At 33.2% G+C, this 141,150-nt stretch overlaps 4 protein-coding genes across 6 annotated transcripts; 2 read left to right on the top strand and 2 right to left on the bottom strand.

The window, feature by feature from the left end:
- Positions 1-16,540: 16,540 nt before the first annotated feature.
- Positions 16,541-28,734, bottom strand: LOC133202136 (mucin-2-like). The gene is made up of 3 exons (XM_061337912.1): positions 28,645-28,734; positions 18,311-18,346; positions 16,541-17,759 (listed from the first exon to the last, which is right to left on the bottom strand). The coding sequence occupies exons 1-3, from the start codon at positions 28,685-28,687 to the stop codon at positions 16,618-16,620; spliced, it is 1,221 nt and encodes a 406-aa protein (XP_061193896.1). The 5' UTR covers positions 28,688-28,734; the 3' UTR covers positions 16,541-16,617.
- Positions 28,735-57,964: 29,230 nt separating this feature from the next.
- Positions 57,965-66,590, bottom strand: LOC133202129 (uncharacterized). 3 transcript variants are annotated; one of them, XM_061337908.1, is made up of 6 exons: positions 66,163-66,590; positions 63,432-63,561; positions 60,082-60,216; positions 59,512-59,626; positions 58,916-59,059; positions 57,965-58,288 (listed from the first exon to the last, which is right to left on the bottom strand). In XM_061337908.1, exons 2-6 carry the CDS (start codon positions 63,525-63,527, stop codon positions 57,978-57,980), a joined length of 801 nt encoding a protein of 266 aa, XP_061193892.1. In that variant the 5' UTR covers positions 63,528-63,561; positions 66,163-66,590; the 3' UTR covers positions 57,965-57,977. The 3 variants fall into 3 exon arrangements, with proteins under 3 accessions (XP_061193892.1, XP_061193891.1, XP_061193893.1); XM_061337907.1 differs by having other exon boundaries at positions 66,167-66,590; XM_061337909.1 differs by having other exon boundaries at positions 66,261-66,590.
- A 6,782-nt stretch (positions 66,591-73,372) lies between these two features.
- Positions 73,373-103,267, top strand: LOC133201986 (mitogen-activated protein kinase kinase kinase 20-like). Its single transcript, XM_061337772.1, has 21 exons — positions 73,373-73,448; positions 74,449-74,662; positions 75,291-75,378; positions 75,865-75,963; positions 76,795-76,860; positions 77,312-77,340; positions 77,950-78,033; positions 78,277-78,330; positions 78,960-79,046; positions 79,751-79,880; positions 82,441-82,492; positions 82,755-82,890; positions 83,781-83,825; positions 86,984-87,011; positions 88,237-88,373; positions 89,569-89,631; positions 90,154-90,249; positions 101,138-101,263; positions 101,511-101,585; positions 101,705-101,957; positions 102,159-103,267. The coding sequence occupies exons 2-21, from the start codon at positions 74,507-74,509 to the stop codon at positions 103,265-103,267; spliced, it is 2,913 nt and encodes a 970-aa protein (XP_061193756.1). The 5' UTR covers positions 73,373-73,448; positions 74,449-74,506.
- A 13,653-nt stretch (positions 103,268-116,920) lies between these two features.
- LOC133202104 (uncharacterized) lies at positions 116,921-134,823 on the top strand. The gene is made up of 3 exons (XM_061337887.1): positions 116,921-117,322; positions 132,434-132,685; positions 132,966-134,823. The coding sequence occupies exons 1-3, from the start codon at positions 117,256-117,258 to the stop codon at positions 133,367-133,369; spliced, it is 723 nt and encodes a 240-aa protein (XP_061193871.1). The 5' UTR covers positions 116,921-117,255; the 3' UTR covers positions 133,370-134,823.
- Positions 134,824-141,150: the final 6,327 nt, after the last annotated feature.

The following is a 141,150-nucleotide window of genomic DNA, read 5'->3' as shown; positions in this document are numbered from 1 at the left end:
AAGGATCCATCCCAGGCCTCGTTTTTCCTCCCCATGCTGATTCCAGTCTAGTGAACCGTCACAGTCTGGAAACTTATGTGAGTTTTCTTTAAATGCATGATTCCACAATTTACCAGTCTTTTCTTGGTGAAGTTCTTTGTATAATTTTGAATTCAGGTCATCTGACACAGCTTCCATGTAGGAGTCTACAGGCTGGGCTTCACTTGGCACGGGTCGCAAAATCTTCATCTCACTGCTTCGGCTCTTGGCATCTGTAACTGCAAACATTCCATTTTTCTGCGGTTGTACAATGTCACTAAACTCTTCTTTACTTAGTCTTCCTATGGGAACTAGAAATTGGACTGGGCTGGTGGTCCCTATATTCTTCTGCCCTTTTTTGTGAGGAATACTTCCTTTTAGTATTGATGTTGATGCAACCATTTTGGTCCCTTTTTTGGCATGATTATTATTTAACTGTACACTTGTAGACTTTTTCTAAGAATATGCTATTGTATTTGGTGCACATTTTTAAGTATTGTAAACTTTGGTGTTGTTTATTTATTTTAGAGCTGCCTGGTCTTCTAAGAGAAACTCTATTCTTTGATGACTGATGGAAAAGCCTCATCACCCCCCAATGCTAAAGAACCCCTTATCTTCTTATCTTGCCTATCTGCTTAAAAGTTTTTTCAACTCTAATTAATAAGCTCTAATTAGCTAAGAAACAGGAAGTGTACTGATTTATAAGGATTTAATTAGCAAAAAATTGAAAATCTTAATTCTAAAACAAAGTCAGAGACTGGAAGATATCTTATCTTAATCACCAGCCATTAATCAGTGATCACTGTTATCAAAGTTCCAAGATACATTATAAAAGTCTCTTTTGACACCATTTTTTCCAGTTTCTGACTTTGTTTTAGAATTAAAATTTCAATTTTTTGCTTATTAATTCCTTATATATCAGTAAACTTCCTGTTTCTTAGCTAATTAGAGCTTATCTGGAAACACCAGAGGTGGGATCAGATGCCAAGGAGGAGTAAGCATCCCCTGTCGACCGTCCTCTGTATTGATCAGATAAACAGAGTAATCTGTGGTCAAAATGATACAAAAACAATGGCCTAACTATAGGTGGGAATATGTCAGTCAAAATATTTAAATAATTCTTCTTCACAAGATTATAAAAATAGATCGGCTAATAATGGAGCACAATAAGCGCTTTTCCAACAGATTGTTGAAACACCTGAGTTCCATGAATTACATGATAGAGTATACTGATAAATGTAACATTTACTAGTGGAGCAAAAAATGGAACTACATTCAAATTAAGTTAAATTATCGCATCTCAGAAAATTTTTGAAACTGTAATGTGTTTACTGATTACGCATTTTTATTAGGCCAAAAAAAATTAATCTTTAGATTCTCAATAAAGAAATTTCAAAATTCAATGCGGTTGGCAGGTCCTTTTTCTCCTTTTTTTAAAACAGAAGTAGGTGTTATCTCTTTTTTCATATCAGTCAAGAGAATGATGATTTTAACTTTTTTGTACTATTATATTAAATAAAATATATGTACTCAACTTCAAACAATGTTATTCCAAACATTTTTACGTAAATTTAATCCATAAAGTAATTTTTTAACATGAAATGTATTGTGTATTTGATAAAAACGTCTTTCTGTTGGCATGTATGAAAAGGGACATAACTCAATTTTCTTTCTCGACTTTAAAAAAGTAGAAAATTGAGTTATTTCCATTTTCAAGCTGTCAATAAAATTGATCAATATGACAGTGTTTGACCAGATGAGGCGGTACCTAGGAAACTCTAAACTATTTCTTGACCTTAGATAATTTGTTTTTTTTTGTATTTTTAAGAAACAGAGATATTAATAAATTTGTTAGAAATCAACATTTCGCAAATTCTATGGTCGTTAGATTGTTAGAAAATACAACCTTTCTTTAGCTAGAACATTTACTCCAAATTGTTTAACTATTAATACAGATTTTTTTCTCCCTTTATCAAATAAAGACATAGAGATTTTATCGGATCTGACTTTTCGACAGAGTGTTGTTTGCTCTACCATGACAATTGAGTCCACCTCAGGGGTTCCTCTGAACCAAAACCAAACATATGTGATCAATTGTATTTATGAATTTAGCTCGATTACTGTTCGTTACTGGTATCTTCACACTTCAAAAAGTCGCCAGCGAGATGCAGTGGTTAGAACGCTTGCTCTAGAGATGGACAGTAAAGAATTTATCTTTACGTCGGGGGTTCGAATCCCACTTCGGGACGGGGAGACAGATCCTTCTGATGAGACCGTATAAACCGAGGTACCGTGTGGCAGTAGGTGCTGGCACGAAATAGATCCCTCACTGCTCAAAGGCCTTAAGTGCCGAGTACAGGTATAAATTTGCAGTCCTCCACCGGCAAATGGTGGCGTCTCAATATGAGTGAAAAATTCTCGAAGGGACTTTAAAAAATAACAAACGCATAAACAAACACTTCATAGAAAAAATTATGATTATAAGTTTTGGTACCTTTTCAATAAAACAATCACTTTTTTAATTTCATTTACCAAAGCTGTTAAATCTATTTAGAAAAAAAATAAATGTATATGTTTGTGTGAAATTCTTTTAATTTAATGCTACCCCTCCTTCAGATTTGGTCTGAATTAAAAACAAATAAATACAAAAAATCATTTCAAGGAACATCATTCTTTTTATCGATTTAAGATGTTGAACAGTGCACGTGGTTTTGAATAAGACAAATTTCCGTGGAATTCTACAAAGCAACTTCCATTTAAGCTTGATTTGAATAAAACTTTCCTTAAGTAAATATCGAAATATATCAATCTGTAAATGTACAACTATAGAAATAGCGTTATGAGCCAAAATGCAACTTTTCTCCTCCATAAAGTAAGCATAAACCGAACAGCTTCATTTTTGCAATGAAAGTGCGGTGTTTTTTTGTTTTATTTTTTATTTATTTATTTATTTATTTATTTTTTTTTTTATTATTATTATTATTTATTGTGTTTGAATCGATGTAGAGTGATGTACATGCACATCAGCTTGATATGAAATATAATTTTATATTTGTTTTATTTTAATTTTTGTAAGGGAATTATTATTTATATTAGCAAAACTAATTAAAAATTACACTCAACCAGAATAAAGATACTTAGCCTAATTTTTTTAAACACAATTGCATCAACCTTTTAAAAAGACTATTTTTAAACTAAAAAGTAAATTGATAAGCTACCCTAACAAGAATACTAAAGTTAACTATAGTTTACTATAGTATCAAAGTGTTTACTATAGTAAATCAAAGTATTTTTACAATGGATTTCAGATTGTTACATTTTATGATCTCCAATTGATAAATTTACATTTTTTTTAATGTTAAATAGAACTATTACTGGACATTTTCGGTTGGGTGGACTTCTACAGCTATTAGCGACTATGGATAAAAAGTGTGGAAACCATGGTGTGCAAAAATGAAATAACAAATACAAATAAAATGGATATAATCTAATCAACCAAACTGGTTACGTGATACATTAGATACTGCATTTTATAATGGCTGAAAACAAAATCTATTCCTGAAAGTATCATCATGTGAGTATTTTTGGTAAAAATCGTATGATTATGTTCATACTACTAAATGATATGATATGATATTCATATGAAGCAGAATTTGTCCAAACTCTTAAACGAGAATAGAAGAAAACACTTGCTGTGGCCTTCAACTCGACATTTAGATATATCGACGACGTATTGTCAATTAACAATTGTTATTTCTATTCTTTTGTCGATACGATATATCCCGGTGAGCTTGAGATAAAAAATACCACAGAGTCTGACACATCTGTTTCACATTTGGATATTTTACTTGAAAAAGACGTTAATGGTAATCTAACAACCAAGCTTTATGATAAACGTGATGACTTAAACTTTTCAATCGTCAACTTCCCTTACTTATGAAGCAATATACCTTCATCACCTGCATACGGGGTTTATATCTCTCAGTTGATTCGATACGCAATGACATGCTCTACGTATGAACAATTTCTAAAACGAGGTAAATCATTGACAAAGAAGTTGATGAAACAAGACTCTCAGCAGTCTCGTTTAAAGTCATCATTTCGTAAGTTCTATGGTCGATACAATGACCTTGTCAGCAAATACAAATTATCATTTAGTCAAATGCTGACTGACGTTTTTAATACCAATTGTTAAGCCATTATTTACACACTGAATTGTCGAAGGATTTTTCCGTTATTTCGCGATCATGCCGGCGGGTATGACCGGTCAGCAGGGGATGCTCACTCCTCCATGGCACCTGATCCCACCTCTGATGTTTTGGAGGTCCGTGCTTGCTCTGCTCCTATTTTGTATTGTTTAATGGACTTTTGAGCTTGAATACTGTTCGTTATCTCCATATATTTCATGTTAGGTTCTGAACATGGAATACGGTATTTCTGTTTAATGACCTTCTAATTCATTGCCTCTTGAAGGATCACGAATTGAGGATAAATAAAAATTTTGGCCGGACGTGAACTGAAGATTCTTTTAAAACATCATCTTCCTGAACTGCCTCTTGCATAAATTCAATATGAAATGCTGTATTAATGTTAAAAATCTCCTTCCAAATGGGCCACCCTGATTGTTTCTTACCTTTAGTATTTTTATATACTATAGATTCCTTATTTTACGCGCGTACTTTATATCGCAAAATGGTTCTTAGACGTCCAATCGCCAGAACAACAAATCGCGAGTGGACGGTTGATCAATAGATTTTACATGCATTTCAGCTCAAAAAAAAAAAAATAATAAAAGTGAGTAAATTTATTTCAAGTGGCGCTTCTCGCAGAATTTCCTCTATTATATTAAGAAATATGCAGTATCATATTGGAATATAGGTATGATAAGCTATAGGAATTCATGTATGTTTGCTTATTTATATTGTATAATAAAATTGTCAGAAGTGTGTGTGTGTGTGTGGGGGGGGGGGGGGGGGATTGCACCATCTATTCCTCAGGTGCTTGTGGTCTTCTTCTGAACTGACGCCTCATACCTTCACAACTTTGGAACTTGTTTTGCAATGGAGGCAAATGCGACAAGTTTGGCTTGTTATCTGCAATGTGTGCTATAGATTGAACTTATTTTAAAATCTATAGAGCTCCAATAACTGTATTGTTCTGATTATAAACATTATAACACTATTTACGCACATTATTACACTATTCACGCAAAGATTATCGTTCGGTACGGTTGATAATTCGGGGATAGAGGATTTCTAGAATTAGGTCCCTTTTCAGGGCTAGAAAATGAAAGAAAAGAAGAAGCTACAGAATATTTCATTTTTGTAATGAATGCAATATTGTTATTTATGTATTCTGCCAATGCAGAGCTTCGTGGGCTTGATTGCTCTTTTCCCATAAATTTTAAACTATTGATAGTCTTATTAGCTCTTATCATGAATTATGACAAGAAATAGCAAAAAAAGTCTTCTAAGACGATTTCAGATTTGCTCTACTAAATGTCTAGAATGGTGGTAAAAAACTATGCAATGTTTTTCTAATGTCAAATCGGACGATTTTAAGTCAGTGGTAACGAGCTTACTACTCCTATCCACGGTTCTCCACACTTGAAAATTTAACCATGGAGGAAGCTGCGCGAAGGCGAAAGTGACCGAAAACACGAATATGTGTTAGACTTCCTAACCTTCATTAATCAATGATTGGTTTCACAAAACTTATAACCACTGCAACACAAAAAGTTGAAATAACCAATACTTTTTAAAGCTAAAAAAAAAATAAATAAAAAGATTATGTATCTTACTTTACAAATGTGTATCAAAATTGGCCCAAAACTATAGGAACATTTTGAAGGAATTTAAAAAAATATTTCACTGATAGAGTAACCATGGCAACATTATTCAAAAACAGATATACAGAATGGCGGGCCGCCATGGTAAAACCCCTTGTGGAGAACCCTGCCTATCAATCGTATTTGTGAAGATATTGAGACTTACGTAAATGAAATTGATGACATTTAAGCATATATAACACACAAAAAAATTGTTCCTAAATTCAAATATTAAAATGTAGATATCTGTTTTATTAAACACTTTTATGTTTGACAAAGACACATAATTTGGTGAAAGTGAGAAAATGTAACTTTACAGTTAAATATAATATTTTTTTAAATTTCAAATGTTATGAAGTTTTGATACTGTAAAGTTTCTGGGAATATTTCTAGGAGTCTAATTTTACATTTTACACAATTGAAATTTCCTAATTAGATTCCATTTGCAAGAAATTTTGAAAAAATACCAATGTCTTCTGTGCTGGAATAAGAAAATTTGTTTGTTACATTTAAAAACAAGTACATATGTTTTCTACTTATTTGATCAGTAAACTGTCTATATATCCTACAATAGGGTACGAGTTTAGGGTACCAGTTTAACTTACCGATAACCATTCGACCTTAAACAGATTAACCGGGTTATCGTTTCACAACACGTTTTTACTGCCTAATGCGCTCCATATTGAAAATCTGTAGTCGCTATTTTGTAATTGTTCGCCCATCCGAAAATGTCCACTTGTATATTCACATATTATTTTAAATTTTACTTCTTTGAATTTAAGAGATTATAAGCTTTGAATTCTCAATAAAAAGTTAAAGAGTAAAGTTTCATAGTAAATCAAAGTATCAAGGTATTTACCATAAATAACTATAGTAAATATGGTGAACTATAGTTAATTATTGTAAATGTTTATTAGGATAGTAGTAAATGTTCTTAAGAAATTACATGTTATCATGTTTAGCATCGATTGATTGAAAAATGCCAAAGCGGTTACATGATAAGTCATTCATTTCCAAGTCACCACCTGACGAAAGTTTACAGCTTTATTTAACGATTCCCTCTTGATAGGTATTTTTTTAAGGGAGTTGTTAGTTTACTTTCTTCGATCGGCAGCGGACACTTTCTCCTCCATGGCACCTGATCCCACCTCTGTTTTCAGAGTTTCGTGCTGGCTTTTCTCACATTCTGTATTGTTTACGTCGTCTTTTGAGAATACTTACTCTTTGTTATCTTCAGATTTCCTTCTTTTGTTGTGTTTGAGTCGAAATCTACAAAAGCAATTTAAATTTCAGTTACAACTTGCTCTGCGCATTGAAAATCTTATCTCATAGTCAATTTCTCTACCTGGTATAGTGAAGTCTGGAGTTCAGCTTTCTTGCCTCTCGATCATAAAGAACTTTCAAAGCATTCTTAATGCATTTTACACCTTTCTCGCCTTTAACCAGTATCCAAAATGCATCGGGTTATGTAAATCTACGAGGGTTGTTCGGAAAGTTCGTGGACTACCGTCATAACTTTTTTACTTAACGTCATATTATATCCAAATTTGAAAGAAATATTTCAACAGTAAATTAAAATGATGTGTACTAAAAAATTTTAAAATATAACGGTTTATTTCAAACTTATTTAGACTTAAAAATGCAAAAATCGGATCAAGGAGCAGGTCAAAATTTTGTAATTTACAATCAAAACACTAAATAATGTTCGAAGTCATATCTTCTCTAAAATGACACAAAGACGGGAAAATTCTACACGTTCAAATTAAGAATTGTTTCAACGTTTCTGATTCCAAATTATGACTTAATATTGTGCTTGTTTGAAAAGAAATCAGTTTCAGAAGATAGATAGTCCTTTTCAAAAAAGGCAAAAAAAGATGACGTAGTAGAATGTCACGGAGCAGCAGTTAACCATACAATTTTGTGTTGTACTTTGAAAAAAACTTCAGAAAAAAATGAAAATGCTGGAGGAAGTAGGTCAAAAGCAAGCCATGCATGCGTGTGTATATGGAACAAGCGGTATTTGAATGATAGACTACTCTGCTTAGACGATGGTGATCTGTGAGAAAACGGATTTTCTGTATAAATCTTATAAAAAACATTGAAAAGTTAGTAACGTCATGCTAAGAGTTTGCGCTTCTTTTATGCTATCTTGTGATAGCACACTTATGCAGTGAAAGAAAATATTGACAAGCAAAATAATGCTACTGGAACAATTGCTAGCAAAATAGATTTCAAATGATAGAGAAACTTGTTAAATGCATGCACTGGTATTTAGCAATACTGTGTCAAATGTATAGGGAGAGTATTTTTGAGAACCTCATGTCAGTATGTTTTTGACGTTACAGTGTTGTTGAGTTTGCTCCGTGGTTACAAAATGTGTTGATTTTAAAATTAGATAACATGAATTCTATTAAATCACATGGAATGAAACTTCACACTTACACAAAATAAGTATTTTTACATATGATAATGTGCTCATTTTAAATTTCTTGAAGATAATATAACGAAGATTGGCAAAGTCCTTAAACTTTCCGAACAACCCTCGTACATAGATCTGTGAAGATATTTTGAAAATTGCAGAACTTTGCATTTTTTGGAAAAGCAAAGATTTGATCATATTTTCAGTCGTACACAATTAAATTATGTGATTGAATGAGGGTTCTAAAAACTGTAGCAGAATAAATAGTAAAAAGGGTTTGAAGATAAATCATGTACCAAATCATGTACCAAAATATAAGGTCTCGGTTATATCGTTTTGCTTCCGACTGGAAACCGGCGATGCACTTACATTTATAAGTTTCTGAAGTAGTCATGTGACACATATTTACGAATGAAAATGCTGTACAGTGACGCCGTGTGATCCTTGTCATAATCGGAAAATAATGGAAAAATCCGTCAACAATTCAGTGTGTAAATAATGGCCCAACAATCAGTATGAAAAACACCAGTCGGCATTTGGCTCAATGACAAATTGCATCCGTTGACAAGGTCATTGTATCGACCATAGAACTTACGAAATTACAATTTTAAACGAGACTGCTGATATTCTTGTTTCATCAACTTGTTTGTCAGTAATTTACATACGTAGAGCATGCTCTTGCGTATCGAACCAACTGAGAGATATAAACCCCGTATGCAGGTGATGAAGGTATATTGCTGCACAAGTAAAGGAAGTTGACGATTGAAAAGTTAAAGTCATCACGTTTATCATAAAACTTGGTTGTTAGATTACCATTAACGTCTTTTTCAAGTAAAATATCCAAATATGAAACAGATGTGTCAGACTCTGTGGCATCTTTTATTTCAAGCTCACCGGGATATATCGTATCGACATAAGAATGGTAATAACCATTGTTAATTGACACTACGTCGTCGATATATCTAAATGTCGAGTTGAAGGCCACAGCAAGTGTTTTTTTCATTTCACGTACAAGATTTTGGACAAATTTTGCTTCATATGAATACAAAAAAGGTCTGCTAAAAACGGGGCGCAATTGGTACCATGGAAATTCCAATAGATTGTTGGAAGACCTGGTCTCCAAAATCCACTTAGATACTGTCAATCAGAAACTCAAGCATCTTTTTAATGTCAACTTCAGGGTACTTGTGTGTACAATCAGAATGTTTTTTTAACAAATAATTTTGCAACTGACCAATGACAAGGTAAGTAAATTTACGAGTTCCATTTTTATTGAAAAAGTAGCTGTCAATGATATAAAAAAGCCTGGACTTTAATTTATCGCGGGGAATGGTTGTGTATAAAGTTGAAATGTCGTAAGTTTTTAAGCTGTTGATTTTCGTAAAATCTTGTGATTTCAAATGTTCCAAAAGATCCTTGGAATATTTAAGTATCCACATCTGATTTACACCACTTCTCGAATAAATTGTTGCACAGTACTCTTGAAGGTTCTCCTTCACTACTGTTAACATATTAGTGAGGAGTAAAGAAAGAGGCTTGGTTGAACATTTACTTGAACCCGCTATGTATCTTTGTAAGGATTTTTATGAAGTTCCGGTATCCAATATAGATATGGTAATTCAAATTCATTTTGGTTGTTTGGAATATTAAAAATATTCAAAATTGACATATGATTTTGAAGAATTTCTTCCTTAGAAAAAGAACTATGAGTATAAGTTGGATTACCAATTGTAGAATAAAATCCAAGTTCCTATAAAATACATTTAATATAATGAGCCTTACAAACAAAGACAATGTTGTTACCTGCTTTATCAGCAGGGACCAGTACTTATACGTACTGATCATGTAATCTACCTAATTCTTTTTTCACTTCTGGATTATTGAATACTGAAAGGATAAATGGTTCTCATATTGCCCCTCAATCTTTTAATGCGCGATTTTAACATACATCTGATACATCTAATCCATTCTGACAAAATGTCAAGGTCTTCTTTTTCATGTCTGGCTCATCGCCCGGCGTAATCCTCTACAGAGTCCATAATATTTATGAAATTCCGACGCCAGTTGAATGATCGGGGTTCCCTATATTCAGGACCTTTTAAAAATTAGTGATCTAAGGTCCTCATAATTAACTATATTTACGTCACCAGTAATAACGTGTCCAGCAGGACTATAGTTATAGGGTGAAGAAGTACATGAACACGATGGAGGATTATTTTTCCGATATTCGATATCCAGGCCCTGTAAGGTTTTCTTGTAATTAAAAAGTTTGGAAGCAATAGTCGATGTATATTTGTAGGAAATACAAGGTGTAGTCTTTAACTTTAAATATGGTGGAATACAAGACTGGACCTATTATACGTTTAAGATGAAATTTTACAACCGTGTTATTTGTTTTTGTTAAATTAAGCTATGTACATGTATGTTTTTCTTAAATACTATTTACATATCTAATGTACTACAAATGTAATTTTTTTTTTGTAATAGCTTAGATACTTGGTTCATGGGTAAAATTTTTCTTAGTAATAAGATCTTTTTTCTTAAAAAGGCCAGAGATATGTAGGACTCCAAAGTGCGATGGGACTCCAAAGTCCGATCGTCACGCCAAAGTCCGAAGGTCTGCGCCGAACCCCGATGGTTTAACACGCCAACGTCCGATGGTGCTGAACACAATTAACGTTTGTGACGTCATAGTACTACTGCGCCGAATTGCGATGCCGCGCCATGCCGAGATCTTAGGAACTCAGGTCAGGTAGACAAGCCCATGTACCCATGGAAGTCGAACACTATAGAACACGTCGCCCTAAACCAAAACCACCAAACAGAAAAAGTATTTATTCTGTAAATCAATCAAAAAGTCTTAAAGACATAGAGTGTTGGAATTGTGGAAAGAAGGGTCACCTAAAAAGAAATTGTAAAAAGCCAAATCAAAACAAACAGTTAAACGATTAAACTCCTCTTAAAATGAGACCGTTGGGAGGGGTAAACATTTGTGTGTATCAAAGAATCAAAAATCAAACATTCCAAGTTTCAAAATTAATATCGCAGGAAATTCAAATTCTTGCATTATAAAAATTAACAAGCAAAAATTCCGAGCACTTATCGATACAGGTGCCGGAGTTTCATTGATTCATTCAAAAGTATTTAGGTCTCTTCAAAACAATCCACAATTATCAAAAGAGAGAGTCAATTTACAATCGGTAAATGGTAAAAGTTTAAACATCAAAGGGAAGGCAAATGTCAGTCTTCAGGTGGGTGACTTTGTACCATCCATTTTATGTTATTGAAAACATGAATAGAAATGACATATTGGGACGTGATTGCTTGATCAAAAATGGTGTACGACTATATTACGATTTAGGGTCATTCAGAATTGGTAAAATATACATTCCATTTGAAGAAGATATTCATAAATCACAGTGGTAAGAGCAGTGAAAAAGTCATTAATCAAGTCACAAACGGCGCATGTTTGTTTGGGAAAACTAAAATCCAATTTTGTTGTTGAAGATGGTTTAGTTGAAATTTTATCATTTGAAAATGGCTTTGTAGGAAGCGAACAAAGACTCATGATAGAAAACTCTATAACAAAAGTTATGAATAACAATAGATTGCCAATTCTAAACAACACCAATAAAACAATAAAAATTAAATGAGGATGTACACTTCGTCAAGCAGATAATGTAAACAAAACATCGGTGGCCTCGGTAAATGAAATTCAAACAACAAATGAAACGGGCGGTAAAATAAATATGATAAAATTGACGTTCCGAATGCTCACAAAGAAAAAAATTCAAAATTAATTTTTGCTAATGAAGATCTTTTTGCTGAACACGAATCGGATTTAGGTCAGACAGACACGGTGAAAATGAAAATTGGCATGGGAAATCATCAACCAATAAAATTGCGACCATATAGAGTTCCTCTAAACAAGCGCAAAATTGTTGATAAAGCGGTAGATGAAATGTTAGAAGCAAATGTAATTCGAAGATCTAAATCACCATGGAGTTTTCCATTAGTTGTTGATAAAAAAGATGGGTCTAAAAGATTTTGTTTCGACTTCAGACAGTTGAATAAAATAACAAAAATCAATTCATATCCTTGGCCACTAGTTGATGATATTTTGGCTACTTTAGGAAAAGCAAAATGCTTTTCAAGTTAAGATTTGAAATCTGGATATTGGCAAGTTTCAATGGATGAGGCATATATTAGTGCCCTCCAGTATAAAACCCGGTGCCTTTTACCATCCTTGGCTCTGAGACCTATGGAAAACACTTGTTGTTTAGAGAGACTTTAAGTACCTTTTGCCTTTGATTTAAACCTTTGTTTGTTTGTTTACCATTTTGGATTGTAAATAATAAAACAGTTATTTAAACTTTACCAGTCTTCTTAATCACGAGTAGTGTCACATAATGAAGGAGAAACTTAAGGAGTACTGTTCAACAGTATATTCGAGAAGTGGTGTAAATCAGATGTGGATACTTAAAAATTCCAAACAAATTCTTAACACTTTATACAACCATTCCCCACGATAAATTGAAGTCCAGACTTTTTGACATCATAGACAGCCGGGTTTTTTTCTATAAAAATGGAACTTGTAAAGATACTTACCTTGTCATTGCAATTGGTCATTTACAAAATTATTTTGTTAAAAAGCACTCTGGTTGTACACACAGGTACACTGAAGTTGATATTAAAAAGATGCTTTAGTTTCTGATTGACAATATCTTTGTATTTTTTGGAGATCAGGTCTTCCAACAATCTGTTGGAATTCCCATGGGAACTAATTGCACCCCCTTTTTTGCAGACCTATTTTGTATTCATATGAAGCAGAATTTATTCAAAAACTTCTACATGATACAATACAACCATTTGACGATATCAACAAGTATGTAAGCTGTAGTAGGACACGAAGTAAATCTTATATTTCTATCACATTTGATAGCATTGTAAAAGGAAAAAAAAAACAATATATTTATTAAACAAAAAATTACAGAGTTTTCAAATTTTTATCTTAGTTGTGAAAAAGGCAAAGGGCTTTTTGACATCATAGACAGCTGCTTCTTCAGTACATATTGAACACGTAAATTTGCATACTTTGTGATTTCTCATCTGCAAACTAATTTGAATTATAAAAAACATTCTGATTCTACAAACATGTACTCTGAGAGTAATATTTAAAAATGCTTGAGTTTCTCATTGATGATATTCATGTAATCTTTGTAGATGAAGTATTTAAACAACCTGCTGAAATTTCCATGGGTAATAGTTGTGCCCTTTATTGCCAGACCTGTTTTGCATTCTTTTAAAGCAGAATTTATTCAAAAATATCTACATGAAAAGAAGAAGTCTTTTGTTGTGGCCTTCAATTCGACATTTGGATAATTTAACGACGTTTTATTAACAACTGATATTCCGTTTCATTCATACGTTGATTCCGATATAACCCACTGTATTGAAAATTAAAAAAAAATACCACATCTGTTTTATATTTTATGTTTCATATTTAAACTTTTACTGGAGGACGACATTGATGGCACACATGGTTGGATTTATATATATATATATATATATATATATATATATATATATATATATATATATATATATATATATATATATATATATATATATATATATACAGGATTAAACTCTGTCACTCATTCCAGACCTTTCAGTGACCATTAAGTTGACTGAAAGGTGCAGTTTCATCTTGTGATATAATGTTATAAGAAATAAGAGGTTAAAAATGACTTCCCCTAACAAAAAAATACTATAGTAAACTATAGTTAAATATAGTTTACTATAGTTAACTATAGTACCAAAGTAAAAACTTTGGAACTTTGATTTACTATTGTGAAAACTTTGGAATTTTGATCTACTGTAGTGAAAACTTTGGAACTTTGATTTACTTCAGTGAAAACTTTGGAACTTGATTTACTATAGTAAAAACTTTGGAACTTTGATTTACTATGGTAAAAACTTTGAAACTTTGATTACGTACGATAAATCCTGTGGAATTGTGTTTTTGATTCCCATTCTTTACATTTTATGATATTTCAAGTTTAAGATTCATAAAACCTTTAGAGAACGTTTTTAAAACCAGACCCCTCCCCTAAAAGAATAATGTACAAGATATGAATTTTAATGTAAAGGTTGTCGCTTGCGCCGATAAATAAGCAATATTTATTTTAATGCATTTAATTTTAATGTTATGCTGATGTAACCTAAGTCTTATTTATGGAGAAAAAATAATATATTATTGTGTCATTTAGAATCAAAACATCTGCTTCATCAACTTCAGTCAACATGTATTTTTTTTAAATTTATAAATGTAAATATTGCATTTGAATTAACTACTTTGTATATTTAAATAAAGATGTACAACAAAAACCAGCCCCAACCAACCCCATATCCACCCCTCCCCTAAAACGGCTAAATAATAAAAAAAAATTAATAAAAATACATAAGTTGTTAAACTAATGAAAAAAACTTTGAAACTTTGATTAAGTATAGGGAAAACTGTGAAACTTCAATTAACTATAGTAAAAACTTTGGAACTTTGATTTACTATAGTGAAAACTTTGGAACTTTGATTTACTATAGTGAAAACTTTGGAACTTTGATTTACTATAGAAAAACTTTGGAACTTTGATTTACTATAGTGAAAACTTTGGAACTTTGATTTACTATAGTAAAAACTTTGGAACTTTGATTTACTATAGTGAAAACTTTGAAACTGTGATTTACTATAGTAAAAACTTTGGAACTTTGATTTACTATAGTGAAAACTTTGGAACTTTGATTTACTTCAGTAAAAACTTTGGAACTTTGATTTACTATAGTAAAAACTTTGGAAATTTGATTTACTATAGTTAACTATAGTAAACTATAGTTAACTATAGTTTACTATAGTATTTTTTGTTAGGGTCGGAAGGGGGGAGGGTTGTCTTTTTCATCAATCTTTTAAGATTCACTTTTAAAAACTGTCATGAACCTCGGAAAAGTTTAAACAAGGCTGCAGAGAGACAAAATGTGTCCAGATTACCTGTTTTGAAATGGCTTAAAAGATTCATAGAGAGTACAGATACATTTCAATGCAAAGTCTCGGTCCGGGTGTCCAAAGTCAGTCACGTTGAAATGTAACGTTGTTCTTATGCCGTAGCAATTGAATTCTGACAAGCGGATGAAGCTGAGACAGTCAGGTGGGATTTTTTTCTCTTTTGTACAGATCCGTTTTCAATATTATATTCTGAAGTCTGCTGTTCATGAAATTTCAAAGTTATATAATTAGAAAAGATAGGACTCAGTCAGTTTTAAACATCAGGGTAACTTGTGAAGAAAAGAGTATTGAGGCAGAAGGAGCAGATATTGAGAAGCAATGACGAACATCATAAAGCTCAATGGTATCAACGCCGGGTGATCGCATAATGTCTTCTGCATTTGATGTTAAATTGGCAAATTGTCAACGTATCAAGCTAAAATTTTCATCACTTTTTTAAACTTTGGTTGATTTATGTTCCATACAAATTTTGTAAGCACAAGCTACATAGAATTTATTTTATTGCATCAGTCCACAAACTGTTTGATAACTTTTGGATAACCTGTCGTAGATGTATGTACATATGTACCTTAAAGGAAAACAAGTTGTTAAGTATACAGTTTTTATTATTGAAAAACCGCAACTAGGGTTGTCATGTCCAATTTCTACCCAAAACCTGGTTTCTACGACAATGCCAGTTCGTTAACCTTTGAGTTACCAATGTGACATGATAAATTGTGGTCAGTGTTTCATAATTTTCATTGTTCAAATTGTGTCTGACATTTTAAATTCTACTGTCTTTAGTTACTCTTTGTTTTACATTTGACGTTCATTCAAATTCAAGATAATTTAACAGGTTTAGCATCATTATCTCAATAACACTGACCACCGACTTAATACCGACTAGTCAAAATCACGATTGGTAAATAAGTTATGTAAATTATATTGACAGTAAATACATAAGAGAAATTAACATAGTGCTTCACCTTGTTTGACCTATCACTGACATACCGCCGAAATATAGCTGAAATACCGCCGAATGACGTAACGTAATATCAATCAAATCACTGTTATACATGTACATAAAAAGAGATTTTTTTAAAAATCTACACCATCCCAATAAATAATACAATAAAAAATAATTTTAAAAAAAATCTATATTACACGTAACACAAGTTACTTCTATTTTTTCAAACTCTGTTGGAACAGGTATATGAAACAATTTAATTTTTGAAGTCAAGGATTTATTGAATTGAATAATAAGAACTAAAATGTAAGGGGAAAAAAATCGTTAATGTTTGGCAAACAATTGGATCATTGTATCACAAGTAAGGTCAATAATTTGTGTATGCTTAAAAGAAGGAAAAACAGAAATACTCCTATAGAGGAGGAAGGACCTGGAGCTGTAGAATTTTCCATAGTAGTGGTGGCTTTAGTGGTAGTGGTTGTTTCTGGTGGAGTTGAAGAGTCCATTGCTGTTTCAGTTGATGTCACTGTCGACATTGTAGAATCTAACATAGTAGTGGTGGATAGAGTGGTTGATCCTGGTGAAGTTGTTGAGTCCATTGTTGTTTCAGTTGATGTCATTGTCGACGCTGTAGAATCTACCATAGTAGTGGTGGTTTCAGTGGTAGTGGTTGTTTCTGGTGAAGTTGATGACTCTAATGTTGTTTCAGTTGATGTCATTGTCATAGTAGTGGTGGATAGAGTGGTTGATCCTGGTGAAGTTGTTGAATCCATTGTTGTTTCTGTTGATGTCATTTTCGACGTTGTAGAATCAACCAAAGTAGTGGTGGTTTCAGTGGTAGTGGTTGATTCTGCTGAAGTTGATGTGTCTAATGTTGTTTCAGTTGAAGTCATTGTCGACATTGTCGAATCTACCATAGTAGTGGTAGATGTAGTGGTTGATTCTGGTGAAGTTGTTGAGTCCATTGCTGTTTCAGTTGATGTCATTGTCGACGCTGTAGAATCTACCATAGTAGTGGTGGCTTCAGTGGTAGGGGTTGTTTCTGGTGAAGTTGATGACTCCAATATTGTTTCAGTTGATGTCATTGTCGACGCTGTAGAATCAACCATAGTAGTGGTAGATGTAGTGGTTGATTCTGGTGAAGTTGTTGAGTCCATTGTTGTTTCAGTTGATGTCATTGTCGACGCTGCCGAATCAATCATAGTAGTGGTGGTTTCAGTGGTAGTGGTTGTTTCTGGTGAAGTTGATGACTCCAATGTTGTTTCAGTTGATGTCATTGTCGACGCTGTAGAATCAACCATAGTAGTGGTGGTTTCAGTGGTAGTGGTTGTTTCTGGTGAAGTTGATGATTCCAATGTTGTTTCAGTTGATGTCACTGGTGACGTTGTAGAATCTACCATAGTAGTGGTGGCATCAGCGGTAGTGGTTGCTTCTGCTGAAGTTGATGTGTCTAATGTTGTTTCAGCTGATGTCACTGTCAACTCTGTAGCTAAGGATTAAATTTGAGCATATTTTATCACATTTCAATCTTGTTCAATGTTTTAAAATTTTCTTGATATCACAGACACTCTTTTCAATATTTGGTTAAAAAGTAACAATGACATCAACATTGCCTGAATACCCCCTTCTGAATGACATTTAAGTGCATTTCTGTAATATAGTTGATGTCGTCAGTTATTTATTTATGTTCATATAAATTTATTTATTTTAAATAATATAGTTTCATAGTAATATAAACAGGTACGCAAATGTATTACAGAAACCGACTTCTGTTTCAACCTTTAAACCATCGTAATTCAGGCTACTTTTCCTGTTTAAGCATTGACGTCTTCTTTTACAGATTTAACTGGCTAATTTGGCTGCTTGGTTATAAATTCAAGATATGCTGATCCCAACAACATTGTTCCTTTAGTAATGCACAAATGTGTTTTACAATTATTTTACTTATTTGTTAATAGTTGATTTTACTCTGATATTAAATGATTAAAACTGAAAGAACACAATCTGCTTTTTGCACAAAATACAGCGAGACATACTTACTTGAGGTCACTGCCAGCGCAACAGATACAGAGACTGCTGAAATGAAAGTAGACCTATTGGTAAAACACATATAAAAATAAAACGAAAATGAATTCCTATCTTTCATTTATCATATAATCGTGAGCTGAAAAACATAACCACATTATTTCTTCTTCTGTTCATAAATATGTCAAAGACTTGAGAAAATTAGTTCCCTTGACAATAAGTTGCGTTTGAGTAATACAAAATCATTTCTGTTTATTTTGAATCTAGATAAATCATATAAGGTAAATATATTAACTCAAAATACAATGTCATATATTTTTTCTAATTAAAAATAGATTTTTTTGACGTCACACGGCATTGCAGTCCCTCTGATGAGACTGAAATGAAGAGTGTAGAAATTGTTCTATTATTGGGAACACATTAAGTATCAAAATCGTAATTACCAAACCTCACTGCACACTGTAAAAATTGTTTTATTATTTGCCATACCTTTGGAATCAAAATCGTCATGACCAAACCTTTCTCCACATCTTAATCATCTGTATGATCAATTGTGGCCAAAAGCATTTTAAGCTATTTATGAAGCAAAGAATACGAGAAGTTATGATGACAAACAAGTAAGGTTGAACAGACAGAATTACATACATGTATATTAAAAACATCAAAATACACAGATACTACAGAAGCCCAAAAGTGTAACCTAAAAAAAAAATTAAAAAAAATTAAAAAACGAAATTATTAAATAAAGAAAACGAAATTATTAAATAAAGAAAACGAAATTATCAAATAAAAAACAAATGAAATTATTAAATAAAGAAAACGAAATTACTAAATAAAAAACGAAATTATTAAATAAAAAACGAAATTATTAAATAAAAAACGAAATTATTAAGTAAAAAACTGAAACTAAAATACGGAATTTATAGATGTGCATGGTAAGGACCTGAACCCATGAATCATTCCATAAAGGGCATGTGTTATAAAGCAACACTTAGTTATTATATAGACCTGATTTTGTTTCGACATTAAAACAAGTGTGGGGGAAATAAAAAAATTAAAAAAAAATTAGATAAATGTCAAATTGACAAACGTAGAAAAATAGTATGTGCTCACAGCCTATAATTCCCATTTTTGAAGTAAATGATTCATAACTGTTCAATTTTGTTTACGGGAATTTGATGCTGTGTCGCATCCCCACAACGTCAAAGTTTGAGCATGTAAGCCTAGAAGTAGCGAGGATGGCTATTTCTGCTTATTAATGACATTCCAAAAGAGCTCATGAATCGCTAAAGGTCAAGACCTTGCGTATCGTATTGATGAATTCCCCCGAACTAAACCTAGCGCCCTATCTGTGTACCCATAAATCTTAGGTTGTTGAAACAATAAAGGGAATGATTTGAATACTTTGTGGGGTTTGTTATGCAAGTGTGTACATTGTTTGTTCCCAACTATCACTGACTTATAAATACAGAATGAGAATTTGTCATTTAAAATACGTGAGAACAAATAGTTAGTGCATCACTTCTAATTATGCTTTGATAAAATGACCAAGAAATTAGAAGTGTTTTGCTTAATTTTAATAAAGAACGCAATCATTAAAATCTATTCATTGTAACCACTTTGACATATTTAATTTTTGCACTTGCTCTCTTTTAACATTTTTTATAATGTCAAACAAACTCGCAAAATTCGAGCGGTAACATATCATTTTACAGCATTTTTGTACTGTGCGATAATTGAAAAATGATGTATAGCCATGGGAATTTTCTTAAATGTTATAAAGTTCAGCCGTTGTAAATAACGGAATCTTGGCAGACATGTATATCTTAAATATTTGTGCAATTTATTAGCATAATGTCTTTGATGTTTCATGTCCAGATTCATTGTTTGCTGATAAATAGACCTTCTGAGCTGAGGGTTTAAGAAATATTTTGTTAACTTAAACTTGTCATCACTGGCCAATTCATCAGACTGGTCAAAGTTTACATTAATCATGTTAATATAAGATAAAAACATAGATCTAAGCATATTGGATAACAAAGGTAAAATTCTCCCCTATTCATGTATTGTGATTGTCTACTCCAACTGGTTATGTTATCGATACAGGAATAGCTGAGTGTAAATGCAAATATCACACTTGTTTTAATGTCGAAACAAAATCAGGTCATAAAACACGTGTCCTTTATGGAATGATTCATGGGTTCAGGCCCTTACCATGCACATCTATAAATTCCTTATTTTAGTTTCAGTTTTTTTATTTAATAATTTCGTTTTCTTTATTTAATAATTTTGTTTTCATTACTTAATAATTTCATTTGTTTTTATTTAATAATTTCGTTTTCTTTATTCAATAATTTCGTTTATTATTTTTAAATTTATTTTTGGTTTGCGCTCTTGGGCTTCCGTAAGATACTTTGTGTGTCAAAGATTTATACTAGAGATTGTTCTTTCTGACGTATCCGTATACGTATCCGTATCCGTATACGTATCGAGGTATGAGAGGCATCTCGATCCCGATGATTTAACCGTGGGTACCATTTCCATCGTTTCTTGTTTGATTTTAACCTCATTCATTGGAAAATAAGATATATAGTAATATTTCTAATAAAACGTATCAAGTTGCTGTTCACACCTATCATTTTATGGATGGATTTGAAAAAAAATAAAATTAGTAAAAAAGTATGTATATTTTTATTAAATTGTTTAAAAATTAAAAAAAAGTTAAAAAGGGACTTCCCTCTTCTCTCTCTCTCTCTCTCTCTCTCTCTCTCTCTCTCTCTCTCTCTCTCTCTCTCTCATACACACACACACACACACACACACACACACACACACACACACACAATATCAGGATATATTATTGTTTCATTCTCGAAGTAACCTTTACCAGTACAAGACATATTCCCCATAATGCATACAGTCAACGCTCGTTATCTCTTGCAACTTGATTGGACCAATTAAAACTTCGATATATCCAAGGATTTGAGTTAACAAAGTTTAACTGTACGAGGTGTCAGAGATCAAACATTCTAGATGAGTATAAGTTTGTATACATCAAGCAGACACTTAAAATTGATTAACAAAGTGGAGAAGGGGGAAGCTGGGCCGAGGCAGGGAGAAACCAAAAAGAAACCAAAAAATGACAAGTCACCTTAGCAAAACTTTGACAATAAAAATGTGTAGAAATTAATCAAACTCTTAAAAAACCTATTACTGGGTATGTATGTTTGTGGGGGTGGGGGGGGGGGAGAGGGGGGTATGGATATTAAGTTTTGAGTTCCTCTTTTCCACAAAAATAATTACGGATACATTAACTGTGAAAGATTAATTTGACCATACTGCATACTCTGTGTGAATGTTTGTGTGTGTGGGGGGGGGGGGGGGGGGCACTGAAAATTTCCATCCTCATTTTCTTTTTTATCATTATTAACATTCTGTATATCATTTGATTATATATGATGGACATAGTTCTCTAGAAAGGCTTTGGAAAGCTGGCAATTGGGATGGTTTGAAGACTCTAAATTCCCTAAATTGTTATGTGATAGCCGTATCCGAAATTCCAGAGAGCTTGAGAAAGGACTACCAATTCCAAAAGTAATGCAATTACACGCATTTTTATCGCGGATGAATTAACAATTGTCGATAAAAGGAGAGATAAACGGAGAAAATTTTTTTATTTATGTCTTATACATTACTTTATATACATGTTGTCTAAAGTTTACTTAATGATTTATTTATTGAAATTTAGACTACTGTAATTCTTTGTGTACAAGCGGGATCAAAACTCTTTAAAAAAAATGCTGATAATTTATCAATTAAATGTTTTGTATAAATTTTATCCTTTATTCTGTGTTTTTTTTTTTTATTTCTCTGCTACGTTGAAGCAGCCTCTTCTCTTCAATTCTATAAACTGCTTGTTGAATTTACTCACACTTGTCCCGATCTTGGTCAAAATGCATAAATAAATAAATAAAATTAAAAATATGAATAAATAAATAAAAACCAGCTAGATGGACAAGGTAGCATAGAATAAATAGATAAACCTATTGTTTTGGAATTTTTTAGCCTAATGTTCTTTTCTTTCTTACAAAAAGAGAGTTAAGATAATGAATACCATATTATGAAACAGTTTCTTTATCAAACCATGGATTATATATAATACGCATGTACGACAACAAGAGAACTAAAAGGAAAATCAAATTTAACTATTGCATTTTCATTTCATTACCTATTTTTTGTCGCCATGAAGTCTTTTCAAGTTAATACTGCTGAAAGGACAAAATATAAAGCAAAATCAAGCCGTATGAGAATAGGCACGAAAGTAGCAATTTCAACTGGGGAGGGGAAGGGAAGACATACAGGTATTTGTCAAATAGTTCATTGAAAAAAGAATGAAGAAAGTCAACAGACGCTATGAAAATTTGTGTGTGTTCCCGGGGGGGGGGGGTGAACTGGCATTTTTAAGCATATACTGGTAAGGGTCTGGAAGCAATTTCTCTTTAGAAAACGGCTACAAGGTTTTGTTGATTGTGTGGATATCAACGTCTTTTGCATTTTAGTGTGAGTGGGGGGTGGGGGTGGGGGGTTAACTTTTATGTCATCTAATGTTAATTACAGATTCAATCAATAAAATGTCCTGATGTTAAGAGGGAGAGAGGGGGATCCCGATAAATGTTTTTAAACAAAATTGCAATCAAAGTTTTAAACAATATAATGAGAACAAATACAAATTTATTTAATTTCATTATCTATTTTTTAAAATGAAAGACGTTTAAAGCAGGTTAATACATTTTTTATAAGAAAAAATACCATATGCTATTATTATATGAATGGGGTTTCTTTAAAACCAAACAAATAACGATGGAAATTATAGTAAATAGTTTAGACATCGGGATCGAGATGCCTCTCTCACCTTGATACGTATGCGGATACAGATACTTGTACGGATACGTCAGAAAGAACAATCTCTATTACCAATTGCGGTCCTTTATTGGCAGATTATTTTTATATTCATATGAAGCAGAATTTATTCAGAAACTTAAACATGAGGGAAAAACACTTGCTTTGGCCTTCAACTCGACACTTAGACATATCGAAGACGTATCATGAATTAACAATAGTTACTTCCATGCATATGTCTACTCGGTATATCCCAGTGAACTTGAAATAAAAGATACCACAGAGTCTGACACATCTGTTTCATATTTGGATATTTTACTAGAAAAGCACGTTAATGGTAACCTAACAACAAAACTTTATCATAAACGTGATCAACTTTTTTATCGTCAACTTCTCTTATTTAGGAAGCAATATACCATTATCTCCTGCATATGGAGTTTATGTCTCCCAGTTGATTCAATACGCAAGAGCATGCTCTACTTACGAACAATTTCTGAAACGGAGACAAGCTATTGACAAACTAGGATATCAATCTTTTGCAAGTTCTATGGTGGATACAATGATCTTGTCAACAAATACAATCTACCATTAAGTCTAATGCTGACTGAGGTTTTTCATTCTAATTGTTAGGCCAGGCCATTATTTAAACCCTGAATTGTCTACTGATTTTTCCGTTTGCCCGATCATGACAAGGAGCACACGGCGGGTATGACCGATGGACAGGGGGTGTTTACTCCTCCAAGGCACCTGATCCCACATCTGATGCTTTTAAAGGTCCGTGCTTGCTTGCCTTCCAAATTGTATTGTTTTAATGGACTTTGAGCTTGATTACTGTTTATCTCCATATTTCATGTTGAATACGCGATTTTTCGCATAAAACCAGTTATTATTTCTTTAATTACTTGTATATGGAGTATTCGAACGATCTTAGGAATCACTTAAATCCAAATGATGTCACGGCTGCTTAATTAATGAACTTAATCTCATTTTCCCGAGATAATAGCAATTTTAAGCCCAATATATTAATAGATAAAAAGAAAACGACATAGTCTTGGCAGTGTTCTTGTAGCAAAGGTCACAGACTGCCATGTAATTATTATTTTTTATCAAATGTTTTCAAACACCGGAAAAAGTCTCATTTTAATGAAGATTGATTCCTGCATTTATCGTGAAAACTTGATTTTTAATTTTTTTTTTAAAAGAATCATCGTTGCTATTATTAGCAACAATCCATTTGAGAAATAAACAAACTAGGCCTGGAAATCTCAAAACAATGAACGAAACCAACTTTGAAAATAAACTAATTATTAATTTATGAGTTATCGAACTTTGTTTACCGTGTTATTCTTTGCATTAAAATCATATTTTCCTCAGGATTTCAATAAAGCCATAAACTAAAGGTGTTTAATATCATTAAATTTTTGTTACTCTTTTACATAATATTGAAGAACTCTCATTTTAAGGAGAAAGAATTACCTAAGATGGATATTATAATAATACCTAATACCTAAAAGAAAATGGTTCTATTATGAATACTTCAAGACACAAGGGCCTTTACGGTCACCTGCTTATGATACACCCTACATAAAACGGCAATGTGATAATTATATAATGAAGTGAAATAAATTGATTGAGGCAGATATCTTGCTCATAAATGAGAAATAGGGCTATCAACAATCAAAAATCGGAAAAATAATTTGCTTGGTAATTTGCAACAGCTCTGGATGTATGTTTTTCTTTAACTTGACGGTAGATTCTAATTTTACTAATGTGACTATAGACTACGGCGTAGTGTATGTACAGTGTACCAGAATAATCCCAGTTTTTAACCCACCTTTTGGCACCAAGCCATGGTTTGACAAGACCTTGGTTAGAAATAAATGATGTCAAAATTTTCCATTTTAAGAATACTAACATTCCTTTAATTTTGTCGATATTCTCTTTGTACTTTTCTCCTACTCTTCTACTATTTTTACTTCCGGTATCCTTAATCGTTTTAGGATATGTTCTCTCCCGTCGTCCTCTTTTATGTCGCAAAACCGCAATCTTACATCAGATGACCCCGGTTTTTACGTACAATACCAACAAACCTTTCATTTAAGTGTTAGAAATTTGCAGACATCCTTACTTATAATAACCGTGCACTTAGTTTGATGTTTCATAACCAGGGGCAGAGATGATGATTTTTAAAGAATTAATGCATTTTCACTAAATGATCAGTAGAGCCCTGCCCTAACACCAGAGCTTTTGGACAAAGGGGTCTTGAATTTCACAATTTAGGTTGAGGAGAGTTACTCATGAGTAAATTAATCTAAAATTACCCGACTACATGTGTAATTTATGTATACAAAGTGTTCAGTGTTTGCAAGGTTTCTCCTATTTCTTGTAACTCTCTTTAACAGCTGTAATAGTGAATAATATTTTAGTTAGATTTACGGCAATTATGCGGAGGTATATGGGCACTACCTGGTTTTTATCGGTTTTTGATACCTTGATGATGATAAACATAGAAATCATCTAGAGTACGCTTTAAAATTACGTCACCACTCCTCTGTCTCCGATGCCATCTACATGAATTTTTTTTTATATTAAGCAACTTTCTTTTCTGCTTTTATTGATATTTATTTGAATTTCATGTTTTACATATCAGAAAAACAAATGCAATTGCAATTGTAAAATACGTAAATTATACGGATTTTAAGCGTTAGAGAGACCATTTCGACCTTTAAATCGTCATATTCCCATTACTGTGAACGATTTTCATTTAAAAAAAATCACTATTTTAATGGACATTTGATAAATGATAGTCAAAAAAATTGGTTAATATTAGTTGAACAAGTCAAGGAAACTATTTTCTGTGACTTCTGAATAAATTTACATGCTAAATGAGGCACCAACATGACGGACAAACCGACCAATCCGCTAAATGAGTTGCATTATGGGTTACTACAACAAATACTACATGTACGTTTCGAAAAGGCCAGTTTTTTTAAATCGCTCTCGGAAAGACATGTTGCATTTATCAAAAAATTTTACACACTTAATACAATATGTACATCATTATCTACGAATTCCATGCCTACATTTACATACAAATGTTTTTCAACGGTAAAATTTGGGTTTTCTACAATCCGGTGGACAAGTCCGTTTGTTGACAATTGCCTGGCAGCGATTCCTGTGCTGCACTATCAGTGAATACGAATATCACGTGACTATTTACTGGTCCAAAACAATCGACTCTGAGGTGTACTCACATATTGTCATTGTTTACTACGATATATATGCTAATCAATACACGTTCAAAATCAATGTACATGAGAATTAATGTGTAATACATGAGAATTACTGTGTAAAATAAATGCCGTGCAGTAATAAACTTACTTTTTTAAATAAATACATTAACTTTTAATTTCTTGTAAACAAATAATAAAGCAACAACGATTAACACCAGTAGCATGGCAAATTTACGAATATCAAGTTATAAAAACTGGATTCTTATTTACTTGTGAGGACTTTGTAAGGTGTATTTCAACATACTATTTAACATGGAAAATTGGCTTTGTTTGTGAATGTGAGCATGGGAAATCTTTATTAGTATTTATTCTTCGTATTTTTCACAAAAATATTAAAAATAATTATTAGTTGACTTTCCCGCAGTCATTCAAAATCGCGTCCTTCATTTGCCTGGCCCACGTGTTTGTGTTAAAATATAAACATGTAGTAGACCATCATGCTTTTCGGCTCATTCATTGGATTGGACGATTGTTTGCTGTAAGCTCCTCTGTGCGCAATGGACTTTTGCGAGAAGCACTAACTTTTACAGTCGACGACTTACTTTGACATTTAAACCTGCCTTATGTACGGAGGTACGGAATTGATAATAGCCAAGAAAACCTTAATAGTGGTTATAGGTATGGTGGTAGGGGCACTAATGTGATTTACCGGTATGTAATCAACGCAATATATGATATGAGGCAGAATTACATAACTTAAATTAACTTACTCGTGAGGGGCAGTATCTCCTTTCAATCTTATTTTTCTGAAGGAATAAAATAAGGAAGAAAAACATTTCGGAAGGAAAACTTAGCAAGAATTGGTCAATGTGGGAATGGAGGGGGTTGAGGGTAGGGTGGATGACGGTCCCTTCCTACACAACGTAATATTTGTTTTGAAATGGCCAATTTTTATCGTTTAATTCACTTTTGAGCTAAATGTTTATATCGCAAAAGAGCTTCCGTATTTTGCCCTAGTGTAAAAGTAAGTCGTCATTAGTAAAAGTCAGCGCTTCTCGCAAAAGTCCATTGACAACAATATTTATATAAGGTAGATTCCTCGACCTGTTGAATGATTACAAAGTTATAAACATTGTCTACGACTTTTTGGTACAACCCTCGTATTTTATGAAAAGGCAAAATTTTGATAAAATTGGGACCGTATGAAAGAACAAGACACTAAAATTGATCATTTGACTTGCGTAAAAGAAGTAATATTTCTTGAAAATGGAAAAACTTCAGACTTCTTTTTTCATTATTAAAATTCACCATACATTAAATTGTGCTGTAGAAGAATGAATGATTTGTAGAAAACAGCAAATAGCCATACTCAAATAGGAAACAAAATTATATCTATTATTTATCTATGTCTATCAAATATACTTTATGTGATAAAGGTTTCAAATGGCCCCTAAAATGAACACCTGAATTTTATTTCATTGTTTTACTTTGCACAGCTATACAGGTGAAGTTTTTTCATAGTGTTCAATTTGATCTGAATATCTTTAATTTAGAATTATGAAATCACAAAATTCACCTTTTTTCAGCATATTTTCTAAAATTAAAAAAATAAGAATGCCAATTCTCAAGCAATTATTCTTCCAGAAAATATTAAGCGTAAGCTAGAAAAACATTATACTTTCCCTAAGAGGTATCTAATGAAGACTTTTTACTGACAGAAAAATGTTGCTTGTTTGGAGCTGCGTTCAATGTTTCCCATAAGATGAACATCAAGAAAAATGCACATTTTTTGTCTCATTTTAACTAGATTGAAAAAATAGCAGCATTTCTGGTGTCATTTACTGTCAAAGAATGAATAAAAATGGGACAAATGAACGGAAGAAGTTTTTAATGCATACTCTTTTTTTCAAAATAACAAAACAGTCTAATATACCTAAATCATCCTTTAAAATGTTGATTAATGGGGTCCAAACTCTCATCGTATATATAGTCCTTTAAACATTAATAATAAAACTTAATATATTACAGGAGTGACTTATGTGTATTTAAAACAAACATTTTGATTAACCAGTATCAACTACTCCCCCTTTCATTCTTTCATAGTTTAATTCTTATCCAAGGATGTCAGTTGCTCCAAACTATTCAAATAATAGCATACAAATGTGATATACACATTTAAGACACAAACTCTACTGGAACAGAAGCAATATCACTTACCAATCATAGAGCAAAATGTGATTTGGTATCTTGTCCCATTCATGGTTAGGTAGTTAGGTAAGATCAGAAGGCAACAGAGCTCGGGAGGACTTCAGCTGTACAAAGGAAAACATCGGCCTTTTAAGGGAGAATTGCAAAAAACAATCAATTTTTCAATATATAAAATACTCTCTCAAAGAGCTTCGTTGTATACTGTAGACGTATTTAATTTCGTTCTAGCTTACATTTCGTTAATTTTGTGTTCGGGAAGAAAACAACAAAATGAAATTTACGTCAGAATCTCATTATGTTTCTGTTACTTATATTCTTTTTTTTTTAAATTTTACACTTTAATTTGTAAGTTCCCTTGAAATTTTTGAATGGAATATTTTAAGAAGCTAAAGCAAATCCATACTTGGATTTTTCAACTGCAGATTACAAGCTAGTGTTTGTGATTATGGATGTTGCCCAGCAAAGGCTCTTTAGGCCACTACATGTGTCGGAGGATAATTATTCTGATTCAACCCGTCGGTTCTTTAAACTTAAAATGGCTAACAATGGAAATGATGCTGTGAACATTTAACATTCTTAATAATAAAAAAAAAGTTCAGTCTTGCACTTCACCATATCTCATTTTATTATATAATCTATAAATAGCCACTATATCATCTATGCAAACGGAAACGGTTCATAACACTACATATTAACTGGATTTGAAGCCGTATTCAACGGAGGGTCAGTGCGCGTGCAGCGGCATTGTGACGTCACAATCAATACCCCAACGTTGAAAACAGTATGGTTACAACGGCCGGAGCCAGCTGTGTATCTGAGCAGGAAAAAATGTTAGGCAAGTCTTTCGCAGGATTATTTTTCAAACATTTCGATGTCTTACACACAGCGAAATGAAATCACGGAAGTTATAAGTTGCAATCTGTAGGGTTTTTTTTTTAATTTCTACGACAGAAGTTCATTAATGAAAAATGTATCGTCATGCAGCCTTCAATGTCTTATTTATTCAAATACGGACTATATAATAAAACAATTATGGACTCTTCCGGTGGCGAATATGATTTGTTATTCACCAGAAAAATATCAATATTGACCTCGGCTTCGCCTCGGTCAATATTGATATTTTTTCTATTGAATAACAAACCATATTCACCATCGAAAGAGTCCATAATTGTATATTTGTCTACACCCTGAGTGGCCTACAGATAGTCCCAAACTGTTGCTTCCAAACTTTTCAATTATAAAGAAACCTTACGGTGCCTAGATATTGAACATTTAAAACAAAATACTCTGAAGTTTTTTTTCTTCTTTTAAATACAGTTCCCGCTGAACACATCATTACCGGTGATGTTAATGTAGTTGAAAATGAAGACCTAAAAGCAATCATCTTAAAATTTCGTAAAGACAGGGAGCCCCGATCTTTCAATTGGCGAAGGAACTTCATTTCTTTTATGAATTCTGTAGAAGATTATGCCATACGTGGGACTAAATATGAAGAGGAAGACCCGAACACTTTGTCAGAATAGATTAAGTGTTTACGAAATACATTAAAGAATTGTATTATAAAGTTTAAAGGTAATAAGCGAACCATCTATCCTTCCGTTTTCACAAATCGGAGGTCATAAAAGAATTAAATAGACTAATAAAATATCAAGATAAAGAACAGTATTCAAGCTCGAAGTCCATTCAAACAATACAAATCGGGAGCAGAGCAAACACGGACCTTCAAAAACATCAGAAGTGGGATCAGGTTTCATGGAGGAGTGAGCAGCCCCTGTCGACCGGTCACACCCGCCGTGTGCTCCTTGTCATGATCGATAAAAAACGGAAATATCGGTAGGCAATTCAGTGTGTAAATAATGTAAGGCCATACAAATGGCCTAACAATTTGTATGAAAAAAGTCAGTCAGCATTTGACTTAATGATAGGTTGTATTTGCTGTCAAGGTCATTGTATCGACTATAAAACTTGATGACTTCCAACGAGACTGTTGATATCCTTGTTTCATCAACTTAATTTTCAATAGTTTGCCTCGTTTTAGAAATTGTTTATACGTAGAGCATGCTTTTACGTATCGATTCAACTGGGATACAAAAACCACATATGCAGGTTATGAGGGTATATTGCTCCATAATTAAGGGAAGCTGAAAAATTGAAGTCATCACGTTTATTATAACGTTTATTATAAAGTTTTGTTTTTAGGTTACCATTAAAGTCTTTTTCTAGTAAAAATATCCAAATATGTCAGACTCTGTGGTGTCTTTTATTTCAAGTTCACTGGGATATATCTAGTCGACATATGAATGGAAGTAACTATTGTTAATTGATAATACGTTGTCGATATATTTAGCGTTAGCGCGGTATGATAATTTGCCGGCACGGCCACGTGTGTTATAGGACCGACGACATCCAAAAATAAGAATTCAAGGCTTATATTTACATTCTCTAATTTTCTCTCTACAAAATTGTATATTTCGTTAATCTTCTTTATGGATTTAGCACCTTTCAAAACTGGTGTATAGACGTAAGAGCCGTTTGTGACGTTAGAAAGTTAAATTACGCAAATGAACATTGAGAGGGGAAAAAATGACAAATAATTTTTAATGCACAGTTGTTTTATTTTTACGACAATTTAACAGGGTAATTGTTTTTAATTAAATTGAGTCAAAACAATATACATTTTGGTGTTCCTCGAGTATTGAAAATGCATATAGTTCCTACTGTGTAAACTACCGCGCAGTGACAGGGTTTCGTGTGTGTTACAGAGATATGAACGTCGTAGATTTCTGATGGATTTCATAAGGGAAAATACACTGAATGTAAATATATATGGTTGGTATGCAGCTTTATGAACCTTTTGCAGTTATATAAATTAAACAGGGACTTTACATAAACTATAACAGCCGCAAATAATGAGTAATACGCTGTCTAATAAAAAATGGACTGTTTCATTTGTTTTTTGTATTGTTTGTTTTCTGATGATTGAAATGGATGTTCTTTACATCTAAGACACGCTAATAGTTATTTTGTTTATATTCTTACTTACATTTAAGACTATGTCTCCTCCGATTGCCTTCAATCCAGGTGGTATACAAGATTTCATACATTCTATTTCAGTCTCTATTTCACCTTATTCTGTGGCAGAATTATTTGCCGGTTTGCTTTTCTTTTATCATTTAGAACTGGGAGGCCCCATCCTGTATTCCATGTTTTTAGTAATTATGTAAAATGTACTCAATCCGATCAGTGTGACCAATATTGTTTATTATGTTTATTGTTTATTATTTAATGTTTTATGTTTATTGTTTATTATTTAATGTTTATTTTGTTTATTGTTTATTATTTAATGTTAATAACGTTTATTGTTTATTATGTTGCTTTGATTTACCTCCCATGATTTTATATTATGTACATTTTAATCGTTCTTTTGATAAATGGCAATTATGACAACACACCAATTTAAGAAAAAAGTTTCTTCGTTTTTTGGCAAAAGCTAACTTCATTTTAGGCAGTAGGTCTTAGTTGAAAGTCTTTTTTTTTAATTTAAATTAACAGGATATGAAATTACAATAAATAAATTTACCATAACAGTGTATACCACAAGCAATTTGTCATGGGTAGGTTTGCAAATTACTAAAACCCTGCTATTTATTTGATGATAATATTGTTCACAAACTCATTGAACACTTTTTAATTTGTTTAGTGTCAAAAATTTTTCCGGTATTGTATAATTAGATTCACAAAATACGGGGTAGATTTTAATATTTCATGCGCTAGCGAATCAGATGTCAACTTTTAATAATTAGAGAGAGAGAGAAGAAGAAGAGAGAGGTTTCTTTAACATTCAATTTAAACAATGATGTTCTCCATGTGGTTTGCACAATACATGTGAATTAGGTTGCACATTTGGATGACATTTCTCACAGATTTTCTTCTATCATAAGTATTTTTTAATTAAGCGTGAGCAATATAACATCTGCAATTTATAAATCATCAAACTGTTCATGCTTTTTAAAACTGTCTTGGATAGAATCAGAGGAAAGTGCCATTTTAAATTGAGGTCCCTTCCAAGAGTATCAGCCAGAGTTACATTACGCTGTTGACTGCGAATGAGTACATTTTCACTTTAAGATGTTTTAAATCTGGATCATTTATATTGCGAAACCAAAATATGTCAAGGAAGAAAAATTATATTTAAAAAAATAAGTCAATTTTAAATTCTAACGATTAAAATTAAAATTGATAAACAGTCATGGCGAATTTAACATTACCCATAAGAGAAATTTTGCACCATGGTTTAAAAGAAAGCAATAAAGCGTGAATTTAAAATGCTCATAATTCATCAAACAGTTTCATTTATTGCAAACTGCATTAATAACAACAGCTATAGAGGTGTGACCTCCACATTTTATGCTTAAAAGGCAAGTGATAATATATATATTTTGTGAATCATTCCATTTTTTAAGATCATAATTTCTAAATTGATGCTCTCTTTCATCCCTTGAAATAATATCTTATTCACAGATTTATCGAAATCTCAATATACAATTGATAAAATGATAGAATTTTTTTTTTGAAAAATTCTAATCACGTACTGATTATAATGTTGACTTTTCTTTTGAGATATTTATGTCCCCTTTTATAATCACTTCAAACTATATCTGGGTAGCTGACGTAGAGTACCGGCCTTCTCCATTTTATCCACCGACTTTGTTAATTTATCCATTGACTTTGTAAATTTATCTACCGGCATTGTCAATTTATCCACCGAATTTGTCAATTTATCCACCGAATTCGTCAATTTATCCACCGACTTTGTCAATGTATCCACTAACTTTGTCAATTTATCCGCTGATTTTGTCAATTTGATAATAGAGTGAACAGGAAAAAAAATACTCTCTGCTCAAAATGAATATTGTAAAATGTATCATTTTCTTTTTAGTAAAATTGCGACAGGTTGCATGATTTTTTTTTATTGCTTTTATTAAAATCATAAATTCTGGACGAATGTTTGATAACTGTAAGAAACTAATAAACGCTGCAAAATCATGCAAAGATTTGTCATTAGTGGTAATACGCTTTTTTTCAAGATACAATACGAAAATTAGCATGGGGATATTAAAATAATTGATTATACATTGCAATTGATATTACATCAACCTAGTAAAACAGATACATTGTTTCCTTTCTTACTCTGTATGTTTGTTTTCAGTTTGTGTTCTTTTCGATACCCTGTGGACTTTGCTTCAAAAATTAAATATTGCATAAGAATAATTCCAATTCAATCCAAAATCACTTGAATTCCAACGACTGATTCCGTTTGTTATCCTTCCGACGGAGAAAATAATGATCTACAGTTTTTAAACTTCGATTTGTAACATTAAATTGAAATACACCAAGAAGGATCTAGATATTTAACACGATTTCATGGTTGGAGATTTGATATGTACACGTGAGGCAATACTCCAACAGTCATTCACTGCTCTGCCCTCTGCATTAACTTTATATCAAGAAACTTTCACCAGACATAATACTTAAATTATCATTAATTTAAAAAGTAATTCTATCAAGCATTATACAAAACCAAAATTCTCTTCTTAAAAATTGCGGAAGCATTTTTAAATTGCTTATAATTATTCGTTTACCTCTTTATTAGGACTCATGCATCTGCTCCTCATTCTAATTCATGTATTTTGTACATATCTAATTTTTTAGTATTTTAGAGAGGATATTGTTCACAGACTCATACACTAACTATAAAATAAGATAAACCTAAAATCAAAAGACACAGTGAAACGGAAATAGCAAAGAATAAGAAAATATCTTTAATTAAAGAAAGATTAAATAATTTTTTTTTTTTTTGGAAAACATTTAACATATTGAGATATCGTTAGAAATAATATAGATGAATTTCTGAGAGAAAAAACACTCACCATCTATCTTCCAGCTACGCATTTGAGCTCTAGCAGCAGAACGGTAACCAGGATACGACCATAACAAAGTCTTCTATTGGAGGATTTTGCAAAAAACACTCTCCTTCTCTGCTATTTAATAATTTTGTCATTTTTCCGTCTCTCCATTTAAAAAAACCTTCTAGAAAGTACGTCGAAATGGTACGCTGACTGCATCTGTTGTATGACATTACATATGGTGACATATATAGTGAATGAATATAGTGCATTTAGAAAACGTTTACAAGAGACGAGTCACCTGAGTCACTCAGGTAACCTATAAAGCTATCTGATTTCGTCCGCCTCCTTCGTCGTTCGTCTGTGTTAAGATTTGATCATTTTCAGCTTCTTCTCTGGATCCGCTGATCTAATTTCAACTAGTTTTAGCATATAGCACCTATGGGTAAAGGGAATCGAAAGTTGTGAATTTCATGGACCCTGCCCCCCCCCCCCCCCCTTGGGCGGGTTGAGGGATAGGGCTAAAACCATAAAAATTAATGCAATCTTTAAAAATCTTCCTCTGTACTCTTGGTCTTCAAGCAGTCAAACTGTTGGCATGATTGTAGTAAGCATTGAGCCCTCTACCAAAGTTGTAAAATTCATGGCCCCTTGGTCAGGGGTTCTGGAGTTAGGGTTGATCCTATAGCAAAAATACATAAATAATTTAAATAGCTTCTTTTCTCTCCATGTATTTTCAGCAGACAAATTAAGTGTATGGTTTGATGAGCAAGGGTGCCTCTTTCAAAATTGTAACATTCATGGCCCCTAGGCTAGGTGTTCTGATGTTAGGGCGGGTTTCTATTCATTATATAGTTAAAATGCATTATTTTTCTGAAAATCTTCTCCTTTGCTCCTGAATGTAACCAAGCATACTAAGTGCACTGTTATGATAAGCAAAGATGCCTCTTTCAAAATTGTGAATTTTATGGCCCCTGGATCAGGAGTTCTGATATTGGGGTAGGGTTCTATTGATTATATATTTGAATTCATTCATTTCTTGAAAATCTTTGCTGTTGAGTAAAAAGCAGATAAACTAAGTACATAAACTAATTTCGTTAAAAATCTTCTTCTCAGGCCCTGGGTATTCAGCAGACGAACTTATTCCACGGTTATGATGCGCAAGGGTACCTCTTCCATAATTATGAAATTCCTGAGTCAGGGGTTCTGGTGTTAGGATGTACATTATAGTATACATCTTCTTCTTTGCCCCTGATATTTAGCAAACAAACTAAGTGCATGGTTATGATGAAAAAGAGTTGTGAAAACTGTGAATTTGTGGCGGACTATGCAGATCATAGAGTGAAATTGCATGAATTCTTTTAAAATCTTCTTCTCTGCTCCTGGGTACAAAGCAAGCAAATACGTGCATGTCATAATGAGCAAGAAAGCCTCTTTCACAATTGTTAAAATGCATGGCCCCTTGGTCAGAGGTTCTGGTGTTGTGGCGGGGCTCTAATCATAATATGGTGTAAATGCATTATTTCTTTGAAAATCTTTTTTCTCTGCCCCTGGATATTAAAGAAACAAACTAAGTGCATGGTTATAATGACCAAGTTTGCCTCTCCATCTAAAAATTGGGAAATTCCTGGATCCCTGGGTTAGGGTTCTGATGTAAGGGTAGGGCTTTTTTGATCATATAGTGAAAATGCGTTAATTCTTTGAAATCTTCTCTGCTCCTGGATATCTAGCAGATAAAGTACACAATTATGATGAGCTAGGATGCCTCTATCAAAATTGCGAAACTTTTGGCCCCTGGATCAAGGGCTCTGATGTTGAGGCGGGACTCTAACTATCATATACAGGTGTCTCTCATTGGTTCGAACTCCGATCTCTCGATGTTCTTGATCTTTAAGTAAAATCCCTATCCCATTTTTTTCTCTATATGATTAAGCCAATTTAGTCCCATTCTCTCAAAGTTCTTTGTCTCTCTAACCAAGACCTATATCCCGCTACACAGATTTCATTGTTTTTAACTTTTGATCTCTCGAAGTGTTGATTGTGCATGTACGCCAATCAGTCAAGCGTGTAATTAATTCAGCTTGGACTTATCTGGATAACGGCGAATGCCTGGGGCTAGCGTTGGTGTGTAAACTGGTTGTTTACAATAGAGACACTATACCTGTATGTCTTTCTAGGGTTGATTGGTAGATTTTCAAAAAAAAAACAACAAACAAACAAACAAACTGATAGCCATATACGACTGTTTAAAATTAGACTTCCGACGCTAATTTCTTAAATATAACAATTCTTATTTTCAATTTTTCCGCATTCCCAGTATGGCAACCATTGCGCAAAATTCCTATCTCAAAAATTGCGCATGTGAGTTAAGGCTAGGTATAGGCGTTTCTATGCAAATGAGCTAATAAAAACGTGTAAGAGGTATATTTATTATTCAAAGAATGTTTTTATTTATTTTCTTATGCATACTTAGTACCCACGATATGTTATAGCCAGTACACATTATGACGTCATATTATGACGTCATTGATCTTACCTACTGGTGGTAATATAACACATCAACAAAACAGCTTCTTCGCAAGGGAATACCCTATTTATTTTTACATAAAAATTGTATAATGCTAAGAAGAATATTCTGTAGATTAATAAAATTGCTGCACAAATCCTAGGCATTTTCTCATTTGATCGGAATTTGAGGAAACTTATACCGGACTGTACATTTTTACCCTGATTCAACTTAAAACTTTAGAAATAGAAATTATACAACTGAGCTGTTGATATTTGTGCAGCAATATCAGCAAACGTTGGAATATTTTGCTTCTAAATTTACTTTGTTTCAGTTAAATAAAATAGAGCATGCCCTTGCGCCGAAGCATTTTTGTTGATGTCCATTATAATCTTGTGTAGTAAAGAACAATGACGTCATAATATGACGTCATAATGCGTACTGGCTATCTCATGTCGTGGGTACCAAGTATGTATTAGACAATAAGTTTTAACTTTCTCTGTATGATAGATATAGTCCTTAGGCATTTTAATTAGTTTATTTGCATAGAAATGCCTAACCTAGCCTTAACTCACCTGCGTTAAAAGGGACACCGGGCAATCTGGAGAAGAATCCGGTCAACCTGGGGATTCAGAATTTAATTGAAGGAATTGAAAACAAATAAATATTTAAACTCAAACATTTTTATTTATTTGAGATAGAATTTTTTTTTTGTTGAAATCTGGTGAATTACCCAAAAAATATGAATGAAATCTTCTCAGAATGTTTCAACAAAAACTTCCGGATTTTATTCCTTTTTTGATCTCTCGAACCCCTCCATCTCTGGGAAAATTTTAAGGGTCCCTTGAACTTAGAGAGATCGAGGGTCACCTGAACTTTGAACGGGACCAACAACTGTTGGAAATCCGTGGGCACTAATTGTGGTCCTTTATTTGCCGATATGTTTTTATATTCCTATGCAGCAGAATTTATTTCAAAACTTCTTCATGAGAAGAGGAAAACATTTGCTATGCCTTCAGCATATCGACGACTTTTATCAATTAACAATAGTAACTTCCATTCATATGTCGACTCGATATATCCCAGTGAACGTGAAATAAAAGACACCACAGAGTCTGTCACATCTGTTTCATATTTGGATGTTTTAATGACTATAGACGATAAGGGCTAACTAATAACTAAATTGTATGACAAAAGAGATGACTTTAGGTTTGCCATCATCAACTTTCCTTATTTATGTAGTGATATTCCGCTATAACCCGAATATGGTGTTTACGTCTCCCAACTAACTCGATACTCAGGAGCATGCTCCGAGTGCGATCAATTTTTAAACCGAGGCAAGCTACTGACAGATACGTTGATGTTATAGAAATTTTAACAATCTCGATTAAAGTCAGTATTTCATAAATTCTATGGTCGTAATAATGACCTTGTTAGCAAATATAAACTATTATTGGGTCGCATTTTGACTGATGTGTTTCATTTCAATTCTTAGGCCTTTGTTTTTATAGAAAATTTGACTACAGAATGTTCTGCCTACTTAATCAATACATAGGGTTCACGGCGGGTGTGACCGGTCAACAGGGGATGCTTACTCCTCCTAGGCACCTGATCCCACCTCTGGAATTTCCGGGGATCAGTGTTTTATGCCCTGTTCACAGATCTGTATTGTTTGTAGATTTTTTGAGATCGATCACTGTTCGTTATCTACACCTTTTCAGTTAAGGATTCGTCTCACTTTTAAATGTGTAACTATTTACTCCAAAAATTTTTGACAAGCAATTATAATAATAATAAATAAATAATAATAAATAGATTCAATGTAATTATAAAAGAGTAAAAATCTGTACTGGAAGGGCTGGGGGCTTTGGAGGAGGGGTGTGTACACACACTGTGTACAGTACACTTTTCACTTATTGTCCTCTCTGTTCCAATACTGTTAAGGATATAAATTTTAAAAAAAAACATATGCATAAATTGACGATAAATAGGCTATATTGAGTACGTATACTGTCATTACAGAAGTGTTTATGTACAATGTCACTGCTGTCAGTATGACGTCATCTCTTCCAAAAGAAGTGGATCAAGATTTCCAACACTCAATGAAATATAGCCTCATGACATTTATGGTTACATGTAGGCCTAATTAAATGGCATACCTTTCATGTAAATTATATAAAAACCACCTGACTAAAGTAGATTTAATTTCATTTACAAGTATTTATTTTTCTATTATTTTATTTTCATTTTTATTCTTTTTTAAATCATCTATTTTTGTGAAAACAACAAATTTGGAAGTTTCTGTACGGAGGCAAATAAACAAAGAAGTTTAATAAAAATAAAATTGCCTGCAATTTACATTGTAGAATTCTGAAATATTGGGGCCTGTTTTACAAAAGAAGTTACGACTAAGACCAAAATATGATCCGCGAATAACTTTCTTATTTACATTAATTTGAAAATGGTTTTAATCTTTTTAAAATGAATTTGGAAAAAAATATTTTTACGAAGAAATTTTTAACAGTCGTGAAAACCATTCATTTTGCAAGATTTGACAATCAATCTAAGTTTGTGGTCTTAGTCGTAAGTTCTTTTGTAAAACGGGCCCCTGGATTACATTTGTAAACAGTTTTGAATTTGCTTTTCTTTTTCATATTAAAAAAAAAATCCGAGAAATTACGAATTATATAATTCACACCTGAAAGTATTATGAATTAAGTATGACGTTTTATACATTATAAGAATAGAAAGACTATCAGCACGTAATTTGGTTTTAAATTTTTCTTATTATGCAAAAAAGGATATAATTTTCAAATTAAGTTCAAATCGATATATTGAACATGTCAAATCTTGTATGTTGCAAAGTGTATACTGATATATTTTTTATCTAGGACATTTACCTGAAATAGTATATTGTGTCTAATCATTTAGTTTAATAGAGCAGGGTGAACTTCGTGGCTATCAAAATCGAATAAATAAAAATGATTTAGCAATTTTCGTGAAGGTTTGGAATAAATTACCAGATGTCAATATTTGATTTGTAAAAATGACTTCTTAAAAACTTAAAAATATATCTGAACCGCACAACTACTTTCTTTGCTGCATATAAATCTGATTTCTATTTTTTTTATGCCCGAGTTTAAATGAGGAGTTTTTATATTTAGGCATTGAGATACCAAAAAAAAAATTATAGATACCAAAAATGTCCTGTTCTGACACATATTAGTTAACGCACAGTCGTAATTAACTTATTGGCGAGAGTTAATCAATGTGAAATGGAAATCTTTGTAAACGCCGTACAAATCTCAAAGGAACCTCTATAGAAATTTTGTAGCATGCCAAACATTAATGTATCTTTTTGACTGTTTCTTGATTTTATGATTAAAATTTTTCAGGTGTGACAGATAGGGCTTATAACTAGGTGAAGGGTTAGACACTATACGTTGGTTGTTGCAATGACTTATCATCTCCCATTCAAAAAGATCCGTGCAGGGATAAGTTTTATTCCATTATTAAGTTATTAAATGGAAATTTGTGGTCAACGGGGTAGAACCATTGAACAATTTATGTAAAAAATTTTATGTTTTAATTATATTGTTTTGCATAGACTGGTATATCAAACGTACAGATCTATTATGTTATTTTTGGACGTTATATTTATCAGCGGTTACTTTAGGAAAATACAGTGGAATTAATATTTTTAATAGCTTAAGTTGCGTGTAACATGTCTATTCATATGTCATCAAAGCAAACAGTCCAAAGTCTACAAAGTACATTTTTGATATACGTTTTTAACTCTACCTCAATTCTCCTCCAGTATTTTGATTCATTTAATGCTAGAAACATGTGCATTTTAGTTTTTAATGTGACTTTGGAGGAACCCCATTTTTATGCCCCGCCACGAATATGGCCGGGGCATATAGTGTTTGTCATGTTCGTCTTCCGTCCTTCCGTCTATCTTTCCCTCGCGCTTTGCGTTTAGCTCTGTTCAAAGCTCAGTTTCTCAGAAAATATTCAAGATATTTTCATCAAACTTCATATGCTGATAGAAATTGATGAGAGCTATTCAACTGCATCAACATTTTTTGACCTTGACCTTTCCTTTGACCTTGACCTCACTTTTCTTAACTTAGTGTTTAGCTCAGTTTTAAAGATACCATTCAAGATAGTGTAATCAAACTTCATATGTTGATACATACTGATGTAAGCTATTCAACTCCATCAACATTTTTGTCTTTGACCTTTCCTTTGACCTTGACCTCACTTTTCTTAAATTAGTGTTTAGCTCAGTTTTAATGAAATCATTCAAGAAATTTTTATCAAACTTCATATGTTGATACATACTGATGAGAGCTATTCAACTGCATCAATATTTTTTGACCTTGACTTTTCCTTTGACCTTGATCTCACTTTTCTTAAATTAGTGTTTAGCTCATGTTTAAAGAAACCATTCAATAGAGTATTTTCAAACTTCATATGCTGATACATACCGATGAGAGCTATACAACAGCATCAACATTTTTTGACTTTGATCTTTCCTTTGACCTTGACCTCACTCTTCTTTAGTATCATACTTCATATGCTGATACATACTGATGTAAGCTATTCAACTGTATCAATATTTTTTTATCATGACCTTTCCTTTGACCTTAACCTCACTTTTCTCAATTTGTGTTTAATTCAGTTTTAAAGAAACCATTCATTATATTTTAATCAAACTTTATAGGCTAAAACATATTGATGTAGCCTTTTCAACTGCATCAACATTTTTTTGACCTTGACCTTTCCTTTGACCTTAACTTCATTTATTTTAAATTAGTGTTTAGCTCAGTTTTAAATAAACCATTCAAAATATTTTTATCAAACTTAATATGCTGATACGTATTTATAAGAACTATTTAACTGCATCAAAAACGTTTGTCCTTGAACTTTCCTGTGACCTTGGCCTCACTTTTCTTAAATTTGCATTTTGCTTAACTTTAAAGAAACCATTTAAGATATATTTATGTAAGCTTATGCACTTATACATAATTCGGTGAGAATTTATCATCTATATCAAACTTTTTAGATTTCATTTTCAATTTTAAAAAACTATTCAAAATATTTTCATCAAATTTCAGACAATAAAACAAATGTTCATGTTGCATTACTAATATGCCTTCGACGGTGCATTCATGTCCTATGGACATATTTCTAGTTTATTTTGATCTCTGAAAATTCTTAATATACTTGGACACATAAATTCGAGCCAATTTCAAAATTTTATTTTTATTCTGATAATCTTGGGGCCACCACTTTCATTTACCAAAAAATTACAAGTTATCAAAGCAACAAACAACAACATTAAAATTCTGTGAAAACGATATCCAGTTGCCGTTTGAAATTGAGATGTGCATCTATTACTTCGGTTATTGAGAATGTTAAAGCTGCTTTGAAAGCAAGTCATTCTAAAAAAATCAGAATCCGATATTCAAAGAGACTTAATCTTTCGTTAACAAGAGACCCATGGACTAAAAATAACCATAAAAGTATCCCAAATATAGGCTCTATTTATGTCATTGGCCATAGTCCATTGTCTGAAAGTTCATTATTTCTTCGCACTGATGTTACACGTATCTTTGTTAAAATATCTTTGAATTAGGTATATGACCACAATTTATACTTAACATTATGTTTTTTGCTTTTTATAAGGCTTTTAATGCTTTTTTTTTTTTATATTTTTAGGTTATTGATTTAGATAGATTTCTCATAAAAATAATGATTTCCAGTTAAACCACATCTATCTAGCAGACGGAGTACTCCGTGTTTATATTTAGCATAAAATTAATAACTAACAAATGGTATGAAACATGTCAGAACAGAATACGCCCGAATGATAGGTTGTATTTACAAACAGGTCATTATAACGACTGAAGAATTTGCAAAATGCTGACTTTAAACGGGGTTGTTGAAATATTTGTAACATCAACTTATCTGACTGTAGCCTGGCTCGATTTAAAAAATGGATCGTATTCAGAGCATGGTCATGCGTTTTGAATTCTTTGGGAGACATAAACACCATCACCAGGTGATGTTCGAATATTGCTACCTAAATAAAAGCTGAAGTCATCTCGTTTGTCATACAGTTAAGTTATTAGTTGGCCATTATTGTTTATGGTAAGTAATAAATCCAAACATGAAACAGATGTGGCAGATTCTGTAGTGTCTTTTTAAGGATATCCCCTCCTCAGACAGGAACAATAACTCTTAAAATTATTATTTAATTAAAAAAAGTCTCAAAATGAAGCTTGAAATTGAAATCTTTTCGTACAACAATTTTCATTTCATGCATCAATATTATTCAAAGTTCTTTGACGTCGTAAAAACGATCGTGTAAAAAGTTGACATTTGTACCCCATAAGAGAAAAAAAAAACATTTTAAGAGAAATCTTATTTTCTTTAAAATAGCCTTAGAAATAAATGATTATTAGCATGATATGAAATTAGAAATGAACTGTGATATCTTGTAATAATAGCACAAGCTTTTAAAACTATGTATTATATAACAATTAAAGTAAATAAAAGAATTAAAACACCTAATAAAACATGCAAAAGCCTACAAACCTATAGTTTCTTTATTCTAAAATATATATCTTGATCAATTTTAATTACAAAATGCATAGCAGGTATTTTTTTTTCGCGTTTCCTGAAAATATATTTTAGATTTGATAATCCCTTTATAATATGATTAACTTTAATAATGAACTTTGAAGAAATACCATTGATAAATACAAATTACTTTGGGAATTCAGAGACATTTTGTGGGTATTTTAATTACTCAATTCCTGATTTTCAGAACCTGCGGATCGAACTACCTTAATTCGAGTCGATATATGAATGAACATAACTATTGTTAATTGATAAATCGTTGTCGATATATAAGGGTCTTCGTATAAGGGACTCCAGCATCTTTTTAATTTGAACTTCAGGGTACTTTTATATAGAATCAGAGTGATTTTCAACAAAGTAATTTTGTAGATGACCAATCACAAGAGAAGAAAAATACTTTTGTTTTCAATAAGTTATATAAATATAAATTGATATGCAACTAATCTTGTTATAATAACATTAACCAAAGCTGTTCTGACTGAGATGACGTCACTGTCTATTTTGACACGTAGTGTCTCCGTGGTGGAGACGTGGATCAAGCTATTTTTGTAGCTTGTTAATCTTTAAATTAAAATGAAACAAGTGTGATCTGACCAAGATGGAGACATATTATTGAATACATTAATCCATATTTTATCTTTACCTAAATTGAGAATGTATACACATTATATAAACCTGTACAACTTGTACAATAACATACTTGAACGACAGACAAGAGCCCGCGAAAAACCCTTAAGTTCAACGATATCCGCGTCACAAAAAATTCTTATTTTTTAAACACATGTAGGTAGTATCGTACTATTTTAAAAAGTGCTGGGAGCTGGATGTACGCCGTAGCTTAATTCAGTAATTTAACATTACTTAAAGGTTTTACGTCTTTTTCGGTAGTTTATTGAAAGATGGCTAAATTTTACAAAGTTCCCGAGCATGAGAAACGTGCCCCAGCACTTTTCATGTTAAGGAATTTGTTTCAAAGAAGACAGACTCAATTTTAATACAAAGAGATATCCGTATATCTTTGAACTTTCACGATCTTTGTATCTCTACATGTATGTTTTAAATTCTAGCCTGGTAAGTGGGAAACAGCTGATGTAAGTGACATCGTTTTGGCCGAACCCAGCAGAGACCAGATATATATATAAATACAGACAGCAGTATTCCTATTTATCAAATATTATACTGTTTTAAATTTTTTTGATACTTTATACTTTTAATGGAATGTCTTGAGTTTAATTTTCTATGGGTATCCTTTGTGATTGGGAGGCCCGGGTTCGATTCTCGTTCGCCGTACCACGTCAAACCTAAGACATAAACATATTTTGTGGCTGTTCCTTCACCAAGCGCTCGGCATGAGAGGTGAAATTCACGGGTCCCCCGGATGAGACCTTAAAAATCGAGGTCCCGAGTCACGGTAGGCGTTGGCAAGATAAAGATCCCTCACTGCTCAATGGTCCTGAGTGCCCAGTATATGTCTTTCATCGGCATACAGTGACATCTCTGTACAAGTGAAAAATTATCGAATGGGACGTAAAACAGCATTGAATCAATCAATCAATCAATCTATGGGCGTCCTTACCTTAAATTTGTAATGTATCGTGAGAGATGGCTATATTAAGAAAAAAAGTCATATGTTTTGATTCTATTGATATTTGAAAAGTTTTGAGATTTTAAATTTAAATTTTCCGAAAGATTTTTGGAGTTTTATAGAATCGACATTTGATTTACACTTCTTCTTGAATATGTTATTGCGCAATACGTCAAGACCTTTCTCCCGAGCCCACGAACATGAAAAAGCTTTTTTTACCAACATATTGACGAAACTGCTTGTAACTTTCTCTTCTTGGAACAACAAATACATAACATGAGAGCTCTTCAAGACCTTTCGAACGACACCAAGAACGTTGAAATCAGGGAAGTCTGTCAAAAGGTATGAGCAAAATTCGAAGAGTCAGTGTTGGTAGGGGTTAAAGTCAGGAGAAGTGTTAGTGTTATTGGGGGTTAGTGTTAAGGTTTAGTTTATATTGACCTAATTTGAGCATGATTACTATTCGTTATCTTCACATTTCATTACTACAGTACAAAAATTTGAATTACTATAATGAATATCCTGATTCTTTAGTAAACCAGAGTTTGGTATTGTATTTTTTGTTAGGGGATCAAGAGAACAGTTTAAGTTATGAGTCATGATCAGTACCGCAGACGTACCATAATGTACGTAAAGTGAGCGTAGTTTTGAGGTATTCCGCACCTCAGTTTCAATAAAATTAAATAAATATAAAGTAGATAAAGTATACTAAGTACACTAAGAGAAAAATTTCATTCATTACCATCAGTATGTAAGAGCGGAATGGGCCCTAATTGATGGTCTTGATTGTCCTTGAAGAGTCTCCCTCATTCAAATCAATAAAAATCCATTAGAAGAGGGGTGATCGAAAAGTTCGCGAACTATCTCTATATTTACAAAACGACAATTCAGATCAGTATGAAATTTGGCACACAAATAGTGATAAACAGGTTCTATAAATAGCAGATGCTACGTAATGTTTTGGTCCATGTTTATGACGTCACAATGTGAAAATGACGTCAATATGTAGGTGACTTGTGACGAAAAATGGGTTACTCAGTCTTACTCGAGCAAAGAACGGCTGTAAAGTTTAACGTAAATCTTGGCAATTTCAAGTTGAAATTTGAAGTGGAATATAAATTGTACAGGGTTTATGAAGACAAAGGACTTGCAAAGAGTTCGATCATAAATTGGATTGATTGTTTTATTGAAGGAAGGGAGATGGTTAAAAATGATGTTTGTTCTGGTGCCCATTGAAAGTATGCTGGGAAAGAGATGTGTCTTTATTTGAGCAATTTGTTATGAAAGATCGCCAAGCTACAGTTAGAAAAATAGTTGAATATCTTAACAATAAAATTGTAATTAAATCCCTAAAATATCATTAACTTCAGATTTTAAAAATTCTAGATATGTTAAAGAGAACGCACCTATACTTGATTCACATTTTAAAAAAAAACCAAAAAACGACGCATCCAAGCAGAGGATTTGGGTTGTGATGGACACCATGCTCACTCTGGTAAAAAAATATCCTTATCCACCCAGCCTATTGTCGAGATTTGGCCATTTGTGACAAACGAAATATTCTTGTTATAAAAAAAATAATCTACATGGTAATAAATATAAGACTCGGAAAAATCTATTAGCTGTTGTGAACAGAACACTGTGGAGCATGTCACGTGACCGCCTGGACCACGTGTTTCGCGCATGGGCAGAACGATGACAGATGTGCACTAAAATCGGAGGGGACTACTTTAAAAAAATTATACACATTGAAACCTAATTTTATTTCTTTTATGGAAGTAATTCAATTAGTGCGCGAACTTTTTGATCACCCTTCGAAATTAAAATTTATCTTTTTAAAAATGATTTCATTTCTCATTCTATTGCTATTAATTAAAGGCATCTTTCCATCCAACGTTTATTTATATTCTTAGTGATTGAATTTTATTTTTAGAATTTGTTTGTCCCCATATATCTCGATTATAGTCTTCTTTGATTAAATACCGATTGGGTGATATATTTTATATTTGTCTTGGTAAACCTAGTTCTACTTTAAAATGCTTTAAATTAATTTAAGATACAAGCGTTTTTTATGTGATAGATACGTGGGTTGTCAATTAAGTTCGTGGACAATGACGTTTTCATTAAAGTAAGTGGTCCTAGATATACTTATTGTATACCAAAATGTTTGTTATGAATATCAAAGTCAGAATTGACCAGAGGTTTTGATTGTTTGAACCTAATATTTTTGTAGAAATCGCGGTCTTTAAAGCTCGCATATAGTGCGCACGTCCCAGGGTGGTTAAAATGTTTTTTTGAAATAAAGTTTTCGGATTAAAATGATTATTTTCTTCAAGAAACAAATCAAAGCTTAATAAAAAAAAAAATCAAATGTGTCTCAAATAAAGCGATTGTCGTCATATTCTGATTTCTTTAATAACGCTTATTGGATAGATCGTGAAGATATTAAGGGAAAAAAACGCAAGAAATGTGTTTTAAAAATTGACAGAAAAAGAGACGACGGCTATCCGAATAGAACAGCGTCCAATCATCAAACTATTTTTAAATGTGGTTGAAACGATGTCAGAGACAAACCAATTATTCAAACAAGTGGAAATTTTTGGTATATATTTAGGTCATTAATTTGAAATGGGATTATACGATTTTTCAACGGTATGTACAATTTGAGGGACGTTGCAAGAAGTGGAAAGCTACTGTTATTTGAGGAAAATCCCTTTTCATGTCGTTGCTATAAATCTAGGATATCATCGGACTGGACTCTGCAGTCTGTGTATAGGCAGTGTTTATACTGTGTTTATACTGACGACCTCGTAAATTATCGTATATTGTTTTGAATTTAAAATATATATACTTAGTTATGGTCTATATTTAAATATTATCGCACACACGTAGCAGTGTGGCATGATAAAAAAAAAAATAGCGCCCGTCCACGAATATGTGATAAAAATTCAAACTTTTAATTGTCGTTATCATGAAACTAGCTAACGTAAGACTGGGCCGTGCGGCTTGCATATTAACTATAATTTTCGTAATATAGTGTGTATTGTTTTAATTTTTATACTTTTCCTAAATCATGGACTATATTTAATATTATATCGTAAACATTGGCAGTGTTGTCATTATTAAGAAAATTATAGAATTAGTCTACTAACTTTATGGACAACCTTCGTATTTAAGAATTAAAGAAATTTGGTCCAAATAGGGGTGGAATGCCTGAAGAATAATAATATAATTGTTGTGATCTTTGACATACAGTGTAGACTTCCCTAACATAGCTGCGCTATTTTAATTTTGTTCTTTCTTGTTTTACTCGACCGCTAGGGAAAGTGTTGGCTGTTCAGGATGACGTTATTGTTTTATTTTGGGAAGCATAAGTTTTATGATTTTTTTTTCAGACATACACTGCATTCATTTACCAATGAAGACTTTATAAATATGGAATGAAGAAATGTGAACATGCAATTTAAGAATTCAATAAAACAAGTTCATGTATCTTTGGCGTTTTTTTAAGGAAAAGTAAAAAAGAAAAATATCCCCTTTTGCACATCTAAATTCATTATTCAATAAACTAACGTTTTAAACCTAATACCTCAAATGAATCTGACTTTTCAACAATGTTCTTTACCTAGTGCCTTTGATCACAGTGTAGCGTAATTTAAAAAGGACTTTTTTCAGGGGGGGGGTTGGACATAGATATTTGATTTTAAATAAAGGTAAAATTACAGCACTTAATAGTTTATGTATTCAGATCAAAGATCTCGAAATTTTAAATTCATAAATTTGAAATAATTTAAAATGCATTAACGAAAAAAGACGAAATTTGACCTGAATTATTTTATTTTATACATTTATATATAGTATAACCATTATACATGCATTTAAAATTTTCAAAGGGATAATTAACCATTTTTTTAAAAACGTTTTCACAAAAAAGTTTATGCACAGACATAAAAAATGTCTTGATAGCATAAAATACCCATTCCAAATAAAGAGCAAATTATTCGTTTAAAATTATTTTATAGAATACGTATGCTTTACACTTAATTTCATAGAGGTACTTTGAGTTTGTGTTACATGTAACAAGACTAAGTCCCTTAGGTAGCATTACCAAGACTAAGTCCCTTAGGTAGCATTACCAAGACTAAGTCCCTTAGGTAGCATTACCAATTCAAGACTAAGTCCCTTAGGTAGCATTACCAAGACTAAGTCCCTTAGGTAAGTCCCTTAGGTAGCATTACCAAGACTAAGTCCCTTAGGTAGCATTACCTATTCAAGACTAAGTCCCTTAGGTAGCATTACCAAGACTAAGTCCCTTAGGTAGCATTACCAAGACTAAGTCCCTTAGGTAGCATTACCTATTCAAGACTAAGTCTCTTAGGTAGCAAAACCAAGACTAAGTCCTTAGGTAAGTCCCTTAGGTAGCATTACCAAGACTAAGTCCCTTAGGTAGCATTACCAATTCAAGACTAAGTCCCTTAGGTAGCATTACCAAGACTAAGTCCCTTAGGTAAGTCCCTTAGGTAGCATTACCAAGACTAAGTCCCTTAGGTAGCATTACCTATTCAAGACTAAGTCCCTTAGGTAGCATTACCAAGACTAAGTCCCTTAGGTAGCATTACCAAGACTAAGTCCCTTAGGTAGCATTACCTATTCAAGACTAAGTCTCTTAGGTAGCAAAACCAAGACTAAGTCCTTAGGTAAGTCCCTTAGGTAGCATTACCAAGACTAAGTCCCTTAGGTAGCATTACCAATTCAAGACTAAGTCCCTTAGGTAGCATTACCAAGACTAAGTCCCTTAGGTAAGTCCCTTAAGTAGCATTACCAAGACTAAGTCCCTTAGGTAGCATTACCTATTCAAGACTAAGTCCCTTGGGTAGCATTACCAAGACTAAGTCCCTTAGGTAGCATTACCAAGACTAAGTCCCTTAGGTAGCATTACCTATTCAAGACTAAGTCCCTTAGGTAGCAAAACCAAGACTAAGTCCCTTAGGTAGCATTACCAAGACTAAGTCCCTTAGGTAGCATTACCTATTCAAGACTAAGTCCCTTAGGTAGCATTACCAAGACTAAGTCCCTTAGGTAGCATTACCTATTCAAGGCAAAGTCTCTTAGGTATCATTACCTATTCAATACTAAGTTCCTTAGGTAGCATTACCAAGACTAAGTCTCTTAGGTATCATTACCTATTCAAGACTAAGTTCCTTAGGTAGCATTACCAAGACTAAGTCCCTTAGGTATTATTACCTATTCAAGACTAAGTCTCTTAGGTATCATTACCAATTCAAGACTAAGTCCCTTAGGTAGCATTACCAAGACTAAGTCCCTTAGGTAGCATTACCTATTCAAGACTAAGTCCCTTTTTATAATATAGATTTTTTAACAATCATCTTATAATTTCCCTTCGCATTGATTAATATTGATTGCTTAAGTTTATAATTTAATTATTTTACTGAAGAAATAGAAGACTTTTTTTTCAAAAATTCATTTTTTCCTGTCTCCGGTTTTAATAGTTATCTACATGTACCGTCTTACAAAAATACAGCATCATCAAATATTTAAATTAAGAGATGACACTAGACCATAACCCTCAAGTAAAATACTAAATCGCAGTAGTAAATCTCTCATATGAAAGTAATGTACACATTCTGACTGACTAAACAAATATCAAAAAGTATTGACTTTGGAATCCCTCGATGCTGTGAAATACAGGGGGGGGGGGGGGGGGAATCATGAATTTTCCAATGCGTTGGTGTTTAAATGTATTATATTTTCCAAAATAAAAGCAGATAAAGAATTAAGAGACACATACTCAAGGTCAAAAAATCCTTACGTTTGATCAAAAACGTTAAGATTTTCAACATTTGATTGAATAGTCTGTAGAAATAAATCATTAGATTTAGAGAAACAAATTTACTATATAAATCTTCGGTTTAATTTTTTTTTTGTTTATTTTTATGTGTTTTTTTTTTGTTAGTTTGTTTGTTTTTTTTTGTTTTGTTTGTTTTTTGTTTTTTTTCTTTTTTGTGAAATCTAAAAGATCGTGATAACGAAAAGTTGTCAGTATTCTAAATCAAGTAAAGAATATGAATCGTGAACAGGGAAAAAAAACATGAATCTCTTAAAACACCAGAGGAGGGATCAGGTGCCTTAAAGAAGTAAGCATCATCTGTCGACCTGTCTCATCCGCCGTGAGTCCTCTGTATTGGTCAGATAAACAGAGTAATCTGTGGTCAAAATGGTACAAAAACAATGGCCTAACAATTGGTGGGAAACTTGTCAGTCAAAATATTTGAATAAATTCTTCATCATCAGACTATAAAACACAGGTCGGCTAATATTGGACTAGAATTAGTACCAATCGACATTCTAACAAATTGTTGATCTGCAAAGACTACATAGATATTGTCAACAAGGAAATCTATTATCTTTTTGATATCCACCTAGGAGTATTTGTGTGTAGAATCACTCTTTAAAAAGTCATTTTAGATCACTGAAGCAGTACAAATGAACTACAAGGGAGAATATAATGTTAAATGTACTTATTTTTTCAGTGAAGCAAGAAATAGAACTATATTCAACTTAAATAATCGCACCACAGAAAACACTTGAATTCGAATTTTCATTGTACTTACTTATAGTGCCTTTTTATAAGACAATTTATTTTTACATTTTAAAAAAAATTAAAATCATGCTACTGACAGATAATTAGATGTTACAGGGATGTATGCGAATTTCTTCGACCATTTCGCAAATTTTATGGTCGTGGAAGTGTTTGAAAATACAACCTTTCGTTAGCTCATTTATTTCAAGGGATATAATTCTGTATATAGGTTTAAGATGTTGAAGAACAGTGGTTTCTAAGAAAACAAATTTCTGTGAAATTCTAAAATGCAGCTTCCATTTTAAGTTTGATGACAATAAAACTTTGCTTAAGTAAACATCAAAATACGTCAATCTGTAAATGTATAACTAAAGACAAATAGTGTTACGAGCCAAAATCACACATTTTCTTTAAAGTCTTTCGTGTTAGGGAATCAACAATAAGCTTAATACTTTAAAATCACTTATTTTCTTGTGATCAAACTTTCGTGATTGGAAGAAAAAAATATTAGTATTGGGAAATAAAAATCTTCTCTTAATGATATTGAATCGATAAAACACTGCAGAAAAATGTTAAAGATGAAAACAGATTCCAGCAGAGGTCTAAGTTCATGTACATACAGATCTGTCGCCCACTTTTTTATTTTTTTTTATTTTTTTTTTTTTTTGGTTAAAGGGTATCTTCGAGTTTTTTTTCTCATATTGAGAGGCCACCACCTACAGGTGGAGAGCTGCAAATTTAGATCTGTACTCGGCACTTACGGTCTTTGTGCAAGGAAGGATCTTTCTCATCACCTACTGCGACACGGGACCTAGGTTTATATGGTCTCATCCGAAGAACTGGTCTCCATGTCCCGCAGTTGGATTCGATCCCGCGACTTAAGGATTAACTCCATACTCCGCGACTCTAGAGCAAACGCTCTAACCACTGCGCCACGCGACCAACCCTACTTATCTAAAAAGTTGAACAAGAGAACCATCAACTGAAAATTGAACCACAGATTTACTAACTGAAATAAATTGTATATTTGTTGCGCACAGTTCTTCAATTATAGTTCATTTCTTAAGCTTAAATTTGTCAACAAAGGTAAAGATGCTGTAAACAAAAGCTACATTTCTAATCATAAAAATTTTCTGTCCTGTATTCCACTATATTTTAAGATGAAGTCCACACCTTTCATTTCCTTCAGATATTTCCCAACTATTGCATTCAAATTTGTATTATAAACAAACTTTACAGTGGTTAAATTAACCATCCAAAATTAAATCCTTTTTAAATGTACTTGTTCTCTCTCCTCTTTCAGCTGCAGTCCAGCTGGACACATCATAAATGGTGATGTAAGTAGAGGTCAAAACGAAGACCTAAAATCAATCATTTTAAAAAATCCTACATTCAGGGAGCCCAGATCTTTTAAATTGTGACAGAACTTCTTTCTATAATGCATTTTGTCGAGGACTATGCTAGACAATGGGTCAGTTATGATTCTGTCAGAATGAATAAAGAATTTTATAAAAGTTAAAGAATAGCACGAGAAAATTAAAGGGCAAGATACCAACTTTTTATCTTTTAATGGGGAGGAAGTGAAAAAAGGAATTAGAAAGACTACATGAAAAATATGTTTTGGAACCAGTTGATCAAACTTGTAACAATATAGTTTTTGTAAGGCTCATTATTGACTTCATGAAAATACTTACAAAGATACATATTGCAGGCTTTAGTTAATGTTCAAAGAAGCTCCTATCTTTAATTTTCATTAGTCAAACACATTAACTGTTGTAAAAGAGAAACTACTTCAGATGTACTGTGTTACAACATATTCGAAAAGTGGTGCAAATGAAATATGGATTGCAGAAAAAAATTTAAAGATTTTTTTTTTTTAATCTAAACTAAAAAAAAAATTTCTGAAATCAACAGCATCAAAACATGCACTTTTCTAAGCTTTATAAATCGATTCCTTGCGATAAATTAAAGAGCAGCTTTGACATCATAGACAAGTGCTTCTTAATAAAAATGGGTCAGGAGGAAATTTATATATCTTGTGATTGATCATCTATAATCTTTGTTTAAAAATCGTTCTGATTGCACACACAAGCATTCTGTAGTTTATGTTTAAAAAGATATCTGGGATTTTCATTGACAATTTCCAGATGTTTGAGTTTTTCATTTACAATATCCATGTAGTCTTTGAGGACCAGGTCTTCCAACAACCTGTTGGAATGTCCATAGGTACTTTTTCCCATACAAAAAATTTTTTTCAACTCATACAGGGTGTTTAAAAAAACATGCAACCATTTTGATTGCTTATAACTTACTGGCTTTTCATCCAATACCATCCATCAACATGTCAAATTAAAATGCACAATTCCAAGTTTTATTGTTATCAAAATAAAATTAATCCGGCAAATAGATTATGAGTTACAAAAGAATAAAGAAAACTTGTGAAATTTCACCTATTAACAACATTTTCTAAATGGCATAATTTTTTCCGGAATCAGTAAATCTAGGCGATGCAGGAAATTTCTCATTACTAGTGAACAGAGTTTTTGTGTAATGAACCTGGTCTCACTCTGACCATTTTGAGTTCATGTGTTGTTTTGGGGCGTGTTTTATAAACTGTGACCTTTAAATGTCCGCAGAGATAAAAGTCAAGGGGATTTAAGTCATTTGAGTGTACGGGCAAAAAGTTCTTGGATTTGAAAAAGACGAATCGTCCCCCCAATTTTTTTTTCTTTCAACCAGTCCAAGGTGTAAGATTCAAATCATATTTCAGCATCCCATGTACACTTGGCTTGCTCATTTTTGAGTCGCATTCGTTTAAAAGCTCGGTTATTTTACTTAAGGGTTTCATGTTTTCATGTGTTCTAATCGTCTTTCCATAAACGTCAGGTTTCTTCCACATTATATTAAGTTTTCATGTGTTCTAATTGTCTTTCCATAAACTTCAGATTTGTTCCACATTATATTAAGTCCTTTGCATTCTGGATACCTATCTGCATTGTCCAAATCCCAATAACTGGGGACATGCTTTGTTAAAACAGTTTAAAACTTCTGATGACTACTCCTTACTGAATTCCATGAAAAGAATGAAATCATATATTTTTCAGTGATGTCAAATATGACGCCATAATTAATGAAAATGATAATTATTTCCCCAATTTTTGTTATAAATAAAGTTTTAAGTCTTTTTAGCATAATTTTATATGACTTTTATATGTTTCTGTTTGCTTATCAAAAAAGTGAGGAAAGTAAATGCTTGCATGTTTTTTGAAACTCCCTGTATGAAGCAAAATTTATTTAAAGAATTTCTGCATGAAAAAAGGAAATCCCTTGCTAAGGCCTTCAATTTGACATATAGATATATCGACGACGTTTTATCAATTAACATTTTTCTTTTCTACGTTGTTTCAATATTTACCATAGAACTGTAATTAAAAGATACAAAGAATCTGACAGATCTCTTTGACAGATCTCTTTTATATTTGAATGCTTCAATAAAGAAAGATAATCAAGGCAAATTATCAACTACTATTCATGACTTCCCTTATCTGTTTAGCAATATGCACTTATCACCCGCATATGAAGTATATGTCTCCAAGTTGATTTGATACGCAAGATTACGTTCTAGCAACAATCAATTTCAAAAACGAGGCCGGCTACTGAGATATAAGTTAATACTACAAGGAAATCAACAATCTTGTTTAATATCAACATTTCGCAAATTTTATGGTGAAATATATGGAGATAACGAACAGTATTCAAGCTCAAAAGTCCATTAAACATTACAAAATAGGTGCAGAGCAAACACGGACCTCCAAAACATCAGAGGTGGGATCAGGTGCCATGGAGGAGTTAGCATCCCCTGCCGACCGGTCACACCCGCCGTGTGCTCCTCTTCTTGATCGGGAAATAACGGGAAAAGTCGTCGACAATTCAGTATGTAAATAATGGCCTAACAAGTAGTAAGAAAAACGTCAGTCAGCATTCGACTCAATGATAAATTGTATTTGCTGACAAGGTCATTGTGTCGACCATAAAACTTACGAAATGATGACTTTAAACGAGACTGCTGATATTCTTGTTTCATTAACTTGTTTGTCAATAATTTAATTGTCGAGCAAATTATTACCATTCTCTTCTACGATCATAGTTTATCTTTATTCCCTTTTATCTCTTTTAAAAACGTCCAATCTCTGCTCGCCGACGGGAACATTTGCTTTACACTACGTGATATGTATGTCTCTGGCAGAAGATACAGTTGGATTTTGATTGCCTAAAAACTTTTACTGAAATTAAAACAGAAAAATGTCATGATACATTTAGGGAAAATTAAAAGTAGCAACAAAAATTAATTTATTATATGTAATGTTTAAACACTGCAATTGAGTTTTTAGACCAACTTAAAATTAGCCTTCCTTGCGAGAGTGATAAAAAGCACTCGAGTTTCAAGTCGGCCAGCAGAATTTTGACGCTGTTTACGGAAAAAAGAAAATAAAGACAAGCAGGTCATATATCTTTTATGGTCTGACGATACGATCCTCGAATATCTGAATTCGTATCTCTTTGTTAACATACCAAAAATATCTATAATTATTCTATCTTGTGATTTCTAAACTGTTTTCAAAATGCTTTGAAAGGTATAAACACTAAATATTCTGATATCATCAATTTAGGTGATATCCAATATGATTATAAAGGAAAGACCATCCTCAGGTATCTTGCACAAATGTCTGGTAATACTTCATTTTTTGTGAGGAAACCTGTGAATGTAGCTATACTTCAATCCAAAGTTCTTGAGAAAATTTATAATATATCATGAGAAATATATCGTCTGACCTAACATAAAGAACTACCTCCTCATAACTATAGAGGTATAACCTATAGGGCCAGGATTGGCTTTAGTCTTTGCTTATCGATTTCTGTTCCGGTCGGTGAGTTTAGGCTACAAGCAAATACCATTACTAGTAGTAATTTGTTTCTCTATATCATTTTAGTTGTAATTAATGCACGTAGTATCTGGAAATGGGAGGAACCTTTTCATAGACATCAATATGTACATGTAGTAAAACCTACAGTGGCAAACCTAAACTTATTTTTTCTTTCATCTAAACGTAAAAGTTTAATGTAAGTAACATAAGCTTCTTCGAAACACCAAAAGTTAACAAACAGTACTAATAATCATGCTCAAAGTCCAATGAAACAATTTAAATTGTGAGCAGAGCAAACACGGATCATTGAAAAGATTATAAGTAGAATCAGATGCCATGGAGAGTAAGCATCTACTGTCGATTGGTCAAATCCGCCGTGTGGCCCTTGTCATGATCGGGTAAATTGGGAAATCCGTAGACAAATCAGTATGAAAATAATGGTCTGACAATAAAATAAAACATTCAACCTTATAATAGATTGTATGTGCAAACAAGGTCATTGTATCGATTATGAAATTCCGAAATGTTGACTTCAGATGAGATTGTTGATATCCTTGTATATCAACTTATTTGTCAAATAACTACAGTGTGTACCACATTTTTTATCTTGTAAGATATACAATATATTAAAAAATATTTTGTGTAAAAAAGGACTTTTTTGCTAAGTAGTACAGGTATAAGTTTTCAATCTGATATTCACTGGTACTTTAATTTTCTTTATGCTTGCTGTTGCCTTCCTGTATTCAAAAAGCTTTTAACAATTGATATTTCGTAGTAGAATTCTGGTATATATTTTGCTTTTTTGCCACCGGTATATATGTAACTTTGGAGACTATACATAATTTTATTTTTAATTTATTTGTTCGTTTCATGTATTACATTAGTAAGAAGAGTCACATTTGATGAAAATGTTCTTGTTATTAAATATACATCGGTAATTGAACTATTAATTGAAATAAAATAAAAGTATTCATTTTTGCTGAGTAAAGTGTCGACTTTATTGAATATTATCTCAAATAATTATTTATTTAATGTTTTATGACATACACTTCAGCTTCACTAATGAGTATGTATGAGTATTCAGCATTGATTAAGGTACATGTACAAAGCCCCTCCTGCCTCACCCCTCCCCTTTCAAAAAAAAAAAAAAGAAAAAAGAAAAATTCCAAATTTATGAGGTAGACTTAAATGTACATGGATTATCTGCAACCGTATCATTCAGTTGTGATTTCCTGTTCCGGTAAAACACGATGACGACTGAGACGAAGGCAAGGATTCCAGTAAGGACACCCAGAGAGGCAATAAAAATTGAATACGGAAACTCAACCCGGTACACTAAAAACGAAACCATTTCCGTTATATCCTCTTCTCTGAATATTCTTTCAAGATCAGCTATATCTGAGCGGTGCAGTTCTTTAAATCTGTCTTTCACTTGCGTTACCATATGTCCCATTCTACCAATGAGTACACTTTCTCCTATAACTGAAACACAGTGTTTGATGTATGAATTATTTGTTAATTCATAAATTAAACAATATTTTGACTTTTATTGAAGAAATGAATTAAAATTTTTGAAAATTTTCGAGGACAAGAACTTCGAATTCGATGCTTCACGCCTTCATAAATATGCTAGCGTGAACCGTTGTAATTCATGTATCTCATGAATTTTCAAAAAATAAATTCTCATCTCAGATTAACATAATCTATCTCATAAGTTGCCTAAAAATTATGCCACTCAACTGTCATTAAAAAAAACAGTTTGAACTACACTTTTAACATCAATTACGGTATTATGACGTAACAAAAGAGATATTCATGCTCATACATTGTAGTTCATAGACGTACAATGTGCTGTTTTCTAATTTGTAACGAATCTTAAGGAAAAATAATTGGAAATAATTGGAAATGTACATATTATCTCTTAAATAGATTATTTTGGGTTATACTGTATTTAAAGTTTGTCTTTGACTTATAAATACAAGTAGTTCTATAATTATACATGTAAAAGCTCAATTTAACTGTTTAAGAGTTACGTGTTACGTATCATCGTCACAACAAATACAGTATATGCTGTCTAAATATAATGCATTAGAATTTAAAATTACTTACTTGCTACTAACATCAAAATTGCACTTGTTGCTGTTTTAGATGGATGGAGTATAAATACTCTAAAGTTCAATAACTCCAGCACAAACACAGCCCCGCATAGAATCATAGCAAAGGTACCCACAATCTGCATCTCACTTATAGAGGCTGGAAAATATATATGTTTTGTTAAAATTCTACTCAAATTACTGATAAAGTTTACTTTCAATATCTTTAATTATTCTTATTTTAAGTTCACTTTAGATATTTTATTCCGTTATTGACACAAATTAATGTCGTAAAACTATAAAATCATATTTTTATACAAGGATAATAAAGGTATTTTGCAATTTTCAATTTTTTCTGTACGTCAATAAAATGATTTCTCATTGGATATCATTTAAAATGCTAACTGAAATTGTCCTGTTTGTTCCATCAAAAATCAACAATAATCTTTCCTCGTGGATTTTGTCCTAAAGGTTTCTTTTTATGTTTTCTTTGTATAAACACATTCAAAAATGGAACTGTGATGACCTCTTCTCACATTCTTGACATACCAGTTGAAAGGATACCACATAAATGTAATTGCATTACCACATGAAACAAGAAAATAAACTTACGCTTGTTTGATGGGTAAGAATTTGGATCTACGCTGTTCCAGGAAAGAGCAGTAAGGTCACATGTCCTTGTAGATTCACAGGTGACGTAATAAAATATACTCATTGTAAAGCTCGTCTGAAACAAGAGAGTGTGCAAAATAATAGAAGTATATATTTTGATCAATACAATTATGTGAACCAAAACGTTGTAGGGGCGCGTTGATTTTGCTCGACATATAATATTGGCATTATTATCGAGTGTGCTGAGGTAGCTAGGGTTCAATATCGCTAATAATTCATTCTGTATCGGAAATCAGACGCATCTTTTATGACAAAATAAAATCGCTAAAACTACTTCGTGCTTTTATATTTATAGCGATTTTTATGAACAAGTCGCTAAAGTTTTTTGCTAAAAATTCCACTTATATGGTAACAGCCGACAATGATAAAGAATTATATAACAAACATGTCTTAGGGCTAGCTAACTTATCTGTTAAAATAGAGATAATCAGGATCTTCTGTGACCATAAAGTCTACCTTGCCCTTTTTTATGTCGAACATGTAACTTTATCATATAATCAAGTGACTTACCCCGGAAGGAAATAACCTATTTCTGATATACACAACAAGCCAGCCTGGAGTCGTCATGGCAACAAGCCAAATAATGAATGTTAAACCAATCATGATTAACCCACACGCGACGATTGGCCGGTTACGTTTCCTTGTCTAAAAAAATGAGTTAAACCTGCGTTACTTCACTGAATATCCATTTTAAAGAATATATTTCGTTCAATCATTCTATTTTATTTTTTAGCCAAGCATATATATCTCACTATGGCTCCTTCTAAGCAGTGCGCATAATTACAAAGAGAGATGTACATGTATGATGTACTTGAAGCACGAATAAACTTATTTTTTTATTCTTAAAAAAAATATAATGATTCTGATAGTAACAAGGAAGAAATCTTTAGATTTCAGGGGAAATTTATTCAAAATGCTGTTGGCTACATGAAGATCTGCAACGTAGCTACATTTGGGATGAAATGAAAATATTGTGAAGAAGACAAAGTGATCAATCTCTACAAACGATATTAATCATTAACCTAACAACAACAAGGAACCGTGGAAACACAAAGACTGGATCAGGTGCCTAGGAGGTGTTAAATATCCCATGTCGACCTGCCACACCCTCTGTGAGCCCGTAGTCCGTAGTCAAAACAAATAATTAAGAACAATCGCCTAAAAATTAATACGAAACAATTCAGTCAAATACGATACGAGGTTCTTTACACAAACAACGTCGTAATAACGATCATTTGTGAAGTGACTTTAAACAGGATTATTGTAAAACAAATCCTGGAATTATAGCAAGTTATTTGTAAGTAGACTGGTTTTTTTCAATTGATTTTTTTCTCAGAGCATGCTCTAGCGTACCGAATCAGTTGTAGACATTGAAATCATGCGCAGGTGATAGTGGAACATTACTACATAAACGAATAATGTTGGCGATGCATGGACAAGCTGAAGTCATCCTATTAGTAACATGCTCTAGTTGTTATAGATTTCAGGTTTATCACCTGCATATGAGATTTATGTCTCCCAGTTGATTTTATATGCAAAAGCATGTTTTTCATACGAAGAATTTCAAAAATGAGCCAGACTGCTAACAAGTAAGTTGATGGCACAAGGGTATTTTCAATGTCGTTTAAAGTCACTATTTTGCAAATTCTATGGTCGACACAATGACCATGTTTGTTCATTCAGTCTGTCGTTATGTCGAATGCTGACTGATGTCCGTCATAGAAATTGTTAGGTCATTATTTTCATACTGATTTCGCTATACTGTTTTCTACATTTCTCCGGCTTTGAAAAGTGGGTGTGACTGGTTGACAGGGGTAAATGTACCTACTCTTCCATGGCACCAGATCCCACCTCTGATGTCTTCAGAGGTCCTTGTTTGCTTTGCTCACAATTTGTGCTGTTTAATTGGACTTTTGAGCATGATTACTGTACATTATATTCACATTTCATTTATATAAATTTTTTAAATCCGTTATAGGTACGGTAAATTAAATTTACTCCAACTGACTTGAATACTTAAGGTGTGTATGAAAAATTGAAATGTGAATTTGAAGAATTTTATCTTTTGAAAGGAAACCGTGGGTAAAAATTGGTTTCCCAGATGTGAAATTAAAGCCAAGTTCTTATAGAATGCAGTTCTGTTGTAATAATGAGCCTTATAAACAAAGACTAGATTGACACAAGTCTTGTTAGGTGAAACCAAAACAAATTTTTCATTTGCTCTTCCTAACTCTTTTGTCATTTCTAGCCTGCTGAAAACGAAAGGAGAGATGGAACGTGTACGCATTATGCCTTTTAGTTGTAATATACGATGCTTCTAAAACACTTAATCCATTCCAACAAAGTTTCGATGTCTATCCTCTTCATATTTAGCTCATTGTCTGACCTGCTTTTAGAATAATTATTAGAAGTGTTTATAAAAATGTCCATGGCCCCCTTTTTGTATTTCAAATCTATGCCCCGACATTCTCTTGTGAAGTAAACCCTTTGTTTCCCTTAAATAGAGCCAAATAGGTTGAATTTAGTTCCACAGGTAATATTCGAAGATTTACAACAACATGAATCAGGTTTGATGATATGCAAAAGTGTGTTCGTTAAGGAGTACTTGATATCAAGGTTACTAGTAACACGTTTATTGTCTTTTCTTAATAATAATCTCACTTATGTACAATCATGTCCTAGATATTTCATTCAGTCAAGGTACAAGTTGAAAAATAATTGCGTTTAATTACAATACAAACAAAAATCTGATGCCTGGATTGATATATATTTGTTGACTGATTTTGAATAGGAATGACAAAAATAATAAATCCCTAAAATATAGAGAAATCGTAAGTTTTCTTTGGTGCTAAAATATGCGACTTTGTTTTGGTTTCTATATAATTCTATACAAAATTTTGCACATAATTTTAACATTGTAACAAAATCTTACAAATTATCCCACTTTACACAGCAAACATTAGTCAGGTTACCTATTTGAATATAAATCTGAATACTGAAAAAAAAATTTGTGATATTTATCCTTAATTCGCAATAAATATAAAAGCTGTTATTATCGCCCTATAACTTTTATCTACCTGGTATCGTTGATACTGGTTTTCGTGTTTAATTCACAATAAATATACAAGCTGCTATTATTGCTCTTTATTATACTTTCATGTTAAATACTAAAATCTGATTGGTTTAGACGTATTTAACAATCCGTAATATTACCCTCAGCGTTAGCAACACAGTTGGCAACGGGTAACATTACGAAAATGTCACATGCGTTCAAATCATGCGCGTACGGTTCACCGTAGAATTCTCAAAACGTCAGTTGTGCGTTTGAAAGAAGCCAAATAAACGACGTCAATAAAAGCTTGCGTCCGATGTAGCTTACTTGAAAACAACAAACGACAGACGAAACATCCTTGCGAGGACTTTTTGAGTAGCAAACAAACAATAGAGAGGTTGGTATATCTTTTCCGAAGCTTTCTTATTGAGAAAAATAGAAGCGGTGAGTTTGAAAGCTTTCTAACCGTTTGAAAGCTTTCTAAGCGTGAACTTAACGACGATCTCCGAATTTTTTTTTATGACATCCGAAATCAATAAGACATTCAGTATAATAAAATAAATAGTGCACGTTTTTTGAGGGTAACAGTTGAAATTGACACCCCTCGGAAAACCATTGTCAACCTCCGCTGACGCGTCGGTTGACAATGGTTTTCCGAGGGGTGTCAATTTTAACTGTTACCCTCAAAAACGTGCACTATTTATATAATAACTTTTATCTACCTGGTATCGTTGATACCGGTTTTCGTGTTTAATTCACAATAAATATACAAGCTGTTATTATTGCCTTATATATAACTTTTATCTACCTGGTATCGTTGATACTGGTTTTCGTGTTCAGTATCCTCTACTTTAAATGAACTTTTTTCTGTTAGGTCCGGTTCCACTGTTTTTCTAAGTTCCATCTTTTACTGTCCTTCTCAAGGTCCGTCAAGCAATCTTAAACAAGAAACATTCACCATTCCTTAGCTTAATTCATATGAAAGCTTGTAGAATATACAATGTATGTATGAAAAGATGAGAATTCATCCAAAATATATCTTTTTGTAATTATAACGAGGACTGTTCGAAAAGTTCGCGGACTTCCGTCATTTTTTTTTTACTTAACGTCATATTATCTTCAAATTTGGTAGACCTGTTTAGGAATAAATTTGAATGGGTTGAATTTAGAATTTTAAACATATCTTATTTCAAACGTATTTAATATCTAAAATTGCAAAAATGGGATATTCCTCACTGAAAAAGGCAAAAATAGATTACGTCGGAGAACGTCAGGGAGCAACGACTAGCAATTTCCTGTTGCACTCTGGAAAACTTCAGAATAAACTCTGAAAACTGCTACATGTAGGAAGCAGAAAAATATGACAAAAGTGTGTCGTGCATTTGTGTGTAAATTTCACAGGCGGTTTTCGGGTGGTAGAGACTCTGTATCGGATGATATACGATCTTTGAGGGAACGGATTATCAGTAAAAATCGGATCAGAAGTTAATAACGCCATGGAAAGAGAGATGGACGCTTCACTGTTGCAGATCTTGTGAAAACAGAGTTATGTGGTAAAAACAAAAAAGGAAAATACTGACAAACGAACTTATGCTACTGAAACAAATGTTAGCAAATTAAATGCCAAGTGGTGTAGAAAGCTTTAAGTGGGTATAGGCCCGAACTTTTCGAACAACCATAGCATTTTAAAAAACGATTCGTTATAACAATAACAACAATAATTTTTTTGAAGTCTGGAAGTTCAAGTTCTTTATTTCTTTGCGTCATACGACACATCAGATTACATATATTAATAACTAAACATATATACAATATTATAAAATATTATAATAACAATATCAGAGTGAGCATAATCAATAAATAGCAAGTAAACTATGTAGGATGTGTTTTCTAACAGCCAATTGTAATTATAAGACACTAAAAATTTACAAATGTTTCATTCTTCTAATGGAAGCTTGATATGAATATTTTCCAAGGTTACAAAGTTCCTTTATATTTTGTACACTTAGAAGTTGAATTAATTTCCAAACACTGGATTTCTTTTAATAATACTTTTTCAAATACTTAGATCTGAGGTCATGATAAAAAAGACATTGTAAAATAAAATGAAATTCGTCTTCGATAACATTCAAAGAGCACATTTTACATAATCTGTTTTTTTCTAATTTCATTAACATATCTACCAGTTTAGATTATGGGCAGATAGTCTAATTCTAGCAATTTGTATTTTGTACATATAATTAATAGGTTTACGCAAGTAATATTGTATACCAAAATTATCAACCAAATGTTGGTATAGCGGGCTACGGGCATTGTTACAAATATTAGAAATCATAGTATGGTTATTCACCTCAAGGAATCTTTGTTTTACTATCATATAAGTATTATCAATGAAACCTGCATCAAATATATAGCCAAGTCCCAGTTTATTAAGTTCGTTTTGAATATATCTGATCCAAAAAAAAGGAAGAAATAATATGTAATGAATTTTCAGGGGCAATTAATCTCTGCTTAACACACCTACTTTTTTAATAAGTTTAGAATGTGCATGTATAGAGATCAGCAATTTTTTCTTGCGCTAACATTTAACTCTTACTTTTTGCTCAGAGAAGAGGAATGCACTGATGGATGGGGAAAAAACAAATTATTGAACAACAGTAAACAAATCCCTTTCTGGTATATCTCTGAACAGACTAATTATTCAGGCAGGGATCAAGGATTTGCTTCAGTGTACATACTTTTCATAATTCTGCAAATTCCAGGGGGGTCCAGACCCCCCGACCCCCTCTAGATCCACGCATGTTATTACCTGATATTGTAGTCAAAATTTCATCACTAACACACTGAAGTCTCGATACTTAAACATTTTATTAGAGTAATATTTACTTGGCATCGTTTGTTTTTATAACCAGGTATTTTATATGTTTTTGGCATTGTGCCACACGGATGTCCACGGCTGCTCTCCTGCATTATTCGTTTTTATCATTTATTTACTATATTTTCAGTGGCGAGATTAGATGGCAAGGGCAGTTCTGGGTTCCTTGATTATGCATGTAGTCTATCCTATTTATGTTACATTTTTTTCTGATAAATAAAAATATATATAATCATTTTACGATATCAAGATTTAGAATTTTTAGAAATCAAAATATTTCTCATTAAATATCGGATGATTGACATAGGCGTCGGAACCTGGGGGCTAGGGGGGCTCAGCCCCCCCCCCACCCACTTTTTTACAAGGATAGACATAATATAGGCATTGAAAATTGGGGCTTACCTTTTTTGTTGGTTTAGCCCCCCCCCCCCCTCACTTTCAATTTGCTTCCGACGCCTACGATTGATATTTTTATATAGGAATTCGAAAAATTCTCCACAATATTGAAAGCAGCGCCTGATGTTTTTTCCCGACTGCCCTACGTCAGTATATAAACACGTTTTCCAGCGAAAACATACAAGATGTGAACGTTATCATGGTTATCTTAGCCATAATTTATAAATACATTGTACATTCCCAAGCATTTCAACAAAAAAAAATCTACTCACATTTACTCAATTTGTTAATGAAAATCGACGGCGATTCTTCTTTCTTTTCTGAAGGAAAACGATGAAAATACTGAGCAATCAACAAAAACGATACCTGAAGTTTCCAGCATTACAGTATATACACACTCCTGACATAGGGTTAGCAATAAACAGTGAAATGATGCTCACAACAACACGTTTACGTTGACCTTGGCTGAAATGCGTATCCCCAAGTAGTTGTTTTTTTAGTTGTTTACATTCCGAAGAGAAAAAAGAGTGTGCCATCTTGATCAAAAGATATGAATAGCTGAAAACTGTCGGTTTGCAACTCTGAATGCATCATTAGATTCCGAGTTAATTAAATTTCCATCAGAGTAATACCCTTTCCAAACGTTCGTATTTTTAAACATTTCTTAACGAATTTGTTATATTGCTAATGTAGAACGGCACTCCACTGGACTCCAGAAGGAAAGAGAAAGAAGGGAATACAAGATGGAGAATCACAGTGGAGAGTGAGATCTGATCGATGCAGCACTCTTGGGGATCGCTGACCAGACTGGTCCATACGGAAGCGTATTAGTGCTATTTTGACACTTGTTATTCTTTAATTTCTACACTTTAATCTGTAAATTTTACACTTTAATCTGTAAATTTTACACTTTAATCTGTAAAATTTACACTTTAATCTGTAAAATGTACACTTTAATGTGTAAATTTTACACTTTAATCTGTAATTTTTACACATTAAAGTGTAAATTTTACACATTTATCTGTAACTTTTACACTTTAAATAATGTGTGAAAGAACTACGCACGCTAACTCTCGATTCCCGCCTACATCTTACACCCATTTAATTCAATACTACTGTCAATTTGCCCGTAAAATCTTTGTTGGATGCAAAGAATAGTTCAATGGTAATTGACTGATAATTTTAATGCCAGTGTGAAATAGTTAATTACCCCTAATTCCAGCTCTTAAAATAAGGGGGGTTGACGATATTTTCCATTGAAATCGGGCTTTAAAGCATCAACACATTTTAAAATATTCTTGGATATGAATAAATGTTCCTTATATCTTTTTTTATGTTTTACGCATATAAAATCAAACATATATTAATAATAAAATACAATGTTTTAGTTGTAAAACCCTTTGAAATTGGTCAAAAATTAAGCATTTTTGTAGTTTTTTGTTTGTAAACATATGTTCCCCCCGTGAAACACAGAAAGCTTTGGTATGAATTTTATGAAATGACAGTCCATATTACCTGTAAAAAGGAACTTTTGTTTCACGGGGGGGGGGGGGGAAGAGATGTTTTAAAAATATTTTCCGTTTTCCGTTGATCTCTATAGTGAAAAACACAAGTTTTACCCAAATCATGAGTTATCTCTCTTTGTTTTCCCGAAGAAGTAATGTTTTATGAAAATTCATATGAATCTATACTTATAAATTAATAAATTCTGCAAATAAACTCCGAAACGGGTGCACCAGAGTTCTTACTTACTCCTCTAACAATACACTAGATACAAGCTGATGTCCGTAAACTATATTTAGATTTCACTCGCAAAGTAAGTATCGTACATTAAATTAAAAGTCTACTTTCATTTTCTATAAACAACCATGAAATAGCTAAAACGTGAGTACGGTGGCGTTTCCGGTTGGCGGATCTAAGTCACTTGCAATTTTTAATGAAACTGACAACAAGCAATCGTTTATTTATTACATAAAACGTCATCACTGAATTATTCAATTAAAACTCGATTTAAATGATATAAAAGAAATAAGTTGTGATAACCGATTAAAAAGGGAAATGTGCAAAATATTTTCGTCATTCGCCGATCTTTATATTGACGGAAGCTTCTAGAACATCATATAGCATCGAGCCCGATGTTAAGAAAAAAAGGAGGCGATTATAGCTACATGACCATAAGAAAAGCTTTTTCGTGTAAATGGTCATAATTGAAATAATGGTAAATTACTGATAACACTATAAGTTGTGAATATAATTATATATCGAAAGATTATTACATTTACATGTATGTAGTAGGTTTTCCTAATAAATTTATCGGTAAAATTTGTATATATTCCTACTGAGCGCATCGTGACAACGAACCCGAAGTACAATTTGTACTTTGTAATAAACTTGCTTACATGAAAAGAGAAAATTAATGAATAAGGTATTGTTCAAATACAATTAAAGATGTAAAATTTTGCGCTTTAATCAATGCACATTTAATTTCTAAATACAATCTTTTATAGCTGCAATAATGTAGCCCTCTCCTTTTTTGAGGGGGGGGGGGAGGAGGGGCAGTGAGAGAGAGGCCAGAAAATATCAGATCAAATTAAAAAAAAAATCGGAGAGGGCTACATTATTGCAGCTTAGTCTTTTGTATCAAATACTCAGCCTATTCATAGGGCGATAAAAGCTAATTTTTACACAGGTACTTGGTCCTTGGTTTATAAATATGTATGTACCTTATTGACAGGTAAAAAGTAAAGTACATTTTTACATATCAATAAGGTACAAACACATTTATAAACCAAGATCCAAGTACCTGTGAATTTTTACCCCCCTACCCCCCCCCCCCCCCAAACAATTTATTAGTAAAATGTTCATATTCGTTGCTTTTATCCTTGACGGAAATGAAATAAGAGCATCTGAAGTACAATATCCATAACACAGTATAACAGGTTTCTCAATAAACGTCAATTAATGAAACTGCTATTTCTCAAGTTTAAAAATAAATAAATAAATAAATTTAAAAAAAAAAAGGGGGGATTGTTTGGGGGGATTGGATAGGTAAATCTACTTCATGCGGGATTTTGAACAAAGTATTTGTTCCTGCATGCTGAACAAAGTATTTGTTCCTGCTATAAGCCGGTAGGCTGTCAATAGAGAACTACAATATATTTTCTGTCGGTAGTGGTATAAATTCAATTCCCTGCGCTTGCGCGGGATTTCATCTAGTATCTATATAAATATAAAAAATCATTCAAATGTGTTAACTAAAATTGGCTTAGAGGTAGGCGGGAGAACAATGCTATCGTTCGCAGTTCTTTACACTTTAATCTGTAAATTTTACACATTAATCTGTAAATTATATATACTTTAATCTGAAGAACTTATACTTTAATCTGTAATAATCGAACGGTCGTTTCATTGTGTTATACCTATGACATTTAAAAAATAGATAAAACTGAGATGTTTACAAGTGTTTGCATAAAAGTTTATACATGTACATGTATATATGATAAATAGGGGTGGGCGATTTGCTCATTGGCCTCGTAATTTTCCCCAGCAATATATCGGAAATCTAGCTGCTTTCAATCCAGTATATTTCTTTAGTACTATATAGTAAAGAGCGACGAACAGTAAAAAATATATACTAGTATCTCAAGTATTTTTGTCTTCTCATTTGCAATTCAGATTGCTATTGCAAGTTTTTGAGTCGATGATAATGATGTAAAATATAAAAGTTAAAATTACGGTGATTTTAGAACGTAACAATAAAGAAACATCATTGAAACAAAAGATATTAATTTCTATGCTGTTCCAAAATTATTATAAAATCATATACATTAATTATTTACATGTATATACTTTAATAATTAATATATTAAATGGTTATTTAAAAATTTTCAATTCAGTAAGTGATTCAATTGGTGCCTGTAATACATGTTGAACGTAATTCAGTTAATGCTATCAATAATTGATCATGAACTGCCGAGCACATCAACTGAATTTGCGTATAATAATGTCAGTATCATATTCATTGAGATACGTGTGTTTGATTTGCTCTTCATATCCACTGACCGTTCACGGTAGTTCAGTCGGTAGAGCGCTCGCTACGTGATCGGGAGGTCGTGAGTTCGAATCTTGGCCACGACTGACCTAAGTAGATAAAAAATGGGTAGCAACTGTTCCTTCGCCATGCACTCGGCACTTTGAAGTGAAAGTTGCGGGTCCTTCGGGTGAGACCTTAAAACCCGAGGTCCCGTGTCACGGCAGGCGTTGGCACGATAAAGATCCCTCACTGCTCAATGGCCCTGAGTGCCGAGTATAGGTCAAAATTTGAAGCCCTTTCGGTATATGGTGTCGTCTCTATAGTGAAAAATTCTCGAGTGGGACATTAAACAACATACAATCAATCACATCCACTGAATTAATTTATAATTCTTTCAAATATCCTATAAAAATCTCACTAGATTGCTTATTATTAGTCCCCTACCGGTGAAACCGGAGGGGACTATAGGTTTCCTCTGAGTCTGTCTGCCTGCCTGTCTGTCTGTCTGTCTGTCTAGTTGTCTGTCTGTCCCTCTGTCTGTCTGTCAGTCTATCCCATTTGGCTTTCCACACTTTTTTCCTAAACGCTTGGAGATATTGAGCTGATTTTTGGTATGTGAGTGTATCTTGATGAGTTACAGACCAAGTTTGCATTTCGTTCTGCTTCATTGATTTCTGACGGAATTACGACCTTTCCAATTTTTAAGGGTTTTCCGCGATTTTTTTCTAAACGCTTGGATATATTGAGCTGTTTTTGGTATATGACTTTACCTTGATTACTTATAGATCAAGTTGATTTCGTTCCACTTCAATGATTTTGACGGAATTATGGCATTTTCATTTTTTAACGGGAACCAGATTACACTTGCCGGTAGGGGACTAGTATTGCTAATGCAATACTCTCAGAATGCTTGTTAGTCCCCTATCGGTGAAACCGGAGGGGACTATAGGTTTCCTTTGAATCTGTCCTTCCGTCTGTCTGACCGTCTCCGTCTGTCTGTTGTCCCTCTGTCTGTCTGTCAGTCTGTCCCATTTGGTTTTCCGCACTTTTTTTCTAAACGTTTGCAGATATTGAGCTGAATTTTGGTAATTGAGTGTATCTTGATGAGTTACAGGTCAAGATGGCATTTTGTTCCGCTTTAGTGATTTTTGACGGAATTACGACCTTTTCAATTTTTCGGGGTTTTCTGCAATTTTTTCCTTAACGCTTGAAGATATTGAGCTGATTTTTGGTATGTGGCTTTACCTTGATGAGTTATAGACCAAATTTGCATTTCCTTCCGCTTCATTGATTTTTGACGGAATTATGGCATTTTCAAGTTTTAATTGGAACCAGATTACACTTGCCGGTAGGAGACTAGTATTGCTTATGCAATACTCTCAGAATGCTTGTTTGTATTATATCAATACATATAATATCTGATAAGTAATTATTTTCCACGTTTATTGTTAGATAAGATATCAAATTTAAATTTTATCATGCAGTATTTATGGTCTGTTGGCTTTAAGGCGTTTTACTTTAAAAGATGTATGAAGTTGCCAAATTGATTATGTGAACTAAACAGATGAAAGTGAAAATTATACAGATTATGTGTAAAATTTACAGTTTAAAGTGTAAATTTTACAGATTAAAGTGTAAATTTTACAGATTAATGTGTAAAATTCAAAGATTTAAGTGTACAATTTACCGATTAAAGTGTAAAATTTACAGATTAAAGTGTGGAAAACAAAAAATTAAAAAAAAAATGTCCAAGTGGCACTAATATGCTTCCGTAGGCGGAGGTGGAAAGACTTTGTTGTTGCCCTAGACACCAGGGTGCACGTGTGGAATGACCGATGATGATATGATTGTACAGTTGATATTACATTCGACTTTTCTTTTAGTGGTACAACATTAATAATTTGTAAAAGAACCTATAAAAAAAACGATCTGCATGCTTTATAAAATTTATGTTTAAGCCTGAAAAAGTATCATTGTCTTTGGAGCATTTACGCAACCTAATTAAGCATTTGAAAGAATGATTAAATGTTTCTAAGACAGTTGCAATATATACATGTGTGATGTATGGTATCAAAGCATAAGCGTAATTGTGGGCTGTTTAGTTTACTTTTGTTCCTGTTTAAATTGTAGAGTTCTCGATCTTATTTTCTAAATATTTCTAGAATCAGTTTAGTTATAATAAAGTCATTGTCCAAAGTTAGCAGTATATTCATATATAATACCAATTTCTATTGCTTTTAAGTAAATTTTATGACTGGCGTTCTCCCTAGCAGGAAAAAAGTGTCTAATAAAACAGTTAATTCCCCAACAATGAACAATATTTCACGATTTATTTTTTTTTTCAATCTTGTAACTTGGCTAAATCGTCTTCTCCAAAAGACACCCCCCCCCCTTTCCCGTGCTTCTGTTTGTTTGAATTTCATTGCCAATGCATCAAATTCTTTTGAAATAATATATTTAGACAGAAAATGACTTAATGTTGATTTACTTGGTCGAGCGAAATGCATGAAACCTGCAGAACACCATAACAAATAGATAAATTAAAGTAACACTCTCTAAAATTATTTACGCACAAATAATTTTAAAAATTTAGAAATTAAAAAACGCTCCTAAAAAGATCAAATCATGACAAGGCCGGCAAAGATCTTATACATGTATCTACACAATTTTTCTGACGGCAAGAAAAATTGGTTATCATTATTCACAATGATATATAAGCTCCTGTAATTATACTCAGTTTTGTTCAAATTATCTGGGGTTAAGTTGGGGCCATTGTATATACATCTGTGGCTTTTTTTTTTTTTTTTTTTTTTAGTTTTAAATACGGATTACTTAAAAAAAAAATCTTCTTCTCAAGAACAGTAGTGTAAAAGGAGTCATACTGATGATGCATGCATTCTCGTATAAATATAGATAGAAGGGACCTACATACTATATAGTATATATAGATCCATGTAGCAGCTGTGTAGTTACATGTAAGGCCAAAAAAATGATAGTCTTGTTTCCTGCTACCAGCCTGAAAAAAATAGGGTAGGTAGGTAGGAAAATCATTTTATTTTTTATTTTCATTTTATTTTTTTCCGACAGCGTTTTTTGGATATGAAATAATACAAGATAAAATTAAACATGTCACAGGTTAATATTGTCTTTTAAAATTAAATTTCATGTCTTTTTATGCAAAACTCATGTGGTGTTTTATGAAAGTCCATATTTAAAACAAGAATTTCATGAAATGCTTGTTTTGTGTTAATGATGAAATTCCGGAAATTTCCAAAACTTAAAAAAAACTTTAGGGTCGGGTGCAAAAAAATAGGGTAAGTCGGGTAGCAGGAAACAAGACTATTATTTTTTTTGGCCTAAGTTGTGGAATGTTCCGAACACGGGATAGACTAACGGAACCGGTTTTAACATATTGACACATTGAAGCGTGCAACTGACATGGAGTTTTACAAGCGTCTGAAATATTTAGACTGTCAACATTCAGTGATTCACTTATCCCATGTAACTGGTAAAGGTGCTAGGTATTCGATTAATTTACCATTGAATATTGGAACACTAATGTAGATTCCATAGTTTTACTTCTATACTAGATATTTTGTTTGTTCCGTATGTCTCCAAATTAATTTTACATTTGATCGCAAGGCAAAATGCATGTTCAAGTTACTTATTTGTCCCATTTCAAAGTTTAACATGTTTATTTAGAAGGAAAGAGAGAGGGGATAACCCACACATACTGATATTTTAACACTAACTGTCACATTTTGCCTAAACTCTTGTTGTACACCCTACCTCCAGGGACATACATACCAGTATATTGGATCCTAAACTTACCCACAATTGTAGTACATTTCCCCTGTATGCAGGGATAGACACTAACTTTATTATCAATCCAAAGTAGATCAGTTCCAAAGTAGCTTTGATAAATTTCTAGTCTTCCTGATTTTCCCTTAAGACAAGGGATCAGACTGCTGACAGATGATTGAAGATGAAAACAAACTGTTTATGTGGCCTCATTTAGAATCAGTATGAAGTCAGGCACACATTTCCATTGAATTTTAATTAAGATAAAATCTAAGATGAACTCCAACAATTGTTCTAAGAGCCTCTTCTTGGCAATCTACATGCTACTGAACAATAAGTAGATCAAAGGATCCTATTTTAGTTACACTAAACCAAGGTTTCTAATTAGTGCATGTGATTATTCAATCAAGTTAATTAATGTAATTAAAACAAATATTCCATGTGTTACACTTACTTAAAAATTTGTTGAACAGAAATATTATATTTTTCAAATGAATATTGCACATTAAAAATCCCTTCATAATTTGTATTTTTCTTTTGTTGAAAAGATAGTTATGCACTGTAACTGTCTGGTTCATTAATATGTGTGTCTAAATTTCAAATGACTGTATCTTGTTATGTTATTTTACCAAATGTACACTACAAAAACAAATGTTTCATTGTGTAAACCAGGCCCATGCAAGCTTATTCTTTCTTTCGTCTGAATTCTTTTGTTTACAGAAGACATGGGTTGAAGATTAAAGACTCAGAGGCTTCGCTGATGGTACAGTAGGAGAGGATGGACCCGGCCATCTCTTTCTGTGAGATCGCCTTAGACGATCTCGAATTTTACGAGAGATGTGGTGGTGGATCCTTTGGGAGTGTTTACAGAGCCAAATGGAAGTCGGAAAACATTATTGTAGCTGTTAAGAAGTTACTTGTTTTGGATAAAGAAGTAAGTTGTCAGATAATTCATAATAAGAAATTTCTGGGCACCACGTTATCATAACTGTTTTCAACATGTACAGTCAAACCTCGTTATCTGGAACTTCATGGGACCAAAAAATACTTCGAGATATCCAAGGATTTGAGATATGCAGGGTAAAATACTTAAAGAATAAGGGTTGGGAATTACAAATCACTTCGATATATCCTTGGTATTTGAGATATCCATGTTCGAGATACCAAAGTTCAACTGTACTTGAATAGTGTCTTTGAGGTTCTTGAAGGACTCTAAACGTCTTTAAAGTTCTTTGTTGCTAAGTAAAGTTATCATATGTGGAAAATGAAAAGCATTACAATCTTTTGTTGCATATTTCAACTTGGAAAGTTACTGTAGATTCCTAAATATACACGAGAAATTAATTATTGCGTAATTTTGTGAGAAGCTCCACTCGCGAAATAAAATAACTCACTTTTATTTTAATGGTGCTGAACACCATATAAAATCTTATGATCAACCATTCACTCGCGATTTTCTATTCTCGCGATTTGACGTTTAAGATTATATTAAGTACTCGCCTAAAATAAGGAATCTACAGTATATAGATCTTGTAAATTTATTTCTTTATTTCTCGTTACAGGCTCATGTGTTGAGTTTACTGAGTCACAGAAATATTATACAGTTCTATGGCGCCGTGATGGAGGAACCCAACTATTGCTTAGTCACAGGTACAAAAGACACAATATTTATAAACGTAAACCAACTATTATTCGCGACATCTTTTATTCGCGATTCTTGAGTTTAGAATCCATCCGCGACTACTAATGTTAACGACTGAGGCAACATTGTACATAAATACAAAAGGGAGTAATTGATTCATGTGATTCGTGATGAGAAAAATTCTTAAGTAAAAAAAATCGCAAAACTCACAAATATTTTTCGCTCGTGAATAAAAGTTGGTTTACAGTATTTATAAACATGCAGTTTTTGTCTTTATAAGTCTTTTAATAGTGGTCTTTCCATTTTTTCAAACAAAAATTATACACATATTACATTTATTGTAAATTATACATTTATATATTGTCAAACCTGTTTGCAGAACCTCAGTTAATATTCAAAATTATGATAAATCACTCTATTGTGAATAGACACTACAGAGCAACTTAATATTCTGTTTAAAATGCCCTGACGTAATCTAATACATTATTCATCAGAGTTTGCTGAGAAAGGGTCTCTCTACGACTACCTACAGAATCCCAACAATATAATGGATTTCCAGCAGATTCTGACGTGGGCAACAGAGATAGCTCAGGGTACGTAACGGGGAACTTGTGAGGAGGTGTAATTGAAGCATGTTCAATAAGTTTAAAGGGGGGGGGGGGGCATATCAAGGAAATTTAATTGGTAAGATTAACATATTTTGAGTTAAAAATGCAGTTCTTGTCTATTGCAATGGCACAAGTAATAAAGATTTACTATCTGAATCAGGATACTGATATTAGTTTATGGCATGATAGGAATTTGTTTTTTTTTCTCAATTGAATTAATAGTACTTTACAATTCATTTCACACAATATACATGTGCTGTATATCAACTTTGCTTTGCATGCAATTGAAGTCCTCCATGATGAGTTTCATTAGGAAGGAGAAATCACAAAAGTTAATAGCTCCCACTTCTTCTAAGAAAGAGCAATTTGGACTGAAAAATCATGAGATAAACTTTATGCATATCACTATGTTTCAAATGACAAAGTATTGAATGAAAGTAACTGCAAAGGAAATTTAGTTTATACTGGTATATGGGACTGGATAAGAGAACTCAAAGTTGTAACTCAACTTTGTCTTAAATGAAAGTACATGTACATGGCAAAGAGTTTCACTTACACTGGGCATGTTATGTCCCAAAACATTAATTTTTGGATATTCAATGTTGGCACTCTGACATTTTATCATATCATTATATGGGAAATATTTATGGATTGTATACAATGAACATCTACCACAATATAAGTTTTGCTGCATACATTTTCTTTGTAAATAATACATAAACTGAAGAGGATTGTCTCATATTACTAGATAAAGTTTTATGTAAAGATCTACCACTAAAAAATGTCTTATATCTAACTTTTTTTTAAATATTTCAGGCATGAATTATCTTCACAATGAGGCTCCAATGAAAATCATACACAGGGATCTCAAGTCTAAAAATGGTATTATTACACCAACTAAAAAATCTTTAAAATACCCCCTTCCTGATTCTCAAATTTCAGAATGACCGAAGTATTGATGGAAAGCTTTATATAAGATCAGACACTTTTTGATGACCAAAAAAATGTGTTGTCTGTGTTTGTTTATATTTGTACAACTTTAAGACTCAAATTTGTACAATTTGACACAAAATTTTAGAAAAATGGCAGATGGTGTTTTATGAAATCTGATTAGAAGGGTCAGGTCCAAATTGAAACTATACTGTGTAAAAAAAAATTTATCAATGATACAAAGGGTTCTTCATCATTTACATTCTAAATTTTCTAATTATTTCGTTAAACTTTATGTTTCAAAAGAAGCAATAAATCTCAATTAGATATCCTCAAAAATGTACGTGTAATACATGAAACAAGTTTGATTTGATAATGATGTTTTGTTTATTTTTTTTTACAGTTGTCATCTCAGTCCAAGGTGTATGTAAGGTAAAGCTCCCCCCCCCCTCTCTCTCTCTCTCTCTTAATTTGAAGTAGCTCAAAGTTTTCTATACAGTACAAATATTTTGGTTTATAAGGAAATCACAGGGACTTCAAATTTTACTTCCTCATAACCTTGTAAGGAACATAGTGTAAAGTCTTGTATAGGATTCATTACAGTTTCCTTACAACAGAAGTATCTGTATAAGTGAGTTCCTTTATAACCAAATGTTACTGTATAATACTATTGAGAATCAGCTGCTGAATAATTTTCTGCCACAGACACAGTTAAACAGGTGTACAAGAAACCCTTATAAAGTGAATTCCTGCTTTTAATGAATGATGTAACATTTCGCCATCAATGAGTTACTCATGAAATAATAAGTAACTCTGGACTGCATGTTTTATGGATAAAGCAATGTTATTTAGACCCAGTTGCCTAGTATATCTGTGTTTTACTGTAAATGTTTATTGTCTCTGTAGTTGCCTATATCTGTGTTTTACTGTAAATGTTTATTGTCTCTGTAGTTGCCTATATCTGTGTTTTACTGTAAATGTTTATTGTCTCTGTAGTTGCCTATATCTGTGTTTTACTGTAAATGTTTATTGTCTCTGTAGATCTGTGACTTTGGAGCCTCCAGGTTTATGGGCAGTACCACAAAAATGTCACTAGCTGGAACCTTTCCCTGGATGGCACCAGAGGTATCCCAAAAATTAATGTCATTTAAATTGTATCATCAAATTTCACATTATCTTAGTATCTTAACATTTATTGTACAAGAGTTGTCCCTTAAAATCCATAAAATTCAGTAACATTTTCAGTTTTGATATAACTTGGAACTTAGCAATACAGGAAACCCCAAGTTACATTGAAAATAAACCCTAAATGTGTTCCATATACAAACAGTCTTTAGTCAGTGTGTATTTGTGATTTTATTTCTACAGGTTATACAGAGTTTACCTGTGTCAGAATCCTGTGACACCTGGTCCTATGGTGTGGTAAGACTTACTTTATTGGGGGGGGGGGGGGGGGCTCTAAAGGTTGACTTTTTCTGATTATGACATTTTTTTTATAAAGGAGGTGGAGATAAAAATAGAATTTAAGCAAATTAAGTCCATTAGAAATTTGGTATCTCAAGCAATTGATATCTGGAATACCATGGGTATGTCAAAGTGAGCTTGAAGTCCCAAATAATTTTTTAACTGAGTTCGAGGTAACAAGGTTTGATTGTATCATATGGGGAAAACAATGATGATAAATGCTATGAAGGGAAGTAATTCATCAATTTTAGAGTTATTTCCCTTAGCAGAAAGTCAATCTTACTAAATCTTAATCTATTCTCAAGTACATAAATACATTTTGTCAATGTTTATCATTACTTAGGCAAAGAAAATTATTATTAAATAACTTTGTCTATATTTACAGAGTAAAATGAATCTTATTGCTAGGCAAATTGACTCTTCAAAAATTTGTATAAACTCAAACTCCATGATCTGGAATTGTTTTTTTAAAAGTTATTGATAGTTTACTAATGTGATTTTGTCAAATGTGGCTAAACTCTTGAGAAGGAAAGATATGTGTTGCATTTTGATATGAGTGTTTTGAGATACAAGAGACTGAATTCCAGGTGCTGTGGGAACTACTGACTCATGAGGTACCATACAGGGGAATCGAGGGATTCCAGGTCGCTTGGCTGGTTGTTGAAAAAGGGGAGGTAAATATGTGACAGTACAACAAAATGTACTACATATAGAATATGTTATTATATACCCAACTGTTTGTCACTCAGTTTAACTGTTGAATTTATGCAATCACGTGACGGTGTGATCCAACATTGTGGACCACCACACTGTGGTTTTCTGAATCCATATCACACCTCTCTGAAACTGATGATGTAGTTCACAGATAAATGACATTTTTATTCTCGCACATCAAAAAAGTTCCTTGACAAAATGGTTTGTTTAATGGATAAAAGTTATGTAATTGGTCCAGAAAGTTTCCTTTTATTATATTTTGCTAGTTGTAAAGGGGTTTATAATAAATTTATCATTATAACAGTAACTTGATCCAAAGAGCCGTATCACGTCATGTTGACAGGCGCGGATCATCAGATCAAAAAAATGCGAAGGGTCGAGTTTGATCTGATGATCCGCGCCTGTCAACTTGATGTAATACGTCTCTTCGGATCAAGTTACGGTTAAAATAATATACATGTATATATAACAGAATTGATCCAAGTTAATACATAAATTATTTACCACCTCAAGTTTTGAAATTATACAATGAACATTCCATATACTATTTATAGTATACTATGCTACAATACAATGTGCTATTCATAGAAAGAACTGTATTTTTAGTGAAATCAAAAAAAGTTACTTCTCAAAATTCATCTGAGACATTATTGATATTTTTCAGAGATTAACCATTCCTAGTACATGTCCGCCATGTTTTGCCAAATTGATGAGGCAGAGCTGGAACACTGAGCCCAAACTGAGACCGAACTTTAAGGATATACTTCTTACATTACATTCCATGTTAAGTGATGGTGTGTTATCTTACATTACATTCCATGTTAAGTGATGGTGTGTTATCTTCTTACATTACATTCCATGTTAAGTGATGGTGTGTTATCTTACATTACATTCCTTGTTAAGTGATGGTGTGTTATCTTACATTACATTCCTTGTTAAGTGGTGGTGTGTTATCTTATTTGACATTCCATGTTAAGTGATGGTGTGTTATCTTCTTACATTACATTCCATGTTAAGTGATGGTGTGTTATCTTACATTACATTCCATGTTAAGTGATGGTGTGTTATCTTACATTACATTCCATGTTAAGTGATGGTGTGTTATCTTCTTACATTACATTCCATGTTAAGTGATGGTGTGTTATCTTCTTATATTACATTCCATGTTGATTGATGGTGTATTATTGTACATTACATTCCATGTTAAGTGATGGTGTGTTATCTTACATTACATTCCTTGTTAAGTGGTGGTGTGTTATCTTATTTGACATTCCATGTTAAGTGATGGTGTGTTATCTTCTTACATTACATTCCATGTTAAGTGATGGTGTGTTATCTTACATTACATTCCATGTTAAGTGATGGTGTGTTATCTTACATTACATTCCATGTTAAGTGATGGTGTGTTATCTTACATTACATTCCTTGTTAAGTGGTGGTGTGTTATCTTATTTGACATTCCATGTTAAGTGATGGTGTGTTATCTTCTTACATTACATTCCATGTTAAGTGATAGTGTGTTATCTTACATTACATTCCATGTTAAGTGATGGTGTGTTATCTTACATTACGTTCCATGTTTAGTGATGGTGTGTTATCTTACATTACATTCCATGTTAAGTGATGGTGTGTTGTCTTACATTACATTCCATGTTAAGTGATGGTGTGTTATCTTACATTACATTCCATGTTAAGTGATGGTGTGTTTTCTTACATTACATTCCATGTTAAGTGATGGTGTGTTATCTTACATTATATTCCATGTTAAGTGATGGTGTGTTATCTTACATTACATTCCATGTTAAGTGATGGTGTGTTATCTTACATTACATTCCATGTTAAGTGATGGTATGTTATCTTACATTACATTCCATGTTAAGTGATGGTGTGTTGTCTTACATTACACTCCATGTTAAGTGATGGTGTGTTATCTTACATTACATTCCATGTTAAGTGATGGTGTGTTATCTTCTTACATTACATTCCATGTTAAGTGGTGGTGTGTTATCTTACATTACATTCCATGTTAAGTGATGGTGTGTTATCTTCTTACATTACATTCCATGTTAAGTGATGGTGTGTTATCTTCTTACATTACATTCCACATTAAGTGATGGTGTGTTATCTTACATTACATTCCATGTTAAGTGATGATATGTTATCTTACATTACATTCCATGTTAAGTGATGGTGTGTTATCTTACATTACATTCCATGTTAAGTGATGGTGTGTTATCTTACATTACATTCCATGTTTAGTGATGGTATGTTATCTTACATTATATTCCATGTTAAGTGATGCCATGTTATCTTACATTACATTCCATGTTAAGTGATGGTGTGTTATCTTCTTACATTACATTCCATGTTAAGTGATGGTGTGTTATCTTACATTACATTCCATGTTAAGTGATGGTGTGTTGTCTTACATTACATTCCATGTTAAGTGATGGTGTGTTATCTTACATTACATTCCATGTTAAGTGATAGTGTGTTATCCACTTATTTTTATAAACACAAACTTTGAGAGCAAAGTGAAAAAGTAAAATCAAAGTTGATGATCCTTACGGTCAAGATCTAGTAAATGAAAGGTCCCTACAGATTTCTCCGAGAAAAACATTCCTTTAATGATGCTTTATAAGTGAAGCTTATTAAAATTAGGTATACAGGGGCATACTTTTTAGGTAATCAAGAAGAAAAAAAGCATAATTGAATCTGTCGTTTCCAATGAAAATTGAAGAAAACTGGTCATGATTATGGGAGTTTACTCCATATCAGACAAAAAAAATATACCCAGATTGCCTACAGTCTCTGAGAAAATGGTAATGTTCTTGGCCTAGAATAATGTAAAATGAATATAGGTATTGGGATTACTTTTGACATGATTTTAAATTGAATTCCATGAAAATGATTCATTTACTTAACAATCCTATTATAGTCATAAAGTACAGAAAAAAAGAATATTTTAATAATTATTAATTATGACATCATGATGGGTCTAGCACCAAGAAGACAGTCAAAGTCATTTACTAGATCTTGACATTAAAAAATATTATCATCAAATGCTGGAGTAAATAATATATTTTTAGACAAATTTATCATTGTGCCTTTTTGGAACTTTTGGGAAGCAAAGTATAATCATTTTAAAAGAATTTGAAAGCAAAGGAATTGCTGCTGTATGCAACGTACATGTAATTTATTTTAATTATTTGAAATGGCTACTATGAAGAATTTAGATCATTTGAATTCATTTGAGACTCTTTTTTTTTTTAACGTAATTTAGATTTACTTGAAGTAGTTATTGAAAGAGGAAATTTGAATGCATTGTAATTTACATTGTTTGATCATTTTTAGATTCACTGCCAGATCAGACAAATTCCTTTCTGGAGCACAGAGAAGTTTGGAGGTTAGAATCTATTTATACATGTACTTTCTGTAAAAATTTGATTTGTTATAGATGTTGTATATCTGATAAGTTGATAATAAAGTACCTTATTGAAAATTCAAATTTGCAGTAAATCTAATAAAGAAAGAAAATATCTATAATGATGAATAAATGATCACTAGATGTTGATAGCACAGAATATTTTCATAACACTGACTGCTTTTTGAAGAGTATTAGTCATTGTTAAAAATTATCTTAAAAAGATTTAATGAATTCATTTCAGAAAAGAAATACAAGCTACAATAGAAAGACTAAAAAGAGCAGAGAGTAATTTGACTGCCAAAGAACGGGAGTTAATGGAACGAGAAATTAAACTGTTAGAAAGGGAGAAAACTCTGGAACAACAATTCCGAGCTGTGGTTAGATACTCTGTCATATGTTTTGATATATGTAGGACTGCTAGGTTTGGAAGATATAATACTATAACATTTTATATAATCATGTCTGTATAGATATTTTTGAATTAGAAATATTAATTTTTCTGTATATTTCCCATTGGCAAGTTTGTTAATGACATATATATGAAATTATCTGTACCTGGTACACTTTACACATTATTGAAAGAAGCAAGGTTCACTAAGGGCTTTTTTTGGCCCTGTGAATTTATATAAAAAAATCAGCACTGCTTCATTTTAGTTGACAATGCATTAGAGATCACTTAGACCCTTGGCAACTGCTAGTCGTGTGAATTATGATGTCAAGAAGTTTATTATTCCCTTTCCTGGAAATTCTTTCAGATATGGGCAATATTTTAAGCTGTTTTTCAATATACATGTATTTCATATAGATATATGTCATATAAATATACAATTATAAAATAATAGATTGTAAGATGTTTTATTTTTTGAATCAGCTGGTGTGCTCATGTTTTAACACTTTGCAGAAGGTACTCAAATACACCTGTTTTCTGTAAAATTCAAGAACATTGCTATTTCATGAAGCCTGTTTTCCAAAACTTGGACTCTCAGAGGAAACTTTGCTATAGGAAATGAAAGTACTAAGTCTCTACTGTATATTGATGTTTGATGTGGGACATAGGGCATTAGTCATTTATTTAGTGCATGGGCCATTTTATGCATAAAGTGAACCTAGCTCTTTTATTCCCTTTTGAAAACTGTCTCGGCCAACATTTGCATATGAATGCCTGTTTTTCCCAGCACTAATGAGTTTAACTTGCTGCTCTTGTTAATAGTTCAAGCGTGACTTCACAGAAATTAATTACAGACACATATATTCTGATTATTTACAGCATTTGGATTCCTATGATGTCAATTCCTGGAGTGAGATTGATGTGGTAAGTTTTTATTGAATCTCATTAGTAACCACGGTAACTCAAATAACCGTTTTGATACTTGACGTATGAAAACTCACTGAACAACAAATGGTTGTTTGCATGTATACTATAGATATTGTGAGCTTGGTTTTTTTTTAAACGCCCGTCTTTAGACGGGACGTATTATGTTATGGCGTTCATGTCCGTCCGTCTGTCCGTCCGTCCGTCTGTCCGTCTGTCTGTCTGTTAGCTTTTCTCGTGTCCGGCTCATAACTTTAATACTATTAGGCCTAGGATTATCAAACTTTGTCAGTTGATACTTCTTGGGTAGAAGGTGTGTCGCGCACTAAAAGTAGGTCGTTCTGACCTTTAATTAAGATGCTATGGCCAAATATGGAAAAATCCTGTCCGGCTGATAACTAGAAAACTATTAGACTTAGAATCATCAAACTTGGCCAATTTATGCATCTTAGGTGTGTCGCGACCTATTTCAAGGTCACTGTGACCTTTAATTTAAGTGAAATTTTAAAAAAAAACTATCTTTTTACTATTAAATTACACAATCCCAAAAAATGTAAAAATGTTGTAGTATCCGTATCAAAAAAATGTTAAAATCAAGAAAATACTTATTTTTTTCATTATATACTTTCAGCAATCTATAAGAAATATAATGTTACAAGAGAAATTCCACCTCTCCCATGAGTGTAATTATCAAGCACTGGTCAAGGAGAATTTTGATAAAAGAAAATTGCATGTCAAATTAGAGAGAAATTAATGAGTTTAGTGTGAGGAGCTAACTGGTAGAGCATCTCTGATCAAGCAGGTGTTATCTATGTCTCTTGGGAATTGGGCAGAGGAATCAGCCATGTTGGATTAAATAGTTTTTGTGGGCTAGCCTAACTTTTAAAATGAATTTGGTGAAAAGTAATTAGAACTAATTTGATATTGTATAATAAACTAGTTTGATATTGTATAATAAACTAATTAATTAAAACTAATTATACTTGGGGGGGGGGGGGTGATATTGGAACTAGCATGCCCGTTGTCCATATGAATTGCAGCTTAAAACCAGTCTGACATTGAATCTAAAGGAAAAAAAAAGAAAGTATTTAAAAAAAAAATTAATTATGGTAGATAGTCCCTACAAATCTAAGAGTCTAGCAGAAACCTTATTAAAAATGTTGCATCAAGATTACAATTTTTTTTTATGCCCCCGGATCGAAAGATCCCGGGGGTATATTGTTTTTGTCCTGTCTGTCTGTTTGTCTGTTTGTTTGTCTGTTTGTCTGTCTGTCTGTTGTCAACTTTAACCTTGCCCATAACTTTTGATTGGTTGGAGCTATGACTTTCATATTTCACATGTGTATTCCTTGTGACAAGACCTTTCTTTGGGTACCATCATATTTGACCTTTTGACCTTGACCTTGGAGTTTGACCCACTTTTGCAAAATTTTATGAGACTTTAACCTTGGCCATAACTTCTGAACAGTTGGAGCTTGGGGTTTCAAACTTCACATGTGTATTCTTTGTGACAAGGCCTTCTTTTGGATACCAACCACTTTGACCTTTTGACCTTGACCTTGGACTTTGACCTACTTTTGAAAAACTTTAACCTTGGCCATAACTTTTGAACAGTTGGTGCCCAGGGTTTCAAACTTCACATGTGTATTTCTTGTGACAAGACCTTCCTCTGGATATCAACCACTTTGACCCTTTTGACCTTGACCTAGGAGTTTGACCTACTTTTGAAAAACTTTAACCTTGGCCATAACTTTTGAATGGTTTATGCTAGGGCTTTCATACTTTACATATGTAATCCTTGTGACAAGACCTTCCTTTGGATACCAACGACTTTGACCCTTTGACCTTGACCCAGGAGTTTGACCTACTTTTGAAAAACTTTAACCTTGGCCATAACTTTTGAATGGTTGGTGCTAGGGCTTTCATACTTCACATATGTAATCCTTGTGACTAGGTCTTCCTTTGGATACCAACCACTTTGACCGTGACCTTGACTTTTATTTAAAAAACTTTAACCTTCACCATAACTTTTGAACAGTTGTATCTAGGTCTTTCAAATTTCACAGGTGTTTTCCTCGAGACAAGATCTTTCTTTGGGTATCAACATTTTTTATCTTTTGGCCTGGATTTTGACTTTTATTTGAGAAACTTTAACCTTCGACATAAGCTACCATACGGGGGCATAGTGTTTCACAAACACATCTTGTTTCTTTTTATAAATCTTTATAACAAATTGAAAAAAAAAAATCTTTGTATTCAAATTTAATTTCAGAATGACATAAATATTCATTTTAAATGCACTACAAAGCAGATAGCACAGATCCATTCATCCCTTGGGAGTAATGAGTGGACATGCATCCAGTTAAAGAATAATTAATGTGTTCAGTGTAGGAAGGCTAGCTGTCTCAATCATTTTTGTTAGCGGATCTCTGATCAAGCTCTTATCTGTATCCTTTGGGAATTAGACAGAAGAACTGCTGGTCAGTTTATAGCATGTGTCATTTGATGGCCAGTCTTTTATTTTAAAATTAATTTGGTATAGATTAAGTTAAGACTAAATTGATATTGTTTAATTGACATTTTTATTTTATTTTTTGAAAATATTGATGAACAAATTTCAGAGCATCATGTCTCACAAATATGAAAGATTGTGTGTGTGTGTCACTGTGTGTGTGTGTGTGTGGGGGGGGGGGGGGGGGGGGGGCTGCAGATGGGTATTTGTCAAGCTCTAACACAACCAGTTGAGGATCAATAATGTTATATTTGTTATAATTCATGCCTACACCATAGGAAATGTATAAACAAATATTATAAGGAATGGAAAAATCTTGGAAATCCTTGTATCAAGGTTGACTTGATTTTCTTGCACTCTGAACTGTTTGTGATAATTGAACAATATTTGACGGGCGTATCATGCTGTGGCGGGGCACTTTATTTCTTCTTTTTTTGGAGTGGGGGGGGGGACTCAGAATTTATGCTACATTTATGAATACTATGTATGGTTCTGTATTTTCTTTATAGTATCTTTGCAGTGAAGTAAATACAGAAACATTTTCTTTTCAAAAAATAAAATATCCATTCTCTCTAATATAATGATTAATATCCATCCTAGGAATGTTTTATACATGTTCTAATTAATTATTTATTATTACTTGTAGTATCAGTGGGTTCTCCAAATGCAAAATGGTAAGCATTTAAAAATGATTTACAATTCCATAAAATCCATAGATAAAATTTAAAACAAAATTAATGCCCTGTTCACACAGAGAGTTTAATTTGAATTAAACGTAAGTTACTGCGAATTAAGTTTGATCCGCGTTCACATGGAGAATTTAATGCGAATTAGTTTAATTCGAATTAGTTTACTGCGCATTAAATTACTTCGCATTAGCTCTGTGTGAATGCTAAGCGAAGCTAATTCGAATTAAATGTTGACGCATGCGTTAGGGCAGAATTAAGTCACAGGCCACATGTCGATGGTCAAATATAGGTACTTGTGCTATTTTTGAGTGGAAAACAAAGGAGAATTATGTTAATCACTAAAATGTGTACAGACACTATGACATTATGTCAAATTCATATCTGCTCTGCACAATATGACGTGATTTGTAAATGACGTCATAATAACCTCACTGAATAGCCATGTTGTAGAAATAACATTATAATTCGCATTAGTTTACTTCGCATTAGCTGTCGTGTGAATGCAATTTAATTTGCATTAATTTAATTTGCATCATTTCACTTCGCATTAATTTACTGCGAATTAAACTCTCCGTGTGAACAGGGCATAAGAAGCCTTAGGATAAAACATACATGTAGTTAATTTAAAATTCTGACTTTTCCATCTTTAGTAACAAATTTAACCGTTACTCTCCTAGAGTAACTGTTTTTAATATTTTCATGACACTCCATAGAAAGTATCCATTATATATGGAAAGATTGGTTATTTGATGGTTAAGGTCATATCCAGGAGCTCAGTGTCAGAGTAGAAGGGGTTGTTTTAAGCTTTTCAGTGGAGCAGTTCATCTATTGAACTAATGTGTAACAAATCAATATAAGAAATCAAACATTTTTTAGGTACTAACTCTCACTGTGATTGTTACAAATAGCTTCACTACTTGGTTTTCTGGTGTCTATAAACCATGTGCACCACTGTGTGGTGTAGATTGCTATACACTTCATACCTACTCTGTAGTTTTATCTTTTATGCACAATATAAAGAATTCATACATATATTAGAAGGGAGGTTTGATCTGTGTGTGCCGTTGACCCTTATCATTTGATTTGAAGGACATTCCCATTGACCTTGTTCCATTTTTCTGTGTCCTTGACCCTTGATATTTATTATGTAGGACATTCCAATGACCTTGTTCCAATTTCTGTGTCCTTGACCATCACATTTATTATATAGGACATTCTAGTGACCTTGCCCAGTATGCAGGCATCTTCCTTCAGCACAACATAACTGGCAAACGACTGATGATGTTAAATCTAGAACGCATTCAAGCTATGGGCATTACTTCAACTGGGCACAGTATGGAACTTATGGTAAGTCATGTGTGCAATTTTAGATATGGGCATTACTTCAACGAGGCACAGAATGTGACTTATGGTAAGTCATGTGTGCAATTTTAAATATGGGCATTACTTCAACTGGGCACAGTATATGGCTTATTTAGGTTGTGTAGGGCACTTCTAAACATGGGGATCACTTCAGAATGCAGATTTCGCAATGGTTAGTCATAGAAGGAATTTACTCAGGCAAAGTATGGAATTATTTTAAGAGTGAGCAAAATAAGGAAGTATCTTCCAGTTACAATTAATGCAAGAATTCAAGGATATGCAGAAAACCTACGAATTTTCATAGTCTTTGCTTTAATATGTTTTGAAAATATACAAAATCCGTAATGTAGGGGGTTTTGACACTACATTTTTAATTATAAAATTCCAAAAACTGTCCACCACTCAAAATTATTTAGTGATAGGTTCTTGAAAATGATTTCTATATAATCATAAACTACCACACTAAAAATCATACTTGATCATTGAAAACACAATTTTTGATTTGTCTTAAATGATTCTTTTCAAAATAATTAACAGGTTTTGGTATTTGTACTAAGAGTACAGCAGAAATGCAGAGGCCTATAAAATTTTATATTAAGTACCTGGACCAATTCCTAGAAAGGGGGGGGGGGGCTTCATGTATATTTCAAAGTGAAGTAATGAATGTCGTGATTAAAGTCACTTGGGCCAGTTGTTATTGTAAAAAAAATATATATATATTTCTGGTTGTTTGTGAAAAGTAAATCTTGCTAGAAAGTTTCCACTTTTGTAAAATTATATTGGCAGAGTCTGGTTTTTTTTTAAAGATATTAATATATTAAATTTTAAAAAGTAATTTTTCTTAGGTCATGGATTTGGATTCAGATTTCTCTTACAAATACTGTTGATGACCAAATAAATCAATCACATGATTTCTATTTTTATATATTCAGTGTACATGTACATTTATTGTGTAAGAAAAATATGCATCTCACTCAGACAAAGTCAATTTAAGAAAAATAACAAAAAAATCATAAAATACACAATATGTGAAAGAATATGTTGCGATTTAGAGATAAATTTTGTCATTTTTCTTCACTTTCTGATTACAGACAGAAATAGAATTGTTATTTCATGATAACATTGTTATTTTGTGGTTACATTGTTATTTTGTGATTATAATGTTATTTTCTGATTACAGACAGAAATAGAATTGTTAAAGGCCCATAACTACAGGCTGCTGAATTTTCCACCACTATCTAAGGTAAGTTCTTGTAGGAGTTATCCCACCTTGAGCCTCTGCAATGTTACAAAGCAACCCTAATTAAACAGATATGAAGAAATCTTTTAATAAAAATAAAATAGTAACTGTACAGTTTATGTTATATAATAATGGATTGCCATTAATTAATGTGAAATCATCAATTTTTTTATGTGGGTTTTGGTTGAAGAGACCCACATAATCATGTTCTCCAGGAAATGTCAAATTTCAAATACATGTACATGTAAAAACTGACCCCATGAAAATATGTGATTTTATGGTAAATTTGGTTTAAAAAAATAATTAAAGACAATTTATTTTATATATTTTTTTTAAATACATTTTGTTGTATTAATTTGTTTTATTTACAATTTGTTTTCTTCCTAATTTGTTTTATTATAGTTTATTTTATTTACAATTTGTTTTATTTATAATTTGTTTTATTTACTATTTCTTTTATTTACAATGTTTTATTTATGATTAATTTTATTTGTAATTTGTTAGATTTATAATTGTTCTTTGCAGACTGGGGACACAGCCCTGGACACTTCCCCCGTTCATCGACAGATTTCTGTCACCCTCATTTTTGGACATCATCTAAGGCAGGGAAAAAGTTTAGAGGTATGGCCAGTATTAATAGCAGCAGATATAGGTCACTGTAAACCAATATATAGGTCACCGTAAACCAATATAGGTCACTGTAAACCAGCTGTCCTTGGATTGCTACTATTTTTTGTATAAGGACAGAAAAATCACAAAAAGTTTGTTGTTGTGAACAAGTTAATAAGCTCATATAGGTATCCAGGGGAAAAAAAGGAAGAGTTTGAGCTGAAAAAATTAAAATTCTCACAATAAAAATAAACAACCAAATGCAAGTAGAGTAATCTATCAACAATGTGGTATTCATGTTCAGTAGGGTTCAAGACTTTCTATTATAGTTTCCTCTGGAGATTTAAAAGACAAAATATAGGCTTGATTTTGTGGAAAAGTGGAAACACTCTTCTTCAATTGTAACTTTGTAGCTTATGTTGCCTAAAGGTTGCTCAGTTGTTAATAGTTTTACGAGAAAAAAGAAATTGTTGCATGATACTCCAGTGTCAATGAAGGCCCATGAACCTCTTTTCAAATAAACACAAATTTATTAATCTGTCACCCTAGGGTCACTAAAGGGGTTAAAAGGTCAGCAAATGACCGAAGCTTGACAGATTTGGCAGGAACATTGATGGTTTCTAAGGAGACAGAATTCTGTTTTTGTAGATTTGGTAAATGCTTGCTTTCTCCCACACACATTGTTATATCTGGGGGTAATTTTATGACCCTCCGACTACAAGCTACTGGGGGTTTTAACATCAGATCAAATCAGCTCACACAATAGAGGTTTGGTATTTTTCTCTGCTTACTCTCTGTAGAAGGAAGCCACATAGAATGCCATGCGCAAAGATAAACAAAAGAATGCCTTAGAGATAAGATTTCTAGGCATACAAGAAGAATGGCTTTCTAGTTGATCAGTAGATGTCTGTTAATGTAATCTGACTTAGAGTGACAAAGAAAAGGATAAAAAATGGTGATACAACACTGTAGTTTATCTTCGTCCTCATGTCACATGACATTGTCAGCCTCTTTTTGAGGTACAGTCTGCCACTTTAAATGTATTTCTACAAGTTCTAGAGACATTTCACAGTGTTGTTTGGGCTTTGTGAGCATTAGAATATGTTACTCTAGTTTTATTTCCATTATAAAACAACCTTAGCATGAATATTTCCCAAGATTTAAAATATTTTCTCCTAAACATAACATTGAGGCTATTAAGGATATCCAATCCTCAGCCAGGAAGGATAACTCTTAAATTTATTATTCTATTTTACAAGTCTCAAAATGAAGCTTGACATTTATATCTTTTCATGCAACAATTTTTATTTTTTGCATCTTAATATGATCATTCAAGGTTCTTTGAAATCTTAGAAACGGTCTTGTAAAAAAGGAAAAAAATTAATTCAGTTTTAGAGAAATCATAATATGATGAACTATAATGATGAACTTTGAAGAAATTGCATGGGTAAAAATCACATTACTGTGTGAAATCAGAGTCATTTTTGTGAGCATTTTCATTTACTGAAAAGCTGATTTTCAGAATCTGAGGATCGGACTACCTTAAAATAGTACAACAAATTCATTATGATACAGTGTAACATCATTAAGTGGTATTATTATGTAATTGAAGACATGGTGTCAATCAGGGATGAAAAACTCGGTGGTTCCTCAACCTCATTTTTCTCTTTTTCTTTTTAAAAATATTGATGTCTCAATTTTTAAAACTTAAAAGAACTTTTATTTTTTTAAGATAAAGGGGATTTGAATATTAAGTAAAGAAATATGTAACAATAAAACATCTATTTGAAATGATTTAATTTTCATTGACTGAACTGTTGAACAGTGACATACAAGTTTGTGTATATTTTGCTGCAAACAGAGGAAAAGTTGTCCCTTATTATAGTCAGTTTATAATAGCATATTTCTGTTTTTATCAGTTTGTAGCTTATGTTGTTTTGTTTTTTTTTGTATGCATCACAAGAAAGTGTACCCTACATAGAGTGGAGTTAACTCAGTTAAGGTGACTCATCTCCCTCTCAGATGGAGTGGAGTTAACTCAGTTTAAGGTGACTCATTCCTCTCAGATGGATTGAAATTAATTCAGTTAAGGTGACTCATCCCTCTCAGATGGATTTAAGCTAACTCAGTTTAAGGTGACTCATCCCTCTCAGATGGAGTGGAGTTAACTCAGTTAAGGTGACTCATCCCTCTCAGATGGACTGAAGTTCACTCAGTAAAGGTGATAAGGTCCCACTAAGATGGACTGAAGTTAACTCAGTTAAGGTGACAATGTTCCATAAGGTTGACTGGAGTTAATTCAATTAGGGTGACAAGATCCCACTTGGATTGACTGAAGTTAACTCAGTTAAAGTGAAAAGGTCCAACAAAGATGGACTGAAGTTAACGCAGTTAAGTTAATTCAGTTAAGGTGACAAGATCCCACTAAGTTTGACTGGAGTTACCTCAGTTGTGGCAATGTCCCACAAATATTGACTGATATTAACTCAGTTAAAGTGACAAAATCACACTGAGATGGACTGAAGTTAGTTCAGTTATGACCTAATTAATGTTCCATGTTAGGATAAGGTCCCACTAAAATGGAGTGAAGTGTGGATAAGGTCAGACTAAGATGGACTGAAGTTAGGATAAGGTCCCACTAAGATGAAGTGAAGTTAGGATAAGGTCCCACTAAGATGGAGTGAAGTGTAAATAAGGTCCCACTAAGATGGAGTGAAGTTATTAGGATAAGGTCAGACTAAGATGGACTGAAGTTAGGATAAGGTCAGATTAAGATGGAGTGAAGTTAGGATAAGGTCCCACTAAGATGAAGTGAAGTTATTAGGATAAGGTCAGACTAAGATGGAGTGAAGTTAGGATAAGGTCAGATTAAGATGGAGTGAAGTTAGGATAAGGTCAGACTAAGATGGACTGAAGTTTGGATAAGGTCTGACTAAGATGGACTGAAATTAGGATAAGGTCCTGATAAGATGGACTGAAGTTAGAATAAGGTCCCAATAAGATGGAGTGAAGTTAGAATAAGGTCCCACTAAGATGGAGTGAAGTTAGAATAAGGTCCCATTAAGATGGAGTGAAGTTAGGATAAGGTCCCATTAAGATGGAGTGAAGTTAGGATAAGGTCCCACTAAGATGAAGTGAAGTTAGGATAAGGTCCCGCTAAGATGGAGTGAAGTTAGAATAAGGTCCCATTAAGATGGAGTGAAGTTAAAATAAGGTCCCACTAAGATGGAGTGAAGTTAGGATAAGGTCCCACTAAGATGGAGTGAAGTTAGGATAAGGTCCCATTAAGATGAAGTGAAGTTAGGATAAGGTCCCACTAAGATGGAGTGAAGTTAGAATAAGGTCCCATTAAGCTGGAGTGAAGTATGAATAAGGTCCCACTAAGATGGACTGAAGTTAGGATAAGGTCCCACTAAGATGGACTGAAGTTAACTCAGTTAAGATAAGAAGGTCCCATCTAGAATTTGGTTTCAATTACATCGGTTGTAATGTAGGGATGGAAAGCAAACCTTAGAAAACGAAGATGCTGAAAAATAGAAGTATTTACTTTTGATATGTTATAACTGCATAAGTTTAAAAAAAATTGCTGGTTATTGTCACAATCAGAGTAAAACTATTTACTTGTAGTGGATTTAACAATGGAACGAGGCGAGTGTGTTCAATACATTTTACATCCACAACCATACCGTAACGTGAATGTATAGATGTAAAGTTTATACGTGTATATGGTATAGAACGTTTTACTCCTGTGCAATACTACACGTACAGTGAGGTATGATAAAGGAGGGGGAAACCTTGAATTCAAAGTGGATTTGGAAAAGGTTTTGTTTGAAGACTTAAAATAACCAAAAAGAGAAATAAAGCTTTATGTAGTATGCATGATCTGACATGTATTAAAATAAGGGAGATCAAATCAGATTTACGACTGGCACATTTCCATATCAATGTCGTTACATACATTATTTTTATAAATGGACTTAAAATATTTTATGTTACTGAGCGTTTTTTTTAAATTTAACATAAAATCCATGGGCCTATATTTATAAAAGAAAATAATCTTATATAATGATTAATATACAATGTTTTTATTCCCATGTAGTAAACGGAGAATTTTTTTTAACATTAAGGTGGGAAGGAGGTCTTTGTGTACACTGAACATGCTGAATGACGGTCAAGAATTTCAGCAGTTTCTTGTACGGGTTAACTCCTTCCTTTGTGTAGCAAATGCACGTCACTGGTAGATCAGCTGATAATGACCCACACGGATACAACCCCCATCATATACAATTATCCCCCCTCCCCTCCATCCCTATCTACCATCAGCTCCTTAGCCATCTCCAGTTGAGTGGCGGCGACATTAACGTCCGAGAACAATAGACGATTGATATCATCAGGTTCCGGCCCTACGGGCGATGGTCGGAGGGAATTAGTTTGAATTACAGTGAAATAAAGTGTAAAAAAAATCACAGATCAAGGCGCGGTCTTCATTTAGTTTGAATTTTGAATAATTTCGTTTCGTTTTTTGAAAAAAAAGAAGAAATCCTTCACAAATTATTTCAGCGTGTTGTGTTTCAATTAAAGGGGTTTTTTTATTTTTCATTTGGAATGATTTTGTCAGTGAATTCTTGAATGTAGGTTGTGGGAAAATTCACTGCTTTATCTTTAATTCTCTGGTATTATTTCTTAATTCTGTTTGATTGATTCCACTTTTTTTTAACAACATGCTGATCATGAGAGGGGTAGACAACCCGCAGTTTACGTTTGTTTTTTACTTCATGTTACACGCGACTTCTAAAGGGAGGGAAAACTTTCCCCGACATTCTTTCTGTCTTTTGCGACAAGTGCCCGGTCAATTCCAGTGTTTACACATGCCAAACCCGTACTAACTTACACTATCTATTAGAAAATCATTCATCAACTGCTGGCAGTGAACAAGAGTTTTCTTTTTTATGCTCTTCAACTCGAGAGGAGATGTTTTAAGTGCATTCAGCGCATCTGGAGTAAAATAGATTGATTTAGACGGCAATATTTGAGAGACGGATGTTTTAATTCTCTGTTTATTTTGGAATTAAGACGTCCCATGAAAGCTACATTCCGTAGTTTCTTTAAAAAGATCGGACACGTTTTTTACTTCGGAAAATTAAATTAGAGTCGTGTTTCTTAATCGCTCGTCGACAGGGCTTTAGAGAGCGGCGCGGCTCATGCTAGCACTCAGCTGTCTACACGAATTGCGGGGCTCTAAGCTTTTGTTTTTAATTTAAATGAAGGTTGTTTTTTTTTTTCAAGACACTTTTTTGTGGCCACTTCTTTAAGTGTATGCAACCTATAAACGAGAGCGAGAGGCCCTCTTGCCTACGGCCGTAGTTCACCAAAAGGCACTTTAAAAAGCGATTACCAGGGTATATTCAGATTTTTCCTTCTTAATTTGTGAAGCATATTCGATGATCCCGTTAATCATCTTTTTTCATACTCACATTATTTTAGTGAACTTTGTATTTATTGATAAGTTCTGAATGGCTGATGTAGATCGTTAGATTTCATTTTTTTAATGTGAGAAAAAAATTGTATTTTTTCCCCTAAAATGAAAGCATCAGGTGACAAGTAGGTCAAACTGAACAGAAGTTATCGGGTAATCTTATGGTAGATTAAGGAGGGGGAGGGGGGGGTCTTTGTCTCAATCAGCTCCCAGAATATCCAATCGTCCTGAATAATTCCGTCACGATTAACAAAATCCTCAAGAACAATTGTTTTTATTTTTTTTTCTCTAATAAATTCTTAGATGTTCTATTTCATGCACTGGATCATGAACACAAACTTGCTTGTGATACGGGGGGGGGGGGGGGTCTGTTCAATACTTATTCTGTTTGAATATTATAACAGAGACACTTTTTGGGAGAAGGGGGGGGGCTCTCTGTTCCTTTTTGTATGTATAGTGATCACGTATACATAAAATCAAGCGTAGTCTGTTACCGGCCCCTGTGATAAACACTGTCGTGAATCCTCGCCGGTTGTGACTTGTTTGGATGAAGTGAAATTGGCGAAGTCAATCAATCGCTATTTTTGTGTTATAATGGACATTTGATGTGTCGTTTTACAACTAAAAGACAGTTTATGTTTAAAAGCAATTTATTAACAATAATGTAAAGAAACTGTTCCAGTTGGTGACATGCTAGAATAAAGAACTTTTTTGGATGACAATGCTTACACAGTTATTTACGGTTGAAAATGACTTGAGATACAGTTTGGATAAGATTAATTTTTACGAATTGACCACCTATTCTTACATGTACTTGTACTTTGTATTAAAACAGCACTTAAAATCATGATATAAATTAACACAAGTACATTTTGTTAATCTGTATATCTAACACCTAAACGAAGACTCATAGACTCATACAAATATGCCCTCTTCATTAGGTTTGGTTGAAATGCTCATAGTCAACGTTATAATAGTGGGTCGAATACCAATAGATTGCGTTCTTATGAACCATGAATCAGACGTCATTCGTTCCTGATTCTAACCAGAGTACAGGTAGTTTAATTATATTGGGAAATTATATATATACCTACATATAGAGAGCAATGCAATTCAGACCCTGAAAAATCGAATAATAATGTCCTTATACGGACTTGGATGAAGAGTTATAATTTACTAAAAGCTATAATATGGATATATACATGAAACATCTATATGAGTTGTGGGTTTTGTATCAAACAAGTATTTATATATACATATATTGTATTATATTCAATATTACCATACATACAAGAATATAGATTCTGAAGTTTGAAACATGGTGTACTGTACATGTACTTTTTTTCCCAAGGAGTGCCTATTCCGTGGAATCTTAATTTCTGTTCAATCCGCGGGTAGAAATTTCTTGGACGGCCATTGTATGTCTTTAATGCATATTTTAGTACATTGTGACACATTTTCGCGGAAAATTTGTGACCGTGTACATGGCGTACATTTAAATTAATCCCTCAAAGAAAAAAAGTAAAATCTCTGTATATCAGAGTTTTTAAAGGAGTGCACTGCTTTGAAAAGTGCAAGAACAGTAGAACTCAAATGTCCCATAAGATTTCAGATATAAGCCGTGTACTCGAAAATTTCACATTAAACTGATATTGAATTCATTCTACTTTTTCTTTTTATATTATGCCAAGAGACAAAGAAAAGTGCTAAGCAGTTTAATGTAGTGATTTTAAAATTCAAATTTGTATCCTTTTTTATGAATTTACATTCAAATTTTCTTGTTAATTTTCTGAAGACTTCCTGACTAAAGCTTTATTAAGCAAAACAGGTCACCATTCTGGGATGTTTGGAGCCATAGTCGATTGTTATACCTGACAGGAATGTCTTCACATAACCACAAACTGTTCCTGAAAAGTTCATTTCTCTTCAGTTAGATTTTCAAAAATCGATTTGCTACAGCAAGTATAGAATAACTCTCTCTCTCTCTCTCTCTCTCTCTCTCTCTCTCTCTCTCTCATATAAATCTAAGCCATTTATATTAGTGGGAACGAGTTCATACATGTATATACTTAAGAAATCAATTTTTATTTCTAGATCATTTCGGTCAGCTCTGAAAGTATACGCATGTATATTTATGCTAATTTTTTGTTTTTTTTCTTTGAAAAAAAATTATTTAACATTTTACGAAGTCTATGCAAAGTCAGGTATTTTCATGTATAAAATATTGCAACTATTTTGCACCTTCTGTGTTAATTTTTTCCCCTCTACAATAATAGAATGCGCAGCACTGAAGCAAAGTAATCATGCATTAACATGGTGTTGGGGCACTACCAGAATGATTAAGCATCTATTTTTACTTTGAAATTTTGAAGATTTTAAATTTTTGTAGCAGTATGTTCAATGTCAATTCGTCAGTATGTCACCAGCCCTGCGTGACGCCGTGTTCTGTCTGATTTATCACGGGTAATATTTGGTATTCCCGTGGCGTTTTGGCATCAATTCTCTACAATCCTGAAGCAGTGCAGATGTAACTTGGTTTTTTTTTTTATTATAATTTCATCCTTGTCTTTATTCTTCTCCTGTCCTGTGGTGTTCTACATACATGTACAACTAAGCACAAACCGTGCGTCAGTCGTATACTCACATTCGCTCATACGAGATATTCCTCGTGTGTCAGTGGTACTCACATTCGCTCCTATACTTACATGTATGATAAATTCCTTGTCGGAATATTGATTATTTTTATTATTGAGGAATCTGTTGGGGTTTGATCATATATCGGTGGGGATCTGTAACCCTCTCATTATTAACCTTTGGATATTGGGTAAAGGATGGGAGGGGGGGGGTAATACATGTGTCGTTTACTGATTTTTATTTGAAAATTAAAATAAGTACACGACTTATAGTCGTGTACTTATTTTAATTTTCAAGTAAAAATCAGTAAACGACACATGTAATACTTCCTCGACATAGTATAAAACTCGTCTAGTTTCGATGTGAGGCTGAGGTACACTCAAGGTCATCAAAGTCAAACATTGATCCTTCACTGTAAAAAAAATTTAAAAGACCCTGCTGTCACATAAGGTGTTGGGTTTTTTCTGTATGGTGAGGCTTTTTTTAAGGGGGGTGGGGGGTTAAAACGCTGTAATTGAGCCTAAGGCACTGTATCACAAGAACAGCATCTATTCCTTTATCAAAATAAAACAAAAGTCCATTTTTGTTTTAAATCTCAGATCAGGACGAAATGTTTGATTTATGATTTTAAGGTTTCACAAGGCGCGTTCATTTACAGAACGAGGCTTATTTGATTTGTTCATAATGGTATACTAGGCCTGACTATTGGGTCGTGTATCAAAAATGGGAATCTTCCGAAAAAGGAGAACAAAATCTCTAAAAAAAATTTCTTATTTCTTCAAATTAATAGAGTTAAAAAGTACATGTATACCTCGGTACACAGGAACTTTGATAAACACCCGCTTCTCAGCTCACTGTATCCAAGGCTCAACGGAACGATATTTTGATTAAAGGATGACCAGAGTCTGTCTGTCGTCTGTCACCTTTTCATATTTTCAACTTCTTCTGCAGAACCACTGGTTCAATTTCTAGCAAACTTACCAAAGAGCATTCTTGAGTGAAAGGGATTCAAATTTGTTTAATAAACAGCCATGCCCTTATTCAAGAGGGAAAGGTTGATTAAGAAATAGAGAAACTATGGACCACAAACTGATAATTAGCGTCCTCCTTATATATAGTGTAGATTTAAAGTTTCTTCAAATCATGACACACCCACTCATCCACCCACCACCACTCCTTTTTTTCCAATACTCGGGCGGGGACAAATTTGAGAGTAAATTTTCATAAAGTTATATGTACTAAGGAAAATACTTTAAAGTAATTTTTCAAGAACAAGGACAAAATTATTCATATCCATTTCTGAAATAGGAATTTTTAAATGTGTAGTTACAAGTTTCAAATAATGGCCCAGGAGCAGAAATGGAAGATGTTTATGTTGTAGCGTTATCATGACTATGTTGTAGGAGCAGAAATGGAAGATGTTTATGTTGTAGCGTTATTATGAATATGTTGTAGGAGTACAAATGGAAGATGTTTATGTTGTAGTGTTATCATGACTATGTTGTAGGAGCAGAAATGGAAGATGTTTATGTTGTAGCGTTATCATGACTATGTTGTAGGAGCAGAAATAGAAGATGTTTATGTTGTAGCGTTATCCTGACTATGTTGTAGGAGTACAAATGGATGATGTTTATGTTGTAGTGTTATCATGACTATGTTGTAGGAGCAGAAATGGAAGATTTTATGTTGTAGCGTTATCATGACTATGTTGTAGGAGCAGAGATGGAAGATGTTTATGTTGTAGCGTTATCATGACTATGTTGTAGGAACAGAGATGGAAGATGTTTATGTTGTATCGTTATCATGACTATGTTGTAGGAGCAGAGATGGAAGATGTTTATGTTGTAGTGTTATCATGACTATGTTGAAGGAGCAGAAATGGAAGATTTTATGTTGTAGCGTTATCATGACTATGTTGTAGGAGCAGAGATGGAAGATGTTTATGTTGTAGCGTTATCATGACTATGTTGTAGGAGCAGAGATGGAAGATGTTTATGTTGTATCGTTATCATGACTATGTTGTAGGAGCAGAGATGGAAGATGTTTATGTTGTAGTGTTATCATGACTATGTTGTAGGAGCAGAAATGGAAGATGTTTATGTTGTAGCGTTATCATGACTATGTTGAAGGAGCAGAGATGGAAGATGTTTATGTTGTAGCGTTATCCTGACTATGTTGTAGGAGCAGAAATGGAAGATGTTTATGTTGTATCGTTATCATGATTATGTTGTAGGAGTACAAATGGAAGATGTTTATGATGTAGCATTATTATGGCTATGTTGTAGGAGAACAAATGAAAGATGTATATGTTGTAGCTTTATTATGACTTTGTTGTAGGAGCACAAATGGAAGATGTTTATGTTGTAGCGTCATTATGACTTTGTTGTAGGAGCACAAATGGAAGATGTTTATGTTGTAGCGTTATCATGACTATGTTGTAAGAGTACAAATGGAAGATGTATATGTTGTAGCATTATTATGACTTTGTTGTAGGAGCACAAGTGGAAGATGTTTATGTTGTAGCGTCATTATGACTTTGTTGTAGGAGCACAAATGGAAGATGTTTATGTTGTAGCGTTATCATGACTATGTTGAAGGGTACAAATGGAAGATGTATATGTTGTAGCATTATTATGACTTTGTTGTAGGAACACAAGTGGAAGATGTATATGTTGTAGCTTTATTATGACTTTGTAGCTTTATTATGACTTTGTTGTAGGAGCACAAGTGGAAGATGGTTATGTTGTAGCTTTATTATGACTTTGTAGCGTTATTATGACTTTGTTGTAGGAGCACAAGTGGAAGATGTATATGGAGCTAGATAATGATGACGATGATGATGACGTTCAACCTTTGACCTTCATCAAGGATGTCGAGTTTGAGAGTCTCTTTTATGGGACGTTTCATATATCTCATGTATGTCAACTGGACCTCTATTGATTTCTACTTCATTTTAAAACTTTAAAGTTAAAAAAAACTCAAATGAAAATTTATGATGGATCTCTCTTGATTGCGCACGTAAAATTTAATGTATACAGTTAACGACAAGTAATGCATCTGCTGTGTTAAGACAAAGATTTCATGTTCTAAATCTGAGAGCTTGTCGCTGTGACGTTAATTAAGATGATGGATAACTTTTCACTTTAATTATATTTTTTTACAGCCCCCATTTATTATGGAGAAGTGGTGCACAGGCATTGTGGAAAATATGAAGGTCGATTGCACGGTGCGCTTTGAAGTAAGACGTCAGGAAACTCCTGTTAATTTACTCGGCTCTCATAAATCAAATTTTAAGTTCTCGTTTTATTACAATCTTTCTTCTTTTGACAATGCATGAAACTTGGTTTTTTGTTTTAGTCAACAGTTAAGAAACCCAAATCCATTAAGTACAGCCATCAAGTCGACGCTTCATCCACAACCTCGGGACAGAAAATTGTGTCTCTGGTATTACATCAGGTGACACACAGACAGACAGACTCGTCATCAACGTCACAGAAACCCCTCACCGTCTCCAAGTCCCTCAGCCACGTCCCAACCCCCAAATTACAGGGGGACTGGTTAAAGAGGGAATTCACAAACACTGCTGTGCCAAATATACCTCAATCAAAATGTAAGGAAAAATATCTTCGAGATTTGTTTATACGTTTCTGTTCAGAAAATATCGCTCAACATTAAGTTTTTGAACTGTTTTTTTTTTCCCTGAATATGTTATTCCTGAAAATGTTATATAGGTCTGATAATAATGGCTAAAATCACTTTATTTTCAGTTGATGTCAACAGTGTATTTTAATTTGAAGTGATTTAATTTTAGCTCCAGATGTTTGGTCAGGTGTGGTGTCAGGACGAAAACCCTCTGTACCAACAATAACTAGGCCCTCTAGCGTGAAGCCGATCCCTGGTACCCCACTAGTTCTGTATTCTGACCCCAAGTATCTCCACCATTCTGTAACCGCGCCTGGAAACCTCTCAGGGTCTCTTCAGCCAAACTCTTCTGAAATGTCAGGGTCCTCACAAGCAAGCCCTGGTCCTCCGTCCTCAGGTTTTGTATCCGCCTCTCCTCATCTTAACAAGTCCCCGTGGTCCTTCAGTCCTCGGGGGTATACTGGTGCGGGCACTCAAGTATCTACAACGAAATCAACCCATTCTGATCTCAGTGAACCGAAAGTCACTTTTAATCTCACGAACTCAGACTCCTCCAACAGTACAGAGGTGAACAGTGCTGAGAGTGGATTTAGTGAGCACAAAATCTGTACAGAAAAAACATACGCATCGGTATGTAGTTCTTGTAAAAGTGAAATGAAAGAGCAGTCTGTCAGTGCTATTAGATCTCGTCATCATAGCGATGGTGGACTGCGGCCTCGTTCTGGAAGAGGAAGTGACGAAATGATGCACTCTGCCGACGGATTTCAAAGAGGAAGGGGTCACTACAGACGACAAAGTGAGAGTGGGCAAAATCTACACGAAAGGCATTTAGACCGAGGAAAAGAATTTAGAAGAGGGTCGGAACGAGGGTATCATCACGGCTTTAGGAACGACGGGGAAAGAAAATACTCCGCTGGTCAGTCACGAGGTCAGATTAGGCGCGGGAACCAGGAAAGACGGCCGTTCTCTGGTGGTTATAGAGGGCGTACCAGGGGTAGGCCCTACAGGGGTCACCCTCCAAGAAAATTGAGTGAGGACTATCAGCGAAGTTTTAGTGACCCTAAACCAAGAACAGAACGATTGAACGTTTCCTCTGATGATCGCAATGCGAACAGTGAAACAGGGGTAGATATACAGGGGGAATATGGGGCGAGGGGTAATGACGGGGTAAGAGACAGTGATAAAGTAATGTCTGACCAGTCCAAAAATGTCAGGGGAGCGTATCATGACGGAGGGAGGGGTCGATTTAACAGGGGGGGAGGAGGGTACTCGCGGTGAAATTCGATATCTCGTGGGAAACTACAGGACAGGTGAGGAAATTCAGACTACTGTCTCTTTGTTTCTTACGAATGCAATTCTTTTATCATCTGTAGATTGAATATAGAATTACGAAAATACTCTGCACGAAAAATTCCATGAAGAATGGTGAATTTTTCAGTTTTTGACAAAATTTAGCAAAGATTGAATACAATCAGGCAATGGGTCAGTCCAGGAAAACAGGTCAAGGTGTTCAATATTTTAATCAATTCTCCCTAGTCACTATATAAATCTGTATGACACCTATAACCGTTTATCTTGAACAACAATGTCTGTTCTTTTTTTACGTTGAATGGGGGAAATAAAACAGTACGCGTATATCCTCAGTTTTAGAGGGGCATTTTCTAATAATGCATAAGGTTTTTCAAAAAATGGCCATAATGTTTCCAATGAAACCTTACAAGTATACAGTATTCATTTTGAGAAAATGGTTTTCAAATTGATTTGTGTGATATTTTAATTGAATATGAATATTTTACGCCGGATTTCGGGCATGACAAAGTATGCACTGTACATGTGTATTTTATATATTTTCTTACAGTAAATGTTTTATGAAGCGTGTTCATAAATCATGAATTTTAAGTCGATTATTTAAATTTGAAACTGTTCTTACTATATCTAATCATCGTATTAATGTACATTTACTTTAATTCATCTTATCGTATCATGACCAAAATGTTGATATTGTGCAAGGCGGGTTAGGACCAACTACTTGAACATTATACATATGTTAATCACTATTTGAATATAATCGGATGATTCCTAAAAACAATTATTATAGTCATTCATTTGTATATTTTTAATTCATCTGAAATTGTCAGTTGTAATCACCTTATGTAATGAAGTGTCGATTCTTTGATACTGAATAAAGTATGGTCTGTGATAATATTAAATCGTGTTTTTTTTATGACGTCGAGCTCTTGGAGCTCGAACGTCATCTAGCAAGCGCCCAGTTGAAATCGCGACCGGATATGTACGCTACCGAATGTGTCAGTCGATGCATCCGCAATAGAAAATAGCTATAAACCAATTTCTTTGAAAACGCTCAAAAAGAATAATACATGTACCTTGAAAATAAAATTGCATCAATTATATCTGCAATTAATTCTATTGTAAAACAACAATATTATGTTTTATTCTCACACAAGAAAAACGTGATGGTTGTTGCGGATGAATTTCTACAGAAAGGGTGCGTTGAATAACATGAATAACATTTCGGAACGATAACCGTGTAACATAAACAACACAACAGGAGGTAAAATAATTACAAAATTACATAAACACAAATGCTACAAGACTAAAAAGATTGAATTTCTAAATCTTAGCTTTACTTATACAATCTTCTAACCAACTCTATCCTAAGAAACGATGATATTGACCAGTATTACTGTATTTCTCCATTTCCTCCATTTCCCAGTAGACCACGCCCGATCGTAACTCGATCGTAATTGTAACGGACAGAGTCTTGGTTGTAGTTTAGATGCAATCACTAATACAACGCTTTGACATTAGCAATTAGAAAAAATATTATATATATTCATGAAATCCTTCATAGTTCTTCAATTGACTGAAAAGAATTTAGCATGAACATGTTCGACGGTGTCAGGTCAATTCGAACCTTGCTCCATTCGGACCATGACATAAGGCCCCAGACTGTAATTGTGATATTTTTTTATTATGTCTCCTGAGTCACTCACTTGACTTATTGCTATCTTCAAATTCAAAATGATCTTTTGAAATTGTTTTTCTTGTTCGACGTCATTGAAGCCTTTCAGGCCTTTGATTTTTTGTTTTTTTCCCCTATACGTGTACCGAGAGTATCTGTTGTAACGTGTTAATATCAGTCTATTAACAAAGTTTAAATTCATTTATAAAATTAATGAAAATTTTGATTTTTAAACCTAGACTGGAGAAAAAGAGAACCACGAAAATTTTACGTTGTAATCTCTTCAGCGAAAAGGTCCGCTCGGAGGCCCTTTGTTGTAGTATGTAAATCCACACTTCTAAATAGACAAAGCACGGCCCTTAAAATAGTTATGATAATAGTGTGCTAGACATAATACATAATTTTGTATTTAATAAATTTTTTTCAAAAATGAAATATTTTTTAGTAATGAAAAGTGAATTATTTCCTACAACATTTTCAAAAATGAAAGAAAAGTGATCCAATACCTCTAACCCAACGAAGTGTCGGAATTTCCTGTCCGCCTGGTGATTTCTCGACTGAGATACATTAATTAGAATGGTATACGTTTTGAAACGAATTGTGTGCGACAGCCGTTTCTAGAATTTTGATGCTGCATATTTCCTGATGATAACCTATAAGTTTTCAAGTTTAACGATGAAAATAAAGGATCAAACTTTTACAAATTTTGACCACAGGTACTTGTGGACAGGAACCCCCCCCCCCCCAATATTCAACCCCGGGGCTTGCTAGACATTTCTTCACAAACTAACAAACTATATCTATTACACTTATTTATCATGTATACCGTAGGAAATATCGAGGGAAAAACAAAATGATCGTTCCACACAAAAAATACCCTACTGTATCTATCTGTCTTATAATGTATAGTGAGTATTTTTTGTGTGAAACGATTATTTTTTTCCCCCGATTTTTCGTACAGTATGCATGATAATTGATAAATAAGTGTTATGAATATAATTTGTGAAGAAATGTCCAGCAAGCCTCGAGCTTGGGGAGGAGGGGAGGGGGGTCCTGTACGTCCACAAGTACCTCTGATTTTGACGAATAAAGACGTGAAATATGGCTACGTTTTAATGATGTAGTAGACTTTAATGATACCTCAGAATTAGGGAATCTTGCATTTCCATCCAAACATGCCCTACGGACTATAGGAATGTAACGTTGTTTTTCCGGGATACAAATGAATACCTGTATATTTATAGCTAATGCTTTCATCTTACTTTCACTCTTTTTCAATAATGTCTTAATGAACAATAAATCGAGATGTGGAAAAATATGTAACATAAGTTTCAGACGGAAGCCAAAAAAATTAGAAGAGGGTCGCCTTCAAATCCATTACATCTTTTAAATCATGTAGATGTAAGGCAAAAAAGACTTTAAAAAAGCATGCAGTTGAAGGTTTTTCTTCTAGTCGTGTTTTCAAAAATAAATACTTAATAAAAAGGGCGTCAGCTGCTTATGATATTTATTGCAATACGAGATCACCAGAAGTGATACAGAAATTGAATAAATTTTCACACCATAAAAAGACATTAGTTGTTTGTAGTCTCTCACATTTTTTCATTTGAAATTATTTTTCATTGTAAAAGGGCCAAATGTCAAAGCAAAAAACTTTTTAAAATACGAATGCTCACATACGATATAATGATAATTCTTTAATTTATGTCAATTTTCAAAAGCCTCGACATCAAAGCTTTTAGAGAGAAAAATTAAATTATGGGATTTAGGGATTTTTTTTCTTTTATTAGTTTTAGTCTCACAAACAGAATTTTATCAGTTCAGAATCAGGAGAAATTCGCCATCTTCTCTCCACTGCTTATTAACAGAATTTAATGGGATCTTCAAAATAATGCGGATATCCATTAGTTCGTCTTATGAAGTGGACGGGTGATTTTGAAAACCTCTAATCTGTAAATCTGACTGTGAATTTCCTTTAATCCTGGACCATAAGTGAACATCGGAGAGTGATTATCGCTGTAAAGTCGCCTTTTAAACGTGAAGGAAGTACATTAATTTGTAGACTTGTAGCCAATCTTTTATTTCGGCGTCAAACAGTTTTATTGCCTTGTTCATTATTGAAATATAAAATTTGTTGGGTCTTTTTTTAGTATTTCAATTCAATTATAGATTATTTCTGTACACGTTTCCAAACATGTTACAAAATATATTTACATGTAGAATGCGTGTGTTTACATGAACATTTAGACAAATATACATATACACCACTTTAACACACCATCTCTCTCTCTCTCTCTCTCTCTCTCTCTCTCTCTCTCTCTCTCTCTATATATATATATATATATATATATGTATACACACAAATTTCTTCAACTCATTAAATTAACTGTTTATTAGATATTTCGTAATGATCGGGTTTTTCACAATCGTAATGTGAAAGAATAAAAAAAAATGCAATTCGTTGCAGGGATTCCTGGGTTTATGATTTTGATCGGAGAGTTCTCGAGGCTTGTCTAGATAGGCATCGCTACATAATAAAACTCTGTCAAATTATGGATTGTTATTCAATTATCTCTAATTCTAATCCTATAACACTCGTCGCGTCGTACAGGCGGCCAATGATTTGGGTCCCATATTTCTTTCTTTCTGTAGACGCTCGTTATGAATTTCTTTTCAATGTTTCTTTGACAAGTAAGAAATTAAATTTACTATTTTTTTTTTCTTTTCTTGTAAAAGAAAGGATGTTGACTATTAACATTTTTTTTTGCCGACCCGTGGACGCCACCCAAATAAACGTTGTATTAGCATTGATATTAGACAAATTACTGTACAGTGTATGTTTTTATTAATTTGTGATATTATGCTTTTTGTTTTAGAGTTTTTTTTCGTTGATTTGTTTTTTTAACATTTTTTTTTTGTTTCTGTGTATCCCTTGGAAATTAAAAGAAGTCACGACTTTCGGAATTTGGCCGTTTTCCACCAACCGAGAAAATGATCCAAATTCATCTGTTGTTCTTTTACAGTTGTTGAAGTTGATAATACTTTCCTTTTTTCTGGATTTAAAATGTTTTCAAGTTGAAAGTATAATTTCATACAAGGATTTTTCAATTTATTCCTCTTTTTAATTTATTGTATGGATAATGAAATAGGACTTATGTTCGCGTAAATATAATAGTGTAATTTTTTTTCAATAAATATAACAAATACGGATCACTTAACATGTAATATGTATTAGAAATATCTTCTATAAAAATTTAATTTGATATGGAAAAAAAGATTTGTCAAAGTTCTTGAAAAATAAGTATATTCTACAAACATTAAACTTAAGGACATTAAATTTATATGAAAAAGAGTAAACGTAAAATCATCAAAGTTACACAGTTATTGGCTACTTAAATGAGTTACACATAAAAGTAAGATATTTAAGAATTGTTCTTTTAAACTGTAGCCAGGTTTAGCCACATTAATGCCTCTTGCTACAAACAAACTTTTTTTTTTTCCAAAAATAATGAAAAAAGACACTAGATCTATGTTTTTACGGGTAAAATACATATATGTAAATTAGTTTAACAATGCACATAAATATTAAGTCTTTATTGAAGAGTTTACACAGAAGTATTATGAAAAGGGATTTTAAAAAATATATTTTCAGATTTATAAGGGGGAAAACAAAAAGTGAGAATTTTGAACATCATAGAAAAGTAACAATTTCTTAATATTTTTGGAATTTGATATCTGCATCATTTACAAGTAAAATACATTGGGAAAAAAATACCCATCATGCATCATTTTTTTCTTTATAGCAAGTGTCTTCAAGTCATTAGGAATACTATTGTTAGGAATGACTTTATTCCTTTGACGCCACAGTCATGACCAAGAATTTGTGACAGCCAGCGGTGGAGGGGGTATATGTGTAAAGTTGTACAGCGACAGACAGCGAGGGAGGGGGTATTTGTGTAGAAGTATGGACGATGACGTACAGTGGGGGAGGGGATATGTGGAAAGTGACAGACAGCGGGGGAGGGGCATATATGTGGAAAGTGTGGATAGTCACAACTTTAATATCTAATTTTCATTGAATCAAAAATAATATACAACTCTAGTTGGCCTTGTGCATGTTTGATTTGACTTTTTCTTTTTGGTCGTAAACAAATTTTTGTTTAGTTGTCATCCTCCTTCGCCAATTGACAGTGCTTCCTACGTGCCCACACTGTATCTGGACGTATGTATATAAAAGGTTCACTGATAGCCTGCTGTTCTTGGGATGGCATGAAGCTTTTATTTCCTGTAAACCAACTTTCATTCGCGTGCGAGAAATATTCGCGAGTTTCACGACCTATACTTTAACTCGCGAATATCAAACGCCGCGAACCTTTTATTTTGCTTTGTATTTGTAGAGAATGTTTCCTCAGTCGCAAAAATCAATCGTTACGGATTGATTTCAGACTGACGAATCGCGAATAAAAGTTGACGCGAATAATAATTGGTTAACAGTTTTCCCTTGTCAAACCTCTCAACCCATGGGACCATTATTTGAAGGAAAAAAAAAATGAAACTGTAGCCGGAGATGGACCCCGACCCCTTGTTTCAGCCAATAACTGACCTCAGGGTTAGTATTTGATATTAGATATTTTATATCAAAGATTTTCCTTAACTTTCTTAGCGTCCTCGTCTTTTCTAGCACTGTGTTCTTGAAGAGACGATAATCTTTGTACTACATATAGATTACTTCTTAATTCTTCATTCAATTTAATTACCCTGAATACCCAGTGCCATGTTTGGTAAAAAGAGGTACAGTGGAGGATAAAAAATCAAAAATGAGGAAATAAGCATAGAGAAGACTAAACTTTGATCAGAAAAGCTCGGTCGAGTCTTTGGCTCAGGCGAGCTCAAATGCCTACTGGAAATATCAAAAAGAACAAATTAAAAAATTCCTCCAGGTCCAGGGTGAATTCAGCTCTTATAACACACAGGCCGATTTCCTTTGATTTTTTTTTCACTGCAATCTTACAATTATCTTCTAAATTAAAACTGAAATCGAAGACGGTTAAAAAATATCGGGTTCATAGACAAAATTTTAATTAAGATCTCTCGTAGTAAATACGGCGTCATTATTCTTGAAAAATACTAATTTATTTTATATGAAATAACAGATCAGACAAATGATTTTTTGAATTTATAATAGTATTAAATAAGGTGACAATTTGTCTGCTATTCAAATGGCGCGGATCGGATATCGGAACCCGAGGTTCATCGCGATTTTCTTCTATATCTTCTCAGCAATGAAAACCTATCTAACAGCAAAAGAGTGCAGAGGGGTCATATTTCCATTTAAGTCTTTAAATGTTATTCCAGTATGAAATGGGATATCAATTTAGGTTGCCATTATCTGATTTTAAAATCTTTGTATGATGTAACTAAATATTGTCATTCGCGGGCACTGAGATTATCTTACACGGAAATATATAATTGTTTTACATTTTTAACGTGTTTTAAGAAATTCGTCCTTTATTCAACCCATTTTTAAAAAAATAAAATATAAGTCATCGCTATGAATTCCACTAGAATAAAAAAGGATATTTTAATTATGCTTCTGGAATATGAACTCATTAAAACTATTTAAGATGAATAAACTGGAATGAAAAAAATCATCTTATTTAATTTTTGTTCGACTTGAAGCTCATTTATCACTAAGAAAATATTTTCCGGTCGATGAAACAATTTTTTTTCTCTGAGTCTCAGAGACCAGGCTAAGATCCTGAATTTTCACTGGGGAGGAAAAAGGATGGGTATTGTGTCAAATATTTTATTTTTACAAGGGAATTAAATGCTGCACGGGTTAAATTTCATTAAAATGAATTAAAATTAAAATGAATTACTTTTTAAAAAATTTCCCATATATGTGGATTAACACACAATTTTATACCAAAAAAAAAAAAAAAGAAAGAAAGAAGCATTTCAAGAAGAATGGGGGAGGGGGTGCAGCGGTGGATCCAGGAATTTCATAACGGGGGACGCAGTAGAAGGCATGGGGTCTGCATTGAAGCTCCCCAGCGGGTGCAGGGCAACGCCCTTTCTGACGAATTCTAATAAATAAGAGGTGTTTTTCCCTTAATTTTAGGATGATACAAACAGGATTTAAAAAAAAAATTCAAACGGGGGGGGGGGGGGGGGGAAGCACGCCCGGCGCTGGATCCACCTTCGGTGTGTTGGTGCCCCCATGTCTGCCTGCGTAGTTCGAACTAGCGCCAGTAAGTCATTGGCTTTGCATGTGTAATACGTCTGCATTTGTATAAAGGAGTTCATATATAGAAGAAGATGATAAATTATTGATATGTTGTGAATAGAATCAACAATTTGTCCCCTGAATCATTCAGGGTTTGGTTTCGGTTTTCTTTTGCCTCCTGGAGCAATAATCAGACAAATAAGGACGAGAGTCGGTGGTTCTGAAAGAGTGAACAAGATGAGGGGGAAAAAATCAACGAATTAGCTATGGATTAAAGCAAATCAAAATATTGATCCAATCTTTTTGTTATATGTTTCATCAATATAAGATGACTACAAGCTGGAATGTTTTCCAGACTTCATAGTTGATAAAGAAAGGGATGGGAACCTTTCTGTAAGAAAATAATTATATTTTTGTCATTAGCCGTCGGGTTGTCTCCCCTGAGTGGCGGCGCTGTCGCCTTTTTATAATGAAAGAATTATAGCTCGTAGCAAGATAATAAAAAAAATAAAAAAGACAATCTGATCAAACCCTTGTCGTACGATGTTGAAGTGAAATTGTTTTACAATTTGACTACTAGTATTTTTAAGATAAATTCAAGATGTTTAATGTTGAACTAAAAAGTACATTTTGAGGAGGGGATTCTGGCTTTTTTCTTTCTTATTTTCTTATTTCCCCCCTTTTTCTCAATTACATTTTTCACTGTCATACATTGATGTAATGAAGGTAATACAGTTTCTCTAGTTGCTGATTCTCATGATCGAGGTTACGGGGGTTCGACACTGTCCAACCAGAATGGGTTTCGGCGGTACCCAATCCCTCGCCATCTAACAGCGCCCTCTCTAACGCATAATCCTGGATCCGCGCCTGAGGCATCATTTCAGTAGCTGTTAGTTGACCAGGAGTGTGAGTAATTTCCTCTTTCTGTCTAGAGGTGTTCCCAGCCAGTCAGGCAACCACTCGGATCTCGGAACCCGTCAACTTCAAGTGTCCTCTATAATTTTACAGAACCCGAAGTATCCAGTGATAGAAATAAAGAATTATGGCGATTTCAAGGGTTCTTTGGCCTGTACTATTGAAATCTCTCAGCTGAAGGCAGGTTTATCACTCAGCAAAGAGCAATGTGAACAATGTATGTACCTGGAAAAACCTTACATGGTATATCATTAATTAAGGTCAGCATCATATTTTCATAACAAATATTAACAGAGAGAACACGTCATTTTTCTCACAGAGAATACCAAGAAATGATACATTTGTTTTCTCTGCATAAGGTATGTATTCAATTACAAAATAAATATTCCTTACATCTAGAAATATTACACTTTGGCAAGTAGTTAGACATATTGTGAAAAACAAAACATTCGAGATGGTCCTCTATCTTTTTGGGGGGTGGGGTGGGGACGGGTGCTTAATTTCTGTTGCCATTTCAGACAAATGCCTTACCATGCTGTTATTGATCTGCGTCCCAGATCTGTTTTTTTTTTAAATTAAGCAGATACTGTTAGCCTTAATTGTCCCACAGGCATAACACTACACTGTCCAAGTGTAGAATTGGATTAAAGAACCTGCTAAAGGGATGCTTTGAGTATTGTAAAGTACATCCTTTACATCAAACAAATTTAATTGACAATGAAATTTACTTTTTTGTTGATGGGTTTGAGCGTACTTAAACAGACAGGACAGTACTTGTCAACTAATACACAAGGACCTCTCTCAGAAGAGGAGGGTGACAAGGGAAATAATCCTATTGATTTGGGGTCAAAAGGTCAAAGATCAAAGGTCGTGTTATGTATCAACAAATTTTGGACACAATTTGAAGTTGTAATATCCCCCATCCGTCTGATACAAATACTGTCATGAAAAAGACACGTTCTGATACTAGGGTCAAATGTCAAGGTCAGAGTTTCGGTGAGTGTTTAACACAAATCTTCAGTTGACAAAACGTAAAATTTAACAGAATGTGAACTAGCAATTATTAAAGAATCTTATATATTATTTCACTCGTGGAATGTTTCATGAAAAATGGTATTCATAAATATTATTCATGTCTATAAAATTCCAAAAATTCTTTAACATACTTTTGTTTTTCTCTAAACCTAAACCTGCTCTACAAGTCCTATTAAGATGCAAGTATTTGGGTCATAATTAAAAAAAATAATTAATAATAAATGAGGCTCTTGTGTGGAGCGCTTGACCTCCCATATTTCCCTTGCAAAGATGTTAATAACTTCTTGTATTACGATTTGAACATAAGAGGTTACGGGGGGGGGGGGGTACCCCTCTCCCTCCCTCAGCCCTCTTTCCTCTTCATTGGCCTGCTTCCAATCCTCTTCCCTCAGTCACCTCTTGTTAATCCGTGCATAGGTGAAGACAAATAAATTGATCTAAAACAAACAAACAATAACAACTGCTATCCATAACATGTTGAAGACAAACAAGTAAAGTTGCGGATAAGCACGATTAAGCAAATAACCTATATCAAATTTTATTGGTTGAAAATATAGTGCTCATGAATATTTGGGTAAATCAGAGATCCCCTCTACTGAAAGAAAAACAATGTTGGCTTAAAAAGATTTGGTTACCGGGAAACAAAGATTTTGACATAAGTGTATTACTCATCAAAGCTATCTTATGAGCTTTTGTTGTAAATTTGACGATATTTCCATGGTCAAAGTACAATGAAATAATGGTAAAAGGACGGTAAGGTACATATACAGGTATGGGCAATGAGAAGGTGGTAAAACTGAATTGAGATGGTGGTAAGAGAGAAATGAGAAAGTGGTAAAAATGAAATGAGAAAGTGGTAAATGTGCAATGAGATTTTAAAAATAAAAATGAGGGGGCAAAAGGACAAATTTGTGTTGGTAACATATTTTCGAGTAATGAAAGGTGACACACGGCAATGGGACGGTGGTAAATGTGCAATGAGAATTTGTAAATAGGAAATGACATGGTTGTAAAGATGATGGTAAAAAAGACAATGGCACGGTGGTAAAAAGATGGTGGTAAAAAGACAATGACATGGTATAAAAGAGGGTGGTAAAGAGACAATGACATGGTATAAAAAGATGGTGGTAAAAAGACAATGACATGGTATATAAAGGTGGTGGAAAAAGACAATGACATGGTATAAAAAGATGGTGGTAAAAAGACAATGACATGGTATAAAAAGATGGTGGTAAAAAGACAATGACATGGTATAAAAAGGTGGTGGTAAAAAGACAATGATATGGTGGTACAAAAAGGTGGTGGTAAAAAGACAATGACATAGTATAGAAAGGTGGTGGTAAAAAGACAATGACATGGTATAGAAAGATTGATGTATAGAGGGTAAAAGGAAAAGTGATAAAAGAGTAATAGAATGTTGTATAAAGGAAATGAGATGATGGAAGGGGGTCAATGATATGGCGGTAATATGCTATTTAAAGGATATCTCTATGTTTCTGTTGTTAATTGTAATTGGTTTGTATTTGTGAAGAATGCTGCAGTCCGTCATCCTTGCGAAACTTTCACGTCACAAGCAGTGATTCAATATTGGAAACTCCTTTTCTGAATGAATTTCTTTGGAATAAAAAGCTTTTTTCAAAACATGTTATGCAATGCTTGTGACCCCCCCCCCCCACCGTTTTTTTTCTTTCAAGCATATTATCTAAATTGTGAATTTTAGATCGTGATTATTCTCGGATATGATATCTCTTGCATGCAATAGTTAAAAAAGATATAAGTTAATTATGGTTTGTAAAAATCAGCACTAATATTTTATATTTACGACTCATATATAAACCGACACAGCCAATGTGTGTTAATAGTGAGTGTAGTTTTAATGTGGATTGTGTATGATATATACATTTTGACCTTCATCAAATGGCACTTCTTGACCTTAAACAAAATTTATTTTGTTAGCCTCAATGTCACAGAGATCGGATTTGTACTTCAGTATTTGAAAATAGATTGTACGCAATTTCCATAAAAATTCCTTGCTATATTGTGGAATCGGTAGCATAGAATGCGATGAAGATATCATCCTGTTGTAAATTTAGTACATGCATACTCCAACCTGTGAATTAAAATTTAAAACACGAGGTATAAATATCTTTTAACAACTAGCAATCAAAATACTTCACAATTCATGTCAAAATGGACAAAGTCAGAATATTTTGTCACAAAAAGCCCAGGACAAGTGATTATCTTTTGATTCAGACCTAAGAAATATATTCACATTATTCAGTACATTATAATTGTTCTTTTTTTCGATAAAAACAAATTATAAAGCAAATTGTTTCACCAATCCTACATTATCGAAGTGTAGAATAATAGAGACCGTCGTTATAATAATTGGTCAAGTCTTTCCCTTTGTCTTGGCACCAGGCGTCTTCACCAGTTTCAGATACGCTATAACTGCTACCTCACCGAGTTCCCCTGCCTGAATGAATCTAGCCTGAATGATGCTTCATTTTTACTGCAAATATTTTCTAATAGTACATAAGGTTATTTGCTGTTAGTAACCCGTGTCGAGCACAAAGTGCCAGTTCTGTAATTTTTTTTAATACCTGCTCGCAGAGTTTAGTTGATTGATTAAGACTCGGGGTATTATAATTTAATCAAGGAGGAAACTGATGGCGCTGCTTTTGATTAGGACCACGAGAGAGAGAGAGAGAGAGAGAATTTTCAGGTGAGTCATATAGGTATTTTCAGATAATCAAGTATTTTTTACCATTTGAAATTAACATCTTCATCAACATTATCATCTTCATCAACATTATCATCTTCAACGTCATCATCTTCATCAACATGATCATCTTCATCAATTTCGTAATCTTTTCATCAACATTTCATCATCAACATTATCATCTTCATCAATATAATCATCTTCAATAATATCTTAATCTTCTCATGAATATGATCATCTTCATCAAAATCTTGATCTTCTCCTCAACACATTATCATCTTCATCAACATGATCATCTTCTTCTACGTCAACTCCTCTTAAATGGTTTCGATCGTCGAAAAATCTTTACTTGCAATAAATATTACATATAAATTGTGTTACGGCGTGTGTTCACGTACATAAAAACCTTGCCGAAGCCTTGTGTAGTTTTTCAATGTCATAATTCCTTTGATAAAAGCTGATACATGGTAGCGCGGTATATTAATGAAGCATCTGAATTCTGTTATCTTTTCAGGTTCCTATCACCCATTCTTTTATCTCGTATATAGAGGCAATAAACGCCCTGAATTACATTTTAAAAGAATTAAAACAAATTTGACTCGAGGGTAGTTCTCTTGTTATAAAGGGTTTTTTTTTCTCTCTCTATTTTCTTTCTGTTTATCTTTGCAGGTGATGAGTTGCAACTCAACACGCTTTTTCTAACCTTACGGAATCTAACCATTCTTCTGTATCATTTTTAAGAAGTATTTTATTCGGCAGTTGTTTTTAAGAAACAGGAAAAACAAAAAAGAAAAGACACATTGGAGAGGGGAATAAAATAGCGTTCGCCTGTTGAGCCAATGAGTACGTTTTTGTTGAAAGAGAGAAATATGTAGACGATTTAAAAATGATCGGGTACTCGTCAAAAAGCAAAAATATTTCTGTCTTGCCGTAACTAATTGTAAACACGGGGGCATGTATTTATTTTATGAGGTAATGAAGGGAACAGAAGGCTTAACCAATCAGCGACAAGGAAATTCCCTTATCTCAAGTCTCTATCAAAATCACTGTACGTATTCTCAATCCCGCGAGAAAGATTTTAACCTGGCGAACACAGTCAAAAAGAATGGATTCTTATAACATTACCGTGCGATAAAACAAGTCGGAATATAGTTTAATTCCCCCCAGAATGCTAATTAATAGCAATTAACGAGCATCTTCATTTGCATAATTTTCTGGGACTGCCGTTACTGGAGAGTGACATGTTATTGTTTTACTAAGACAATGTGATACACGTCACTGTGTGTATTTCCTCATGAACGTAACATAACGAACGAGAAATATACATCTATACACGTGCTGGAGTCTGGTTTTCTTATGTGTAGAGGGAATTTTACCGATAGAAGATGAACCTGTACTCCTATTCTTCATTCTTTCTCTACTTATTGGGAATTTTACTGAAATATACCACAGGTAAGATATTTATTGTATATAAACATTTTGTGTATAAATACCTGAAATAAAAAGACTGTCAGTCGTAAGGGGAATATCTCGCATCGCGAAGTCAGTCCACATAGTCAATTTACATCGGACAGTGAAAAACGTCAAATGTCTCCCCACCTTAACCCTATTTGGCCTTAAGAGACCGGTGGCTTGGTCATGTATAAGATATTTTATGTATTATTTATTCCTAGGTACGAATGGTTGGGCTTGACATTTTTTTTTTTGATGTGTCATTTTGCCCCATTCATCACTGGCGACACATTGTTTTAAAGCATTGTCTCCTTTGCGAACATTATACCAGAGGACAATAGAAATCATGACTTTATTAAATGTAGTTTTTAAGACGGGAGTCTTCATTCTGCCCCATAAAGTACATTATTGAACCTTGGAATAATAAAAAAAAAAATCCTTGAAAATGATTATGAAGTGCAACCTTCATTAACAATTAAATATTTCCGTACAGCAAACAATGAAACTTTTTTTTTACGTTGAATGTTATGGGCGGATCATGGTGCTCAAGTGGTGATTTTTTCATCAATGAAATCGGTAAATATTGTTTATTTACTTAACAGAGCGAAATGAATCCCCGCTGAGACGTTTGTAACGGTCATAAAGGCGCTGTCTCCTCCTCGATTGTTCACCGTTTAGTTGTTTAGGGGCCTCTTATATCGGTAGAGTGATTGGATTATAGACTTAAGTGAAAGTGATTTTTAGCTTAAGCAAATATATCTATTACAACGGGGTATATTGGAGGGAAAACATCTTGTGGGGTAGATTTATCAGCTCATTACGAATCTTTACTGAAAAAAATAACCTCTGTCTATAATTTTATTTTTTTATTTTTTAAAAAAGTTATATCAAACAGTCAAGATTTATTTATAGAAAAAAAAATAATAACCCAATATCATGTCATAAATAAAAGTTTAAACTTACTTAAAAATAAAATCTACATCTGCTGTAGAGAATTTAGAAGAATGCCGAATTTTTTTTAAAATTAAATATGTTTCTTTCGAATTTAAATTTGTCAGGAAAAAACTTAAACACACAAAATCGTACACTTAATTTTACTCCTTGTCATCTATTATTGTATACAAGAAAAAGGCTATACGATACTGGGCTGGAATCGTTGTGTTGTGTGTTTACTTTATTCTAGAGTCAGCTGTTGGAAATCGCATCCCGCTAGCAGGTTAACGTTCTTGTTTGTATATACATAAGACATGTCAGTTTGTTTGTTATGAATTTTGCGTGCTTTAGTATCGAATGTGGAATTAATAGATACAGTGTGTAGGAAGGGTTTGATCTCCATTTCCAACGACTTGAAGTCTTTCTGTCGACCATTACAGAAATGTTTGTGTCGAGGAAAGAGCGACGAAAGAAGATCACGTTTTTCGCACCAATATGCAAAAGCATTATACTTCATCTTACTCATAAACTTTATATAATGTGAGAGAGATTATAAGAAATTAATCCAGTTTGTCGTGGAAAAATGAATGACTTTACTTTCTAGTACTGACTAAAATCTAAATGAAATCAAACTTCTCACATCAAGCCTACAGCTTGAATAATGTAGAGAGAAAATTACCCTTTCTGAAACGACAAATTCTGACTCCAAAAACATTTAGAGAGAGAGGGAGAAAATGCCATTCAAGTAGCATCTCCTCTTTAAATTATTTATAAAGCATTACACAAACGAAAGCTTAGAGTAGAGAAGGGATGTATAAAAAATATTAATAAGCTCTCAAACGCGAGCTCTCAATGTGTGGAGGAGCCCAACTATCGACTCGACATGAACGGAGTGTGTTTCTCCGGACCGGGTTCTACAAGACCTCGTCTACTCGACGCCGTAGTCTTTAGTTTAATTAGCAGATCACTAATGATAAATCGCTCATAATCAAGGCGAACACACAACTAGCACAATAAAAAAAGGCTCTGCAAGCATTGGCACTCTGCAGACATCATCAGAATCAATATGCAACTCTGTCTTTCTTTATAGTTCTGATGTGATTTCTCGTTTCATTTCCAACTCGAATGTCTGTATAGATAGATTTAATCAGAACGAAAGAAAAAAAATCTAATCTGTGCTTCTTTTTCCTTAATGAAGCATCTTTATATATTAATCTCCAGTACATGTCTTTATACCAAAATAGCTAGCCTCATGAGTCGCAACGACCATAAAAATTCAAATATTTAACACAGACGTAGAGTTCTCACTCACGGCTTTTCTCTCATCTCTCCCCAAAACTCATTATCTGACGTTTAATAATATTTGATAATTTCCGGGGTGAATTAGATACACATTCATCCCGGCTCTCGTCTCTTTAAGCGCGCAGTGGTGAGAGGGGCTTTCATCTCGAGGAGGGAATGGAGGAAAAGTGAGCGTGCGTGAAGTTTGCAGACTTCGCGGTAAATTATACAAATTTACGGAAAACTGATGTTCATTTTAAATGTTTAATAAACATCATTTCTAACCAGTTTTTATCCCCTGTGTTAGTTTCCAAGAGAAAGGAAATTACAGAAATATCCTGGAGATAATCGTACAAGCCAAGATACAGAAATTAGAGGGGAAAAGTCTGCTGAACTTTTAAAGGTATTTTTGACAAATTGGTAAACTCGCTGAGAAAGACAAGCCTGGGTATAATTAAAGTGTTAAAAAATATTTTAGTTGTAAGAATTAGTTGATATACCAAGAGAAAAAAGGAAAAAAAAAAAATAAATGCAATAATCGAAAAGAAAGTTTCAAAGTTTCTTACTTTGCAATAAAAATAAATATGTACGGATTTTTTAATATTCGTATAGAAGTATTTAAACACCTAAAAAAATTACAAAAAAATGTTGAATGTAAAGCTAAATTTCTTTTAGAAAAAGAAACTGTGAATGCATTCAGAAAGTTTAATGGTACCTATATAACATAAGGGAAATAACCCCTAACTGCCGGGGATCATCAGTTGTATGGCGGTCAAATCTAAAGAGAAGAAAAATAAGGTGGTGTGTCACATTATTCCTCTACCTTTATTCAAACACTATTAAGCATTAATTATTAAATGCACAAAAATAAAATAAAAAATATTAATTCACTTTCTGTGATTTTTATACCCCCCCCCTCCTCTTTCCACTCACCCACACATCTATATGGTGAAAATAAACACGAAAGCAAGCGTCAGATTTGACAATATGAAACACATATTAGAAAACGAGGCTGTAAATTTCACGGTTTTGCCTGAACTGATCTTTGTATTAAAAGCATTTAACTTCATGTATGTAGAGCAAGAACATTCCTTTTTAAACCTTTTAATGTTTGATTGGAGTGTCGTATAGAAATAGAGACCTACAAACCGTGACATTGTGTAGTATTTACGGTCTTCTATCTCTCATCTCAATACAGATATTCAAATTTATGTATTTTTTTTTAAAAAGATCTTTTAATATGATGACTCAATTATTTATTTGCGTGTTTTGCTGCTGTATAGATATAGGTGTCTGTTAAATTTCATCCGATTGTATGAGATAACTTTATAAACAACTTAACACATACATACACACACACAGAGAGAGAGAGAGAGAGAGAGAGAGTTTAGAATGCACTCTATTAAAATCAATGACACACGGCGAACCCTGAGATCTACATTTAATTCCATCAAGCCTTTTGTTTCCTGTGTACTTTAAATGGCCCTCGTATGTGATCGCCGTTGAAGTAGCTGGTCCTTTAGCCGGGGAGATCTAGATCTATGTCCGATAAGTCCATTGTATTCTGTTCCGAGTGTCGCCACCAAAAATTCTGGACCGGCCGGAACTCGCCATAGTCTCATGTGTCAGACCAAATTGTCTACGCTATGATAAACTGAAAAATTGCAGGGCAAATTGTGAAGGTCTTTCAAATGATCTACCCGTCTAAACAATCGACCGGGAGAAGGACTGAAAAGTTTAAACGGCTTTCTGGAACGACAGGGAAGCGAGCGTTATGGTATTAACTTACAAAACGGAATTCGATAAACATCTACAAATGATCGCATAGGCCTATGGCAGGATAAACAGCAAGGCGAAATAACAAAGAAATGGCTCGAATTTTACCGTGTTAATCTTATCTTTGACCTATTGTGGAATTTTAGGGAAATGAATATTGCAAAACTAAATTCATAACTCAACAACTTTTGAAAGACCTCACAAGTAGGACGTGGTGACATTTTTAATACTGTTCAAGTTCTGAATGTTCTTTCACTGTTTGTTAAATTGTTTGATTATTTTTCTTTATGTAAAAAATGTATTTCACTTTTTATTAAATTTGACGAAGATTTGATCTGATACATTTCAAAAAGGCATATTTCATGAAGCACAATTATTTACATTTTTTCATTATAATACACAGAAATTGGCATCGACTTTTACATTATTAACCATCATTTGTAGTATAAACTTAATTCAAACTTTTAGAGAATTTCTTTCAAAGGCATCTACACATCATCTTATGTAAATATTAGGTGATGGTAGTACTTCGAATTTAGACATAAGATTTTATCTCTCTTTCTCTTTCTCTCTCTCTCTCTCATTAGAAAATGATAATTTATGCCAGGTTTGCTAATTTCACATATGTCTTCCCTCAAGCACTTCACTGCCATCTTTATCCGTAATAAAAATACATAATGCACAATGACAGAGCGTAGGTTTTTCCATAATTTATGAATTCGCGTAGATGCATATTTAAGATAAAATGCGTTTTTAGAAAGCGCATAGGTAAATAAGGAAAAGCTCCATTTGGATCATATTCCTAATTACAATGGTCGCAAAATCCCTTTGTGTTTAGATTCAGCCGTGTTTTATTATTTTGAAGTTGAATTCCCTGGCAGCTGGATGCTTAATTAGTATATAAATATTGTATGATTATTATTTATAAGAAGACAGAAGTCTATTAACTTTCTGCTAAAATTAACTTTTAAAAAATTATCCTTGGTAAATTACTTTTATAGAGTGATGAGTTTCAATGTCATGGATTTATTAAAATACGTTTATCTACCGAGAAATTATAGTATATTGTACTGACAGAATGCCAAAAAACAAACAAACAAAAAACTATGAACAACAAGTTACGGAGAAAAAATTATAAAATAATTACATGAAATGAACTTTTATCTATCGCTCAAAAGAAACATCGGTATCTGAGGATTTAGATTTACTGCAAGTGGGACCGTCCTAAAGCAAGATCTTACAATTCTTTGTGTTACAGTAAAAAATATACTAGTATGGAATATCATATCAGCGAATTAAGTTCAATTTCCAATTGTAAGCAAAATCGTCAGTTATGTATTCTAACGTTAACTGACCCAAAGAAATGCCAAAAAGAAATTGTTTTAATTTATCATGCCTGTTTTTGTTTTTTTTTTCTCTCCGTTTTACATTAACTTTATAATAAATTATTAATCGTTTGTCGGAATGTTTCCGTGCACTCTCTGCCGCGGGACATTACTAATGAATGTCATTAACCGGGGGATACAAAATCATTAGTTGTTAAGTATGCTGAGACACACAACGATTGGAAATCAGACAGGGACAATTTTTTGTCGTTGTCTACGAACACACTGACGACAATATTCTCGTTCCGGGCGTTACTTTACTGAGATTAGAAGTACAAAAAAAAGTTTAACTTGGAAAACATTTTAGCAAATGGAGTTCGTTCGATAGCATTGTGAAAAAAGTGCTTTACAAACGCATATTTAAGCACGCGATTTGGTTGATAAAATGTTTGTTTTTACTTTAGATAGGATTAGCTACAAAAGACCCCAGATCCTCTCGCTTTCCCGTTGTTAGGGACCGAGGATCGTTTTATCAGTTGGGGTTGTGTAATGAGTTTTAAAATAACAATGTCATGCAGTTTTAGGGCTGGTGAGGGTACGCGGGGTATATTAGAATTTATTGGTTTTTGTCAGGGAGTCAAACTTGCACAGCCGATAGTTCTAAGGTCATACATCTCATAAAACAGGCAAACATTCTGTATAAAACTGGAATCTGTAGGACTCGGATTTAAGATTCTGGAAAAGGATAGGATGTGGGTGGTGGGGTGGGGATGGGGGCCGATATACCTTTCCCAGAAAACAATTCAGCATTACGTATTTTTCCTTTTAACTGTGTTATTTTTACGCTGGACTCCAATCCCATAATATCAGTTGTCACGCTAAACCATATAGATATGATTTGGATTTTAAGTTATTCAGCTTTTTCAAGGAAGGAAAAATTGAGTATTTGTAAATACACGTACAACATACCGCTATTATATAACACCGTTTTTATGTAACATACATTATACAACATACCGTTATGATATAACATACCGTTATTAAAAAACATACCGTTATTATATAACATACGGTTATTATATAACACACCGTTATTATATGACATACCGTTATTATATGACATAACGTTATTATATGACATACTGTTAATATATGACGTACCGTTATTATATGACATACTGTTAATATATGACGTACCGTTATTATATGACATACCGTTATTATAAAACACACCGTTATTATATGACATAACGTGATTATATGACATACCGTTATTATAAGACATACCGTTATTATATGACATGTCGTTATTATATGACATACACTGTACCGTTATTATATGACATACCGTTATTATATGACATACCATTATTATATAACACACCGTTATTATATGACACACCGTGATTATATGACATACTGTTAATATATGACATACCGTTATTTTATGACATACCGTTAATAATGACATACCGTTATTATATGACACACCGTTATTATATGACATACCGTTATTAAATGACACATCGTTATTATATGACATACCATTATTATATAACACACCGTTATTATATGACACACCGTTATTATATGACATACCGTTATTATATGATATACCGTTATTATATAACACACCGTTAATTATATAACGAACCGTTCTTTTATAACACAGTTATTATATAAAATAAAGTTATTATATAATACACAGTTATATTATATAACATACCGGAACTGTGTTATACACTTCAAACAGCAGTTACACCAATCTTGTTTACTGGAAGAGTTTTGAAAGAATTGCATAAAATTGTTCAAATTAACTTTAAACTAAATAAAGTTCTCACTGTTTTCCTTAAAGTAATATATTTCAAGTACCCATTTTTGTCTTTAGACATCGTTTGTCATGATCCATAAAATTTGTTATCTTTGCATCCAAAAGATATTCTATGTTCTTTATTAATGTTACACTCAGTTATTGATTACAATGAGGGAAAAAAATCCATGGAGAAATTAAGGGTGATTTATGAAGATAAAAAAGAGTTAATTTAATAACAGACATCAAATATTACAGTTTGCTTCATTACAGAATCATTTATCACCGCTGAAAACGGGCGCATGCTGATGTGTTTTTATCTACAGACAAAGACATCCGATCGAATTCCTTTAACGTTTGGTTTTTTCCCGTAAAAAGCGCCACCTAGGGTCGACAGCAAACGAGAAACTTCGCCGAAGAAAATTGAAAATTAGCTTATATTGCCTTCGTTATTTTGACAAGTGGCGTGCAATATTCCGGCAGTTTTGACAAGCAATTAGAAATTATCGCAAAATCATTTGTTTCTGAAATGAAATTCCCCTTCTTGTGACGTAATACAAACACTTTTTAGTTGTAAGGGACAGACAGAATGCTATACTATTGTGTTTTTCACGAACAATATGAGCTGTAAGGTCTTATTTTAAATTCATTTTATAATCTAAAAAAAAAAAATATTTGTATGGTGTCTCATTCATGTACTCATCCCAACTTTCTAATCCTTTTGTACCTTCAAAACCAGAAGAGTTACATAACATCAAATGATAACATTTTACTTCATTTTTTGTAAATAAAACTTTTTTGTGTGTGTGATATCTTGTTTACAGCAATTGTAACATGACTTTGCAAGGTGTATCTTAATACCTCATATAGAGATACACCTCGCAATGTAATCAATTAAAATCATTTTACAGTAAAGAAAAAGACCAAAACGAGGCAGCTAAGATGTACCGCAACATACCAACGCGTACAAAGCATTTAGAAAAAGTACCGCCAAGCGTATATATTAGCCACGTACATGTAGCTTCAAAACGTACTATCACGTACATGTCAGCCATGTTTAGCTTTAAGTATCAAGATCTTTCAAGCAATTTACTGCAATCAGAAAATGAGTTGGTAGTTGTATACTTATAATACGTACAATGCTACAGAACAGAAGCTGAGGTAGAGTGCTGTGCCAAGAACAACTTGAAAAGTTTAGCCATGCTGTAATGAAACGAAGATCAGGTTTCGTTTTATCGTTTGTAGTGCAACCGTGTTGAAGTTTTTATTGGGGGGAAACTTTGTAAGGGACAAAAACACTAGATCGCGCGGAATGGTTTGGTTAATGGTGCCGCTGGCTTCCGATCTCTGACGTATTAATGTGTATAAGTTATAGTGTTTTATTTGATGTAATTAAGCCATGATTAATGTATAGGGTAAAACATCAGCACGTGTCTCTTTTTTCCCAAAGTTTCAATAAAAAAAATTCCAGGGAGTTACGATTTGACAGAAGATGTTGAGCACACTGAGCGGAATCAGTTTAACGTTCTAAGCTTTATTTAATTGTCGACAGTTTAATTAAAACCTTGCTTGACCTTTGAGTATTTTTTTAATTTCTAGATTTAATCCTAATACCCCATTTTTCTATCTGTAACATCTTTTTGTGTAGTGTTGAATACTTTCTCATAACATCCGGTAGCTATTATAGATTGAATGTTTTTTTTCTGTTTTCAACAATATTTGTTCCTTTGTCTGCAAAATAAAGTACGTCAATCTCTTCAATCAATGTTTTAAAACACTTTTTGACAAAAAACATATCGATTCAAATCGGTGACCCGATTGTACACCCTATTTGATTTATAGTGACCATATCAAGGCGATGCTGATTTTCCCATAGGAACACAGAGTAAATAAAGAAATTTAAAAAAAAAAATCTATAGAAGTTCTTTAATTTCGAAAAGTCAGTGAAAGACCGACAAATTTATCTTTAGTGCTTAGATCATCTCTTTTTTTGCTCTTAAAAGTTAGTTCCACGAAACGATGAACTGGATTGTAAAGACCGTATCGCTTGAGATTCTAGTCTTTGTAAACCAATTGAAAGGAACCTTAAGTTAAACACTGATATTAAGGGAAAACTTTGGTAGTTGTGGGTGATTTCTGTGTATGAGGGCCTCAGAGTCTTTCAGTATAACAAACTCCCTATCAGATTCAACCTTCTGTGGTTATCGTATCAGACCGTTATCGGCAAATAAACCTTAAAAACATATCAGAAACGCAAGAGGTTTAAGGAACTTAGACTTCGTTCAAGTATTTTTCGTTATCTAAATTGACTGCACTTTATAAATTGAGACATGTTTACTCTGTCGATATCACTTAAAGGACAAGCCTTTTATGGAGAGCGACAAACCTACACAAACACGATTTCAAGCAGGGGAAACATTAATTCGCTCACGGTGACAACGGAAACATGCAAAGATCGAATACGATAAAGCGCGAGGTCACCAAGACTTACAGAAATCTAAGGCTGACTTCATAAAGTATACACCGTCTGATGTGTGCAGTAACGTCAAATTCTTAACTTAAAAAAAAAACGTTCCCGATTTCTTATCATGAAATAACTACACTAAAATATTTGCTAACATTTCTAATTAAGTTGAAAAGAATTTAAAGATAACGACTTAATTCATTCTCGAGCGACGGATGAGTTTTGACGTAATTCTCTTGTGTAAGCAGCTGGGATTCCTTCTTAATCCTATACTCGCTATTACGTCTTCAAAGGACCTCCTGTAATACCAAGAACGCTAAACAGAATTAACAACTGAACCATGCTTAATTCGCAAGGACTTATCTACATTTTTTAGGTTCTCCAAAATTATTTTTAATTTTTTTTTCTCAGATAAACTTGCAAAAGCGCGATTCCAATTCCGGACCCATTGCCTGGAAATCTATCTGAGTGTTGTAGAACTTGAGAAAATCGCAACAAACTGTAGAATAGGGGAAAAACTGAATTTGTAAATTAATTATGATGCAGTATACGATAATAAGACAGTAATTATTTCTGCATGGATCCTACATGTTATTGCAAACCTTGCCAAAAGCTTCGACTCGACTCTAACTAGCAAGCTCGTCAGGGCACTGTTTGTCTAACTGTGTTCATTCATCAACAGTGACGAAGCTACGATATTATATTGATAAATATCTTTTATATTAGGGACACGATAGGTGTGGTAAAAATATACTGTACTGCCTCTGTACTCCTAGTAAGAATTCTGTACTCCGATGCAGATTTCGTTATAATGATATTTATGTATGTACGTGTTTAGTGATTTAGCAAAGAAACACAACTTGCACTATTCCCATGCAGTATTTCAAACAAAAATTTGTTTTTTAACCTTGATTTTTAATAGTGTATTTATTATATGTGTAATAGAGAACAGAGCGGATAAGATGCCCCTGTGCTTCTGGATTCGCAATGATGTAACATAAAGACGTATTCTCCAGAACACACAAGTTTAAATCCGAGTACTTCCACATGTAACATTTTGAGTTTCAAACTGTACTTACAATAAATGTGTGTGTGTAATGCGAGTTTTGTCAATTTCACTGGGACCTGTCTTGCTTATGTTTTGTTTGGAGGTAGCGACTATAGCTGTCGGTATTCGTTTATTCTGAGAAGCTTGAAACATGTCTTCTATTTCAAGCTGCCGTATCATTGGTCCCATAAAAAGCTGGCGGTATATCTCTCTCTTGTTCCAGAACAAGTTAAATGCGAACATAAATTGTTATCCATCACTCCTATGATAAAATAGCACCTCTCTCGTATAGAGTAAGCTGCTTTGTTTTGATATTAGATGCAGGTTTAATTTCATTATTCTGTGCACGTGTTAGATATCAAAAATTTAAAATGATAAAAAAAAATAGTAAAAACAAACATATACATAAAAATGCAAGAAAAATCTTGTATCTGTCAAGTATGGAGTAAAAATTTTTATTCACCTCCGAGGGCTTATCAAAGGCATGAACTCATGATTTAATATGTATAAACTTGTAATTCTCCCAGTGTAAGATTCCAGTTTACCCTAATTGCAAGTCTTTTAATTTCATTCAAAAGCGGAGGGAAAACAAGATAGAAGCCATAATCTGAATTCAAAGGCTAGGAATTTTGATTAGTAATAATAGATAAAGAAATAATAAAAACTTGCTTTGTGTACCGTTTGTTTTTTTTTCTGCATCTTTTCTTTAATGAATTAAAAACTAAAGATATTGTAAATTCTTTCATGATTGTGCTATAGTTGATTAAATACCATTTCTATTCATTAATAACCTTGTTTTTATTGTATCAGAGACAGAAAAAAAATCTTTGTCAATCAGGCAGCGGTTATAAAAGATTAACACTGAAAGCACATAATGACTGGATGATAAATCCGGAGATAGCTAAGCGTCTATCGATAAATCCCAAGATAACCCGGAGAAACCATTTGAAAATCATTGTTCGTAGACATTGTGGCATCCCTTTTTCTGTATTCTAATAAAATCAGACGTCAATTCCTTTCAAGTTCGTCTATGATGCACATTGTCAAACAAACCAGCGAACGATCTGGAAATATTTTAACATGTCTGTGCGTTAATATGATTTGTCGGCGAATTTTGCGGATTGTAAAACGCAAGAAACGCAAATTTGGTTTTTTTTTTTTTCATTTTGTGTAATTGGTTTCATATGATTGTCTCCATTATGAGTGGCAGGAAGTCTGCAAATTTGTTTCTGCAAAGCATTCTGTATATTGACTGTGAATTGGAAGGATGTCTTTGATTTTAGAAAACTTGAAACACTCACACACATAGAGTTGTCAAATTAAGTTAAACTGAATATTTTTCCATGCGTTTCCTTCAATTTCTAAGGAATTCCTTAGAGTCTTGCAGCGCCGATTTTTTTTCTTTTTTTCTTTTTGTTTTTCCCCCCTCTAAGCCTATTCGCCACGACCTGAAAGAGCCAAATATTTTTCTTATAAAACAGCAACAAAAAAAAAAAAACCAAAAAAAAAAAAACCCACTCGAACTATTAATATGTTTGGCTCTTTATATCGGGTTCAGCAGGATGAATGTACTGTACGTTATTTAATGGAGATGTAGATATATAAGCTATTAATCATAGCTGCATCTTTGTCACCTGTTCTTCAGATATGAAGATGTATATATATTTTTTTTACACACAGATGGCACTTGGCGATCTCTATCAGTTTGGTTATTATAATGGATACTTTGCTGTTTACAAATTATGTATATACCTGTATACCTGATGACAAATCTACTTCGCTGTAATAAATTAAACTTAATATATACAAGACATGGTAAAAGCCTGTTTTGACATTATATTTCCCAGATGTTATAAAATGTTTCGTTCGTATGTAGTCATGCGTAACCATTTGGTAGGGCGTGTGCTCTGAGGTGGAACGATTTAGTGGGATACATTAACAGGTTCGATAAGCTCATCTTGTTACGTCTCCATTAAAAAATGAAATATTTGTATTCGGGGAGCTTTAAATTGACTTTAAAAGGTGTGTAAATGGCATTCTCCGAGTTCAGAATTGTATAATTTTTATTTTAAAAGAGAGAAATAGTTTCCCCATAGCACGCTTTTGGTTTTCATTTTTTCAACGAAAAATTTACAACGAGGGACATTGGGATTTAGAAATGTTGAAACCTTATTATTTTATTTTTTTTCGTTGGTAAAAAAAGTATCCGTATAACACCACTTAAAGTTAAGGAAACGTAAACTGGTACATACTGCAAATACGTAAAACTGTTATATATTGAATACGTAAACTGTTACATATTGTAAATACGTAAAGTGTTACATATTGTAAATACGTAAACTGTTACAGTACTGTACATATTGTAAATACGTAAACTGTTACATATTGTAAATACGTAAACTATGACTTATTGTAAATACGTAAACTGTTACATAAAATTGTCCCTCTTTGGATTTCGCCCATTACATTTTTTTCCAGTAGATTTCATTATTAATTTCGAAAAAAGGGAGAGGTTAGATCTGGATATAGTCATCTGCAATTTTTTAATTTCTTATTTATTTATTTTTTGTGTTTCGTTATACTTTCGTTTTTTTTATATAAGTATATTGTTTTACTTAATGTTTTAAGAATGGCCAGTACTCTTTAAGAGTCCTTAAGCTGCTCAATTTCTGAGAATGCTCATTAACAATGTTATATAATCCATGCAAAATAAGCCTCGAGCTGTTTTAAAAAGCAGTTTTTATCTTATCCTTATTAAAATTCATATCGTTCTTTTTTTTCTTTAAAAAAATGTCACTGTCATTTTCTATTTGGTAAGTAAGAAGTTGCTTACGAACCATGAAATTATAGTTCAAAAGGTAAATTAATTTGCTTCAGGCCAATATTAGAAAGGAATACTTGCAATTAACATACCAGTCACCATAATTAATTGTAAATGGAGTAATTAATCGAATTTAAAATTTAAAATTTCGTAAATTGAACTCTTTATGACGATTAAACTCTGCATTTATTATGTAAGAACTGATTGAAGATGCAGTCAGTTGTTAAAACATTTTTTGTAGTTTCAAAAAAGAGATAAACATTATTTATCAATGACAAGCCGGCAAGTGTCTTTGCAAAACAACATTTCCTGCTATGCTGACGGCACAGAAACACAAGTTTATCGAATTTTTGTAGATGTAGATTTAAACCATACACAACAATATGACAGGAACTTATCATCCGCTAGGCAAGGAAAGAGATGTCACGTGGTATATAAAACGAACTTGTCTGGCAATAAGAGAAACTTCTGAAAGATGCATTTATTTAAATTAAAAATAAATTACTCATATTCTCTTATTTTATGAAAAAAGATAGAATAAAAGCTATCGTGCACTGTTTCACTTAGCTCTTGAAGGTTGTCCCCGTTTTAAAAAGTGTTTTGGAACAGTTTAGTGAAGAGAATCTAATAATCATACATTTACAGTGTACATTTGACTTGACACTGTTATGTATATTAATCAGAGCTTTGCTACTCATCAAAGAAGAAATCCACTGACGACTTAATGTTTATTCTTCTGACAATTCTGAATACCTGATGAACGATATTCACCCTTTAGCAATGACATCAAGTCGCCAGTTTTCACACCTGAAATAGTCGTGCTCTTTCTGATTGGCCATCGAGACGATTGTTTACGGTTGTAATAAAAGTCAAAATAATTTCTTCCTTTTTTTTATTTTTCCCCCGTGAAGAATGGTTTGAAGTATTTTTATTTGTGGCAATCCATCATGCAGTGCACAGACATTGTTGACGCTTCCTTTGAACGTTTTTTAACGCTTTCAAAACTTATGAATCAAGTCGATTACAACATGTTTAAGTAGATAGACGAAGATATGCAGAATGTATTTTAGCCTTTAACGATTCCAAACCAGTCATAAAGCATTGCATTATGGGGAATATTTAAATCACATACATGCATACATGTTCAAATATAACCCGTTTTCATATGATCTGTTTCGAATGTGTTCATTACTTTATCACTTTGCTTGATATTCAATTGTCATTATCCCTGTAGTTATGATGGATAGGGGACGACAAAACAGTCTTTCGTTTCGTTTTGTGAATGAAGACAATCTTGTTTTTAGATTTTTAAACTCAAAGATTTATCAGTGGACGATATGCTACCTTATTATTCCGTTTTATCTATTTTTCTTATGATTACAAAGAAATCTTATTTATTATAGGCCTTAATGAAATGCACACAGTTTCAGTATATTTTGCGGAACAAAATTCGACAGAAATTGCCATTCAAGATTACATTTTTTTTAAAGAAGAGGAATAAATGTCATTTTTAAGATCTCTCTTATTAGAGAGTCAATGAACCTTAAAAGAAATATGTTTACATATACATATTATGATACATGTAGTTACAGAGCTAACTGAATTTCAAATGTTGAAATTAACAAATTAACAAGGTTTCACTGTCTTTTGTAGGACTGCGTTGTGACTGCACAACTAAGCAATGTTTAGAACAAGGAACCCGGATGTGCATGGGCAAGTGGTGCTACAGTGAAACAAACAACGGATTCGTGGAAGCGGGTTGTTCTGACAAATCGCAGCCTTTACTCTGTGAAAGCCGCCTGTTTTCTAAACTGCCACAACTCCGAATCTCTCACTGCTGTAACGATAAAGATTTCTGTAATAAAAACGTGGTACCTACCCAAGCGCCACCCCAAAACAAAATCGGTACGTATTTCGTTTTGTCTCTTAATGCACCGGAAGAAGAATAAGCATTTGTATGAGAGGGAAAAAAAACTTTACCAAACGCATTTTTGGGGTTTGTAGTTTCAATATCTAACCAGATTTACAACATTTAAAACTGTTTTCTTCTACTAGTAATTATAAATCAAAAATGGTAATTACATGTATTACCAATAATTTTTGATAATTTGTTTGTGTTAGGTATACTAGTAATTTGTGCAGGATCTAGTGAGTAAACTAATCAGTGTAATTTTTGAATTTGCAGACACCAAAGAAACAGGAGAATTAGCAGACATAGACTCTAGTTATGACGACACAAAAAATAAAATAGTAAATCAAAACAGTGAATTGTCGCATGACGCAGACCACACCGACTGCCCATGCGCACTCAATGGACCCAATAAAGACAGTTCCAAAATGTTAAATCCCATCTACATCGCCGTACCTGTAGCGGGCGTTTGTGTACTGTTAGCCTTAGTTATATTCGCCATGTACTTATTGCGCAGGCGCACTGACTACTATGAGAGGTATAACTATCCTCGTAATGTAACTGTTCCACCGTGTCACGTGATCAGTGGTGGGAAACAGAATTCTTCACCGTGTAAAATCAACAGATGCACGGACAGCGAAAGGTCCTCGGCAAGCAGCGAGACTAAGCTATTTCTCTAAGAATATCAAAAACACTTTTTTGTATAGATTTATAATAAGAACACATCATCTTACCGGATGGCCAAACCAGGACGTTTATAATGACGTAACAAATACGAAACATGTCAAAAATCAAAATTTGCCATAGACCCATTTGTTATCGCTAAAAAAAAATGTGAAAGCATGATGTCTCCAATTCAGCAGGAAAATTCTCATCGTTTCAAAGATCTCGAATCGAAGTTGTCGCCACGACGTTAACATGTTCATTTTCAAAAAGTCAAACCATGATGAAACGTCAAACATGAAATGTTTTGTATGTGGGTATCGCAAATCAAAGGAGTGTATGATGTCGTCATTGTGAATGAGCTATTTATGTTTCTGAACAAATGATGTATAAATGTTTTAACAAAAAGCGGAAGTGTGTTAAATGTATTCTAAATGCTTTTGTTTGTTAGGTGGTGCTATACATCATATTTTTTTACGCAAAAGATGAATGAAATGAATTGTACATGTATATCATAGGAGTGCGTCTTTACAGTGTGATGTTCTATTTCATGAAAGCGTCTGTGGGACAGAGAACCGTGTGCGTGGACTGAATGCATCCCAATGTGTTTTACTTTTTGCGTTTTATGATCAATGAATCTCAATTTTTAAAAATGTTTTAGTTGAAGTGTGTGCCAAAGCATCTTCCATAAAGTGACTTGTATAAAAGTATAAAAACCCAAAATCTGAGTGCGTGACTTGGATTTTTACTTCACACAGTCAGTGTTTACTTTGCTAATCCATGAGAATCGCACATAATATAATAACACATTTACAGTGGTTAAAATAATTATGCTGAAGTCCATGACACATAAATGTACTTAATTTTGAGTACACTTTATAAACGCACAGACATGCATTATCTGAGTCTAGTTTTCCCCCTTTTTAAAATTTTACCTTATTGCAGTGCACTTACCTTGACTATTGGTATTTTTAAAATGAAAAAAAAAACTTATTGTAGAGTTATTGTTCATATGAATTTATCACATGACTGTTTTGAAGGAAAACACAGAAAAAAAAATCACTGCACAAAAGACCTTTACTTTTAAAACAGAGGTGAATATAACTTTTTTTTTTAATTATTAATTCAGTTTTATTTTTCATACTTTTACATGTACATTATTTTCCATGGTTACTTAGTATCATCTGTTCACCACCGCGATAAGCATACAGATGTTTTCATATCGAAGATTCTATGAATCACTTGCTCATTTTTTTTGTTTTTGTTTATTTTGCACTAGTCTACTATACTATTAAAACATTTCATTTTATTGTCATAAAACAAAGGCGTAAAAATGAAATGAGAGTACAGACTGAATGATATATGTTGGTTTTAAAAGACTTATGTTTGATTGCTAATTTTATATGGAAAACGTTGTTAATAACGTACAAAAATGTTATTTGATATCTAAAATAAAAACAAGAAAAAGATAGCAATATTTGTTTTTAGTGACTTGCCAAGTTCTTAAGTATGAGAGGCAGATTTTAAAAGGAAACCTACAAATCTTGTCCAGAGCTCCTTGTTTAAAATCCTCTGTCATTTTTGACAATATTATTATTTTCAGATTAAAAGAATTCCCATGACATTACGTTTTGTCAAAACGAATAATAATTCCTCAATATTAAGTCTTAATTAGCGTAACCCCCCCCCCCGGGGGGGGGGGGGATGGGGAGAGGGAGATAACTCTTACTGTTACAGAGGAGAGCATGCATTATGCAAAATTTTCGCCCCATTCTAACACCAGGATTCATAATTTGAATGAAACTTGAAATCGCAAAACTTTGTTAAGTTTTCATATCATGATGTAATCATTAGGTTAGTGAAAAACGCAGAATCGACCTAGATTTAGGGCTAAAATCGAATAACCCGTTCTCTCTCAAAGTACCTTTAGTGTAGTCTACATTGAAAGTAGAATACACTAAAGGTTGTATAATAGGCCGCACTGACTGGGGCATCGTTGCAAACCACGGCCAAAAATGTAAGATCATCTGCTCTACTCTACTCAACTCGTATAGGAAGTGGCTGAGAGAAAGTGATGAGATAGAAAGCAAAAAAGAAATCAGAATTAATATAGAAAGGGTATAGAATTGTAGGCTTGCAAGATTGTAAAACCTACATTGTATTTACTTCTACTCCCCGCCAATAGGAACCAGGGGCAAGCTACACGATATCAAGGCCAGAGTTAGCCAACTATAAGAATTCAACCCCACCTCAGAATTTTCCGTGATTAATTAGAATAATACAAACCCAGATATAGGTATTGCATATTCTAAATTCTTAAAGTCAGGGCCTCGGAGTAGGGTGGGGCCACAAAGGGAGTCAAAGCTTTTTCATTGAAATATATAGGAAAATACTTTAAAAATCTTCTCCAGAACCACTTGACCAGAAAAAAATCAAATTTTTGTGAAAAACCTCCATAGGTAGTGTAGATTGAAAATTATTCAAAGTATGTTCTCCGGGGGTGGGGTAGGGCCACAATAGGGAATTAAAGTTTATATGGGAATATGTATGAAAATGATATATTTTAAAGGACAGCAAAGCCATGATTAGTCATATTAATATCGAAGCAACCTCGGGTAGTGTAAAGTCAAGTATTCTCAAATAATGAACCCCCACTCCCGGGGATAGGATGTAGACACATTTTGCAATCATTTTACAAAGAAATATATAGGGGAAAACTTTACAAATCTTCCCAAGAACATCAAAGCAATGATAAGTCAAATTTTCTTTGAAAGCATCCTCAGATGGTGTAGATTCGAGTTTGTAGAAATCATGGCCCCTGGGGGGAGGATGGGGCCATAATCGGCGATCAATGTTTTATACACTGGAATATATAAGAAAGGATTTCTAAAAATTTTTCTTCTCAAGATCAGCTAAGCCATGATTTCTCATATCTATATGGAAGTATTTTTATGTAGTGTAGATTCAAATTTGTTCAAATTATGGCCCTTCGGGGTAAGGTCGGACCACAAAAGGCAAAAAAAAAAAGTTTTATATCTAGGAATATATTAAAAAAAAGATCTTTCAATCTTCTTTTCCAGAACAGCAAAGTCTGTGACTAGTCACATTACAGTAAAATCTCATGCTCTGGGTCAAATTTTCGTGGTTTGAGGAAAAAAACATGGGTTCGTGGGGATTGAATTTCGTAGATGAAGAATTGTTGAGTGATTATGCATAATTATGACATTTAACATTTTGTGGTGGTCATGAATTCATTGGTCTCTTCATACCTCGAAAACAACGAAAATTAAAACCTCCACGAAAATTAGTGATTTTACAATAATATGGAAGCATCCTCATGTAGTGTAGATTTAAGTTTCACATCATGGCCCCCGGGAGTAAGGTTGGGCCACAGTAAATCTAAATTATACACAGGAATATATAGGGGAAAATCTTTAAAACGCCTCTTCACAAGAACACCAGTGTCACAATGAATCGTATCAATGTGGAAGCATACCTAGGTGGAGGAGATTCAAGTTTGTTGAATTCATAAAACTTTCTTAGGTGGGGGGGGGGGGGCACAATTAATTTTACAAAGGAATTTATAGGAACACATTTTAAATAACCTTTTTCACAAGAACAGCGAAGCCATGGTTAACTTTAGTTAGTAATATTTATATGGAAGCATCCTCTGGTAGTGTAGGTTCAATTTTATTCAAATCATGGACCCTGTGTGTAAGGTGGGGTTACAAAAGGCGATCAAGTTACTCTGGCGAGTGTTGTGGCCCATGGACCTCTTGTTCAAGATCTTCACCTACATATATTCTCATGTATATAATTATTTTCCTCTATTGCGTCACCTCCCTAAACAAAGCTTTAGGGGCCTTCATTCGAAGACATCTGAATCTTTATTACCATATATGGCAATCTAATTAAAATTAGATGTTCCGAATCCGCTAGCGCTTCTCAAACATCTAACAACATCCCATTCGGGGTCACGTCAGAGCGACCTTTCGATTACCCAATGAAATCGCCGTCTCTGAAATCTTGGCTTATAGTTCGGGTGCGTTTCTTTTTTTTATTGCCAAACCTAAACGCCCAAGGGGTTTCGTAGTAAACAAATATGCATGGTAAAGACCGTGCTAAATATGAATGTGACGTGCGGGATATATAGACGTTTACATGTAGTTTGTGCATTTTCGTTTGCATTATTTAGGTAAGAATGCCAGATTGGCGGACTATACGTTCAATTTATACCAAAATTACTTTAATTCAACGTAAGACAGTCTACTGAGCATCAATAATGTTAAGATGTAGCCGTCGAACTAATTTTAGAATCGTATACAGAAGGTTGAATCTGATTGGCCAGAATTGTTATGTTTATTCATAATCGAAAGGTCGCTCTGACGTGACCCCTAATGGGATGTTGTTAGATGTTTGAGAAGCGCTAGCGGATTCGGAACATCTAATTTTAATAAGATTGCATATATGGTGGCATAGTTCTCACACCACTTTTCAAATAATTATGTCGACTTGTCAGATAATTCAGATAATCATTTCGACTTGTCAGGTAATTATGTTTATATGTTGGACACCTATGTCGATTTATCAGATATTATGATGACAAGTAGATGTCATTTAGTGGGAGTAACATGTTTCATTATCAAGACATTTAGTTCCTAATCATGATGCTTGTGATATGACAACTCGAATAAACATCTGACAAGGCGATATAATTATCTATTGTGGTGGCAGAAATATTCCACCATAATCATAAGATGTTTGTATGGTGGCATATTTCTGCCACCACTTGTCAGATAATTATTTCGACTTGTCAGATCTTTATGTCAACCTGTTAGATGATTATGTCGACTTGTCAGATAAAAATCCTCATAACAAGGAACTCGGTATTTTGTTACTGCCATTAACTCACATCTACTTGACATCATAATATCCGACGAGTCGACATAATTATCTAACAAGTTGACTTGTCAGATATTAAGTCGAATTGACGGATAATGACTTCAGCTTGTCCGGTGTTTTGTCAATTTGTCAGATAAATAATTATGTTGACCTGTCGTATATTTATGTCAACTTGTGAGATAATTATGACAACTTGTTAGATCTTATTGTTGACTTGTCAGAAAAATATGATGTCAACTGGATCGATGGCACACACTCTTCATAGACATGTTCTCATGTTGAATTTTGAAACACGTTAATAAATGACAAATCAGCAAAATTATCTGACAAGTCGACATAATGATCTGACAAGTCGACATAGTTTTCTGACAAGTGGTGGCAGAACTTTGTCACCATATGTTTGAAATTGAATATTATTCTAACTAAACATGGTCCTGCTGTTTTTGAAAAGATTTGAAAGATTTCTTTCCCCTACATATTCAAATGTAATACTTTGATTCCCTATTGGGCTCCGCCCTCCCCCGTGAGCCATGACTTGAACAAACTTGAATTTAGGAAGTTTTGTCTTTTAGGGCCTTTTTAGAAGTTTTTTTTAAATTCAATCAAATTTTCCGTTTTTCTTAATCATCTCCCCTTGAAAGAGGGTGCGGCTCCTCATTTGAATAAATCTGAATTCCCTTTACCCTAGCCGGTTGCTTTAATTTTTTTGGTAGTTTTGTTGATAGCGGATCTGTGATTCTAGAAAAGAATTACATGTAAGTTTAAAGTTTGTAAAATTTACAGAGAAATGGTGAATTGACAGACAGACAGACGCCGGACAACGGATGAAAAGCTCATTTGAGCCTACAGCTTAGGTGATCTGATAAATTTTATTTTCTAAACAAACAACTCTCTTGTTAGCTTTTGTAAGCTTTAAATCTTTATCTTTAAACAGATTTCAGTGAAAAATCGTTACTAAAGTTCCTTTCTCCAATTTAATGATCTTTTTTGTGCTTTTTATCATTTTACATCTCAATATTACTTCGCTGCCCTATGTAAAAATTAGGGGGGGGGGGGGTAGTAAATATTTGAAGCATCGAAAAATAACTCATTTTACTTTTAATCGGGCTAGGGATATATTCTAGCAAAATTATTTATGTCAATTTGGTCCTTTTATCAGACCTTATGAGGTAAAATGTATATTTTTTTTCTACGCAAAAACAAAACAAAATAAACATACATCAGTGGCGTATCCAGGAATCTTGAAAAGGGGTTGGGGTCGGGGTAGGGGCCCACGGCCACATAAAAAAATGATTTATTAAATCTTATGTATATTTTGGACACAAAAGACTCTCCAAGTGATGTTGTCTTCTTGAAACTGAGAAAATTTCATATTTTTTCATGTACTGAAATATCATCCTGGCACTTAAGCCATTTGCTGAAAAATTTATCAGTTGCATTATAAACGTTGATATGACTATTCACTTTTTTTAATGTCAAGAGAAGGGTAAATTTTCAGTTTTACTATTTTTTCCCCTTTGGACCATCAGAAAGCACTTGGTCATTTTTTGGAGACATGGAGACAATAAAATGAGGTTAATTAACTTAAATTTATACAACAGTCGGTCTGCATCATTGGTATTAGCTTCACGAGATTTTAAAGGCATTCCATATCATAATCATACTCCCAAAACGAAAACGATGTCATTGTGTTACGTGTTTCCATTTTATACTGTAGATCGCCAAATTTTTGTCAACCCTTATTTTCCCATTATTTGGCATTTATATAAAGCGAGAAAAAATTTCCTAGTTATTGTGTACGCGAGAATGACATATTCGAGCTAATGGTTTTGCGTAGTTATTGCGAGAAAATAAAGTTCTCGCGAATTAAAAAAAAAGATTTACAGTGTTTTATTTACACTTTTCTTTAAAAATAAATTATTTATTTATTTTTATATTTTAAATTAGATATTCCATATATCATGAGTCTGAAAGCTAAAGAGCGAGAACGTGTACAAACTCGTATATAAAGAACGATAACTTAAAATTAGGCTAAGGCAATGGCGTATATTCCATATAGGCAAAAAGGCTGTAGCCTACACATCAATTTGTCAGGGATAAAAATTTAGTTGAAAAAATAGGAAAAGGGGTTTGATAGTAAATCTTGTCTATTAATATTATTTTGTCTGTTTGTTGCAAATGCCAAAAAGCATTCTTAGCAATCCGCTCTTTTATACCTATACAATGTAAATGTTTACAGTTTTGCTATTTTAAGCCGAAATTCAAGTGTTATATTAAATCTTATCAGACAATTTCAAAACCATCCACAGCAACAGGATTAGTGCAGGAAATGAAATTAATAACTGGAACTATTTTTGGTTAGTAGGAAGTTAAACATATTGATCGTATTTCGATTATTCAGTAAGGAAGTTTCCATATTTTCTAAGCAGAGTAAAAGAATAAGAGTTCTCATTTTCGTTAAGTGGTCTTCATTTCATGATATAAACTGAAAATATGTTTACAATATCATTTTCACTGGTAAAATTACAATCCTAGATGTCTTCGAGCTTGCAAAAATGCTCCCTTTGCCCCCCCCCCCCAATACCTATCAAGAGGAGTCCCTTGCCTACAGTGTACCCAGACTTTGCGCCTCAAAGTACATCTGTGACTTCACACTAGCCTACACATCTACGCCACTGTAAGGTAAACCTAAACAAGGACAATTATAGGTTAAATGGAATTGAAAATGTAAAATTGGGCCACGCATTTTATCGAATTAATTATTTAAGAACAATTTTCATTCAGTTATCTTATTAAATTTTTAAAAAAGTTTTCCAGTGAGTCCATGATTACATATATGTAGGAGTACAATTCCTACCGTAAGATGCTGAGCAGATTTTACCGTCTGTCCATGGTT

The sequence above is a fragment of the Saccostrea echinata genome, unplaced genomic scaffold (assembly GCF_033153115.1).
Source record: "Saccostrea echinata isolate AGI-Se365-2 ecotype Australia unplaced genomic scaffold, CSIRO_AGI_Sech_v1 ptg000046l, whole genome shotgun sequence".
Classification (NCBI taxonomy): domain Eukaryota; kingdom Metazoa; phylum Mollusca; class Bivalvia; order Ostreida; family Ostreidae; genus Saccostrea; species Saccostrea echinata.
Note: the sequence above shows the minus strand (reverse complement) of the source record. Positions and strands in the feature narration are given on the sequence as shown.

Excerpts from the sequence above, each read along its gene's own strand:
- LOC133202136 (XM_061337912.1), bottom strand. The coding sequence starts at position 28,687 with ATGAATGGGACAAGATACCAAATCACATTTTGCTCTATGATTG. Across the intron at positions 18,347-28,644 it reads CACATTTTGCTCTATGATTG|CAGTCTCTGTATCTGTTGCG; the intron begins GTAAGTGATATT and ends CTTTCATTTCAG. Across the intron at positions 17,760-18,310 it reads TGCGCTGGCAGTGACCTCAA|CTACAGAGTTGACAGTGACA; the intron begins GTAAGTATGTCT and ends TTTAATCCTTAG.
- LOC133202104 (XM_061337887.1), top strand. The coding sequence starts at position 117,256 with ATGAACCTGTACTCCTATTCTTCATTCTTTCTCTACTTATTGGGAATT. Across the intron at positions 117,323-132,433 it reads TTTACTGAAATATACCACAG|GACTGCGTTGTGACTGCACA; the intron begins GTAAGATATTTA and ends TGTCTTTTGTAG. Across the intron at positions 132,686-132,965 it reads GCCACCCCAAAACAAAATCG|ACACCAAAGAAACAGGAGAA; the intron begins GTACGTATTTCG and ends TTGAATTTGCAG.
- LOC133202129 (XM_061337908.1), bottom strand. The coding sequence starts at position 63,527 with ATGGAACTTAGAAAAACAGTGGAACCGGACCTAACAGAAAAAAGTTCA. Across the intron at positions 60,217-63,431 it reads ACCAGTATCAACGATACCAG|ACAAGGAAACGTAACCGGCC; the intron begins GTAGATAAAAGT and ends TCATTTTTTTAG. Across the intron at positions 59,060-59,511 it reads TTCTTACCCATCAAACAAGC|CCTCTATAAGTGAGATGCAG; the intron begins GTAAGTTTATTT and ends TATATTTTCCAG.
- LOC133201986 (XM_061337772.1), top strand. The coding sequence starts at position 74,507 with ATGGACCCGGCCATCTCTTTCTGTGAGATCGCCTTAGACGATCTCGAA. Across the intron at positions 77,341-77,949 it reads CAGTCCAAGGTGTATGTAAG|ATCTGTGACTTTGGAGCCTC; the intron begins GTAAAGCTCCCC and ends TTGTCTCTGTAG. Across the intron at positions 88,374-89,568 it reads GGCACAGTATGGAACTTATG|ACAGAAATAGAATTGTTAAA; the intron begins GTAAGTCATGTG and ends TTCTGATTACAG.